Source organism: Chiloscyllium punctatum, chromosome 5, assembly GCF_047496795.1.
Source record: "Chiloscyllium punctatum isolate Juve2018m chromosome 5, sChiPun1.3, whole genome shotgun sequence".
NCBI lineage: Eukaryota > Metazoa > Chordata > Chondrichthyes > Orectolobiformes > Hemiscylliidae > Chiloscyllium > Chiloscyllium punctatum.
This window is the reverse complement of record NC_092743.1, coordinates 96,443,903-96,588,081: the sequence shown is the minus strand read 5'-3', so window position 1 is coordinate 96,588,081 and position 144,179 is coordinate 96,443,903. Positions and strand designations below refer to the sequence as shown.

At 40.6% G+C, this 144,179-nt stretch overlaps 1 long non-coding RNA gene across 1 annotated transcript; it reads right to left on the bottom strand.

The window, feature by feature from the left end:
- Positions 1-32,283: 32,283 nt before the first annotated feature.
- Positions 32,284-132,488, bottom strand: LOC140476761 (uncharacterized). The gene is made up of 5 exons (XR_011960597.1): positions 132,405-132,488; positions 99,607-99,646; positions 42,983-43,052; positions 35,302-35,521; positions 32,284-32,376 (listed from the first exon to the last, which is right to left on the bottom strand). It is a non-coding gene; the product is annotated as an uncharacterized lncRNA (long non-coding RNA).
- Positions 132,489-144,179: the final 11,691 nt, after the last annotated feature.

Here is a 144,179-nt window from a genome sequence, read left to right as displayed (position 1 = left end):
TATTATGTTTGTTGAGGTGGCCTACTGGCTTCCTCAGTGTCAAACAACGTATTTGAGTAATAACTGTCATTGCCATCTGATAGAGTCACTGCTGCTGTCCAGAACAAATTACAATTCAAGGTAGTAGAGTTGGTGTGTCATCTGGCCAGTTTTAAGTGCTTGCTGCTCAATTCCTACCAGGGAGGTTGAGTTAAAATTGAGCCTAAAAATGGGGCTATATGTACTGAAAACTGTTCTGTAAGGCACTTTGTACCTGAAAGGGTTAACTGATATCACATGATAAGCCATACCCATCAGGACTGTTCCTGGGAGGAGCTCAGGAGTATTGTTTGTTATTGTGTGAGAATGGTTCAGTAGTCATAATATGAACTTAATTTAATATTGAATCTGATGTCTCATGAGAGATCTATAGAATCACAGAGTTATAAAACATGACAATGGAATCTTTGCTCCAACTCATCCACACTCACCAGATATCCAAAATTGATCTAATCCCATCTGCCAACATTTGGCCCTTATCCCTCTAACCCTTTCCTATTCACATACCCATCCAGATGCCTCTTAAATGTTGCAATTGCACCCACCTCCACCACTTCCTCTGGCAGCGTATTTCATACACACACCACTCCCTGCACGAAAATGTTGCACTCCAAAATTCTTTTAAATCTTTCCCCTTTCACCCTAAACCTGTGCCCTCTGGTTTTGGACTACTCCGTCCTGGGAAAAAGACATTGTCTACTTATCCTATCCATGCCCCTCATGATTTTATAAACCTCTATAAGATTACCCCTCAGCGCCAATGGTCCAGGATAAACAGCCCCAGCTTATTCAGCTCTCCCTGCAGCTCAAACCCTCAAATCCTGGCAACATCCTGACATTCCTGAAGAAGGGCTTATGCCTGAAACGTCGATTCTCCTGTTCCTTTGATGCTGCTTGACCTGCTGCGCTTTTCCACCCACACATTTTTAAGCTCAACATCCTTGTAAACCTTTTCTGAGCCTTTTCAAGTTTAACAACATTTCTTCCAGTAACAAGGAGACCAGAATTGAACTCAGTATTCTAAAAGTGATCCCATCAATTTCCTGTACATCCACAACATATTTCTCAGCTGTGTTATAACTAGCTATTAAGATATCAATTTATCTGCTATTGATCAAGATTGAGCTGATCTTCTACTGAGGATATCATATGGATATCCTGTCTCACCTTTGAAATACAAACCTTATGCTCAACTACAGGTTGAATTGTCTGTCTTTCTAATGGAAGCATATTATCAGTATGGACTGATCAAGAAAGTGAAATGATAAACTTTCAAAACCATCTAATACATGTGCTCTGTATTAGGCTGTCAATAAGCAGGTAGTTACTGAGGTAACCATGAGCTTAAAGTAGAAATAGCAATAAAATGAGCAGTAATAATAGCAATAGCATTTGAACTAATTCAGAATTCAAACAACTTTGCAATAGCAACTCGAATACTTCCCTAAAAACTTTGAAATCCCTGCAGGCACAATTGCTCACCTATTTCTCCCTCACTACAGAGTTGTTAGTTTTGACACCACACAGCAGAATGCACTTTCCTAGACTACAATCTCTGAGAGAAGAAACTGCCTCCAGCTGCCATTACAAATGTATTCACTGCCTGTCCCCTATAACCATCCCTTTTAACTGTTTGCCTGCACTCAATGCAATTTGTTCTACAATTATATTTGCATCAAATTGCCTTTAACATTTCTCATTAAAAAATGTTATACCTTGTGTAAACAAAGCTGCAGATTCCTAATGGGCTTTAATGACTAATTCTGGGCTAAGCTTCTGATTTTCACATAAATCATCAAGCTGGAGCATACAGCATTTACAAGTGTACATAGATAATCTCTTCAGACATAGAATAGTGTGCAGAGTGGGTGAGGTGAGCTTTTAACTGAGAACTTCAAGCTCTTTAAAATTTTAACATTTTGTTTCTGTGTGCCTTTAACTATCTTGCACTGGGATCGTCTGGTTGTTAAGTGCCCTGTGCACAACTGAAGTAGACAAACTGGGGAGTCTTAGACTGTTGAAGTTATTCAAATTCAGCACAACAGTGAGGCATGTTGCGGCTGTACAGGACATTGGTTAGGCCACTGTTGGAATATTGCATGCGATTCTGGTCTCCTTCCTATCGGAAAGATGTTGTGAAACTTGAAAGGGTTCAGAAAAGATTTACAAGAATGTTGCCAGGGTTGGAGAATCTGAGCTACAGGGAGAGGCTGAACAGGCTGGGGCTGTTTTCCCTGGAGCGTCGGAGGCTGAGGAGTGACCTTATAGAGGTTTACAAAATAATGAGGGGCATGGATAGGATAAATAGGCAAAGTCTTTTCCCTGGGGTCAGGGAGTCCAGAACCAGAGGGCATAGGTTTAGGGTGAGAGGGGAAAGATATAAAAGAGACCTAAGGAGCAACTTTTTCACACAGAGTGTGGTACGTGTATGGAATGAGCTGCCAGAGGTTGTGGTGGAGGATGGTACAATTGCAACATTTAAGAGGCATTTGGATGGGTGTATGAATAGGAAGGGTTTGGAGGGAATATGGGCTGGGTGCTGGCAGGTGGGACTTGATTGGGTTGGGATACCTGGTCAACATGGATGGGTTGGACCGAAGGGTCTGTTTCCATGCTGTACATCTCTATGATTCTATGACTCTATGTCAAAGGCAAATACATTGAGTAAAAGTGACTTTTCTGACTCTTGCACATTTGCAGGATGGAAGACATTTGCAAACCTATGAATTTTCTGTTTGGCAAGGTAGCTAGAATCAATTAACCAGTGGAAAACACAAAGATCTACTTCGAGAATATTTCTAAGTGTGCCATGAAAATCCTAAACTTCAATTTCACAACAGGGAGCTGGCTAATGTCAGAAAAGTGGTGAACTGATGGACACCAACATAGCTAGCAGTGACTACAGTGGCTTGATACTGACAGCAAAAAGAACAACCCATAATGGTACACGATCATCATTTCATACATAGTACTTGTGGCACAAACTGCCTCTTATGGACTGATCTCTTCATCCATTATATAAAGCTACTCATCCCCATTGGATTTGCTGCATTGCCATCATTTTACATAGAAGGATACTTATGAATGAGGGTCTGTTCATCAATTCAATGGCCCAGGTGAGGGTGGAATGGAAGGAACAGTCCCCCTGATATTTCTGCAGTGACACAATACTGTTAGGTACAAACACACAGGAAAGAGTTTATGGCCAACCTTGACCATCTACACTGTCAAGAACTGTAGTCCAAGTGGCATGCTAGGCCTATTGAACTGGACTCCACAGCAAGATTAATCCATCAGTCACAGTGAAGAAGCCACAGTTAGAGAGAACACCAGACTGAAACATTAATTTTAACTGAATTTCTCAGTCCTCGATTGCTAGAGACTGTGCAATAAGTGTTTATTTGGCAACAAAGGCCCAGCAGTTAGCCAAAGTTTTAGTGTTCAGAGCAATTGTTGTCACTGTACTGCTGTATTGCACTGAGACCTGGATCATATATTATGACATGCTTGAGCACTGGAGAAATTCTGTCAGCCACACCTTCACAACAGACTCAGGATTCTGTGGAAAGACTGTCAAATAAATTTTAGTGTTCATCTTGATGCCAGATCGACAAACAATCAGGAAAATACTCTGTAAGATCAATTGTGTGTCTGGATGGCAAAAAAGCATCTTCCCCACCAGATCCTGCTTCTCTCAACTCCAAGCAGCTGGACCAAAAGCAAAGATCACTGGAAAAGCTCCGCAGGTCTGGCACCAGCTGTGGAGAGAAATCAGTTAATGTTTCGGGTTGAGTGACCTTTCCTCAGAACTCACTGCTTCCTCTAACTCACCTGATCTGTTCACCTTTGGATTGTGAGAGGAAACCAGAGCAAACCCACACAGATATGGGGAGACAGTCAGCCCAAGGTGGGAATTGAACCTGGATCCCTGGTGTTGTGAGGTAGCAGTGCTAACCACCGTGCTACCCCTAATGGTGAGCATTACAGATCTGTCAAAGACAAATTTCTCACTCAACCTGAAAGGTTAACTCTGATTTCTCTCCATAGATGTTGCCAGACCTTTTGAGCTTTTCCAGCATTTTTTTGTTTCTGATTTACAGCATCCATAGATCTTTCAGTTCCCAAGTAGTTGGAGGTGTGGAGGAGGGGAGTACGTGCTTCAGAGATACTTAAGGTCTTCTTGAAGTGCAGCAACATTGAACTTAATGCCTGGGTGAAGCTTGCTATCAACTGTTTAAAAAGCAACAAGTTGCCTATCAAACAGCATGTTGTTTTGAGACAATGTCACATTAATGAGGCACAGCAGTATCAGATAAAGGAAGGTAAGGACTCCGTATCCCATTACCTTGTGAGACACCTATTCTGTTGTCCAAATTCCATGGTTTGAGAATTGGTCTCTTCAATCACATGAAGGCCTATGGTAGAAACTCTTGAGTTAAGTCGACTTCATCCTCAAATCAAAGGACAACAAATGATGAGCTCATAAAAGCAAATTACTGCGGATGCTGAGATCTGAAACCAAAAGAGAAAATGCTGGAAAATCTCAGCAGGTCTGGCAGCATCTGTAAGGAGAGAAAAGAGCTGACGTTTTGAGTCCAGCTGACCCTTTGTCAAAGCTTTGACAAAGAGTCAGTTAGACTTGAAACGTCAGCTGTTTCTCTCCTTACAGATGCTGCCAGACCCACTGAGATTTTCCAGCATTTTCTCTTTTGGAAATGATGAGCTCAGTTTGCCTGAAGGTGCCCTCAAACAAGAATGCTCTTGATTTTGCCAGGAAACCTTTAGCTGTGTGAATGTCTGAAACTCAATCCTATTTCTAGCTCTCCATGTAGGGGAATGGCTATGAAATATCTGTGAATCACAGCTACTTCAAACTGTATGATGGAACAGCTCAAGGAGCCAAATGGTTATATGCTAGGAAAAAAAGTTTAATTTCCATCTTTAGCATATGTGGTATTTTTCTGAGTCTCTAGCAGGCTGAAATAGTTAGATTAGATTCCCTACAGTATGGAGACAGGCCCTTCAGTCCAATATTCCACGCCAACTCTCCAAAGAGTAACCCACCCAGACCCATTCCTCTAACACTATGGACAATTTAGCATAACCAATTCACCTGGCCTGTTCATCTTTGGATTGTAGGAGGAAACCAGAGTAAACCCACACAGATATTGGGAGACAGTCAGCCCAAGGTGGGAATTGAACCTGGGTCCCTGGTACTGTGAGGCAGCAGTGCTAACCACTGTGCCACGCCTAATGGTGAGCATTATAGATCTGTCAAAGGCAAATCTCTTAGACATGATGGCAGCAATCACACCAAAACAGTTTTGGTGGATAAAGCACAGGAATCTGAGGACATTGTGTAAAGCGAAGCTAGCCAGAGGCAGAAGACCCAAGCCTCCAGTTCACATCCACTTGCAATCCTGGTATGAAAGCCCCAAAAATTAATTATTGCACCTGGGCTGCTGGCTGTCAAAAAGAAGGAAAATACCAACATATCTTCTTCTGTGAATTGACATTGGCTACATCAACGATAAGTGGTTACGACAGCTTGGCAATAGGCACCAACACCAAAAACAACAAGCACCTATTGTTACTTGGCAACTTAATGCATCGAACTTGTAGCAGAACCTATCTCTCGAGATTGGGCTTCACAGCTATCAGCAAGTGGGCACCAAGTAATGAGCCCCAATCTCAATGGATAGTTTGCTGAGTGTCCATCTTCTCTCCTAGATAGAAAGATTCCAACAAAGAATTGGGGAGAGTGAGCATGACATCAAGCATGAGTTGCAGATTGACTAACTAATGTTACCGATATCCCCTTTAGCAGCTGAGAAGGTGCCGTTGTATAGAACATTGCAGGCTGCAATGACTGCAACAGAGCTGTGCCAACTGTGTCATTGTGGTGTTAGTTTTGCTGCAAGAGTCAGTACAGTATAGTCTTCCTGAAGAAATGTGGCTTCCTCAGATATTGTGGGCTTTTGTTCTGTGCCGATATACTGTGTTGGCAAGGAGAGGATTCCTGGAGGCACATGCATTGAATTTTCTCTGCAGCTACTGCTCTGTTTCCTTGTTCTTCCTCTTGCCAGACTGGAATTGCCCACAGGATTTCCTATAGAGGGAAGAAGGTGCCTTGCCAGAAGCCCCACTGACAAACTTCAAAACCTTGAAATGAGCGCCAAAACTATTGTATAAGACAAGTATCCTGAACCTTGAAGGTGTTTTTTAACTGGTTTGTAACAGTTAAAATACATTGTTCCTGACATATACCTCTCCAGTTGTGGAAGCAGCACTAGTAATGCAGTTTGAGAAGGTGTCAGGGTTTCCAACACTGTCTTGCCATGTCCCTCCCCCAGCAATTGCCCTGCACACTAATTAAAAGTATTTATTTGGCCCCTGTCTCTTCTGGCAGGAACAGACATTGCCAAAATTGTAATACATTCAGAAAAATCCAAACAGACAAAATGCCAACAACAAGACAATGTTTTGGTTGCAATTTTAATGCTGTTATCACTGCATTTACTGAACAGGGTGAACAATATTCTGTTAAAAATCTGTCAGAAGAGGGTAATCACAGTCCTGAAAATATGTTGCTGTAAAAGCACAGCAGGTCAGGCAGCATCCAAGGAACAGGAGAATCGACGTTTCGGGCATGAGCCCTTCTTCAGGAAGAAGGGTTGCGCTTTTCCAGCAACACATTTTCAGCTCTGATCTCCAGCATCTGCAGTTCTCACTTTCTCCTAGGTAATCACAGTCCCTCAAGTTAAACTTTTATCATTCAAGTGTTGTTTTGTCCATTCTAAAGGCTTCTCTTGTCCTTGAGTGGGTTACATTTCTGAAAATGTTACACAGCGTCTCTTCACATTGAGTACAAATTGAGAAATATATAAACCTCAATGATTAGATAACTGCAGCAATTTCTGAATAAAACTCAAACTACAATGCAATATTTACTACTAGATGAACTGAGATTTTCAATTCATGTTGTCGTAGACTGTAGATATCTATATAAGCAGAATCCAAATCTCTTTAATCTCTACTTTTGCACTTTATACTTCTTTAGGCAGGTACAGCTTGGTATGTAAAACTCATTTCTGTCGGTTTTTATATTAAATGTCTTTCTTTCTCTTGAATAATCCACTCATTTATAAATATTTTAACAATGTGATCAAAAATTGTTTCATTTTAAATGTCTGTATTTAATTAATGGTACTCTATATCTTAATGCCTCTTGGGGCTATCTGTTAGAACATGCTTAATTGCTGTATCTGTGAAGTTTCTCAAATATTGAATGAAAATGCGTATGGATTTGTAAGCGCTGGACATCAGCCAAACAATGGGATGGTACATTTCTAACTTTATAAATGTGGACATGCTGATTCTCATTAATGAAAGTGTTTGGAGTTTGCAACTGGTATCTTTCCCAATGTTACATATCGTCATTGGCAAAACATTCTTGTTTAATTATGTTCACTGAATTTCCTTCTGCTTCTCTTACCCTCTCATATCTCTCTTAATTATTATGTGATTATCCCTTATTTTAACAAAGACATTTAATTGTTTGTAGTTGTTTTTGCAGCAGTGCCTATGGTAATCAAATTGTGGAGAACTAAAGAAACCACTTCCCTTCTCGCCACCCCACCCCCCAACGTAATCCAGCCTCTAGTTTTTTTTAAATTCTTGCAAAAATGGTAAGCAATGCTTTGTGTTTCCATGTTCCCATTCTGCCATCTACTGGGTGAAACTACACAAAGGCAAATTGCAATAAGCTGTATCCAATTTGGTTCATTCAGTTCTAACTTGCATAACTGAGCTCAGAAAATTGCAGAGAACGGGAAGCAACAGCTCCTTCCAGAGTCAGATTCATATAGCACGGAAACAGATCCTTCCTCCAACCAGTCCATGCCAAACATGTTCCCAAACCAAAATAGTCTCACCTGCCTGCACTTTGGCCCATATCCTTTCAAATCTTTCCTATTCATGTACTTTTCCAAATGTCTTTTAAAAGTGGTATTTGTACCCACATCTATCACTTCCTCTGGAAGTTCGTTCCACACACAAACCACTCTCTACGTATTAAACAAAAATTGCCTTTTATATCTTTTTTAAATGTTTCTCCTCTCACCTTAAATTATGCCCCCTACCCTTGAAATCCCCCACCCTAGGGAAAATATACCTGCCTTTCACTCCATCTATTCACCTCATGATTTTATAAGCCTCTATAAGGTCACCTTTCAACCTCCAATGAAGAAAGTCCCAGCCTATACCAGTTGTTTGTTGCTTGTTCCACCTTTGCCAGGCTTCACATTTCAAGTATGTTTAAAATAAATAATTGAAAATCATTTTATTCCAGCTTTGGTTGATGTTCATGCAAATTCAATGAGCATCTTTTTTGTTGGAAGTTTTGCTCACTGACTTGAATTTATTGAATTCATATGAATCCTTTTTCCTGAAACTTACTAACCCCATTAGATTTCTAATGTTACAGACGTAGAATAAAATTTAAAACGGATATAAAAACAAAACATAAATATATTCATTCTGATTTAAAAACAGAGACTGCAAACAAGTGTATAGTGATGTATTGATTGGACTTGATGCTCTGATTAAATTCGATTCTCTGGAACCTTAACTTCCAATGATCTGGTGGCTGGCTTTCCACTTACCAACTTCCATGCACACTGGAACATTCAACATTTCTGCCTACGTCATCAGCTCTTGCTCATTCATTACCTCAATGCTTGCTGATCTAATTAGTTCCTGTTCCAGCAACACTTTATTAAAAAAATCACAACCTTCTACTCAAATTCCTTGAATTGACTCCTCTCCTCCACTTCTCTACCCCAGTGTTATAACACTCTGCCACCTCTGCATTACTCCAAATCTGGTCTTGTGCCTCAAACTCCTTCACTCCACCTCTGTGGGACGTGCATTCAGCTGCTCAGACTCTAAACTTTGGAATCCCAACTCACCCATCTTCGCTGCTTTTATAACACTCTGTAAACCTACCTCTTGGATTTTGGTCACCTGTCCTTGTACCTTTGTATCTGGCTAGGTGTCAGACTTTGGCTGATGATAACCCCAGGTGACATACATTTTGATGTTTCACTACTTCACTACAAAAATGCCAGTTATAGAGTCATTGAGTCAGAGACCATGGAAACAGACCCTTTGATCCAATCAGTCAATGCTGACCATGTTCTCAAACTCAACTATTCCCACCTGTCTGCACTTGGCCCATATCTCTCCAAAGCTTTCCAATTCATCAACTTATCCAAATGTCTTTTAAATGTTGTAATTGCACCTGCATCCATCAACTTCTCTGGCAGCTCTCTGCATAAAAACATTGTCCCTTGTGTCCTTTTTAAGTCTTTCTCCTCTCCCCTTAAAAACATGCCCACTAGTTTTGATCTACCTCACCCTAGGGAAAAGACCCCTTGTCACTCACCTTATTTATGCCCTTCATGATTTCATAAACCTCAATAAGGTCACCCTTCAACCTCCTATGCTCCAGTCAAAAAAGTCCCAGCCTTTCTAGTCTATTATTATACCTCAACCCCTCCGTTCCTGGCCACGTCCTGGTAAATCCTTTAAGTCTTTCCAGTTTGATGATATCCTTCCTATAGCAACGTGACCAAAACTGCACACAGTACTCCAGAAGATACCTCACCAGTGTCCTGTACAACCTCAGCATGATGTTTCATCTCCTATACTCAAAGATTTTGTAGTTGCAATCCTCCTCCGCTGACCAGGCAGGCAGACGGTTCAATAGCAGTAAAGCAGGAATGCCATCACAAGTTATTCTGGACCATGGAAACTATATGCAATAAAAAAGAAAGTAGGACTTGAATTTAGACCGTGCTTTTCCTCACAATCAAACATCAAAAAGGATTTTGCAACCATTTTTGAAGTGTGGCTACAATGTTGGAAGCATGACTCCCAATTTGCACTCAACAAACTCTCTCAAACAGCAGTGTGATAATGATCAGATAATTCTGTTGGTTAAGGAGTATGAATTGATCAAGGCACAAGGGAGAACTGATTTTCTCTCCTTCGATGTAATGTTATTGTGTCTAGTGCATCTGAGCATAAAAATGGGCCCATGGTTTAAGATCTTGTTCGAAAAGGGCAGATCTTAGAATGGCGTAAAAGGTATAAAGCAATGAATGTACCCCATGAAGACCACTAGAAATCTTCCTGACAATGCCATCAAGTTATCCTGAGCTCAAAGTCTCACCTGCCAGCTTGCTCTTATTGCCTTTTTAAGGTATGAATATATTCTCTACAGAGTATCAAATAGAAGAACCTTTTTAAGCTAAATAAATACAAAGAGCATAAGTTTTGGATATCTAAAATAAAAATAGAAAATGCAATAATGCACCACAAATTTATTGAGAAAAGATAGGATAGAGAAACGTTGGCTAACATTGGGTGATCTTGGCATGTTTCTTTTCTATGCACTATAGTGAATGTGAGTTGCTTCCCTTGAAAAGAAGAACTTGATTTTCTGTAGCACCATAACATGTCCTTATCAAATCACAAAACCTTTCACAGTCAATTAGTTACTTCTCAGGCAGTGTTTGCTGACACTGAAACTGCAGGCCAACTGTCCTTGCATGCACACTCAGAAACATGTATGCATAAAGTTCCAGACCTTTATCGTCATTGTGTCATGTGCAAACTGTGCACCACACATGTGCACAGAATAGGTGTGACATTGAAACAGGGTTCAACAGCAGAAAAGACTTCCAGGATCAGTCAATAGAGTGGGAATCAAAGGGATCTCTCCCATCCACCCCTCTCCCTGTCTCAATCTCCCCCCTTCCAGGTCCCAATCTTCACCTGCCCCCATTCCAGATATCCAGCGAACCCATGCATGAGTGGAAAAGAGGCACATGTTTAAAACACTTCAACAAATCTTATTCACTAGCGCATCTCCCAGGAGCATATTGCACATGCTCCTCAGTCTCAGCAAATGTAGCTTACTTTTTAAGCGTAGACACTTCTGCTATGTAGGCTAAAATAGCGGCCAATCTGTGCACTGTATGGTTCCATTAGCAGAAAATTGAGGAATAGTGTGATGATGGCTTTTTTTTTGTTTGGTTGGCTAGAGCATGAAACAATTGACAGAATCATAAGAATCATCACATGATTCCATAGTTTTATAACATAGAACGAAGCCATTCAGTCCATTGTGCCTGTCTGGTTCTTAGAAAGAGCTGTACGATGACTTTTCAGTGAGTGGATGTTTCTCAGATTAACTTTGCATGATTGTTTTTGAGTGGCTTAAAGAAACAGAGAAAGACTCCTCTAGTATTGATATTATCAATTCATTTTCTTTCTCTCCCTGCTCTAAAGTGTTACCTAAAATGCAATTCAATTCTGCATTCCCGTGCCTGTTTTCATTGTTTTTACAATCTGGCTAATGTGCATGCTACATTCATCTCAATGTATGAAACTTCTAGAAAGGTGCGAATCAGTCAAATTTGAGTTTCTTATAACTACGTTCATTTTGGCTCAGTGTGTTTCTTGTTTTCAATGATTTTATGCACCAGATTAACCTAGTTGAGTGACTACAACTGCCATCTTATTTTTCTTTAAACCATACTTGTCCAAGGATATTAAAATTAAATGATGGAACTCAAAAGTTGATAGTCCATTTTTTTTCAACTATCCCAACACATTCAAGATCGTAACAACTCACTGTGAGAAGTAAATTATTCACATTTCCTCTTTGTTTCATATTCTAATTTGTCTTTGACCTGTACCCTTTGTTTACCAACACCCCCTGAAGTTGTTGTCCATGAAATTAATGCTATAGTTCAGTATTATTAATTGAATTAAATTTTACAAGTTGTGATGCATCTCTGTTTCACTAGACCAGTGATATCCACCACTGCACCACTGTTTCCCAGCAGATTCTTTCTCACAGATGAATCCTCAGTTGAAAAAAATCAGTCCTCCTCAGGGTTACACAAACATGAATAGGCTATTCAACTCTTCAAGTCTTCTCCAGAATCAATACAATCATGGCTGATCTTGAACAGGCCCTTTGGCCCAACTAGTCCACACCAACCCTCCAAAGAGTAACCTACCAACCTTTCAAAGTCTAACCCACCCAGACCACTGCGTTTACCATGACTAATGCACCTAACCTACACATCCCTCAACACTATGGACAACTTACATTGGCCAATTCATCCAACCTGCACATCTTTGGACTGTGGGTGGAAACCAGAGAACCTGAAAGAAATGCACACAGACACAGGGAGAATATGCAAACTCCACCCAGACAGTCCCCTGAGGCTGGATTCAAACCTCATTCTCTAGCGCTATGAGGCAGCAGTGCTAACCATTGAGCCACCGTGCCACCCCTCTGATCTGATTTTGGACTCAACTTCATTTTCTTGTCTATCCTTTAATTCCCTTGTTCATCAATAATCTGACTACCTCCATCTTAAAAATATTCAATGATCCTGCCTCCACTGGTCTCTGGGAAACACACGTCCAAAGAATCACAATGCTCTGAGACAGGACGCTTTCTCATCTCCACCATGAATGGGAGACCCCTTATTTTTAAATTGTTCTGTTCCCTAGTTATAGTCTTTTTCAAAAGATGAAACATTGAAGTTCCCTTTAGAATCTTCTATCTTTTAGGATGATCACAGTTCATTCTTCTAAGCTTCAATGGGATACAGGCCCAACTATCTAATGTTTCCTATAAGACAACACTTTCATCATCGAACTTAGTTGAGTGAATATTTGCTGAACTGCTTCTAATGCAAAAATGTCCTTTTCTTAAGGAATCAAAAGCTGTGCATAGAACTCTGGATGTGTTTTTACTAATATGCTGCACAGCTGTAGCAAAACATTCCCACTTCTATGTGTACTTCCTATTGCATTAAGCAACCACATACTATTTGCCTTCCTTGTCACTGACTGTATTAAAATTGTAATTAATGCAGCAGGACAGCCAAATTCTTCCAAACCTCAGAGTTCTACAAGCTTTCTTTATTTAAATAAATCCTACTTTACTATTCTTCCTGCCAAAGTTCATATTTTCCTATCTATATTCCTTTGCAGATTCCACATGTCCTCTTCATAACTTACTTTCTTGCCTATATTTGCATCAGCTGCAAATTTAGTAATCAATGTAAAGTTTAAATACTTGTGACTCCAGCATTGATCCCATTGAAACTACCCATTAATTTTTGCCAACTTGATAATGGCACATTTAAACCTTCTTTCTGTTTCTTGTTAGCTCAACAATCCTTTATCCTTACAATTATGTTATCCGCTACCCCAAGTGTTCTTATTTTGTGTAGTAACTTTTTGATGTGGCATCTAGTCAAATGCCTTCTGGAAATCTAAGTACACCACATCCACATGTTCCCCCAAAGCCATTTGCCTATTACTTTCTCTAGAGTTCCAATAAACAGGCCACATATGATTTCCTTGGGATGAAAGCATGTTGACTCTGTAAGTGCCTTTGAGATTTTTAAAGTGCCCTGTTATAATAATCCTTAATAATAGATTCAAGAGGATTTAAGATCACTTTGACTGATTTTAAGCTAACAAGCTTGAAGTTTTCTATCTTCTGTCTCCTTCCTTTGTTGAATAGAATGGTTTCATTCAATGTTGTCCAAACTGTTGGGACCCTTTGAGAACCTAGGGCATTTTTAGAAAATTAAATCCATGCACCTGTATCTCTGGAATGGTGTCCATCAGCACCTGGGAGCTAGTCAGTTTTTTTTTTAGTTTCAATCCTCTACTTTGTATCCTTTTCTGGGTGATTATTTTAACTTGCTCCTTTCTATTCACCTCTTGATGCATGCTTATTTCTGAGATAGTATTTGTAGTCTCTACAATAAAGGCAGATGAAAAATGTCTGTTCTATGCACCCACCACTTTATTTTGCTATATTAATTTCCCAGACTTTCTGTTCAAAGAAGTAGTGTTTACTTTATTGCTTTTCCTTTCCATTTTGAATGCTTACGCAAACTCTTGTTGTCTGTTCTTCGGTATCTAGTTCGCCTTCTCTCTCACTTTCATTGCTTATTATACTTTTCATCTTTGTATACTGTCTAATCTTAGACCTGCCCCTGATGCTTGCAGTGATAAACATTTTTTTTTTCAGTCTGATGTTAATAGGATGAGGCAGTGACGCAGTGGTAATGCTACTGAACGAGTAATCCAGAGTTGGTGTTCTGGGGATATGGATTTGAATCCCACCATAGCAGATAGTGAAATTTGAATTCAATAAAAATAATCTGGAATTTGAAAAGATAACCTTATTTTTGTAAACCGATTTTTCTTTTAAAATGAAAACATTTAGTTCATGAATATCCTTCAGGGAAGGAAATAGGTCATGGTTAACTGTTCTGGCCTACACACGACTTCCTTAGATTATGGGGAGAAGTCAGGACAGTGGGGCTGAGAAATATATCTGCCCATGATCAAAAGACAGAGCAGACTTGATGGATTGAATGATCGATTTCTGTTCCTTTATGTTATGGTCTTATGCACCCACACCACTTACTGCCCTCTGAAATGGGCCTACTGAGTGGGCATTAGAAATGGGCAATAAATGTTGGCCCAGCCAGTGACATCCACATGCTATCAATGAAATTTTAAAATTCTTTAACATCCTTAATTAGTCACAGATCATTTTTCCTTCCTGTTAATTCTCTTTTTCTCACTGGAAAGTAATTTTTTGCTGAGTGCTGTGAAATCGCTCCTTAAATATCTGCCATTGTATCTCTACTGAGCTATCCTTGAGTGGCACAGTGGCACAGTTGTAAGTACTGCTGCCTCACAGCTCTGGGGACCTAGTTTTAATTCCAGTCTTGGGTGACTGTCTGTCTATCTGGAGTTTACGAGTTCTTCCCATGTCTGTGTGTTTTCTCCTGGGTGCTCTGGTTTCCTCCCACAGTTTCCAAAGATATGCAGGTTAGGTGGAATGGCCATGCTAAAATTGTCCCAGAGTGTCCAGGGATGTACAAGCTAAGTGGGTGAGCCATGGTAACTTCAGAGTTACTAGTCAGTGTGGGATCTGGATGTATGCTCTTTGAAAGGCAGGAGCAGACCCAATGGGCTGAATGGCCTCTTCCTGCACTGTAGGGATTTTATGATTATATGATCTTAATATCCAAGCTCATTTTAGGAGGTCCTGTCTTTTTCTGTTCACAATTGCCCTTTAATGATGGTGAAATCGTCGCTCTTGAACCCACTCCAAAGTTGCATGAAATGAAATGCCCTAGACTTGCATGACTCTGTCCAATTTGCCATAAATGCAGATTTGTAATTTTTGAAGGATCTGAACAACTTGCACTTTTGATGAGTTGTCCTCCCAGATAAGATTTATTACCATCTAATATGATCTCCTGAGATGCTCCTGAACATTTGAGTCAGATTGCTTAGTGGCAGTGTGAACCAGGTGAAAAGGAAAAGCTCACAATAGAGGGGTGACATGGTGGCTTAGTGGTTAATTCTGCTGCCTCACAGTGCCAGGGATGCAGGTTCGATTCCAGCCTTGGGTGCCTGTTTTTGTGGAGTTTGCATTTTCTCCCTGGATGTTCCCATTTCCTACCACTGTCTAATGCTAAAATAGGTTAGGTGGATTAGCCATGAGAACTGCATGGTTACAGGGATAGGATACAGGGCTGAATCTGAATGGGGTGCTCTTCAGAGTCAGTGTGGACTTGGTGGACCAAATGACCTGGTTCCACACTGTAGGAAGTCTATGTAAGCAAGTGAAGAATATCAGTTTCACATGTATTTCATGCATGTGTTTGCACATGCAAATCATATGCAAGGATGAGTAGGAAACATTGTACATGGAGAAGAAAGTTTACTGATTCAAATCATTCAAAATTTGAATAAAAGGCATGAGAAATGCATGGCACTGATATTTGAATAAGCCTATATCAAAATGCCAATGTCTGTCAAATGTAACACTCCCCAGCTTATATACAAGCAGACAGATTCAAGACTGACCTGATGTTTCAGTAAATTGACATCATTTCCTGCCATCTGTAATTCCCCTTCAGGCTTGTACCATATATCAGAGTCAGAGCTTTCTATTTATCTGGATCTGCTAGGTTTGAGTAAAATCAGAATTGATCATATATTCTTAATTTTCAGACTTTTATACACTGGGTGGTGCAATATATCAGGTGGATATATTTTATATGTAATGCTTTCAAAAAATAATTTACCCTATTTTGAATACTCGATGAAGGACAAAGCAGTTTCCAATAGTTAATCAGAAAAAAAATTACAGTTTTCTGATATCAAATACTCTTCATTCTTGAAGAACTGGACTTTAATTTTATTTCCACGGGATGATTGGCATGACTTCCTCTGAGGAAGGGGAGAAAATTGGGGAGGATTGAAGTCAAGTGTATTTTCTGGTTCTTAAATGTACTACCTTGTTTGTAGGAAGGTTTTGTGGTGAAGTTAGATCCGGAAAGCCTGAAGCGACTTTATTACAAAGCCTCTGTGGTTCTGGCCAGTGGAAATGTTTGTGCCACTACAGATACAATCTGTTAATTTGGAACACTCTTGTAAGGCATGCATTCTCCCAGTAATTATCTTAGAATGAAAGAAGGATTTTTTTTCAAACTGAAAAAGCAGACATTTATTCTTGGTTGAGTTGTCTTCTTTGGGGAAGAAATAAAAACAAAACCCTTAATCCTAGGCCTATTTAGGGCAAATTATAATCTTACAACCTGTTTTGATTGTGACATCCTGTTTAAAAATGTAGAAGGTTAACTTTGACTTGAAGCACTATTGGGCATATTTGAGGAACCATTGGAGCGAAAGTAGCTCAGTTTGCTCCTTAATCTGACCCAAATGTAATGACAATTGGATGCCATAATTGGCCTCAGATTTTGGTCGTTAAATTCATATAGAAGCATCCCCTAAGTGCCATTTCCACAGGACATAAATATAAAATTTACAACTTATTATAATGGTCACTATCTTTTGGATATGACAGGTAATTTTGCAACTGTCCACTCCTGACGTGGAGCCTTACTTGACAGGATATGTTGCAAAGGCAGTACAGGAATGTTATGGGGTAAATTAGTAAAGTGTATTACAAAGTGAAGCTTCTAATCCATAAATATATTCATACAAATGTTATTTTCTCGAACCAACAGCATGCAAACAATGCTAATTTTAGTAAAGGGCAACTTTTTCACTCACAGGATAGTGAATGCATGGAATCAACTGCCAGAGGAAGTGGTGGAGGTTGGTACAATTACATCCTTTGAAAGGTATCTGAATGGGTACATGAACAGAAAGGGTTTAGAGGGATATGGGCCAAATGCTGGCAAATGGGACTAGATTAGGTTCGGATATCTGGTCGGCACGGACAAGTTGTACCGAAGGGTCTGTTTCCGTGCTGTACATCTCTATGACTCTACCTATGACTCTAAATACAATTAAATTTATATCTAAAACCATCTGTCTACAGAATGTGTCCGTACATAAGTGAATAATTGCATATACATTTAAAAATTTATGACATATAGTTACTTTATTGTAACATTTCATTTTTATACACAAATATATGTCCTATACATTTATTTACGAAAATAATTGAACTGACAAAAATAAGGACTTACTGTGAATTTGTATATTTTCAATTTAGTGTCAACTAGACTGCAAGCGCACAAATCCCCCGTCATCTGTTAGCATTCTGAGTTCTACAATGGTTGTGCTATTGCAGCCTATCCAAAGACATTAACCTATTAGCTCTGAATATTGGCAGTCATGAATCCTTCTGGGCTTTGTAATATAATAGTATGCCCTTTAAATGCATCTAATAGTTTATTAAAAACAGCTTGAGCAAATGATTTAACTTTAGCACGGTCAGCCCAAAACTTTAAGATCTCAAGCTGCCTTTGAGGGATTGTTTTATTCATATTGGCATTATGTAAATCAGATCTACATAATTGTTTATACAGAGGGCACCAGCTAATTTTAAAAGGCATGGTTCACAGTTTCTGCTTTTTTACTCCCAGCACCCTTTTGCTATTCAAGCACATTTTGATTCAAAGGATGTTGGGAGTTATTTTACACTTGTTAAGTTGAGACATTAAAACCAACTGAAGAGATTTGTTGCCAAGTTTGTAGAAGTTACAGAATCCCTATAATATGGAAACAGGTCCGTTGGCCCAACAAGTCCACACCAACCCTCCAAAGAGTAACCCATCCAGACCCATTCCCCTACATTTGCCCCAGACTAATACACCTAACCTATACATCCTTGAACACTACGGGCAATTTTGCATGGCCAATTCACCTAAGCTGCACATCTTTGGATTGTGGGAGGAAACCCACGCAGACACAAGGAGAATGTGCAAACTCTACACAGACAGTCACCCGAGGCAGGAATCAAACCGGTATCCCTGGCGCTGTGAGGCAGCAGTGTTAACCTCTGAGCCACCATTTGTCCTGCTGTCCACAAAATATTATTGAGCAGAAGTAACATATAAATGGTTAACACATGCATCTGACATGTCTTCCTTGACAATTTTAAGAGAGATGAGTGCAGTTACGATAAACAGATACGTATGTTCAATAAAATAATAGTGTATAAGGAGGCAGGGTTAATTAATTATTTCAGAGCATAAGATCCCCCTAAGGAACTATGACCATAAGGTAGTAGAATTTAGCATTTGGTTTATGAGTGAGAAACCTAGATCAAAAACAACCATACTAAAGTTAAATTATGGTAATTTTATATCAGAATGGGGCCAGAGCTGGCTGGAATGGACTGGATAAAAACATACAATGTAGCAAAGATTAGTGGAAAACCATGGATTGGGCAAGAGTTGATAGACAACAAAAGATGATCAAAAAATAACAAAGAAGGGGAAAATAAACAGAGGCTGAATTAGCGAGGCATATAAAAACAGACAGGAAGTGTTTTTAATTATATGACAAAAAGACTAAAGTGAACATAGGAACCTTTGAAAACAAGGCTGGGGACATAATTGGGAATCAAAATTGCCAGGGGCTTGAATAAATACCTTTGCATTTATCTTCATACCAGAGGCCGCTAATACGATATGAAAAATACTAAATCAAGGGGCTGAAGATGGGGGATCGGGGATGGGAGGGCAATAGAGGGAATAAATGCAGCATCTATCATTAGAGAGAAAATACTGGGGAAATTAATGGAGCCAAAGTCCAGGATGTTCCCTGGACCTGATGGGTTACATCCTAAAGGATGTATCAATTGCAGGATGTAACTACAATGGTAGTGAATGCATGGTTAGTAATATTCCAAGAATCGTTAGATTCTGGAAAAGTCCTAGGCAATTGTAACACTGACAAAGCAACATCCTTCCTTCAAAAATAGAAGGAAACAAAAAAAAACAGGTTACTGTAGACCAATTAGCACAATATCTGTCATTGAGAAAATATTGCAGTCAAAAATAAAGGGGGCAAAAGCAAAGCATTTAGAAATCCATAATATGATGAAACAGAGTTAATGTGGCTTTGCGAAGGGAAGATCATGCCTGACAGTATCCAGTTATTTGACAAAATAACAACAAGCAGAATAGAAGATGTAATATATTTGGGTTTCCAAAAGGTGTTGCTAACTCGCATTAGGTTACTTAATAAGGTAAGAGCTCATTGAAATGGGGATGGTATATTGGCATGGATAGAAGATTGGCTGGCACATAAAAGACTGAAACAAAAACAGAAATTCCTGGAGCTATGTAACAAGTCTGGCAGCACCTCTGGAGAGAAAGCAGAGTTAACACTTTGGGTCCAGTAACCCTTCTTCAGGATTATTAGTACAAAGGAACCTGGATTATCTAAAGGACATGGGTGGGCAGTATTTGAAGAAGATTGGTAGCTCAGTTTGGGGTTCTGGATGTACGTTTGCTCACTGAGCTGGAAGGACAGTACTTCATTCGGTTAATCGAATTCCAGATAATCAAATGCCGGATATCATACTTTAGCCGAGCATTGGGACTTTGTGTTCTTGCCAGATTATACGATATTTGGCTAATCGAATGCTGGATAATCAAGGTTCCATTGTACCTGCAAAATGTGGTACATATGTTGAAGATAGGAGGTGTTGGAAGTTGGGATGAAGAAGTGAGTGAGTCGGTGGAGATGGAGCCCAGACAGACAAAGACAGCGAGGCAGGCAAGGGGGTAGATAATGATAAGCCAGAGAGAGAGAAAAGTTGATCAGGGGATCCATAAGTATTTGAAAATGGGTCAGCTGTTCTGAACTCAGCCTTTCTCAAGGAAGGGCTGATGGACTGGATAAAGGATGTGGTTGAAGATTTTCAGGTTTGAAATCTGTTGAACTTGATATTGGGTCCTGTAGATATCTGGATCCCCAAAGTTAGATCCTGTTGTTCCAGCTTGTGCTGAAACTCACTGTAACAAGCCTGAGACAGAGATCTGGGCCGGGGAACACAGGGGAATGTTGAGGTGAGAGGCAATTGGAAGCTCAGGGTTGCTTTTGTGGTCAGAATGCAAGTGTTCTGCAAAGGAGTCGTTGAGTCATTGAGTCTGTGTTTTGTTCCCCAAAGTAGAGGAGATCACATTGTGAGTAACAAATATAGTACAGTAGAAATGAGGGCTGCCGTGTAAGTCAGTTTTTCTCACTTAAAAAGGGACTTACCTCAGGAGTAGGGCCTCCATTTTGAATAGAGCGGTGAGGAGAGAGGGCAGAGAAACTGCCTGGAAGTTTTTAAGTGGGTGAGATTGGTGGAGTAGTAGAAAGCATAGGTGACTGTCAAAGAATACAGAAGAATATAGATGGAGTGGAGAGTTGGGCAGGGAAGTGGCAGATGGAGTTTAATCCAGGCAAATGTGAGGTGATGCATTTTGGGAAGTCCAAGTCTAGAACAAATTATGTAGTAAACGGAAGAACCTTGGGAAAAGTTGATGGACAGAGAGATCTGGGAGTGCAGGTCCATTGTACCCTGAAGGTTGCTAGATAGGTGGATAGAGTGGTCAAGAAGGCATATAGTATTCTTGCCTTCATTGGATGGGGTATTGAGTATAAGAGCTGGCAGGTCATGTTAAAATTATACATTGGTTCAGCCGCACTTAGAATACTATGTACAGTTCTGGTCGCCACATTACCGAAAGGATGTGGATGCTTTGGAGAGGGTGCGGAGAAGGTTTACAAGGATGTTGCCTGGTATGAAAGGTACTAGCCATGAAGAAAGGTTGAGTAGGTTAGGTTTGTTTTCATTAGAAAGAAGGAGATTGAGGGGGGACCTGATTGAGGTTTACAAAATCATGAAGGGTATAGACAGGGTGGATAGAGCTAAGCTTTATCCCAGGGTGAAGGATTAAAAAACAAGAGGTCACACTTTCAAGGTGAGAAGTAAATAGTTTAAGAGGGATACATGCAGCAAGTACTTTACACAGAGGGTGGTAGGTGCCTGGAATGCATTGCCAGCAGGGGTAGTAGAGGCAGGCACGGTGGATTCATTTAAGATGCGTCTGGATAGATGCATGAGTAGGTGAAGAGTAGAGGGATACAGATGCTGAGGAATTGGGTGACAAGTTTAGACAGTGGAGCAGCTCAGGCTTGGAGAGCCGAAGGGCCTGTTTCTGGGCTGTAAATTTTCTGTGTTCTTTGTTCTAACTGCAGCTCCTCAAAAACCGAGTTAGAGAGCTGGAGCTGGATAAACTGCAGATCATCCAGGAGGCTGAGGAAGAAATTGAGAGGATGTGCAGGGAGGTGGTCACCCCTCAGATACAGGATAAGGACAGCTGGGTTACAGTTGGGGGAGGAAAAGGAACCAACAGATAGAGCTGGGATCCCCTCTGGCCATTCCCCTCAGCAATAAGTATACCATTTTGGATACTACTGGTGGGGATGGCCTACCAGGGGGATGCCATAGTTTTCAGGTCTCTGGAACTGAGCCCGGCAATGTGGCTCAGAAGGGAAGTGGGGAGAATAGAAAAGCCCTAGTGATAGGGGACCCAATAGTTAGAAATTGACAGGAGACTTTATGGTCAGGAATGGGACTCCCAGAAGGTATGTTGCTTCCCCTGTGCCAGGGTCCAGGATATTGCCAGTTGGGTTTACAGGATTCTGAAGGGGGAGGGTGAGCAACCAGAAATCGTGGTACATATTGGCACCAATAATATAGCTAGGAAGGAGACTGAGGATCTGAAAAGTGACTACAGAGAGTTAGGTTGGAAGCTGAAGAGCAGAACAAGTAGAGTAGTGATCTCAGATTTTCTACCGGTACCATGAGACAGTGAGGTGAGGTACAATCAGCGAATGCAGCTTAACATGTGACTGCGAGGCTGGTGCAGGAGGGAGGGCTTCAGATACTTACACCACTGGGATGCCTTCTGGGGAAGGTGGGACCTGTACAAGGAAAACGAGTTGCACCTGAAATGGAGGGGCACAAATGCCCTGCTTGGGAAATTTGTTCGTGTGGTTCGGGAGGGTTTAAACTAGTTTGGCGGGGGGGGGGTGGGAACCAGAGCTACATATCTGAGAGGGGGGTAGTTGTAGATGGGGCAGTGACAGGATGTAGTGAATCTATCGGGAAGGGATCAGTTAAAGTATGTCTGCTTTAACTCAATCAAGGAGTGTCAGAAATAAGAGTGATGAACTTAGAGTATGGATCAGTACTTGGGACTATGATGTTGTGGCCATAACGGAGACATGAGTTTCACAGGGACAGAAATGGTTAGTAGATGTTCCAGGGTTTAGAATGTTTAAAAAGAACGGGAAGGGGGGAGAAAGAGGAGGGGGCGGAGCATTGCTAATCTGAGAGTGCATCACAGCTTGAGACACAAAGGTTGTTGAGAAGGTTTGTCTACTGAGTCAGTATGGGTGGAAGTTAGGAACAGCAAGGGAGCAGCCACCTCATTGGGGGTTTTCTACAGACTCCTAATTGCAGTCGGGAGATCGAAGGACTCATAGGCCAGCAGATTTTGGAAAAATGCAGATGTAGCAAGGTTATTGTTATGGGTGACTTCAACTTTCCCAATATTGACTGGAAACTCCTTAGTGCAGATGGTTTAGATGGAGCCATTTTTCTCAGGTGCGTTCAGGAGGGTTTCCTTACTCAGTATGTAAACAGGCTGTCGAGAGGAGAGGCCATTTTGGATTTGTTGCTCGGCAATGAGCCAGGACAGGTGTCAGATCTCATGGTGGAAGAGTACTTTGGTGACAGTGCCAGGAGGTCAGTGGTGAGTGGTGTCCTGCAGAGCTCTGTTCTTGGGCCTATGCTCTTTGTAGTTTATATAAACGATGTGGATGAGGAAGTTGAGGAGTGGGTTAGTAAATTTACCGATGACACAAAGATTGGAGGTGCTGTTGGTAGTATTGAGAGCTATTTCAGGCTGCAGCGCAACATAGACATGATGCAGAGCTGAGTTGAGAAATGGCAGATGGAGTTCAACCTGGATAAATGTGAAGTGATGCATTTTGGAAGGTCGAACTTGAATGCTGAATATAGGATTAAAGACAGGATTCTTGGCAGTGTGGAGGAACAGAGGGATCTTGGTTTTCAAGTGCATAGATCCCTCAAAGTTGCCACCCAAGTGGATAGGGTTGTTAAGAAAGCATATGGTGTTTTGGCTTTCATTAACAGGGGGATCGAGTTTAAGAGGCATGAGGTTTTGCTGCAGCTCTACAAGACCCTGGTGAGACCACACTTGGAATATTGTGTCCAGTTCTGGTTGCCCTATTATATACGGAGGCTTTGGAGAGGGTGCAAAGAAGGTTTACCAGGATGCTGCCTGGACTAGAGGGCTTGTCTTATGAAGAGAGGTTGACTAAGCTCAGACTTTTCTCTCTGGAGAGAAGGAGGTAGAGATGTGACCTGATCGAGGTATACAAGTTAATGAGGAGAATGGATAGAGTCAATAGCCAGAGACATTTCCCCAGGGCAGGATTGACTGGCATGATGGGTCATAGTTTTAAAATATTAGGAGGAAGGCTTAGAGGAGACGTCTGAGATGGTTTCTTTATGCAGAGAGTTGTGAATGATGGAATGCGTTGCCAGTGGTGGTGGGGAAAGTAGAGTCATTAGGGACATTTAAGCGACTGCTGGACATGCACATGGATAGCAGTGAATTGAGGGGTGTGTACGTTAGGTTATTTTAATTTAGATGAGGAATAATCCTCAGCCACGACAGGCCAAGGACCCTGTTCTGTCGTATGCTTTTCTATGTTCTATGTTCTGTTTTCTAGACTAGATTGAGGGAAGTGCAGGTAAATCATCGCTGCCCTGAAAGATGAGTCTAGAGCCTTGGATAGTGATGAGGGAGGAAGTAAACAGGCAGGTGTTACATCTTCTGCAGCTGCATGGGAAGTGCCGTGGGTTTTTGGAGAGGTGTTGGGAATGGAGGAAGAGTGGACCAGGGTATCCCGGACAGAATGGTCCCTGAGGAAGGCTGACAGGAAAGGACAATATATGTCTAGTGGTGGCATCTTGCTGGAGTTGGCAGAAATGGAGGCTTAGGATCCTTTTAATGTAGATGCTAACGGGGTGACAAGTGAGGACCAGTGGGATCCTATCAGTGTTGTGGGAGGGAACAGCAAGGGTGAGGGCAGAAATACAGGAAATAGACCAGACATGGCTGAGGGCCCTATCAAACACTATATGGGGACATTTCTGAGCCCCTAGCACCACCTGCAGAAATAGCCATCATCGGAATAGAATGTGACAGAGATGGAGGAACTGGGAGAATGGAATACAGTCTTTACAGGAAGCAGGAAGTGAGAAGCTATAGACTAGGTAAGAATGAGAGGAGACCTTATTGAAATATAGAAGATTCTCATGGGGTTAGACAGGGTAGATCTGGAGAGCTTGTTTCCCATTGAAGGAGAATCTAAAAGCAGAGAGCATTGTTTCAGAATAGGGTTTCTCCAGTTAGGATTGAAACAAAGGATGTTTTTAAACATAATGATCTGTGAAATTCTGCAGAGGATTGCTGAGGCCGATTCTTTAAGTATATTCAAGGCTGAAATAGGCAGTTTTTTAAGGGAATCAAGGGTTATGGGGAAATGAAGAGGTGAAGAGCTGCTGGAGCTCTGATCAATCAACTGTATTGGAGGCCAGTTGTTCCCTTTTGAACACATGACAATCCCAACAACAAGCTGTTAACCCTCTGAGGGGTATACTGTCCCATCAAGGCCCCTGAAAATGACCACCAAACAGTGTTGCCAATGGAGAACTGTGCCACCATTAAATTCAGCCCAATGTGCCATGTTTGGCTGCAGGACAGGGAGAGTAATGGCAGTTCATGTGGCAGAAGTCACTTGCTGAGCGTTTTCAATTAGCTGCTTATCTTTACACCTCCCTTTTTAATAGTGGCTTGTCCATAACAAAAATCACCCTGTATATCATTCACAATCTGACAAACAGGTCATCAGATGGTAGATTCCTTAGGTGCTCCCAACAATAAAGTTCCAAAGGCAGAAAAGGTATTGCTGCTTCTGAAATCAGCTGAATTCTGAGTTTTGTTACTGCTGGCACTGACAGGTCTTCTGCAAAGTACAATATAAGATTCGCTGGTTCTGAAATTGTGGAATCCACCCGCAGTGTAAATAAGGATGTTCAGCAACAACAGGAACCAGTGCACTTCTGTTACATCTGCAATATCAACAATAATCTGCAATATTATTCTCTGTCCCCACCCACCCATATACAGAAATGTTAGTTAGATATCCTTTCAATTAAATTGGATTACTTCCAGTTTTTCTCCCAGGGGCATGATTCTACGTCACTTGCTCATGGCTAGTTATCAGTAATCCACACATGTGAATTTGAACATCAAGCAACCAAAAGATCTAGCTTGGTTACTCCCCTCCCTCCCTAGCCCAATTCTCTGGTTCTAGATGAACCTCACCCTTGGGTTCATTTAGATTCCAGTTATTTAAATTGAGCTAAACCCGTACAAATCCTTGTTTTTACGGGGTTTGACTTTCGTTTAGATTGTTTAAGATCAGCATTCTTAAATAATTAGAAGTGGATCTAATGCCTTTTCTGTCAACTTAAGTAACAGTTCCACCTTTCTCACATACTGTACAAATGTGAGCAATAGTAAGTGTTCTTTTCAATGCTTGGAAGTTTTATAAATCATCTCAAGATTTTTGCATATGACCCACAAAAAAAAGCAACTTTTTTAAAAATAACTTGCAGTATTTTGAGGTCTACTCTACCACCAGGTTCAACAGGCATGTTCAACACATCTGCAAATTTTAGTTTTAAAACATTTTGGGATATAAACTCAATACATTCATGGAGCACCTGACTGCCTAAGGCAAGAGCACAATTAAAATAGAGACACCAGGAATGCAGGAGTAAGTACTCTATGGCTATTCTAACTGTGATGCTCCCACCTATGAGGTAGGGTTAAGTTGAGACTCATAGTTAGTGTAAAACTTAGAGTTGAGCACACTTTTCTACCTGTAGATGTTGTCTTGTTTTGCATTTCTCTAACATGTTATTTCTCCCCTCCATTTATCTACCGAACAAACATCATCCGTTTGATCATACAATTGTGCTACCCCAAACTCCTAGAAATTATTCAGAATACAAATGATTTATTTTCAAACACTATTTTTGATCTCCCTCTACTCTGTTCAGACCCCTAATGATTTTAGATATAAAATCCCCACAGTGTGGAAACAGGCCCTTCGGCCCAACATGTCCACACCAACCCCCCCAAAGAGTAACCCACCCAGACCCATTCCCCAACATTTCCCCTGACTAAGGCACCTAACTTTCATATCCTTAAACTCTATGGGCAATTTAGCATGGCCAAGTCACCTAACTTGCATATCTTTGGATTGTGGGAGGAAACCGGTGCACCAGGAGGAAACCCAGGCAGACACAGGGAGAATGTGTAAACTCCACACAGACGATCGCCCAAGGCAGAATCGAACCTGGGTCCCTAGCACTGTGAGGCAACGTGCTAACCACTGAGCCACCATGCAGCCCCGATATTTTGACTGCCTCTATCAATTCTCCTCTCAACCTTGCCATCTTCAAGGAAAACAGCCCCAAATTCTCTAATCTATCTATGTAACGGAAACTCCCCATGTCCAGGAATCCTTTTTTGTACTCTTGTTATCTGCGCTTGACTGTGGTGCACAGAACTAGATGCAATATTCCAGCTGACGTCAAATCCCATTCTTACAAGATAGGTTGGATATAGGAAGGATTTTATCCCTGGGTGGGGCATCTAAAATCAAGGGGAGCACACCCCGAATAAGAGGTACGCAATTTAGGACCTAGATGAGACGGAATTTCTTCACTCAGAGGTGGATTTTTGAATTTCTCTACCTCAGAGGACTGCGGAAGCATAGTCATTGAATATGTTCAAGAATAAAATGATAAGTTTCAAGTTATTAAAGACAGCAGATATCCCAGAGAAATGGGGCTGAATGCTATGCTCCTGCCTCTGTTCTTATACAAGCTTAACATAATACTTTTACTTTTGTATTTCATTAGCTTATTTCATTAGCTTATTAGCATGCTGTATGCTTTATTAACTGTTTTCTTTAACATGTAATGCCATTTTTATGACTTATGGACATATGAGCCAAAGCGTCTCTGCTTTTGCTCCTGTTTCTACTCACCTGTGACTCTGAGATGAAATTTGAGCTTTCTGAGAATTTGTATTGCACCAAATTTCCCAGAATCCAAGTGAGTGGTTTCTAAAGCTGGAGTGAGGCCATATTTTGCTTCAGGTCCCAGCATGTTGTGTGTTGCAGCTTTCTTTGAAAGTTACTTGCTCCGACAAAGATCACGCATTTGAGTATCAAAATCTTAATTGAGGTGGAAATTTCTTCTAATTGGTTCTTTTTCCAAAGAAAATATCATTTTAGTGTAGCAATACAAGAATTACTCAACTTTGTAACATTTTTGGCTTTTGAGAGACAAATGGAAAGGGGGAGGATGATAAGGGGGGAGCTATAGAGAGAAAGGAACATAGAACATAGAACAATACAGCACAGAACAGGCCCTTCAGCCCTCGATGTTGCACCAACCTGTGAACTATAATCAGCTCGCCCCCCCCCCCCTCCCCCACTCCCCCCGACACTATCCCAAAATCATCCATATGCTTATCTAAGGATTGTTTAAATCTCCTTAATGTGACTGAGTTGACTACATTAGCAGGTAGGGCATTCCACGCCCTTACCACTCTCTGCATAAAGAACCTGCCTCTGACATCTGTCTTAAATCTATCACCCCTCAATAGGAAGGAAGAGGGGAGAAGGGGGAGGACAAATAAAAGATGTTTACATGCTCATACTCATTTTTCAACAAAGTGTTGAATTTTGTAGTCAGCCAAAAATTTTACCTGTGTTTCTTTAACCTGTTGATAAAGTCAGTTATAATATTGGGTTCGGGATTGTAATATCGCAGTGTCTAATATAGAGAGATCAAAAAGTGAAGAATCAGGACAGAAATGTTTCGTTACTGCCCTGGCAGGCAGCGTTGGAGTAGAATGTGGGGAATTTATAATATTCCCCAGGATGGCCTTCCCATCTCCCTCCCACCTACCCCAGACTCTCTATAATTTTATAGTGGGATGAGTGAGGCTTGATTTAGTTAAGGCCCTTTAAGCAATTAATTAATAAACACTAAAGGGCTGTTTCCCAGCCAGCCTCTCTTGTTCAGGCTGATGGGAGGATATCAGTGAAATAACTCCACAGAGGCAGTATCCCATCATCAAGTCACCCTTTATTGAAATACGGAGATTCCTCAACATTGATCCAGCTCCCTCAGAGCCAGCTGATATCTGACACCCCTGTTCTTTTTTTTTATTTTTTTTTCTCTCCTGGTTTTATTTTCTTTTTTTCTGTGCAGGTGTGAGACACAGTGAAAGACACAAGGTGCACAAATCTTTATTCAAATTTCCACCACCAGGAAGAAAAGAAACAGCCAAGTGGCCAGTGACAAACAGTGCCCTTCTCATCAAAGGGCAATGCTGTGTGATCAAACAGTGAAGGGGAGGGCAGGGATTAAATCAAAATAGAGTTGGAGGGGGGACACCCCTGATCTTATCTAGGAGCCAGGGGTTAACAACTTGAATCAGGGAACTCATATTTATGAGGACCACCTGACTGACTTTGTTACAATCATTACCTTCAGTCGAAGAGGGAGGCCTGGAAAGCGACCTCATCCAGGCCATGTGTGGGAAGGGCAGAGTGCTTAGCTCCATTAGCTGCCCACTGTAACAGTGAATAACACCATCTCCCCTCCTCACTCTCCCACCCTTCTCCAACCATACAATACGGTCTGACCCCAGCAAGTGCTCCCTCTTCACCAACCTCTCCATCAAAAACTCCACACGTCTCTCTTGAGACTTCTATTCTCGGGGCTGCTTGCAGTCCCAGTCTTCACCACTGCAGCTTCTGGCGCTGCTGGGAATAGAGAGCTGCCAGTCAACCAGAATGGCCGGCAGCTCTTTGAGAGAGGACTTCCTTCTGAGTGGAAGGCAGGAGTCCCCTCTCCAGTCAATGAAGATTAGGTCAACCAGTACGTTCAGATGGCAGCAAGGGAAAACCTAACATCCTTAAATCTTTGGCCTCTGCTTATTTCCATACTCTCATTTGTTTTTCAAACAGATAGAATTTTGAAAGTGAATTAAACCTCATTGAATCAACCAGAGAAAGTGATGATAAATAGAGAGTGAGTAAGATATTGAGGAGAGGGGAGTTAATAGTTGAGACAAAGAGATGCTTTAAAATAATAGGCAGGTTAAGAGAAAAACATGAGGTCAAGCATGAAGGAAGTGAATGGGATGCCTTCACAGGCTAACTGGCCATCCTTGGGTGTTTTAAATCTGCAATGAATTCTACAGTCTACAGACAGAAAGTGCATGGAAAGGTCAAAAGGGAGAAAAAGAGAATGGATCATTTGGCTAGTTTTTAAATTTCTTTTTATTCTAAGTATTATTTGAACTTTTTGATTTTGTTGTCATGTGTACTCAAGTATAGGAGTACAGTGAAAAGTGTATAATATCACCACACAAGGCACCATCTTAGGTATGGGTACCTCGGTACAGGATTTTAAGAACAAGGCAGACAGAAGGAAAGGACAAAGTTGAGTTAAATACTGCAGTGATTATAATATAGTGTAAAATATAAGAAATGGAGACATCTAATGATTTCATTTGCACTTACATCCAGAAGGAGAGAACCATAAAAAGAAAAATATTGAGAAATCTTCTTCACCACCAGAGAGAAGGAGATAAAGAGAAGAAGGTTGAGAAAGAGTAGTGTTGAGAGAGATTCAACAATTGGATAGAACAGGGAATGGTGAGATTGAGAGAAAGGAGCTGTGGGTAACAGAGTACAATGTTCCAGAGAAAGACAAAGAAGGATATTGAAAGAAATTTAAAGAAGGAATAGAGAGTGCAGAGATTTAGAGAGGGGTTTGAGAAGTTGAGATTTTTAAGTCACGTTCAGGAGCTTAAAATTAGGTTATGCTGGATTGGGTACACTTACTAAAAATTATATTTTATTGAGACAAAAATTTTTGTCAACAGTGTATTAATACAGTTGCACCAGGTTATAATTCCATAATGCAAAGGAAACTTTTTAATGCAAAAGTATTCAAAATGCAAAGGACATAGACATAGCAATTAATTCTAGTAAGCATGATTGTACTGGTTCATGGGAGATTTATATTTATGAGTTATGCAAATGAATTTTAGTGTAACATGGACTACAATCTAACCAGTACAATTTATGCTCAATTTCTTTTTTGCATCTAAAACAGAAACACTTCCCCTTCAGCTATTCAGGTTTGAGGTTAGGCAGCATTTTTTTTGCATATCAAGTCTCTTTCATGGTCTAAAAACTCTTGATGGTCTATGTCAATTGAAAATGTCAAAAAGTAACAGACTTTTGTTAAGAAAGTGCATTCTGGGATTTGAAATCAAGGCATGAAGGTGGAGGTAAACGTAGATCAACAATGATCGAACTGAATGCTGTAATGAGTTTCATTGGGCTGAGAGATCTACAGCTTTCCTATGTTGTCCTTCGCTCTTACTACTCTTTAAATGTTCTTTGACCCAACTAAGGTTTTAATGGCTGAATGAGTATCTCAATGGTGAGTAGTGAAGAACACATTTGTTTGCAATAGCATCTCATTGTAACCTAATCTCCCCTTATTTATTCCCTCAAAATCTATTTTACTAGACAGTAGAGACAAGCTATACAACTATATACAGTAATCATTCCTGACATGAAAGTCTGAGCAGGTACCTGACAACAGCTGGGTTGCCATTGTTTTAATCTCCAGGTCTCTGCTTTGTCCAGCATTCCCTATGCTCCATGGGCAGTGACCACCTACATCCATTGTCTAAAGGCTGACATTGGATAAGCACCAGCCTGACCAAGTCATTATGGCACATTTCATTTGTAACTAGAATATTGCAATTTGAAGCTAATCACCACTTCACATTGCAAGGCTAATTTGCACACAGGGACTGTCATCCATCTAATGCATTAGAACAAAAAGCATGTCAAGATGTTTTGTTTGCTTTCTTAGTGCTCCCTCACTGCACTTATTGGTTGTTCACAGTTGGATATTGAGAAAATAATTGCTAGATTAGACAGAGTCTTCAAAGATCTATGAAGATGAAATTATGTTTGACAAACCTGGTCGAGTTTTTTAATGTAATGACCAGATTCAGTTAAGGGGAAGTGAGCAGATGTGCTGCATTTGGATTTTCAAAAACCTTTTGATAAACTCCCAAATACTCTGCTGCCCTCATCTTGCCAATATCAGCTCGCATTTTCAGCAAATGTATAGGCTTTTATTTTTAAGTTGCAACTAGCAGGAACAAATGGTAATCTATAAGGTACACCGTGGGACACCTCACCTCATAGCTTGGAGCCAAATAGCCACCATAGAAGCAAATGTTTCCCATGGTGCTTAAAGTTCTGGGCTTAATTGTACACCATTTATAAAAAATGTGATTAAAGGAAATCATTGGTATGGATCAATGCATGGGCATAAAATAAAAAGTGAGCCATTTGATGGTATACAAATACATCATAAAGATTTTTAAAAAGTATGCAAGGTTCCCTAATTTACCTGATATTCATATCCAGATTGATAGAAAGCACAGACCATGTTTCAGTACTTGGCAAGAATTACTATTGATTTTCAAACTCTAGATACAGGTAATCAACTATAAATTGTCATTGTCTAATACTAATTAAAACTCTAAACACACTGAGATTTAGGGAGACAGTTCAGTCGTCTTCGTTCCCAGGTTCTTTTGTTGAGATGATCCTTATGATTTTTCTGCTGGCCAGCACCTTGCCTCAGTTGTTTTTCTCTGGATGCTTCCTCTATAACAGACACAGAGTGGTTGGTACACTCATAAATAGTATCTGACCCTCTGGGTGCTCCCTCCTAGACAACGAATTGTGGGAATCCAAACCAGATGAGAAGACTAAACATTATGCAATGTTACCCTCTTTGAAAAAAGGACTGGATATACCCTGTAATCAAAGAAAGTCCACAAGCTTTGAACCAATAATTCAGTATGGGAAAGCCAAGTAAATAACTAGGATGAAGTACAATGCAGGGAAATGTATTGTGGTTTCTGCTACATAAAATAGGTTGAATCTTACTATGATTCTTGTGGATAATGAGTTGAACCTTAGTATTTGGAGGGTTTCTTGTCATAAGGTCTAGTGATTTTCCTCACTGCATCTGACCAAACACATCTTATTAACTACATACCCTGCCCCATAGCACTCGTCTTATTTGATTTTGGCTCCACCTTACCATGCACTATTCCTGAAAGAAATCGCTACTCACTGGATATTCTGTGCCATGTTTAAAAGGCCATTATGTACCAGGATGTGCACTGATATTCCAAAATGGCCTTGCTTGGTGGTGAGTTGTCATGCAGGAGAAGGAGAAAATGGGTCCATGAGTCTCCAACAGTGACATGGAAGTCCGGAGGAATAACAGAGGAGGCCATGACTCCAGACCCTGGCAGCCTGGTCCACAAAACATTGAAACATAGAAGATAGGAACAGGAGTAGGCCATTTGACCCCTTGAGTCTGCTCTGTATTTAATACAACCAAAGCTAATCATTGAAAACTATACCCTAATCCTGCTTAAATCTAGCCGTGCTCTTTCCTAATCTGACCTGAGTTGAACAACGTGTAGTTTTGAACTTAAAGCTAATGCATCTCAAATGCTGACTGGGTGAATGAGACCTGGAGTTCTTTGAGCAATAATAATGCTTTATCTTGATAAAAGGGAGTCTGTAGACACACCTGAATTTCCAGAAGGCCTCTGATAAGGTGCCACATCAAAGATTACTGCATAAAATAAACGTAAACGATTTAGGGGATAACATCTTAGTAGGGATAGAAGATGGCTGGTTGGCTGAAAGAAGCAACTGTGATAGTTGATTGGCAGGATGTAATGAGTGGAGCATCTTATGGGTCTGTGCAGGAGCCTCATCTTTTAAACATTCCATCAATGACTGATGGGAGGAGCGAAGACAAGGCAGCTAAATTAACAGATGAAGCCAAGATAAGTAGGAAAATATATTGTGAAGAAGGTGTAGGGAGACGTAGACAGATTTAGATAGACTTTTGCCTCCTTAGTCAACGCAACAGATGGAGTATAATGTGGCAAAATGTGAAGTTGTCCCCTTTTGGCAGGAAGAATAAAAAAGTCAGTGTTACATAAATGGAAAATGTCAAATGCTCACATGCAGATGCTTCTAAGCAGTCCAGTGCATGAGTCAAAGATATAGCAGTAATCAGTAAGACTAATGGGATACCATCCTTCATTACAAGAAGAATTAAACACAAAAGTAAGGAAGTTATGTTTCAGATATACAGGGCACTTTTGAGACCATGTTCCAAATATTGTACGCATTTTTGGTCTCCTTATTTAGAGATGGATTTCAATTCATCAGAAATTCTTCAGAGGAGATTTACTAGAATGATGCCCGGAACAAGTAGGTTGGATAGTTTGGACTTTTTTCCACTGGAGTTTAGAAGACTGAGGCATGATTTAACTGAAGTGTATACGATCCTGATAAAGTCTTTAAGGTAAATGTGGAAAGCAGTTTTATCTTGTGGGTCAGGCCTGAAATATTAGGACTGAGATGAAACTTTTTTTTTTGAGAGCTGTTTGTTGTAGTGATTGTAATGAGGTCAGCCAAGTGTACATCATGGAATATATGGGCTGCAATTCTGGTCCAGTCAGGGATTCATGGTAGACAGGGATAAGAACAGGAGTGTCAGAGGTTCTGCTCACTCTGAGAGCTGGCTCTGACGGAGCTGGATCAGTGCCAAAGACTTTCCACATGTAAATAAAGGATGGCTTGGTATGGGATACTGGCCGCCCTGGAGTTATTTTATATGTCTTTGGAACATTCTACCTCAAGATAATGGAAAAGTGATCATTTAGTACTTTCAAGGAAGAGACAGGTGGATCCTTGTTTAATAACAAAATCAAAAGCTCTTGGGGAAGATGGAAATGCAGGATTTGAAAAACAGCCATGATCTTATTAAATAGTGGAGCAGAATTGAGTGCCCAATGGTCTACTTCTATTTTTAATGTTTGCATGTATAATTTCCTAATTTGCTGTCTATGATAATGCTTCAGTGTGATTGGCTATTTACCATGTGCACTTTTTTTTGGCTCTATCACTCAGATTTTGCCTGATGTATTAAAATACTAGCCCCTCTTGTAGTTCCTGTAAAACTATCTGATTGTGCTCACAGTCATGTTCCAACCTCCTCGAGATAAAACCAATATTTGATCAGCCTTTTTTGATTGTTTTTTATCCATGTACACTTCCCTTTATTGGTTTCCAAATCTCTTTGTTCTTTCCCAGTACATAATCTCTCACCCCACAAGGAGATATTCCCATTGTGGGGAACCATTGGTATAGTGGTAATACAAATTGGCAAGTCATCCAGCAACTTAGGCGAATCTTTTGGGGACATGCAATCATATCGCATAAAGGGTAGATTGTGGAATTTAAATTCAATTAATGAATGCAAGATACAATGAGAAAGCTAAACTCAGTAATGGTTATCGTGAGACTATCATCAATAATTTTTTTGAAAAGAGCATTTTTTCATCATCCTTCAGGAAAGGAAATCTGTTGTTCTTTTCCAGTCTGGCCTCAATGTGATTCCAGATCTGCAGTAATGTGGTTTGCTCTTGGTTCCCCTCAAAATGGCCAAGCAAGCAACTTAGTTCAAGTCCATTAGGCATAAGCCAAAATACTGACCTTGACAGAGATGATCATGCTGAACTCTGCATTTGCAATTTTGTTGCTTTGTCTTGTCATTTGACTGTTGGCCATTCATTCTTCGTATTGTTGCTACAGCCAACTTTGACTTTGCTGAAGCATTTCATTCAGGAAAATGTAGATAAAGTTTGAACTCTGCTTAGAATGTTCTTCCAGCCATATCGTGAGGAACAGATACACACGATAGTGATTTTGCTTCCTTTTTACATGGGGAGGTAAGCAATCAACAAGAGAAAAACATCATTACATGGCTTCATTATTCCATCAAAACTTAGCAAATTCAGGATTCTGCATTTATGTGGAATAACTCAGAAATTTGGAAGAAGTTTTAGTTATTCTGTACTACTCCAGGAGATAGCCTATTGAAACCATTCAGTTTACAATTCTAAGCAATCAGTGAATTGAAGAGAACTTCAATTTTTAACCTTGCCTGTGAATGAATTGTAACTAGATTTATAGTGGCATGTTCACTTCACCTTCAATATTAAGCAATGTCTCCAGCCCTTAAAAGCCAAGCTTCTGTTTGCAGATTTTCAAACTTCTCTACTCTAATGAAAATCTGCATATATTTAAAATATTTTTGAAAACTTATTTTGGCTTTTATCTAAAGCCAGTCAAAATAATTTATTTTGTGATCTGAAATTTCAAAGTAAAAGTGATTGATAAAATTCTTGTATCAGCTTGCTTGGTGAATCTGTAGATGCTTTGTTGCGATTGGTTGCTTATCCTACTGGATACTTGGGGAGCCACTTGACTTGACAAGAGATTTAAGCTGCCTGAAGGAAAGGGGAAAACTGTCAGACAAAGACCCCTAGATCTTAGTGGATAGCTTTTCTCAAGAGCAGCAGCAAGCACTTTGCTTTATCACTGAGCAGAAAAAATATCCAATCCAATCCTCAAAGCTGGTATGAAGTTGTGTTGAGATTCTTGCAGTGTCATTAACTTATTTCTAATTATCTAGAAGATGATATCAGCATTTTTAAAAAAAACTCTGTCACAGTTTCCTTTAGCAATGCAACAAAAGCTCCTCTGCTATCATTAATGAGGATTATAATCATAGGTTTATTTAATGGTAGCAGGGTGTTGCTTGCTAGCGTAGGATACCAGAATTTATACTAATGGGTTTGGCATATTAACTGACAGATGTTTAGTGTGCCTTAATTGAAAATGGCTGTTAAAACAGCACTCATCTGTTTCTGATTGTGTCTGGTAAGCTATTGGAGTATGAAGGGTGAAGAAGGTCTTCATTTAGATATCATTTGAAGAAGGGATTTACTCCTTCATTAAATATAACATCCTGCTGATGTCTTGATGTGATTTAAATTGCTGGATGTTTATTCATGATATGCTATCTTATATTGGAATTACATAAGTGTTCTCAAAACTACTGATCATGGGTAGTTTTTGTACCTTAATCAAAAATTTTACGATGCAAAAGCATTACAATACTGTTTTCCCACTTTCTAATGAGAAAAGTAATACTTTATATTGGTATTGTACAATTATAACCATTTTCCATCTTCTTGAATAAATTCCATGACAGTCTTTTCAGGAACCATGCGTCAGGCACTCAGCTGTGAGATTGAGTTCAAGGATTGAAATCAGTAAGAAAGAACGTCCTCCATTTGTTTTTCCACTCACTAATAATGATACATCAGAAAGGGTACAAACACTATCTGCATATCTGAAGAGATTATTAACAAAGAGAAATTGTCACGATACCAGATTTGCAAATAGTTGGAGTTGCAGTTTCGGTTAATGACAATAACTGAAATGCATCTCAAGTCTGACTTAATTTGACAAACTCTAGTGTTAGTTGATATATGTTAACGTCCAGTTTAATATAATATTAAGGGGGGATAGTCTTCTGGATGGTACTGAACATTGTGCTTGAAAATTGCAGCATAACTTAAGTTGTCAGGGTCAAAGAATGCAACTGAGACAGCTATTCATCTAGACATGCTCATTTTCTCATGCCATAAAATAATTATTTAGTGACAGATTAATCTTGACATAGAAGCACCTTTCATTTCCTCTTATTTCTTAACCATGATGAATCTTTCTTATTCTTTTGGTTAGACATTACAATCACTTAGTGTGGTATCTGGAATGCCATTACATTTTGATGCCACAAATTGAGACTAAGTCACTGTACATTCATCAATGAACATGCTTGCTTTTGTTTGGGAAAAAAAAGCTCTATTGATCTAATTTATTAATGTCCAGATGATCAATGCATTGTAAAAACTACATTTTGTTTAGAATATAAACTGGGAAAATGTGGATGTTGGGGAATTGTTTCAGATAATGTGCTAACCTTTTTTGCAACTTAAAACTTATGCAACTTGTGGAGAAGCTGGATTTGAGGCAAGCTGGCACCTGGTGCCTTCGGCTTGAAAAGCTGCTTAGCAACAGCTTTTGGGTTTGTCACAGACCTGAGAAGGTAATTGCACACAGACGTTTGGAGATCATACAAGCAAAGATAGGTCTTTCTCTTTCTCACCCTCAGTGTGAAAACCTTAAAAAAGCACTCTCACCAAGACTCAGAATATCATGCCTGCAGTTGACAAGAATAGCTTGCTCATTCTTCCCAAGAGCTCTGGTTTCCTCTCACAGTCTAAAGATGTGAAGGTTAGGTGGATTTGCCCTGCAGAATTGCCTTCAGTGTCCAGCGATATGCAGGCCAGGTGGATTGGCCATCCAAATTGCCCATCGTGTCCAGCGATGTGCAGGCTAGGTGGATGAGCCCATGGGAAATTCAGGGTTATAGGGATAGAATAGGGGAGTGGGTCTGGGTGGGATGCTCTTCAGAGGGTCAGTATGTACTCGATGGACCAAATGGCCTGCTTCCACATTGTAGGAGTTCTATTCTATGATTCTATAAGGATGACTCCAGGAGTTGAAGACCACAGAAGAGGTGCAGCTATAATGTGGCCAAACAAGTTGATGATTCACCTGTAAATTGTCCCAATTTGCTGACAGTAAGCTGGAACATTTCCTGGTTAGCCATGCTTGATGTACAGCTATGGGATCTAGTGACTGACAAGTGACCTGTTCCAGGAAAAACTAGCTACAATAATAGACATAATCATAGTCATTGTCTGCTTCATGACTCAGTAGTTATGAGAAGCTTTGCATCAAAATCAAATATAGGCTCAAATAAAAAACAGATGGAGGCCATCCAGCCTAGTTCTGCAATTTAATCAGATCATGGTTGATAAGACTATAATAAAGACCATAAAAATATAGCAACAGGATTAGACCATTCAGTGTCTCATATGGATCATGGCTGATCTAACACACCCTTCATGTCCACTTTCCTGCCCTTTCCCTATAACCCTTTATTCCCCTGCGGATGAGGACTCTAGCCCCTTTTATTCTGAGAGCAGCTCTCTGGTCCTAGACTCTCACGTGGAGAAACATCCTCTTAGCATTTACCCTGACAAGTTCCTTCAGAATCCTACATGTTTCAATGAGATCACCTCTCAATCTTCTAAATTCCAATTAATAGAGTTCCAATCTGTTGAACCTTTACTCATAAGTCAATCCCTCTATATCGTGATCATCCAAGTGAACCCTCTCAGAACTGCCTCCAATGAAATGGCATCTTTCTTTAACTAAGGGGACTAAAACTGCTATTGTGATCTGTGCCTTAATTCCATTCATGGGCATTTCATTGAAGGCAGTGTAATGGCAATGTTACTGAGCTATAATTCAGAAACCCGGATTAATGTTTGGAATGTTCCGAGCAAAACTCATATCAGACTCAATGCTAATATGCCTGTCCTCAAGATTTAACCTCTTCTGGCCTGGTCTCATTTTGGAGAATCTGCATTCCCCCCCTGCCAATGCCAATATATCCTATCATAGGTATGGGCTGAATTTATGGAGTGGTAAAATGGCAGTCGGAGAGAAGGCTGACATATTCTTTCTGCTGTGTGATGTTATCTAAAGTGGAACAGAAGTGGCTGGTCAGTCTATTGAGTGGAGCCCAGTAGCCAACTGTGATAGTCAATTGAACCATTGGTGATCATTTCACGACCTCTCGCCACCATTGAGAAATGAAGCCTTGGAGTGGCCTTTTCCTTTAGTGTTAATTGCATCAAATTTGCCTCACATGGGAGGGGGCCTTTTCTAGATGATTCACGATCACAGATGGGCACGGCCATGACCTTGCCACTGCCACTGACAAGTTCACTAACTCCTAAGATAGCTCAGTGCGCTAACTCTTGAAAATATCTGCAAAGGTGTATTAATATAGTGGCATCCTCCCCTTCATCCTGATACTTCAACAGTGGTAATCTCTGATTGGATTGGTCACTTGGAGAGATAAGCCCGATGCTAGTACTTAGCCGCCACTGGTAAAATGGCTACCACAGTCCCACCACTCATCTACACAGCCAGGAGACATGCATTTGGTCCTGACAACAGGAACCTATGGTGTGCTGGTGAAATGCCACTCGCAGTTTCCAACAGAGAGAGCATGATTCCAAGGAAGGTCTCCAACAGCAACTAACACTTAGCTCCCTCCTGGCTTAAATAAAGAAATTATGTCTGCAATTTTCCAATCCAAAGGTACAATTGTTGAACCTAGTGAATTTGATGCATAATACAGCTGCTTTCCAACCCCTAACTCTTTGTTTCTTCTAGAACCCTGCTGTTGAAGTCATAAAGTCCTGGAAATTTGTCTATCATAAAGTTCATCATTTGTTCATTCTTTGTTTTACTTATTTTCAGTTTCCTTTGCACCCTTTCAGCTACAGCAACACAAGTAGGAATTATTTTAAGTTTGCTGAAGTTCTCTGGATCCTGAGGTTCAATTATTTTGATCTACTCAAGCTTGCTTTTTTTTAAATATAAGCTTAGCAATAGCCTGTAGCCCAGCACATTAGGAGTCAAGACGAATTGGAGTAAAATACTGTGGCAGTAACAGAATTAGAGCACCAGATGACTATGTTGCTCTGAAGAGGTATGCTAGAATGTATTATAGATGATATATGGGAAAGTAGCAATAACTTAGAAGTTGAGAAAAGGGAGATATATGTAGATAATATCATACATGGAAAGATATTTGGCTAGTGTTGATAGAGAAAGGGAAAGAAATGAGTATAGGAAGGGAGAAGGAATAACTGGGATGAAGGAGATGAGGGGGGACTATAAGAAAAGAGAATGATTGATTTAGTATGGTGATATGGGCAAAAGAGGGCATGGGTTTTGATTATTACATTTTATTGGGATTCATACAATGCTCTCTGGATCCGAAGTTCTTGATAAAATCTTCACTTAAATGGAGAGGCTTAGTGTGAAAAGAAGCAGAATAATAGGTTGTTAAAACCAGCTATGGACATTGTGTGTGGAAATACCAATCCACCATCAGTTGACAGCGAGTTTGAGAAGGGAAGTCTGGGCAAAACTGGGATGGTACGAAACAGCTTATACAGTATATCAATGCAGCACATTATGGCAACAGTCTCAATGCAGGCTACAATTCAATGGAGACACAAGGAGATAAAGGTCACCAGTGCTGAGGGCTGTGAGAAAAGATAGCCAACCTAGGTCTGAGAAGCCCCAAGAAATGTGTAAAGAAACAGATACTTAAAGGTAAATTTCTATTTAAATTTAAATGTCAAGATTTCTCCTTACCATCCCATTTAACTTTATTGTTATGGCTGATGACTGTTGAGCTGATTGGAAACTTAGGCTATTCCACATTGGCATCCAATAACCAGAACATGCAGCAACATGAAAACTGAAATCCTTGGTTCAAATTGAGTTCTCACAGCCACTGCAAGTGATTTAAAATGGTAAAAACCCATCTATCATTTTTAATGTACAATAGATAATTTTTATAACTGTCTCAGTAAACTGGAAACAATACCAAGGATAATTGAAGAATTACAACTGGAAAGGATCACAAAATTATATTTGTGAGTCTCCCAGTGTTATCTGGTAATTCCTAGAGGCAAAAAATAAATTTAAACTTATCTGTGCGTGTCCAACAATCCCAGACATTTTGTGCTGTTTTCTGAGATTGTTGTGTTCATGAAATAAATGTGTGAAGTATCTCACAGCCACAGTCATTCTGATATATTGGACAATTAAAACTAAAATAACAGCACTCCCTCAACTTCAAGTCTGAGCGTAATAAATAAAATGTTATTATATACGCAGTGGTTAATCTCCCATGGCAACACTGTGATTATTTTCCTGTAATTGTCTCACTGCTTCTCTCCTACCATCTTTTCACTGTCTCCTCTCTCTGCCTTTGTTTGTTTGTCCCTCCCTGTTCTCTATTACCTTCTCTGGGAGAAAGTAGGCAACAAAAAGCTGTTTCAGCATTAGCTGATCATACAAGAACTAGGAAATATAGTTTTAAGGTTTGGGCTCGGGGAAGAAGTATTTATTTTTATGCACTGACTGTTAATGACTGGGAACTCACTGCCTGGATAATATGGTGCCTGCTCTCATTTCAGACTCGAAACATTGACCCAGTTTTCTCTGCTTAGGTGCTACCAGAGACTTGCTAAGTTTTTACAGCACTTTCTGTTTTTTTTTCTCTCTCTCTTGTACTGCATAGGGGAGCCCACCCAAGCCCCTGGTCTGAGACTTCGAACCACAATCTTTCTGATTCAGAGACAAGTGTAGTCCTGAGGAATCCTCAGATTAAAGAAACAGTCTGAGACTGAGGATGTGCTTTATTTGAATTGTTTAACACATTAAATCATTTACATTTCTACAGGGCTGTACAGGCTGTCCAGCAAGTGCTGTAAATTGATTGAATTATTTTAGAAGGATAATTTGTGTAGCTCCCATAAACAGCAATGTGATAATGACTAGATCATTTAGTATGTGACATTGGATGAAAGATAATATTTACATACCCTGCCTTCCAATTGCTACTGTCAATCTCCAAATATATGATCCTGCTTTTGAAGTGAGTTGGCACATGCCTTTACTCTTAACTTGAAAAGCTGACAGCTAGTAGTTGCAGGGCTGTGGGGGAATGCAGGAAACAGTATCTAATTGAATAGATCTTTCAAAAGATCAAGACAGGTGTATTGGGTTGAATGGCCTCCTGGTTTTGGAAGATTCTATGTATGGGAATACCTCAGAGCCAGCAGACCTGGGTTCATGTCCCACCTGCGAAAATATCTCTGAACAAGTCGATTAGGAAAATATCTGGAAGGTAATGTTTTTACACTTAGCAGCCACCCAATCCCAATACTGCAAAATAAGATCATTAATAAGATAAAAGCAAATAAGAGCAGGAGTAGCCTATTTGTCCCATCAACTTGCTGCACTATTCAATAAGATCATGGCTGATCTTATTCCGGCCTTAACAACACATTCCTGCATTTCCCCATAACCTTTAATGTCTTTGCTGATCAAAAACTTGAATGTATTCAATAATTCGCTTCCACAGAGAATTCCTCAGACTGATGGCCCTATGAAAGATGGATTTGCTCCTCATTTCCATTTTAAATGTGAGATCCCTTAATTTGAATCTGTGCTCCCAAGTTTTACATTCTTCTCAACCCACCCTGTCAAGCCCCCTTAAAACCTAACATATTCCCATAAGATCACCTCTCATTCCTCTAAGCTCCAATGAGTATGGCTCCATTTCAGGTTCTGACATTATGCACAAAAAAATGCCACCTACTTCTTCAATCTCAGAATTACCAGCGGAGAATGGAAGAACAAAGGTATGTAGTCCGTCACTCTCAGGAGCTCTGTCAGGAAAGAAAAACGCAAATGACTTTGCTAGGAATCTTTCTTTAAAAACATTAGTGATACAGTTCTGAGGAAGGGTCGCTGGACCTGAAATGTTAACTCTGATCTCTCTCCACAGATGCTGCCAGACTTGCTGAGCTTTTCTAGCAACTTCTATTTTTTGTTAGTGAAACAGATCTGTTTGAAATGTATTCAATGTTATGAAAATACAAATCAAAGCACTGTCCGTAACTCGTCTATTTCCAATGTGAGAATGAAAGTAATGTGATTGTGCATTGGAATTGCTGTACTACACACACTTGTTGTACTGTGCACAGATTTTCCTTCTAAATTTTTCATAGAAACACAGAAAAGGGAACAGGTGTAGGCATTTGGCCCTTCAAGCCTGCTACACCATGCATTATGATATGGCTGATCATCTAATTCAATAGCTTGTTTCTGGTTTTCCCCAGATCCTTTGATCTCTTTAGGCCTAAGAGCAATATCCAAAATCCATCTTGAAATCAATTCAGCCTTCATCAGCAAGCTCAGATTTCCTGCATTGCTGTCACTATTTAAGGGTTGCAGCAAAGATTTAAACAAAAGAATAATTTAACAAGTAGTTGTCAATGGAGGCAAGACAAATACTACTTAGCCTTTGGGACATCTTTGGGGAAGTGATGGACTGATTGAATTCCACTTCTTACAGATGTCAAATTGGAAGTTCTGCTGAATCAGATCGGTGAATGTAAAATTAGCCAACTTAGAATTCCAGAATTTGCCTGTCACTGTGTAAGAATTGGGAAGGAGATCTGTATTCCTTTTATAATCATGATGAAGGGGTCATTTAGATGGTGGGAAGCACAAGAGGATCGGAAAAGCTGTACCACTATCCTCCTCATTTCCCAGAAGGGTCCAGGTACACAGCAGCTGCACAACAATCCACATTAGTCAGCCACGGTTCATAACTGATCTTCATACCTGGCCTTGCCAAAAATAGTACTGGAAGAAGCCACCACTGGAATCTGCAGCTAAGAAGGCTGATATAGGATCATTGTCAACTCAATCCATGAAACTCAAAGGTTGACATTAGTTTCAAGAAATGGAATTCACATAACAATTGATAACTCAGCTCTGGATCAGTATATGATTTATTTTGCTTTATATGTACTTCAATCTCAGTTGACTAATAAAATGTATTATTTTTCATTTGTATAAGGTAAGCACAGTAAAGCCTTGTATACTTTATTAAATCTGTATTTTTAATTCAGCTATAGGTTACAGCCTATTTGTATCAAACTGTAGCATTGAACAATTATGTTATTCATTATAGATTGTTGTATCCAATGTATTGGTAAATATTTGGCTAAATTTGGGCTGAAATTAATGTGCCTGGTCTCTCCATTTCATTAAATCGTAAAATGTACACAAGAAGACCATTTGGCCCATTGTGTCTGTACTGACTCCATTGCAAGGGCATCCAGCAGTCTCGCTGCCTACCTTTGTCCCCTTAATATTTTTATCTTCAGATAATTATCTGATTCTCTGTTGAATATCTTTAATGAATACGCCGCCAGCAGGTGCTCAGGCAGAGTTTTCCAGATCCTATTTTGAGAAAAAAACTACCTTGATGTCTTTATTGTTCATTTCCAATCACTTTTTAAGATGACATTTTCTTATTCTCTAACTTCTGCTGGCAGGAATAACATCTTTAATTTGCCATTTATCTTCACTCTCTTAAAATATTTAGTGTAGATTTTTGGTGAAGCTCTATTCAAAATTATTTCTTTGAAATACTTGCACATTAATGGTCTGAGAATGGTCACAACAATTGCCGTGCTGTTGGAGACAAATGGGAAGGGTAGTTGATTAGATTCAATAATGGCAAAGGTGAGATCACAAAATTGTTACTGTGCAGAATGAGGCCCTTCTGCCTGTTGCGTCTGTGCTGGCTCTCGAAATGAGTAATGTAACAAATGCTATTCATCCACCTTTTCTCTGTAGACTTGCACATTCTCCCTTTTTGGATAATAATCCAATTATGTCTTGCTGCGTGAAAACGTTTTTCTTCATGTCTTTTGTAGTTTGTTATGACCAGGGCTAGAGACTATCAATGCAGAGCTTTCCTGAGGGGGGGCAGTAGAGGCCACAATGGAATAAATTGGGCGTGCACCTTTATATCTCCTACCTTTCTTATCTGTCCAAGCAGCTGAGATTACACTGAGTGCAACATAACAGGAAGCAGAAAACCTGCTGTGTCGATCTTTTAGAATATCACATTTACAATTCAGTATTGATGTTGTAGGAAAGCAAATGTAAAGTAAGAGCCTCATTGAAACTTCATCTGATGCAGCCAGGTATGTGATGTATTGGAGGAGAAAGTGAGGACTGCAGATGCTGGAGATTAGAGCTGATAATGTGTTGCTGGAAAAGCGCAGCAGGTCAGGCAGCATCCAAGGAACAGGAGAATCGACATTTCGAGCATGAGCCCTTCTTCAGGAAATGTGATGTATTGGCTTTGGGTGTCACTGACATTAGAGTGACCCATCCAAATAAACCCAGCATTAAGCAATGTATTACTGCATTGTTTTAGTTTGCAATTAAGTAAAAATGGTTTCAAATATTATAAACATTTTTTAAACAAATCACCTCTATCCCATGACAGATTCCTTTCTTTTGGCTGGTACCTACCAGCTAATAGTGTATTTAACACTTCAAAACCTGACTCCAAATGCAAACTCTGCTATCTGCCAATGTGCCAAATCTAAATATGTTCAAAGAAGAAGAAGACAAAAAGGGGGCAATTATGGACTGAATATAGTGTATCTTTAAAAGGACTGAGAGGATGGAGTAATGTTACTGCTGCATTGTCAAAACACCATGACATGCTTCAGATAAGAATGCAGAGAGAACATGGTTTAGGAGAGAAAGAATATGTACCTTTATTTATGACCCGCTCTGCTTTGGTTATAATGAACAAGAGATATGAAAATGATTGTGAACTGAGCTATTGAAAATCTACAGATAAAAGGCCTTTGTCATTGTCATTGTTCCATTAAATTAATTCTCAGCTGTCTTTTAAAACACATTGCTCCCAAAGCAGTACTTAAACCCTCAGTAGCTCGAGGACTATTGTATTAGGGATTTGATCTTGAATATTACGGAAAAACACGTATCTTATTTGCAGTAGACTATGTACAGTGGTTGAAGAGGTTTCAGGGCTGAAATTTGATAAGTTCCTGAGAAAGTATGCAACAATCATGATGAAAAATTAACCCCCACCACTTGATTATAATGCAGGCAGCATGCCAATTTCATATGATCTGCTCAATTGAACGATAGCTACAAACAGCCCTTGCTAACAATGCTGGTCATTGGCTGTATATGTCAGCAGGGAGCCCAAAATTTTATTCATCTAGCACCAGTATAGGCCTCACTTATAATGTTTAAAATGAGTGATCATCTCTTTAAGATGGCATGAATTGTGGCTGGGCATTGTTCTGACAATCATGCAAAAAGCACATGTGACTTGGGATACTACATAGAATGGCACAGTTTGGGAGAGAATGGATTCCATGGCTTTCAATGCAGCTCTGTATGAAATGGAAAGGTGAAGAGAGGTCCTGTGAATAAGTGGGTGAGAAGGCTTTCCAAATACATTCACAACAAGTAGGGGGAGCAATGACAATAGAGGTTAATGAAAGGAGTCATGACGCGAGGTCCTGGCTGCAGAGTTACAAGGTATTCCACGTTCTCACATGAGTAGTCAATATTAGTGAGTTCATTTTCAACTGCCTCTAAAGTCTCTCCTAATTCTGAAGACTTTCACTTTCACCATCACCAATGTGCCATGGCTGCAGAGTGTACCATCTACAAGATGCACTTCAGTAACTCAAGGATATGTTGAGAGCACCTTCCAATCTCCTGATTCTTCTACCCCTTAAATCAGAGAGCAGCAGGTATGTGGTAACACTACTCCTGAAATTCAAACATCATCCTGACTTGGAACGATAGCATTGTCCCTTCACTGTTACTAGTCAAAACATTGGAATTCTGTGTCTTGCAGCACTGTGGGTGTGCTTACAGCACATGGACTGCTGCAGTTGAAGAAAACAGCTCACTGGCAACTTTTTCAAATGCAATTTTGATAGAAAATAAATACTGTGCTTACTAAATCTCATGTATGAGTAGAGTTGCCACACCCAACCCCCTAGCAGTAGTACAGAATGCTAGTTCTTTAACTATGACAGCGACGCCAGCCAAATATATTGCAGAACACTCGCTGACACATTTCCATCTCTTACAGAATGAGGTGAATGCACAAGTGGAGGTAGTAAGGGCTAAAACCATTGGGGAATTAAATGTTTACATATCTTATAACCAAGGACAAGACTGTGCTGGCGTTTATTACAACATCTATTGTACATATCTGAGGATCTTGTCAGTGGCAGGGCTGAAATGAAATAAGGGAAAAAGCTTTTGTGCACTTTTCCTAGGAGTCACTCTTTAAAAGCATTGCTGCTGATGATCATGAAGTGGATGCTATCCTGATACCTAACAGTCTTTCTTGCATCTTGCTTTACCCGGATCCTGCATGTTAAAAGTGAAATTTAAAGTAAATTTGTACACCACAAGCTCCCACAGAGTGCAATTTGATAATGATCACATAATTTATTTTAGTGATGTGAATAGAGAGAGAAATATTTGTCAAACACAAGAGGAAAATTCCCCTGATCATCTTCAAAATACTGCCATGTAATTGATGTGATAGAGAAAGTCCACCCAAAAAAGCAAATGGACCCTCTATTTGACATGGCTCCCTTAAATCTATACTCATGTAGTGCTCATAAAGCAACAAAAGTAGCATTCAGAAATGAGATAAAAATGTTATTGTTACAATAACAAGCCGTTATTGTAAAATTTTCATAATCTATTTTGCATTTATATTTGAATCAAAATAATAAAATTGCTGCTAGCATTTGGAAGCTCTCTAAAAATATACAAGGTGAGAAGGGAACATAACTTCAAGCATTTCTTGGTGTCAAACCTAAGACTCAGCATTTTTGTTGTAAGTACATCTTTTTGAAGTGTCTTGGGATGATTCTCCTTGTTATACGATGCTAAGTATTTGCAAATTGCTGTTACTGGCATCCCTAATGCAAATCTTAGTGGTAAAAAGTCCAATTGTTTCACATCCCACACACTATTTGCCATGTAAGCACATGATCCATATATCGGAGAGATAAAAGAATCAGCAAGTTGGCGTGGTTCCTATTTAAATATATTAGAAGTGCACATTAGGCTTTAACAGGTGTCCATCTCAGGAAGTGAATATAATTCATCTGTTCAAAATGCAAAGCAAGAAATATGTAAGAGATAGTGGTGCTTCGTGGCACAGTGTCTGGCTTTGTTCGAGCTGATTGGCTTACTGCAGAAACCACCAGCTCAACAATGAGATGACAGTGGTTACAACAGATCAAGCCATTGGCTATGCCTAGAACATGATGCAGAGGTTTTTTTTCTCCAACACTACCTTTCCAATGAAGATCCCATATCTGGGCCAGTTGTCCATGTCCCACTATAGGCAATGTTTTGATGTGGCAATACATAGAGTCTACATTTAGCAGCTCTGGAATTAGGGTTCTTTCTTGGATGTGATTTGGATTGTCCTACTGTTGTCTTTTGGAACAAATTTTCTCGGCTGTGTAAGAAATTGAGTTTTCAACCTGTGTCCCATCAGCAATTCGGACAAGGGCAGCCCGAAGGAAAGTGGGGTTGAGTGATAAATGGGCAGAACAGTGTAAAAGTCTCAATTCTTCGCCATCTGAGCCATTAATTCTGCCTCTCTATTGGACTGAGGATATATAGGCAAGCTTGTGGCATGCAGAAAGCCCAGTTCCTTCAAACATCTCCAGCAAACTGTGGGCCATTATTGGAAATAACATCTGGAACATGATGGCCAACACCTCCAATAGGGTTCTCTCAACTATTTCAGTGGTTGTTGATGTCAGTTATTTTAACATCAAACCATCTTAAGGTAGTATCAAATGAAGATAAGGTGAGAATCACCATATACAAACAGATTCATGCTTAAATTGGCCTAGGGTTTATTAGGAATTTCAGTAAGAATGAGAGATTCCCATCATTCATTACTTTGAATCGCACCTGTATTACAAATGAGCAAGCAATCCCATAAATGTTTTGAGACCCTTGCCTACCAGAAGGATCTCTTGCTGTGCATTTGGTTATGGCAGATTGTCCTTGGTAATTCTTCTATCGTCATTCTACAATGAATGGGGAATTAGCAGTTGGTTATTGAAATTTACTAAATCTTTGAAAATAAGAAAGCTCTGCCTGTTTTTGAAATAAGTTCATAAACTGAGCTCCAGGCCATCCTAGAGGATAATAAATATGCACAATATTGCAGTCAGTAACAGCATTCCATCTAATTTTCTGTCTAGCTATATGAACATCTGAATTCCATACATGGCAGTGGTCTCTGGAATTGGCAGCAAATGTGACGGATTGACATGCTGCTGCCGACTGAAAATGCATACGGCCGGCCACACAGCTGAGAGGGAGTGCTGCTTGGAGTCCTTCGTTTGTTGCTTCTTAATGAGGTTATGTTTGTTTGTTAAAGTTGGCAAAGGTAATGTGATTGCTTGAGCATAAGACCATAAGATATAGAAGCAGAATTAGGCTGCTTCCTCCTTGGAATGAAGTTTTGACATGCCTCCTGAATAACCCCAGAAACCCCCTGCTATTGTTGGTCCATCATCTTGCCTGTTCAGCTCCCCTTCCAATCAACTCCGGCTAGCTCCTCCTCCATGTCTTCGTCATTACCTTTACTCAACTGATTCCAGTTTCTCCCTATCAAACTGCAGGGAGAATTCTATCATATTATGATCACTGCCCCTTACAGTTCCTTCACTATAAACTCACTAATCTTCCTCATTACACATGACCAAATCCAGAATTGTCCGATTCCTAGTGGGCTGTACCACCAGCTGCTCCAAAACCAATCTTGCAGACATTCCACAAATTCATTTTCTTGAGATCTGTTACCTACATTATTTTCCCAGTCTACCTACATATTGAAATCCCTCATGATTATAATAATAGTGCCTTTCTTACATGCTTTTCTACAACCTGATTTATTTTCTACCCCACATCCTGGCTACCGATAGGGGATCTGTATATAACTCCCGGCAGGGTCTTTTTTCCCTTTGCAATTTCCCAACTCTACCCACGCAAATTCTATGCCTTCCAACTCTGTGAACTCCTGCTTTCAATTTAATTTCAGTTATTACTAACAACATCCCCTCGAGGAGAAAGTGAGGACTGCAGATGCTGGAGATCAGAGCTGAAAATGTATTGCTGGAAAAGCGCAGCAGGTCAGGCAGCATCCAACGAGCAGGAGAATTGATGTTTCGGGCATGAGCCCTTCTTCAGGAGTAAGGAAAATGTGCCAAGCAGGCTAAGATAAAAGATAGGGAGGGGGGACTTGGGGAGGGGCATTGGAAATGCGATAGGATAACTTTAAAAATAACCTACCCCTCCACCACCCACCTCCACCAAAATGAAGGCAACTGCTGGTGGACAATAAGTGCAGTCAACAATGGTCATATGTCAGGAGCAAGAAAAACTTGTTTAGCAATATGTAACAGTGCCTTAACCATCCCAAGAGCAACCATTATCTCCAAGTGTGCCCAATACTCTTGCTTTATCATTACTTGCTCCCTTAGTACCAAACAAGACCCCTGATTGGAACATTAATTTTTAAGTGTCTTATTATCAGCAAATTTGTTAGAGTGCATTCCAATAGAAGATAACAAGTGGAAGTCATGTTGGGACCAGCCACTATCTTATCAAATAGAGCGCGAGGCTCCCAGGAAGGCCATGGAGATCTAGCAGGGCAGACAGTATCCTGGCATAATGAAGCACTTATGTTAGCACCAATTTGTGCCTCCTTTGTCTTAACAGAAGTAATTAAAACTTTTAACGATGCTTGCATTGCATCAGTGAATCCTGGCTAATACCTATCCCTAAAACCTGAGATTTTGCCTGAAACATAATATTATAAATTATGTGGCAGTGCTTACGTTATCTCCTGTAATAGAAACTGGTTGTGGATGTTGTGGCATTATGGAATTCAACAAACTTTTATTACAATTTACTATCAGATACAAAAATTGCATTCCTCACCTCTTGTCTGGACTAGTATTAAGTTAGCAGTTTGCAACAGTGGAGTATGGATCATGGATTTAAGTGATCCAAGGTGAGATGGAGTATGTGCTTTTTATGCACAGAGGTCCCATGCTATGTTACAGTGATATCATGAGCTTGTCTTTTATACCGACATACTGAGTCATAACAAAACACAAGTGTTACCCCTAAAATCGCAAATCAACTTTCTAGCTCAAGGCATTGTTGGTGGGAGCTCACTGTAGACAAATTGGTTTCACAAATACTTAACTGGCTGTAAGTTGTTTTGGAGCATTTTGAAAGATGAAGTATAAACACAAGTCTTTCTTTTCTCTTTCAGGAACAGTAGAAAAACATTACAGGTCACATTTCTTTCCAGAGCTGGGAACCAATGGCTAGGTTAATTACGTGTCTCAACAACCTTGCCCGAGCTGCGTCAATTCTTGTGACACAACCTTTAATTGTGAATGGTCCCACTGGCCAGGAAGCAAACTCATCACTCAATTAGAGGGGCTGAGCTCTCCTACAGTCAGTATCTGGGTCTGCTTGGGCCATCTGCTCTTGCTTCAGTGGCACAAAAATGGTGGCTGCCATTTTGAAGTTTCCCATCACCATGCTGAATAGAGCCCAAAGCTCCCAGGAAGCCCATGGAAGTGGAACCATGCAGACAGTAGCCGTACATAATGAAGTAAGGGCCAGTACTTATTTTAGTGCTAGTTTATGCCTCCTTCATTTCAAACACAACTATCAAGAGATCTAATAAAGCTCTACAACAGACTTGATGGATTGTGAACAGAACTGTGCACATTACCAGAAAAAAAGAGAAAATTGCTGGAACTGACAGGAACTTTCGCTCATTCTCTTTCTTACACTCTCTCTCACACAAGCTTCCCCTTCTCATGCAAATATTTGCCAGAGAGAGTTGGAGTCACCAGACCTGAGTTTTCACAAGGGAGCCATTGCTGCAAGAAAACTCCTTTTCATCCCCTCATAGTCAGTTCTAAGAGCTCACTTGGAAATAGACAATGCAGCAGACCCTACAGGGGCAAAATTCCTCCATGTGCAATTTTCATGAAGTCACTAAGCGTTTTGATTTAATTTTATTATTGTCACATGTTCCTATGTGGAATGGAAAGTTTTGTTTCCTATGCAGTATAGGCAGATCATACCATACAAAAGTCTTGATTTCCTTTAAAAAGCCCCTACAGGAATTTGATTCAAAATATATTGACTATTTTGGACATAATTCAGTGCACAGAGGAACATTTGGGTGGGATGGTGGCTCTATCAGCTCTATGATTCTATCAGCCCTTGTATCTGTCACAAAAAAGTCTTTTTACTGTGTTGCTTTTTGGAGGTTTTCTATTTTTATTCTCAAGTTATGTCAAAGCTAATGTGAGAATGTGTCTGTTGTAATAAGTGACTATATGTGAATATAAGATTACGTAGAATCCCATTGGACATCAGCCATCCAGGCCAGTAGTCCATGCCAGAGTTTATGCTCCACTTGAGCCTCTTCCCATACTTCCGCATCTCAATAAATTTATTATCTCAACTCTCATCTGTCCCTGTGCTTGCATTTCCCATTAGCAGGGAGTGGGGGAACAAGTGGAACGTCATTTTCTCATGGCTGTTTCGAGAACAGTGCAGACAGACTTGTAAGATCGGGTAGCGCACAGGAGAACGTTTCCATTTTAGGACCAACAACCAGCAAGAAGAGAAAATGTTTAGATAATGAGCAAAAATAACCAGAACAGTGATAAAACAAGTCATTATGATCTGGAATGTTCAAGCTGAAAGGGTAGTGGAAGCAGAGTTAATAATCACCTTCAATGGAATTTGATCTGAATTGGAGAAGGAAATATTAGCAAGACTATTGAGCAAAAGCAGCACAATTCAATTAGTTTCTTTTTTATTCATTTATTCATTATTCATTCACAAGAGGCAGATATCACTGGCTGGGCCAGTATTTATTGCCTCATCCCTAATTGCCCAGAGGGTAGTTGAGATATCGTTGTGGGTCTGGAGTCTCATGTAGACCAGCCCAGGTCAGATAGCTCTTTTAAAAAGCCTGCAGCATGACAGGCCAAATCATAGAATCTCTATAGTGTGGAAGGAGGTTATTCAGCCCCTCCAAAGAGCATCCTTCCCAGACCCAACCTCTTACTCTATCCCTGTAACTCTGCATTTCCCATGGCTATTCCACCTAATCTGCACAATCCTGGACACTGTAGGCAATTTAGCATGACCAATTCACCCAACCTCCAAATCTTTGCTGTATCATTCTATGCTGTATCATTTTTTGGAATCACCGCTGCTTTCTCACTTACTTTGGTTTAGTGACAAGAGAAAATGAACAAAAAGCAATAATATTCAGTCAAAGTAAAAACTGGATACAGTAGCATGCAAAAGATGTTATCATGGTGAAATTACCTTTTCTGAAGGTCTGTTTTTAATGTCCTTCATTTATTAGTTATTTTTTTCCACTTGGTTAGTATTATGAGGTTGCACAACAAGCGTTTGGGTGAACACAATGCATGAACAAGGCTTCTCAGGAAACTTCTGCTATTCTCAAACTTTATCGCAATGAATCTCCCAAACCACTATATTCACAACAAGCTATTTCTGTTTTAAGATACGAATCCTTCTGGACATTTCACAAGGAAGGAAAGGTCCACTTTGAAGCAAATCATACAACAGAATTTTGTTTGTTACTTTCATACTTTCATAACATCTCAGCTATAAATCGCCAGTTATTATATCACCACCAGGCTGACTGACTTTTGTGAGCCTGTTGTGTTTAGATGTAACATTCTTTCTCATCAGAAATGACAGTTTTCTGATAAACGTTTGCATTGTGAGACTTTTTGAAATGATTCACAGACATTGATATATATGTTTATATAAATCTCCAACTGACAAAAATCTAGCACTAAAATAGTGACAAACAATAAGAGGAAAGTTCCATGACCAGGAAACATTGTTATATATCACTGGCTAAAAGACAGGTTTAGCAAGAAGTTTAGTTTTATGGGTACGTCATATGAATAACAATGCTATGATGGACTATCTATTGATATGTGAAGTATGTACAATGTAGACTATTTCAATGAGAAATTGGCTTGGTTGATCAATAGTTGCATGTTTCCTGTAACAACAATTGGCTCAGCATGCTTTCTGCATGATATATTAAATCAGCAAGTGAAATTCTGTAATTTCTCTTTTGTTATGATTGTGCTGAGCGATATCTCAGATTGACTTTAATCGTCAGCTTTATTAAGAACAGAAATCACGCTTTCTATTTGAAATGGTAAACAAGGCCCACAGCCAATCCAGTCAGTTGGGTAGTCGATCATAATGGCTCATATCTGACTGTACATGTTTGTGGTTAAGAGTTTGCTATGCAGAAGCTGTCAAGTGACAATTAAAAGACTGATGGAGAAAGACACAAGCTTGCAAATATTTAAGAATATAATTTATTTAAGGAGCTTCTCATGCCATTCATATGGTATGAGCGCCAGTTTAAGCCTTGAGGTAATTCATATTTAATTTAACTTTCCAAGTAGCCATGATCCATTAATTCACTAATGCAAAGTAAATGCGTGTTCTGTCTCTTCAGTATTTTTATAGCACGTACTCAGTTTCTCACTGGTGGTGTCACAATTCTATGAGTTGTCTCCAATTCTAATAAAAAGAAAATCAAAATTCTCCTTGAATGCAATTTATTGCATAAGGTAAATTGTGATAATGATTAACAGGTAATGTTAATGATCTGTAGAAGGTTAGATATTTCCACAGTATCCTGACTATTATAGAACAGGATGGCAATGGAAATGGTGAGAAAATTAGATGGTGTAACCTTAATGCTGCCTTTCTGCCCCAATCTCTCTCTTTCATGTCAATATTGGCTGGGAGGAAGAGTTTGGCCCTTGTCTCATTAAATACCCATCTTCCCAACACTCCCAAAGTTTGCCTGGTGGTAGGTGACTGCTGCCCTGAGATGTAAAAATGATGGTTGTTGCAATCAGGCTCTTCTGCACATAGTTATAGTGTTTAACAACAACCAGACAACAACTTGCATGTATAAAGTGTCTTCAACATAAGAAAACATCCTGATAAGAATCTTACACAAAAGTTTTAAACCCAACCTGTTAGAAGACAAGACAGATGAGCAAAAGACTGGCCAAAAAGCCAGCTTTGAAGAAGCATCTCAAAAGAGGAGAGATGAAGAGAGGTGAGAGGTTTTGGGAGGAATTCCAGAGCTTAAGGCCTCAATGTGGCTGCCCATTGAGGAAACATTGAGAATGCACAGGAAAGCAGCATCCAAGGAACTTGCAGATCACACAGCACTGTAATTATGAGGAAGGTACAAGAATATTGTTTCCACAGGCAGGACAATCAAGAACCAAAGGTCACTGGTCATTGGCAAGAAATCTTGGGGTGAGGGGGGAGGGTTCTAACATTTTTTGATTCAGTCAGGATTCATGATCTGGAACTTAAGGAAAGCAGTTGCAAACATAAGGGCAGATACTTTAAAAGCATTCTGTTCAGTCATGTAACCTAGAGTGAATCATATCTCCAAAACATACAAGCAAGGGAGTAGTTAACAGGAGACCTCTTTCAAGGAGCTTGCAGAGGCATGTGGGCCAAATGGTCTATTTCTAGGTCATAGGGGTTATAACTCTGAATCTTTTTTAAACACTTGATATATTATTTGCAATGCAAATTCATCCCCCTTGATCAGATTTCTTTTTAAGTTTGACTTTTTCCTTTGATGAAGCTAATCCCATTGGAGGTTGTAGTTTTTCACAACTAGATTTACATGTCAAATAATCACAACTGTCCATCTCTGTCAAATGCAAATGCAGTACAAGGAACCACCATAACACACAAAAAAGTCAATGCCTAAATAGTAAATAATTTTGGAATAATTTGTCCATTGTTTAGCAAGCATAGCAATCCAGTTAAAGCAACAAAGGGATTTCATCAGCAGCAAATGTTCCAGAGAGCAGAGGTACGTGTTAGATGTGACTCAGTCAATGATGCTGCTAGTTCAGAGGCGGGTAACATTGGGATGAGGTCCTAATCCAGTAAATGAGCAGGAAAATCAAGGCAGATGTTGAGGAACTGAGAGAATGCTGCATTAATTGCATTGTGTTTTCAGATGATTTGTTAAACTTATGCTCCCACTGCATCGAAAATGATCCTGTGGCTACATTGAAGAAGGATAGTGGAAATACCTATGCTACACTAGAGGATATACATCACTCAGTGAAATCACAAAATTAGTTGATCTGCAACTGGTGGGGGAGGAGTTGCTTTGCTGGTCAGGGTTGATGCTAAAGGAGGACACTATGGAGGGTTTAAGTAGTGAAGCATTATGGGTGGAGCTGAGAAATAAGAAGGTTACATTATTGGGGCTGTATTACACACCTCCCAATGGTAAGCATGAGGTAGAAGCGCAAATAGGTAAACAGATTATGGAAATATGTAGAGGTGATGGGAGATTTTAATTTTCCCAACATTGACTGGGATACACTTCGTGTCAGAAGTCTGGATGGAACAGAATTTGTAAAAAGCGTCCAGGAGAGTTTTCTAGAGCAGTACGTCAATAGTCTGTCAAGGGAAGGGGCCATATTGGACCTGTTGTTGGAGAATGAACAGGGCCAGGTGGTAGAAGTTGCAGTGGGGGATTTCTTTGGGAATAGTGACCACAATTCTGTAAGTTTTAGAATACTCATAGACAAAGACGACAGTGGTCCCAAGGGAAGAGTACTAAACTGGGCCAAGGCCAATTATATCAAAATTAGGCAGGAGCTGGGAAACGTGGATTGGACACAGCTATTTGAAGAGAAGTCCACATTTGATATGTAAGAGTCTTTCAAAGATAGGTTAAAGATAGTGCAGGATAGGCACGTCCTGTTGAAAGCAAAGGATAGGAAAGATTCGTGAACCATGGAGGACAGGATAAATCATACTAGCCAAGAGGAGAAAGGAAGCGTACATAAGGTCCAGGCAGCTAAGAACAGAACGGGCCCTGAAGGAATATCGGGAGAGTAAGACCAGTCTTAAATGAGGAATCAAGCGGGCTAAAGGGGTCATGAAATAGCTTTAGCGAGCAGAAATAAGGAGAACCCCAATGCCCTTTATCCTTATATAAGAAGCAAGCGGGTAACTAGAGATAGGATTGGTCCACTAAAGGATAAGGAAGGAAGGATGTGTGTCGAACCTGAGAAAATGGGTGAGATTCTGAATGATTACTTTGCATCAGTGTTCACTGAGGACAGGGACATGATGAAAGTTGAGATTAGAGATAGACGTTTGATTGCTCTGGATCATGTTGGCATAAGTAGGGAAGATGTGTTGGGTAGGTTAGAGGTTATTAAAGTAAACAAATCCCCAGGACCGGATGAGATCTATCCCAGGTTGCTGAGGGAGGCGAGAGAGAAAATAACTGGGGCCCTGACAGATATCTTTGTGGCATCCTTAAACACAGGTGAGTTGCCAGAGGACTGAGTGAATCCTTAGAAGAGTATAAAGGAAGTATGAGTATACTTAAGAGGGAAATCAGGAGGGCAAAAAGGGGACATGAGATAGCTTTGGCAAATAGAATTAAGGAGAATCCAAAGAGTTTTTACAAATACATTAAGGACAAAAGGGTAACTAGGGAGAGAATAAGGGCCCCTCAAATATCAGCAAGGTGGCCTTTGTGTGGAGCTGCAGAAAATGGCGGAGATGCCAAATTAGTATTTTGGATCAGTATTTACCGTGGAAAAGGATATGGAAGATATAGACTGTAGGGAAATAGATGGTGACATCTTGCAAGATGTCCAGATTACAGAGGAGGAAGTGCTGGATGTCTTGAAATGCCTAAAAGTGGATAACTCCCCAGGACCTGATCAGGTGTACCCTAGAACTCTGTGGGAAGCTAGAGCAGGGATTGCTGGGCCTCTTGCTGAGATATTTGTATCATCGATAGTCACAGGTGAGGTGCCGGAAGACTGGAGGTTGGCTAACGTGGTACCACTGTTTAAGAAGGGTGGTAAGGACAAGCCAGGGAACTATAGACCAGTGAGCCTGACCTCGGTGGTGGGCAAGTTGTTGGAGGGAATCCTGAGGGACAGGATGTACATGTATTTGAAAAGGCAAGAACTGATTAGGGATAGTCAACAAGGCTTTGTGCATGGGAAATCATGTCTCACAACTTTGATTGAGTTTTTTTGAGGAAGTAACAAAGAGGATTGATGAGGGCAGAGTGGTAGATGTGATCTATTTGGACTTAGAGTCATAGAGTCATAGAGATGTACAGCATGGAAGCAGACCCTTCGGTCCAACCTATCCATGCCGACCAGATATCTCAACCCAATCTAGTCCCATCTGCCAGCACCCGGCCCATATCCCTCCAAACCCTTCCTATTCATATACCCATCCAAATGCCTCTTAAATATTGCAATTGTACAAGCCTCCACCACTTCCTCTGGCAGCTCATTCCATACACGTATCACCCTCTGTGTGAAAACGTTTCCCCGTAGGTCTCTTTTATATCTTTCCCCTCTCACCCTAAACCTATACCCTCTAGTTCTGGACTCCCCAACCCCAGGGAAAAGACTTTGTCTATTTACCCTCTTTAACATTTCTTTTAGTTTCTTTCCTACTTTTTCTCTTTTCTTCTTTTTTTCATTTTTTCTCTTTTTTTAATTTACCTTTTCTTGAAGAGCTCAGTCTGCAGTGATATCAGCAGCAAATGAGCTTAGTGCAGACTTGAGCCAGCCCAGCACTGACACGAATAGGCCTAGAAGAAGTTCCTGGCAGTGTCTGCATCAATGAGCCGTCTTAGTGCCAACCCATGGCTACTTTGGCAGAGCCGAGTTTGGGTTCCTGGCAGTGTCTGCGTCCAGTGCAGATTAATGGAGACATCGGGGGTTTCGGCCCAGTATGGGACCCGGTGCTATCAGCAGCGGCTGCATCGGCATGGTTGATCCGAAGCAGACTCATGGCAGTGGCAAAGTCAAACTTGGACTGCTGCCGGTTTCAGCGAAGTCTGCAATGATGAGGTTCAGCAAGGACTCAGTGGCGAGGACATCGGTTGAGACAATGCTGGTACCTTTCATTCAGCCATGACGGCACAATGAAGGGGAGTCTTACCTGACCATCAGGCCTATGGCAGAGCCTTTAACAAAAATAAAACATTTCCTTTATTTCTCCATTCCTCTGTCTTTATAATCTGTGTTAAAAATCACACAACACCAAGTTATATTCCAACAGGTTAATTTGGAAGCTTTCAGAGCGCTGCTCCTTCATCAGGTGGTTGTGCTCCAAAAGCTAGTGTTTCCAAATAAACCTGTTGGTCAATAACGTCATGTTGTGTGATTTTTAACTTTGTACCCCAGTCCAACACTGGCACCTCCAAATCATTTATATTCGATATTTTGGTTCAGTTTTCTGGCTGTTTATATAGTGCTGGAGAGTGGTGACACTATACAACACTTTTCACTGTATTTTGGAACAAAATGCATGTTACAATAAATAAATCGAATAAATCAAATCAAATCAGATACAAATACAACCATATGTAAATAAGTTGTGGGTGGGTCTGCTGTAACTAAAAGGAGACAGGCATGAGAATGCATAATGTTTGTTGACTCCTTAACTTTTAATCTGACATTTACTCTTTATAGTAATCTGTCAAACTGACCTCTTAAAATATTATTTAGCACGTGTGACTCCATGTCAATTCCTTTCTGACAATGTACCTGTGAAGTGCCCAGGGAAGTTGTAACATGTGAGAGATGTTATATAAGTATAAGATTCACACTTATGCAGCAACTTTGCTCCCCCTGCCAGGGGGCCTCAAAGCATCTTACAGCCTACTAAATCCTGTTGAAGTGTACACACTGCTCTAATGTAGAAATATAGCAGCCAATTTGCACATAGTAAAATTCCACAAGCAAAGGTAAAGAAGAACAAAGAAAATTTACAGCCCTGCAAGCCTGAGCCGATCCAAGTCCACTGTCTAAACCTGTTGCCCAATTCCTAAGCATCTGTATCTCTGTTCTATACCTATTCATGCATCTGTCCAGACGAATCTTGAATCCACCGTGCCTGCCTCTATTACCTCTGCTGGCAACGTGTGGCATGCACCCACCACCCTCTGCGTAAAGTACTTGCTGCGTGTATCCCCCTTAAACTTTTCACCTCTCACCTTAAAAGCATGACCTCTCATTATTGAATTCTTTACCCTTGGAAAAAGTTTATCTCTATGTACCCTGTCTATACCCTATGATTTTGTAGACATCAATCAGGTCGCCCCTCAATCTCCTTTTTACTAATGAAAACAATCCGAACTTTCTCAACCTCTCTTCATAGATAGCACCTACCACACCAGGCAACATCCTAGTATACCTTCTCTGCACCCTCTCCATAGTGTCCACATCCTTTTGGTAATGCGGTGACCAGAACTGTACACAGTATTCTAAATGCAGTTGAACAAATGTCTTGTACAATTTTAACATGACTTGTCAGCTCTTACATTCAATACTCCATCTGATGAAGGCAAGCATACCATATGCCTTCTTGACCACTCTATTCACCTGTGCAGCAACCTTCAGGGTACAATGGACTTGAACTCCCAGATATCTCTGCTCGTCAACTTTTCCCAAGGCTCTTCCATTTACTGTATAATTCGCTCTAGAATTAGACTTCCCAAAATGCATCAGCTCACATTTGCCTGGATTAAACTCCATCTGCCACTTCTCCGCCCAACTCTTCAGTCTATCTATATTCTCCCATATTCTTTGACAGTCCCCAATGCTTACTGCTATTCCACCAATCTTCGTGTCATCTGCAAACTTGCTGATCATACCAACAGTGCCCTCTTCCAGATCATTTATATATATCACAAACATCAGTGGCCCCAGCACTGATCCCTGTGGAACACCACTGGTCACGTCTCTCCATTTCGAGAAACTCCCTTCAGTTACTACTCTCTGTCTCCTGCTGCTCAACCAGTTCTTTATCCACCTAGCTAGAACATCCTGCACACAATGTGACTTCACTTTCTCCATTAGTTTACCATGGGGAGCCTTATCAAATACCTTACTAAAATCCATGTATATGACATCTACAACCCTTCCTTCATCTATCAACTTGGTCACTTCCTCAAAGTTGGTAAGGCACTATTTCTCCTGCAAAAAAACATGTTGCCTATCACTGATAATCCCATTCTTTTCCAAATATAAATAGATTTTATCCCTCAGTCCCTTCTCCAGCAACTTTCCCACCACTGACATTAGGCTCACTGGTCTATAGTTACTCGGAATATCCCTACAACCATTCTTGTACAGAGGGACAACATAGAATCATAGAGAAGTACAGCATGGAAACAGCCCGTTTGGTCCAACTTGTTCATGCCGACCAGATATCCCAATCCATACCAGATATGGGCCGGGTGCTGGCAGGTGGGACTAGATTGGATTGGGATATCTGGTCGGCATGGACGGGTTGGACTGAAGGGTCTGTTTCCATGCTGTACATCTCTATGACTCTATCACACAACACCAGATTACAGTCTAACAGGTTTATTTGGAAGCGCTAGCTTTCGGAGCGCTGCTACTTCTTCAGATGGTTGTGGAGAATAAGGTCATGATTACAGAATTTATAGCCAAAGGGGTTCAGTGTCATGGAGATGTGCAAAGTTAAAAATCACACAACACCAGGTTATAGTCCAATAGGTTTAATTGGAAGCACTAGCTTTCGGAGCGACGCTCCTTCATCAGGTGATTGTGGAGTACATAATTGTAAGACACAGAATTTATAGCAAAAGTTTACAGTGTTATGTAACTGAAATTGTACATTGAAAAATACAGTGGTGCCTCGGAATCCAAATTTAATTCATCCCAGGAGGCTGTTCGAATTGCAAAAAGTTCGGATTCCGAAACTATTTTCCCCATAAGAAATATGGAAAGTGAATTAATCATTTTCTGGACCCAAAAAAAAATTTTGAAGACACTTTTAACGCAAATACACATGGTTAAGGTAAAATAAGATGAGTAAATGACCTAAATATCAAGTGATAATAATAAAAGCAAGAAATAAATGTACTAACATGAAAATAACTTCATTTACCTTACTGAGGAGTGCTAATGGTGAATGCACTTATTTGCTTCACTGCTCTTCACTGCTCTTCTTGGGTGCCATGGTGAATGCACAAGGGTGATAATTTAAAAAAAAGCACAAGCCAAGGTGAAAACCCGAGGTAGACTAGTGATGGACACACGAGAGATGCTTTCACCACTACTTCTCGGGATGAACTGAACAAACAATGTGCGAACTGAAAGGTACGTGATGTTCGGATTCTGAAAATGTGTTTGGATTTTAGGGCAAAATTTTCTCAAAATAATTGTTCGGATTCCAAGTTGTTCGAACAATAGGGTGTTCGGATTCCGGGGTCACCACTTGTACCTTGATTGTTTGTTAAGTCTCTCATCTGTTAGAATGACCATGATAGTTTCACTTCTTTCACATGTAAATCATAAAACATTTTTTTAAAAGTTACATTCTCAAGTTAACTGTAACAATTGGTGTCAGCCCAGATATGATGTTAAGATGTTGGAGGTGTTAGCCCCCGTGCCATAATGTTTAGACTGATTTTAATCTAAAAAGTGAGTTAACAGTCTTACATGGATTCATGCAGTTTTTGAGCAAAGTACAATGTAACTCTGCAAGTATAAATTCACCCCACAAACACATATGTGTATGCGTGCATGTGTGTGTGTGTGTGTGTGCGCGCGCGTCTGGAGTGTCCGGAAGTCTGCCTTAGAGGATGGTCACCCGAAGGTCTGAGACTGAATATCCTGGACTGCTAAAGTGTTCCCCGACTGGGAGGGAACACTCCTGTCTGTTGATTTGTGCGGTGTCCATTCATCCAGTGCCATAGCCTCTGCTCGGTCTCGCCAATGTACCATGTCTTAGGGCATCCTTGCCTGCAGCATATAAGATAGACCACTTTGGCCGAATCACATGTGTACTCGCCGCGTACATGGTGGGAGGTGTCCCCACGTGTAATGGTGTTATCCCTGTCAACACTCTGCCACATCTTGCAATGGCTGTTGTAACAGGGTTGTACAGTGTGGTCGTCCTGAAGGCTGGGCAGTTTGCTGCGGACAATGATCAGTTTAAGGTTTGGTGGTTGTTTTAATGCAAGAAGGGGAGTCTTGGGGAAGGTCTTGGCGAGGTGCAAATCCTCATCGATAATTTGTTGCAGGCTGCAAAGAACATGACATAATCATTTGGCTCCTGGGAAGTACTGGACAATGAAGGGTACTCTGTCTGTTGTAGCTCATGTCTGTCTCCTGAAGAGATATTACAGTTTCTCGCTGTGGCATGTCAGAACTGGCGGTTGATGAGTTGAGCATTGTACCCTGTTCTAATGAGGGCATCCTTGAGCACATTCCTTCGCATCTGAACAGATCCTGTGTATACGTAGGGCTTGTCCGTAGGGGATGGTTGTTTTAAATTAGCAAGAATATTATGAACTTGCCTGTTTCCTTATACAAGGTGCAGTAAACTATTTAATTGTCATCTTTGTATATTTGTTGTTTAAGATTGTAGTCACCTTCACTCATTCACTTAAGACTTGGAAAAAAAGATCTGAGAGAATTGCTGGGACTCTATATTTTGTCTGGTGGTTGATATTCAAGAAATAAAGTTTAAAGAAATGTAATGAAACAAGGAGTAATCATCACATGAAGGGAAAGGACCACTCTTCAATATGTAAGCCTAACAATTAACTTGCAAAATTTCAATCAAAGTGAAGTGAGCCATTCCGAGTCACATAGCTCAGTGCTAAAGTCATGAGGGATCTTAGAATCCACTGTATTCTAATGTTACTGGACATATTAGTAAAATTTGTAAGAATTGCTGGAATCCAGTATCATAATAAATTGTTTCTGTCCGAAATTAATTTTGAGCACTTCTCAATCTTTAACACAGAAATATAGCATTGCATGTACACTTAATATTAATCATATGTATCAGGTTTGTTACGTCAGCACTGTAGAAACAACAGTGGGTACAACTTGCCTATTACAGTTTAGCATTTGAGATGAAAGGCCTGAGAATAGATTATTGGCCTGAAGTTTGAATGGTGTTTGGAGCTCACAATGCTCCTCAAATTCTTGCACAACCTCAATTTTCAACTTTCTCCCACTGATGCCTGCAGCTGCTAGGCTCCTAAACTCCTGAATTCCAGAAGTCCCCCTCTAAACTTCACTGAGTCTCCAACTTGTCTCCTTTTAGACATTCCTTAAAACTTACCCTGACTCTTCTGTAGTCCCAGGATCAAATTCTGTTGATTAAAACTGTCATGAAGTGCCTTGGGATGGATTACTAAAGCATCATTTAAATGCAGGCTCTTGTTGTCTGACATGAGGAGAGTTGGTGTTGTGCATTGTCTGACCTTGAGACTGTCAACAGTGTCCATTGCCTAAACTCAGGAGAGTTAATGGAGAATCCATTGGCTGCACAATCTGCCTCTAACCACACTGTCACTGACTTGATCAACTTGGACAGAACACTATCTGGTGCCCAATTGTATTTCTGATTGTAGTATTTCCTAGTCCTGATAACGTCTAGTATTTGTCACCTCTACCAATGTGTGGCACTGGATTAAGGTTGTTTAAAGCAGTTTGCTTCCATGGATCCTCTTTTTATCTTTGCTTTGTTTCAGGCATCAAGTGATTAATGGTAGAGAATACATCATAACAGAGTATCTACAGAAGACTCACTGTTTTTAGATAACAAGGGGATTTGTTGCATAATAACCATAAGGACAATTGCATTTGGTCAGACATAATCACTAGGATCTTAGACAGCTGGTATAGATATTTCTGCTCCCTCCAAAAGTTGGAGTAGAGCTCCTTGTCTCCATCCACAGAATGAGGTGACATTGATAGAACTGGTAGAGCCAGTATAACATGATCATTAGCCACTTCAGAGCCATTGCCCTATGCAACATTCCCCTAAATTGTCCAAGCAGATATACACTAGTGGCTCAACACAACTGAAAAACAAAACAGCAAAGAAGACTGAAAAAAACTTTTAAAATCTTGATAGGAAAGAAAATCAGAACCTGGAATCTTGGACTGCACAATGGCATGATAAAGAGGTTCCTGGGTAATGTATGTCACCACCATGTTTCCCAGAATGATTATACTCACCATCTGGAGTGCCAACATCATCACACCCTAAACCCCTATACCTTTCCTAGTGTAAGCTGGGCACCAGCTCCCTCTTTATCCTTTTAAAACCCCACAACCCAGCCAACCCTTCTCCCATCTCCCTGGTTAAGGAGAAGTTTGACATTTTGAACTAGGAATACAGGATTTAGGTGCAGGAAAAGATCATTTTTATCCTTCCATTCAATAAGTTCGTGGATGCTCTGGTTGTGGACAGAAATCCACTTACTCTCTGCACCGCAAAGCCCTTGACTCCCTTACCTATTAAAAATATTCGACAATCCTGCCTCCACTGCTTTCTGGGAAAGAGAACTTTACTAAGGACACTAAACACTAAAGACCGTAGCTCCAAGAGGAAAACATTTTCATCACCTCTGTATTTAAAGTGAAGACCTCTTTTTCTTAAACAGTCTGCCCTCGTTTAGTTTCTCCCACAAAGGGAAGCATCTTTCCATTGTGCAGCCTTAGGATTTTCTATGTTTCAATAAGATCATCTCTCATTCTTCTAAACTCCAATGGATATAAGTTCAACTTTTCTGCATTGACCATACTCATACACATTCAACTAACACATTTTCCAGCTCTGATCTCCAGCATCTGCAGTCCTCACTTTCTCCTAGTTGATTTTAACCGACTGCGAATCCTCTTGCAAGGATGCCTTCTTTGAAGAAGCTCTCCTCCTCCCTCTACAAGGATCTCAGTGAGTCCCTCTCTCCCTGCACCCCCCAGGTCATCTCCACCTATCGTATTCCCAATGCCCCGCCCCCAAGTCCCTCCTCCCTACCTTTTATCTTAGCCTGCTTGGCACACCCTCCTTATTCCTGAAGAAGGGTTTATGCCCGAAACGTCGATTCTCCTGCTCCATTGTTGCTGCCTGACCTGCTGCGCTTTTCTAGCAACACATTTTTAAGCTCTGATCTCCAGCATCTGCAGTCCTCACTTTCTCCTGAGAGAAACAGACAACTTTCCACCCACACCCAATCACTTTTATTTTCTACTAGTTTCAAGAGGAAGATAAGCCCCATTCTTAACTTCTATCCTCTTAACCTGCAGGTCCAATTCAGTAATGGTTGCCAGAAATATATCCAGTCTTCCAGGGTTCAGAGCTGCAGGACTTGGTTGTCTCACAGGACAACGTCCATGGAATAGCCTCATCCACCATCTTCCATCCCCATCCCCCACCCCCATTCATGCCCACATCAATGGAGATCACATCAAGCTACTAAGGGAGAAAAGACTCAGGCACCTCAAGCCCAAGTACCCCTTGTAGAACTGACCTGGCCTTCAGGTGGCATCTGGAAGAATCCCAGGAATAGGTCTAAAAAATGCATTGCTGGAAAAGTGCAGCAGGTCAGGCAGCATCAATGAACAGGAGAATCGACATTTCGGGCCTAAAGGAACAGGAGAATCGACGTTTCGGGCCTGATGCTGCCTGACCTGCTGCGCTTTTCCAGCAACACATTTTTAAGCTCTGATCTCCAGTATCTGCAGTCCTCACTTTCTCCCAGGAATAGGTGCCTAAGAGTAATGTCACATCTGTGAAGCCCTAACAATAGTAGGGAAGTTGGACAGTGTGGAGCAAGAATCTGCGAGAGTTCCAATTGAAGGTGCAGTCAGAGGCTAGTGGCTGTAAGCAAAATGACAAAAAAGTCTTAAAAAGTAATTTTCTACCTTTCAAAATCTGAACTGAACGTTCTTCAGCCCCCGAATCTGAATCCTGATCCTTTTTTCTGGCAGCTCCTCATTGTGCCAGCTGTAGCCATGATCCAAAGCCAGGAATCGGAGGCAGTTAGCCATTGGTTCCCACCTTGATATTTCGACATGAGGCAAATCAGAAGAAAGTTCGTGAAATGTCCTTATTGTCTCGAGGAAACTCTCTTAAATCGAGAATGCCTTCCACTTGACATTCCTCCCAAGAATATTGCTTCAGCCCTTCCTGCTCAGAAAGTGAGCAAAGGGCAAGCAAAATCGAACTCCACCTCTATATTCCTGATAGATTATTTACATTGTCCATCTCATTGAACAGTGCATAGGGTCATGGTGACTATGCCATACAGATGAGCATTTTGCAAGTGAGTGCTTTGAAAGTAAAAGAGGCAAATTTGGATCCAGATTTTGAATTGCTACACAGAGAAATAATCCTGTGTTACATGGATCAATGCCAAGTTTGCTCACAAAAGGTAAATGTATGTAGAAATGTCCTCTGGAAATGATCCAGTGGTACAGCATAGTGAAAGATTGGATAACCCAGTCAGTCAATGCTCTGACAAATTTGAGGCTAGATAGTGTGAACCAGAAAGCTTACTTGTCAGGATGATGATTCATTGCTGGCAGTATCATTTATCAGAGAGCTTTTTAATGTAACTTTCAGTGAATGTCCGATTAAATTGTTTTCCATGTTTGTTTAACTGTGTTTTAATCTTCAAGATAGTTAAGTAGACATTACCATAGCAGCAATATTAGCTTTGAAGCTAACAGTATAACTGCATGGCTTTCTGAACAGTGATAGAATAGGTGGAGTCAGTAGGATGCATTGACTAAAAATAGCATAGTGATAAAACTGTGGTTCACAAAGCAGGTAAAGTCATCAACAACATATTTTGTCCATGTACAGGTTCCACTTTCCAAATCCCAGTTTAGAATATGAAAGATATCATTTTTGCTTTTAAGTTCATAATGATTGCACCTTAAAAATAAACAGATGAAGGGCACTTCCATTCAACTAACAATTGTCAAAAGCTTTCCATTTTATAGAAGCAATAATAGGGAAATTCCTTTTTTCAGGATTAAACACAATTTATGCTACATTGATGAATCCAGGATTCACCAGGAATGATTAGAGATTCGTGAGATCATAGCAGCTGACAAAGCTGCACATCCTTTAATAAATGACAGGTTTTAAATAACAGATTTTGTAGATTTCAGTTATGTTAAGAACAAAGAACCCTGGCAACTTTTAAGAAGCAAATTGGTTTGTCAAGTTCAGAGTCCAACTGAGGAGTTAGTTCACATCACAACAAAGACACTCACTCAATTTAGCAACTGTACTTTGACGCATGGTGCAGTATGAAAACAGTTTCTTTTTTAAAATTTTAAATCGAATGGAAGAAAGACCAGGAAATGAACTTTCAGCACAATGTATATGTACTTGCTAATTATTTTATTTTTGTATTTGTATTTTTATTAACTCACAGGATATGGACATTGCTGGGCCAACATTATCTGCCCATCCCTAATTGCAATTGCAGGTGGTAGCATCTGATTTCTTGACCTGCTGCAGCCCATTTGCTGTTGGTAGACTCAAAATGCTATGAGGGAGGGGAGTTCCGGGATTTTGATTCAGACAGTGAAGGCTCAGTGATACGTTTTCAAGTCAGAATAGTTAGTGGCTTGAAGTGAAATTGCAAGTAGTGGTGTTCCCTTTCTATCAGCTTATGTCCTTCATAATGTGGGTTTGGAAAATGCTGCCGAAGGAGTCTTGATGAATTTCTGCATTGAAACTTGTAGATGATACATCCTGTTGCCCCTGAGCATCAGTGGTGGAGAAAGTGAATGTTTATGGATGTGGTGCCAATCAAGCCTCTTTGTCCAGAATGGCATCAAACTTCTTGAGCGTACTTGGTGCTGCACCGATTCACTAAGAGAGTGAGGACTGCAGATGCTGGAGATCAGAATCTAAAGTGTAGTGCAGGAAAAGCACAGCAGTTCAGGCAGCATCCAAGGAGGAGGAGAGTCACTGGCAAAACCAAGCCACCCAACAACTGGAGGAAGAACGCCTCATCTTCCAACTTGGGACTCTCCGAGCACACAGGATCAATGACAACTTCACCAGTTTCCTCATCTCCCCTTCCCTCACCTTATTCCAGATCCAACCCTCCAATTCAGCACCACCCTCTTGAACTGCCCTACCTGTCCATTTTCCTTCCCACCTATCTGGTTCGCCCTCCCCTCCGACCTATCATCATCACACCCCCCCTTCACCTACCTACCACATTCCTAGCTACCTTTCCCCCAGCCCCACCACCCTCCAATTTATCTCTCAGCCCTTTTGGGCCTCCCCTCACATTCCTGATGAAGAGCTTATACTCGAAACATTAACTCTCCCGCTCCTCAGATGCTGCCTGACCAGCTGTGCATTTCCAGTGCCAAACATTTAGATGCTGCACAGATCCAGACAAGTGGGGAGTATCACACCCCTGGGTTGTGCCTTGTAGATGGTAAACAGGCTTTGGGGTGACAGGATGTGAGTTACTTGCTGCCAGATTCCTCACCTCTGACATACATATGTCACACTCTGTTTATATAGTGACCAGTTTAGTTTCTAGTCAATGACAAACCCAAGGATGTTGATAGTGAAGGATTCAGTGATAGCAATGCCATTGAATGTCAGGGAGTGAAGGTTAAATTTTCACTCCTTGAAGATGGTCCTTGCCTGACACTTGTGTGGCACATATGTTGCTTGCCAGATGTCAGCTCACATCTTGATTTTACTGAAGTCTTGCTGAATTTGACCAGAGCACACCTGGTGTGCTTGTCCACGTGTCACTTAAGTTAGCGGGACAGATAGCTAAGATGATTAAGAAGGCATATGGGTTACTTGCCCTTATTAGCCAAGACATAGAGTTTAAGAGCAAGTGGATTCTGCTGGAACTGTATAAAATGTTGGTCAGGCCACAGCTAAAGTATTATGTGCATTTCTTGAATGCATATTATAGGAAGAATGTGATTGCACTGGCTAGAGTGCAGAGGAGATTTACCTGGATGTTGACTGGGCTGGAGATTAGTGGTAATGAAGACAGATTGGAAAGACTGGTGTAGTTTGAGGTGTAAAACACTGAAAGGTATAGACAGGGAAAAAACATTTCCCCCTAATGAAGGGATCAATGACTATGGGGCATAGATGTAAGATAATGGGCAGGAGTTTTAGAGGGATTGTGAAATTTGTTTTCACCTAGAATTTGGAACTCACTGCCTGTGAGGATGATGGAGGCAGAAACCCTCATAAGAAGTATTTAGATATGCAGTTGCGATACTAAGGCATGCAAGGCTATGAACCAAGTGTTAGAATGTGGGATTAGAATGGTTAGGTCTTTGATTTTGACTGGCATGGACTCGATGGACCATATCTGCTGTCCTGTAGACTTCCATGGCTCGCTAACTGACTGACAGTCTCCTGTATCCAAGTACAGCCAGCTGATTATGCAAATAGCGATTTGTCCAAGAAAGGTGAGTTTTAGTGGAACAAACATTGAAGGACATCTACCTCAACAGAAAATACAGCACCAGGAATTCTCTGCTTTTGCACTCAGTGCTCATAAACATTTCTTTGAACTGGTAGAAAATTGTGAACTGCCAAATACAGAAGGAGAAAATCCAGGTCATAAAAGGGAAGGAGAGAATATGTATTTGTATAACACCTTTCACCACCTCAGGGTGTCTCAAAATGCTTTGCAGCCAAAGGAGTGCTTTCTTTTGGAAGTCTGATCATTGTTGTTATGTGGCAGAAGCAGAAATCAATTTGTGAACAGCAAGCTCCCTCAAATAACTTTGTGACGTTGACCTGATAATCTGTCTTAAGTGTTGGTTAAGGGATACATAATGAATATGACATCAGGAAGAACTCTGCTATTCTTTTTGAAAGTATGGGATCTTTTACATCTACCTGAGAGGTTTACTGCCTCACCTGAAAGATGGTGCCTCTGGAAGTGTAGCCTACAGTGCTGTATTATTTTGAAATAGCACTTTGTGTTAATGTGCATTCATAGCTGCCATAGAGAAAAACACCAGTAGATAGGGCTGTAAGAAGAAGCAACAATATGGAGTTATATAGATTAGATTCCCTCCAGTGTGGAAACAGGCCATTCAGCCCAACAAGTCCACACTGACCCTTCAAAGAGTAACCCACCCAGACACATTTCCCTCTGACTAATGCACCTAACACTATGGGCAATTTAGCATGGTCAATTCACTGGACCTGCACATCTTAGGACATAGAGATATGCAGTGTGACAATTTCTGTAACAAATATAAATTTGATTTGCTTTTTTTTGGAAGGGATATAAGTATATTACTAAAGAAGTCCCAACTGGGTTCAGTGCATTGATTCCTGGGACGAAAGGGTTATCTTGTGATGAAAGTTTGGACAGGGTGGGATGAATCCATTGGAATTTAGAAGATTGAGAAGTGATCTCATTGAAACACAAGATGCTGAGGCAATATGCAAGTATTTCTTCTCCCCTATGGGTAAGACTAGAACTCATGGACACAGGTTTAAAAAATGAAGATGAAGAGAACATTTTTCTTTCAAAGGGTTTTTAATCTATAAAATTCTCTTTCCTAGATATTGGTGAGTGCAGGGGCATTGAATATTTTTGTAATAGTGTTACATGGATTTTTGATTGACTGAGTCAAAGGGTGTAGGAGATAGGTAATAAAGTTAAGGTTACAGTCAGATCAGTCATGATCTTATCAAATAGCAGTGTAGACACAAGCAGCTGATGGCTTCCTCCTACTCTAAATTCATGTGTTCATTGTGATGAGACAACATGACCAACTCCCCTTAATGTTCAATGGCGGGGGATCCAAGATGGCGGCGACCCAGCAAGTCTGAGTCTATAGTGCTCCTTCCAAGACTATGGCAAAGTAGGCCACCCTCCTCCTCCACACTCACCAAATCACTTAAAATAGTTTTTACTTGATGTAATTAGTTGCTCAGTACTGAATTTAAACAATCTAATCTCCTGTAAAAATGACTAAAGGGAAGGGAGCCCGCAGTTCTCAGCAGGCAGGAACCCCTCCCCCACCCTCCCCAGCTGCAGCAGAGGCGTCCACAGCCACCCTGGGGGACTTACCTACGGTGGCAAGCCTCGTGGAAATCATCTCCAAACTTGACGCGAAGATCGACGCCTTCATCGAAGAGACCCAGAGCCAATGGAATTCACTCTCGGCTGCGCTACAAAAGCACGACCGAGACATCGAGGAAATCAAGCGCCGAGTTGGATGAGTGGAGCTAAAGGCCGCGACCTCCGAGACTATAGCAGAATCAGCAGTGGATTGGGTCCGGACTCTCAAACAGCGAGGCCGGACCTTAGAAAATCACATCGATTCTAGAGGTCATCGAAAAAATATTAATTTGCTGGGCCTTCCCGAACGGGAAGAGGAAGGCCAGCTTACAGCATTTCTCGGACAGTGGCTTCCACAGCTTTTAAATCTGGAGGCTGGATCAAGTCAGGTAAGGGTGGAATGGGCCTACCGGGTTGCAATACGTGGGCCCGGCTTGAACCAGCGCCCCCGCCCGGTCCTGTTCCGGCTGCAGAGCTATAAGGAGAGGCAGATACTCTTAGAAGCTTCCAGAAATCTTGGGAAAGATCCCCAAGCCATGATTTATAAAGGATCCAAGATCATACTATTCCAGGACTTTTCCCCAGCTCTGGTCCGAAAGAGGAAGGTGTTTGACGAAGCGAAGAAGTATTTAAGGGATTTAAATATTCAGTACTCCTTGCGCTACCCAGCAACGCTACGCTTTAATCATGAAGGGTCTGTCTACAACTTTGGATTGCCGGAGAAGGCCAAGGAATTTTTGGACTCTCTTAGATAAATTGTAAGAGTTAATTGATGTTGTTTTGCTCTCCCCCCACTCCGGTTTACACCTCCTTTTTTTAATATTAATCCCTTTCATTACCTTACTGTTTAATATTATCTTCAGGGGATGGGGAGAGAGCTTTATTATTTGTTCTCTACTTAGCGGTTTTCTTCCCCCCCCCCTCTCTTTTAATATATATATAGGTCGGGGGGTCTAGTTTAATGTAGGTGGGGGGAGGTGGTTACCTTATCCTATTTTATCTCTGTCTTTAGGAGCGGGGTTGTTTTCCCCTGTTATTTTGTATTACTATATTTAATTATTACTTGTTGAGACTGTGTAATTTTATAGTTATATATGTTTATACATGGTATTAACATTACCAAATATATCCAGGTGTTGGTGTTGGTGTGGGTGGGGGGTGGAGGGGGTAGGGTGCTCACTGTTAATTCTAGCTCTGTAGTATATTTGAATTTTCTTCATCCTATCATGGGGTGCCTGGGTCAAGGGCGGGGCACTGGTTGGGAGAGGATATGATGGGCTTTTGGAAAGGAAATGATGCCCCCTGGAAACAAGGGGGAAAATCTCCATTTAAATACGTTTTATATTTTTTTTATTCAGAAATAGTTTTTTTATTATATTGATGTGAGTGTATTAAAGAACCTTTATTTTTGTGAATTTTATATGCTCTATGCTCGGGATGTTCTGGATGGGGTTTCCCCTCCCGAGGGGTCTTGAACTTGCCTGGATGATTATGGTTAATCAGTCAGTTAAATGGTGCACCTGGAATGTCAAGGGGAGTAATTCACCAGTCAAAAGGAAGAAAATATTATCAAACCTCAAGAAAGAAAGGATTGATATAGCTCTTCTACAGGAGACACACTTATTGGATAAAGAACACTTGAAATTACGACAGGGTAGATTTGATCAGGTCTTCTTTTCTTCCTTCAGCTCAAAAAGTAGGGGAGTTGTTACCCTTATTCGGAAGAATTTCCCTTTCAAAATCCTAAATCAGATAAAAGACGAATCTGGACGATATATTCTGATTAAAGCCCTTATAAATGGAGAGGAATATGGGATCTTAAATCTGTATTGTCCCCTGGCACATCCTTTTAAATTTATAATGGAAGACTTCTCAAAATTGATGGCTCTCGGTGCTCGTTATACAATTATAGGGGGAGATTTTAATTGTATTATGGATTCGGAAATAGATAGGATTCCCAAGAGTACTGCAGGAGTATCTCCCAGATCCAGACAATTGGTGGATTTGAACAAAGAATTAGAGTAGTAGATCTGTCTTCACCCACAAGGCAGAGATTTTTCTTTTTACTCCAATCTACATAAATGGCATACCAGAATTGACATGTTTTTTGCCCTTCCTATTTGTATACCCATCCTTTTAAATGGTTGTAATTGCACCAGCTTCCATCGCTTCCTCTGGCAGCTCGAGTACAAAGTTTAAGGTGAGAGGGGAAGGATTTAAAAAGTGACCTAAGGGGCAACTTTTTCACACAAAGGGTAGTACATGTATGGATCGAGCTGCCAGAGGAAGCGATGGAAGCTGGTGCAATTACAACCATGTTGGAGGAACCCATCTGAATTACCAATGGTGTTATGATGCATTCATTAATAGCTGGTGCTTTATTTCTGCACCAGTAGATCCTGATCAGATGTGGATAAGATTAGATGGATAGTGTATAAAAATGAACACCTCATGAGCAGCAGTGTTGACAGAGGCTCTGACATGTTGGGATGTTAGGGCCAGTAAGATGGTCACGTGGATGAAGGTTAATAAAATGAAGTAAGTCAAGTCAGGGAGCCCCTCCATTTCCTGACTTGGAAATTCCTTCCTAATAGTGCAGTGTGTGTGTCTACACTACATGAACAACAGTGGTTCATGAAGATGGGTCACCAAAACCTTCTAAAGGGTAAATCAGGGTGAGGCAACCAATCTTATCAATGATGCTCACACCCAATGAAAGGATTGTTAAAAAATGCAACCTGTGCAACCTCTTGCAAAATCACAATTTTCTGGAAAAATTATGATTAATTTGCAAATCAAACACTTTAATTACCTCCATGCCTCTATTCAAAGTAAAGAAAACCACCTGTTGACCTGAATCTGGGTGATTTGATCAGTAGTAAGATGAGATCAGGGAATAGGTCCAGTGCAGCCCTATGTCATTTTATTGGTCCTGCCTACTCCATCCCACCACCAAAAGCCAGTGAAAGGCTGCTTATTATTGCTCAGAAATGTGTTTTTATTTTCTTTCCATGCAAATTGTGTTCAGCCAGCAGCAAATGAAGCAAAAGAAGAAAAAATGCAGAGTAGCGCAATTTGGTTCATCGCCTTTCTGGTAAATTTCTGTCAGAGACAAGAAGTTAATAATATTGCGGAATTATTGTACAATTCTTAGAAACCTGGGAATTACAAAGAAACAAGTTTGAAATGATTAGATCCTGTAAGCACCATTACATTCTTGGGAGTTTTTATATTAGATATATTGTCCAGGTTCGGTGTCAATGACCATTTTGCTGGCAATCTTAAGCTTCATGGTGAAGCACTATGTGCTTCCTTGCTTAACATCTGGGCAAATGTGACTCAGCGATCATTGGCATTTTACAACACAGAAGGAGAATATCTTGTTCAACCTCCCTCTGTTGCTCTCCGAGACAGCCATGCACTTAACCTCACACCCCTGAGCTTTTCCTCTGTCCTTTTAAATATTTCATTTTCAAATACTTATCAGACAGGGAACTCTTGCTAGTCTCATCCTCTTATTGGAAAATACCTCATGGGACATGTGTTGTTGTATTCAGTCATCAGATGAATACACAGTTTGTCAGACAAAGGCTCAGACTATAACTCAACAGACAATTCAGCTATGATTTAAAAAGTTAATTGAACAGTATTTATTTACAGTTGTTTCCAAACTTCCCATTTTGCAAAAAGCAAACTCAGCTTCCCAGCATCATGATATTGACCCTTAAAAGTTATCTTTTGCTTCCAACATGAAAGTAATCACAGATCTCATTCAGTCTCTTTACTGTTTTAAAGCACTGAAAATGCGTTGCTGGAAAAGCGCAGCAGGTCAGGCAGCATCAAAGGAGCAGGAGAATCAACGTTTCGGGCATCAGCCCTTCTTCAGGAATGTTTTAAAGCACTCTCAATCAGAATGAAGTTGGATAGAATTTTTTTTTAAATGCCTGGATTTTGCCTTCAGTAACAATTCGATGGTACTTGCCAGTGATATCAAGGAAAACTGTCCACAAATATCCAGAAATCTCTGTGGCACGGTTTTTCCTTTTCCCAATAATACTTTGTTTCTGGTGCCAAATCAAGAGAATCTCCTGGCATCCAGAACCAGCAATGTTATCGAGCAGAGGAAGCAGACAAACCCATTGAAATACAGTTAGTTCCACTGTAACACGATAATTCCATTCTCGTGCAATCCCGTGTTATAATAAAATTGTGTAATAGCAGCAGCATTTAAACTAATGGGGCTGGAATCACGTTATAACCAATACACATTTTAAAAGTTTGCGCTATAGAAACAGTGTCCCCAATTTGTCATTTGTGTTATAGCAAATTCACATTAACAAAACGCGTATTATAGTTGAACGACCTGTATTCTCACAGGCAACAAACCAGTATGTAAAAACCATTGACATAAAACTAAAATACTGCAGTTTCTGAAAATCTAAAGGCAAATCATATCAGACAGAAACGTTAACTCTGTTACTCTCTTCACAGATGCTGCCAGACCTAGTCAGAGGGAAATGGGTCTGGGTGGGTTACTTTTCGGAGGGTTTGTGCACTTGTTGGGCCAAATGGCCAGTTTCCACACTGTAGGGAATCTAATCTGATCTAAACCTGTGAAGTTCTCAAACATTCTATGAGTTTGTTGTTCAAACCATTGATTTCCTTCACTTTTAATCTCTAACAGATACAGGTCACGAAAAAAAATGAAATAGGTGAAATACAATATCATGACATAAATACATAAGAAACAAGAGGAAACTATTTAGCCACCCAAGCCTATGTTGTCATGCAGTGAGACCATGTTGATCTGTGACCCAAATCCCTATACATATGAAATACTTAAAACTTTGGTTTACAAATCCTAGTTACTGAGGCAAAAAAGACATGTGGGGCTTGTTCATTGTCTCTTATGACATTATTGGCACATATTGTGAAATAAAAGAGTATGGTTTACGCCACTATGAGCCATGGGAAGTTAAGCTGCCTCTGCTTATTTTGGCAAATTGCCTGTTTAAGATTAGGTTCCTGGAGTTAAAGTATCTGACAATAGAATCAGTTCTGCAAACAGTTATTGTTTGAAAGAATTTAATGAAGAACCTTGTCAAATGGATCATAAATCATCCTGGGCTCTGTAACTATGCGAAAGAGGAGGAGCAAAACAAATATACACAGTTACCTTACATCACTCACAAACACCAAGTGAACAACTGGGCAGATTCCACTGCTTGAGATGGTGACCATGCAAGGGATTTTTTTCTGGGATTTCCTGTGGCTACTACTAGTCACCATAAGGTCTTCCTATGCCTGCATTTCCCCTCCCCTACCCTGCCACCTCGGTCTACTGCCACTTACTTTTACATCTGACTCCATCATCGATCACAATTGGGAAAGGTGCAGTTCCCACAGTAGCCACTACTCCAGGTGATACCGCTGGGACCAGAGAGCAGCCCACTGTGTGATTAGCTGGCAAGCTTGATGATGTGCCTTCCCCAACAGATAGAGCTTTGAAACAAAGGAAATAGAGCAAGAAAAGGCCTGCTGGCCCACCAAAATGACTCTACTATCTCTAGATCATGGCAGATTTTACCTGAACACCATTATCCCACATGTTACCCAACACTTGGACATGTATAAGATTGTGAAATTATCTTTAATATCTAGATACCTGTAATATGAAATGAAATAACAATCTCCTTTTCTGTCAATGATATGGGATCCCAACCAGCAGTGTAAAATCCCACCCAAGGATTGACAATCTCCCTGCTACCTCTAACCTGCAATCCTGCTCCAGTTCCCACTTGAGAGTGAATATCAAGACACTATGTACTTTATGCATAAACTTTTAAAGGAACATTGTCCCATCACATTTCATCAACAGATTGTGAGCACATCATGAAATCTTTGAAGCATGTATAAATAAGCAGCAAGAGTAATTGCTGGATTTTGAAGGTGCTCCAAATTCTAGTCTTATAATTGCTTCAAAATCCATCTGCTGCACTTAATATGGCATCAATTCCACTGAGTTTTCTTTTGGAGCCCATGCAATCCAATTGCATCTTACTGGATTTGTACCTTCTTATACTGTCAAAATAATTGAGGCAGAAAGTCATTTCATTTTTTTTAATGAAGATGCCTTGGTTTCAGCTTCGGATATAATTAATCAGTTCTGAAGGAAAAGGTATACACAATGGGCTTAGAATACATGTGATGATTAATTTGCGAAGGAGCCCAAGGTAATTTATAGTTTGCTGCACTGTTGCTCCATTGTCAGCAGCTGTACTTTCAGCTGCCTGAGCCTTAATCTCTGGAAATACCTTGTATTAACTACTCCACCTCTATCCCTCTCTTTTCTCTTTTAAATGCTTCTTAAAACCTACCTCTTTAACCATGCCTTTGGTCATTGTCCTAATATTTGCTTCCCTAGGTAAGAGTCAAATTTTCACTGATAACACTCCAACATTACAGGACAAATGCATTTTACCCACTTGCCTTTGGACATTTGATTGGCAGGGACGGGGCCCACAAGAGGAAACCCAAACCGGGCAGTGTCACAGTGAGTTCCGGACTAGGATTGAGCCCTCATTTTCTGGAACTCCACTGCCCAGCAGCAATGGTGTCATCTGCCTTCAGTGACCTCCCACCTTCCATTGGTCACCGGTCTACCAGATTCTCATCACGAAGTGTAGAGCTGCATAAAACATTACAGTTTCTAATCTTAATTAAGCAAAAAGCTGGAATTGCACACTGCATAAATTACCAAACCAATCCTCTCTTCGAGGGCAAATGCCCTTGCTCTCATCCTCCAGGTGTAATGCCCCATAGGTAGGTGTGGGTCATCGGAGTGGGACCATTCGACGCAGCCATTTTGGCACGGCCTGTTTGGCGCAGCCTATTTTGCCGCAGGCCCACTTAAGTGCAGAGCTATTTTGGCGCAGATATATGGTAGTCATCAATGAAAATCAACATAATAGTAGAATTGTTAAATGGGTAGTTTCCAGTGGTTTGTAGTTATTTGTGCATCAGCTGCATTGAGTCTGTGATTAGTCCACTCCTAACTATGGTTCCTCAAAATTTCTAAAAAAAAAGAAAATATAACCCATTAAATTCCCTGAATTTCTTTAATTTCAATGGAATATCATGCCCTGTTACGAGATATACAAGTTCCAAGTCACAGTTGATAATGTCAGGGCAGCATTCAGGCTGTATTTCCAGAACCATTTCAAATAATTTATTATATGTTGTTTGTAACTTATTTGGGAGTAAAGCATACAACAGTGGGAACACATCATTATATATTTCCCCTAAAATAACATAAAGTTGTGAAAATAGAGGTGGGGAAATCATAAATGTTCCATCAACATATAACCTTTTTGATTGTTTCAGAAACTCGGCATTCCTTTTTCTTCCAAATATAAGAATTCTGCAGGTGGTGCTACCGCTGTCAGTTAGTAAAAATTGTTCTTCATTATATTCATTAACAGAATATGTTTTAAAGCTATCCAGAATTACAAGTTCTTCTAAATTTCTTGGATTTACTGGGTAAGCACCAATTTCTTTCCTTGTCCTACGAACCATTTTCTTCAGCGCTCTGTTGTTAGGCATCGTTCCTTGGCAAGCTACCGACAAATTTTCTAGGCACTCATTAATCACTTGTAAAGTTCCCTCTACAGTTGTTTTTCTTTGATGACTAGTTATTTTAATAATAACTACAAATCTCTGGAAACTACCCATTTAATAATTCTACTATTATATTGATTTTCATTGATGACTACCGTATATCTGCGCCAAAACAGTTCTGCGCCTAAATGGGCCTGCAGCAAAATACGCTGTGCCAAACAGGCCGTGCAAAATCACTCGCGCCAAAATGGCTGCACCGAATGGTCATAAATCCGTGGGTCATCATTTATAATTGGCCACTGAAGTGGGGCCACCTCCTGTTTTCAGCCTAAATGGTAGGACTTCAGCCTCAAGCATAATATTCAGCTTAACTTTACCCTATAAACGTCTTTCACAACTTTTCTAACCTCTATCAGGTCACCTCAGCATTCTCTTTCCTGTATGAAAGGGCAAAAGCCTGCTCAGTCTTTGTTGATAATTTGCAGCCTTGTAAGTCTGGTGTCATCCTTCTAAATTGTATATGGCGCAGTCTTCAGCGCTGAGACATGTTCACAGCCCTTGAAGTACGGCCTAACCAAAGCTCTAAAGAAGTTCAACACAACTTTTACCATTTTCAAATTCTATTCTTCTAGAAATTATTCACAGAAAAGTTTGCATTTCTATGGCTCTGTTCCTGCATTACTGCAGTTAATGTACAAAAACAGGCTTCGGCCCAACTAATCCCACTGATGTTTATGCTCCACACCACCCTCTGCCCCACCTTCATTTATCAAGGCCTACCTTTCCATTCCTTTCCCCCTTATGTAATTAAATTTCCATTAAATACATTTATGCTATTTAGCACAACAGCTTTGTGTGTTAGCAAGTATTCTTAGCTCTCTCTGGCTTGGTATATTTGCTAATTTATGCAGCGTACAATTCCAGTTTTTTGTTTCAATAAAATTAAAAGCTGGAATGTTTCCTGCATCCTTACTCCTCACGATGGGAATTGATAAATTTCCCAACCCACATAGGTTGGTGTTCTGATATTCTATGAGTTGCTTTTTTCAAGTTTGAAAATGTATGATTTAAGAAATGTCCAAAACCAGTGAAAGGTCTGGTGAGAACTGACATCTAATAAGTGCTCCAATATTTTTAAATGAAGCAGTTTGGTGTTGTGAGCTTATCAGTGATGGAAGAATAACCATTTTTTGGCAATTACAATCTTAGTATAATTTCAACACTGGTGAATGTACAATGCTAGACTGCTTTATTTAGAAATTCCAAACCAGTTAGACTTACATGGGGAAGCTGTTTCTGAGACACTTATCAAACCACTAAGTGAGTGCAATAACATTTATCAACTGCATGGAATGCCAAAATTTACAGAAATAAATCTAACTAAATCACACCACTTCACTAGAAGCACACGAAAGGTTCAAAGTATCCCTTTCATCTGAAATTTCTCACTACGCAATGCATAGAATCTCAGTTAAGCTAAATTCTGTTCACAGTCCATTTTGCAACCCTCACTGGTTTAGCAACCTGACATGGCTCAATCTAGTTCAAGTAAATCATTGAATCCCAACAATATGAAAACAGGCCATTTGGCCCAACAAGTCCACACCAACCCTCCTAAGAGTAACCCACCCAGATCCATTCCCTACCCTACATTTACTCCTAACTAATGCACCTAACCTACACATTCCTGAACACTATGGGCAATTTAGCATGCCCAGTTCACCTAACCTGCACATCTTTGGATTGTGGGAGGAAACTGGAGCACACTCACACAGACACGTGGTGAATGTGCAAACTCCACACAGCCTGGGGCTAGAATCAAACCCGGATACCTGGCACTGTGAGGCAGCAGTGCTAACCACTGAGCCATTATTTTAATGTCAGGTTGGGAATGTAGATCAACATTGCATTTGTTTCACTTAGTTAGTCTCGCACTACTGAATGTTTCCTCCTGTGTTAGATATTATAGTTTCATAGAATGGAACACTGTAGGACAGTTACAGTAATAGACAGTAGTCTGCAACTGAAGAACATTGTGGTTTGAGAAGTGAGGAGACAAAAGGGATTAGACAAGGTGACTTTATTATTATTAATTTAAAGTTCAGTTTCTGGTCAATGGTAACCCCCAGGATATTTATAGTGAGGTCTTCAGTGGTGTGAATACTTGGAATATCAAAGGGTGGTGATTAGATTTTCTTTCTTTGGAGATGGTCATAGCTCAGCACTTGTGCAACACAAATGGTATTTTCCACATGTCAACCCAACTGTGGATATTGTCCAGGTCATACTGCATTCAGATATGGACTGTTTCAGTATCTGAAGAGTTGCAAATTTTGCTGAACATTGTACAATCATCAGTGAACATCCCCATTTCTAACCTGGTGTGGGAATGTCATTGACAAATCAGCTGAAGATAGTTGGGTCTAGGAACACTGCAGGAGTTCCTCAGGAGTGGTGAAGTCCTGGAACTGTGATGACTGACCTCCAACAACACCACAACCATTTTCCCTTGTGGAGAGACAATCATCAGGGCATATCTAATGGACCAGATAATTCCTTTTTTAAAAAAAAACTTAACCTATATTCCTAATCAACCAGTTCAGAGATGTTATGACACACCTCTAGACCAGGTGGAATTTGAACTGGGGTCTCTCAGTTCAGGTGTAGGGTCACTACCACTGCACCACAATAGGGCCCCAGATGTCTTCCTTATTTTGTAGTATTCTAGGAGTTGAACATGTTTATAATTTTTATACCCTTAAATGTTGTTTTGTAATAATTGACTGTACAAAATTAACGCATCAAAAGATCTATGGATATTATGTGAAATAAACGAGATTTGATTCTAAGGAAAGGCTGTATCCAGCAGATGAATGACATTTTCTGCATCATGGTTGTCTTTCTGAGGAGTGCTATATGGCTGAGTAACAAAAGGCAGGGTTAAACCTTCCAGATATCAGTGATGAACTTGGAGTGTACACACTTTAATTCTTGACAAACCATGCCGAATAAAACTGTCAATAGTTATGAAATGATTCATTTTGAAAAGTCACCCTTTACTATTGCTTAATATAAAGAAATTAGGAAGAATTGGAGTCCCAAGCATCTCTTTATCTTTGATTACTTGTCATTTGTTTTGCGTTAATGTGGCTTTAATGAATGAAGGCCAATAGCACCATGGCTGGACTGACTTGAGCTGACCAGAATAAAATTAATGGGTACACACACACACACACACACACACACATGGAGAGGTCTAAATAATAATGACTAACCTGTTAATACTGACTCAATTTCTCTACTGTTAGTGATTTTTTAAAATCAGTAACACAATATTGTCATCCAGATTTACCCAGTCCCCGCTCTGCATAGTGCTATTTAATAATTGAAAGTGAATCAGATGCTTCAAGGAAAGATCCAAATTCAGAATCAACGCCTCAGTATTGAGACACCAACTGGATTCTACAAAAGGAAACACTATACAGGATAAAATAAAACTGCGGTGAATACAACTCATTAATCTGTGTCTTCTTTCACATTACTGCTTTCTAGTTTCTTGGACCCTTTTCCCAGGAGCTTCAAACTTTGGCACTACATATTGGTCATGGAAGCATGAGAATTTTAAAAATAAATTCTACTCATTTGAGTTTATAATTAGAAAAAAAAAGTGACATTTTCCCCTGCCAAATGTTAAAACTGCTTCTTGGGCCAGGGGAAAAGCATTAAATTAATGATGCCAAATATAGGCTAAGGCTAGAAGTTAAAAATGGAGTACTTACAGCTGACAATGAGCATTGCCATTGCAGGCAGCAGACACCAGAAGGCACAGCTAAGTAGCTGCAGAATTGAGTAAGAAGCCTGAACAAATTAGGAGGTTATCACACCAAAGAAAAGAAAGCAAATTCAAAATGGGAAAGCAATGATGTAACTGTCAGAAGCTGAATCACTTTTCACGCAAGTGTTTAACTGGTAAGAAACAAAGCGAGCTAATAAAGATGGCTGCTCGAGGAATGTCAGATGATGATTCTGATGAATCACTCAACATCATACAGCAGGTTGGCACTGTCAGGTTTAAAGGTGATAAATGGTTTGTGATTGTAAGAATGGTGACTGCAGAAGGAGAGCATCAAGTGAATGTGAAGGATCAGGCAGACACTGGTGCTTCATGCATGTTGAGCTTTGCAGACCTGTGCAAAGTGGCTCAAGACAGTCACCCCAAAAATGAATCTGTTGCAGGTGAGGCTGTGGATATTTAAGGAAATTATCCTCATCCCAAAAGGACAAATAAAGCTTAGAGCCTCAAAGCAATTGGAAGAATGAAGATCTGTAGTTCCAAAGCAAAGTCATCAAACAGAATTGACTCAGCTCAGCTGAAGCAAATGTAAAACCTGGACTGATAACATAACAAGCACCAGAAGAGATTTGCAGCATTTTGCAGGACACTAGGCTATTCCCTACTGAGCAGATTCTGGAAGATTACAAAAATGTTCTTGAATGTCTTCTTGATCTATATCATCTGAAAATGCATGAGAGCATGACACCAACTCAGCATCTGCCAAGGAAGGGTCCAGCAGCCCTCAAATCCAGCCCGATAGACAAAATAGAAAAACTGGTGGTTCAAGAGAGAAAGCTGGTCCTGAGCAATTCAAGGAAAGATAAGGCAAATAAATCATTATTCTTTGAGGTACTCACAGCTGATGGTAACCAGGTGAAAGCTGAAAAAGCAGCCATTATGCAGTCAAAAAAATATTGTCATTGCAAAAAAGGGAGAAGAATGATGCCATGGAAGATCCCTGAAATAAGCACATGTCATGTACTGACTGTATTTGCCCAAGTCTTGATAAGATGACACAGACGTGAAAGTGGTGCAACGATTGCTTGGCTTATGCTCTTCCTGGCTAAGTGTTTGCATTTGTCGAAGACAGTGGTGCTGGAAAAGTACTGCCGGTCAGGCAGCATTTGAGGAGTGGGAGAGTCAATGTTTCGACCATAAGCTCTTCATCAGGAATGTCATAAAGAATAGCTTATGCTCAAAACATTTGAGTTTATAATTAGAAAGGACTGGCTGTCCTTTTCCAGCATCACACTCTTCAACTCCGATCTCCAGCATCTGCAGTTCTCACTTTCTCCTAAGTTTTTGCATTAGCTTGTCATCAATATATGAATTGCTACCATAGCTCACAAAGAATGTGTGATGGCATTGGGCCACTAAAGAGAAAAAAAACAGATTTCACTCAAATCAAACAACTGGCAACAAATGTTAACAAGCTCTCAAAGTCAACACACCATTGAATCTGAAAGACATGTATCTCATTCTGATCAAGCACTCACCTGAAGAACAACACTTCCCAGAAAAAGAAGGCACAGCACACGAGGAAAGAACAGATATGAGATAAACTGTTTGCACCAAGTCACACACATGCCTTCAGGAGAGCTGAACACTTTAGACAGTTATGGATGGAATGCACATGCATTAGCGAAAGTAGAATTTACAAGAATGAACACACCAGCTGGAGTCTTAGAATGGTCTACTGACATGGGTTATGGTGAAATTTATGGTAGAATCAGAAAAGTCTGGTGAGGCAGATCCCAATGTTGGGAGCACCTCACCGCACCTTTATACTTTTGACGTGTGATGTGGCAAGTAGGCAGTGGCAGGTTGCCATTTAAGGGGATTGTTGCTTGTTAAGTGGTGTATTAAGGGCAAATTTCACCTCATTTCCTCATCTTACTAATCATGCCAAACAAACTAAATGTTACAAAATTTCACCATAGAAATTGGAGTGAGTACCTGAAATGTATTACAAAGGATCTCCATGTTAGACACCATGCACCAATATGCTCCACAGACAGCAGCTGCACACATCCCACATTGGCAACCAACATGTACTATCCTGTGGGAACCCTCATGGCACATCACCATTCCATTTACATTTCACTTCAATGTTGCACCTCAAGCTGCACCATTGACTATCATTGTGATGCTGCAGCAAGGACACTGTGTACTCAGGGACATTCACCCAGCTCATGGATTAGACCATACTGCAACTCTAGTCTCTTTACTCACTGTCATAGCACTCCCACTCTGAGCCTATCTGAATTTTCACAACAACTCTGTCTTGCTTTTCCTTGCCTTGTTGAACATTCCCCTCTTCAGCCAGAGCTATCAGGGTTATGTTATTTCTGTTTTGCTTTGCCGTTCAGGGTGGACATAAAGCCAGGAAAATTGTCATGGTTATCAGCAGGCCTCAGGTCCAGGGACCTTCATTCAGAGCTTCCTGGCACAGTAAATCAAAGGACAGTTTCCAATACCAGTCCAGGAGCTTGGAAAAGCTTCTCAGGGCAGTCAGGGTTAGGATGGTCTCCAAATTACTGAGCTGACTGTCAGGTAGCCCACCACCCGTCTTGAGACTTGATGCTTTTTGGAGACTGTTTTTATCCTGGAATGAGAGAGAACAGATTTTAAGGGAGATTAAAGTGGATGGCACAGGTTGATGCAAGTGAGTGGAGGGCATGCAGAGTTAGAGATGTCAGATGCAGGAGTAAGATGAGAACAAGTGAGGGAAATTGTGACAGGCAATAATGAGAGTGGTAGAGATTGAGCCTTACTGGGCTTAAAATAACAGAGGTAGAGTAGGTGTGACATATCAGAGAGAAGGTGGTAGTAGAATGGAGACGGTCATTAACTTTCTTCCTATGTTGCTGGGCATTCCTCCAGATGGCTGAGACTGTACTAACTCAGGTGGTGAACACTGAAAAAGAAGCAGCTTTCACTCAAGTCAAGCAATTCGTGACAAAAGCTCCATATGCTCACAAGGTCATCAACCTAGCAGACACAGGTGTAGGCTGGCATGGTCAGGCTGGCACCTCCTGTGCAGTTCCTGAGTGAAGAGAAAGTCCAGCCTTGGCAACATGCCATCCAGATCCTTGCCCACTAAGTGGGATGGCAATGAACCCCTGCCTACAATGTCTCCGGCAAATGACAGGAAGTGTGCAGGGCAGCTCTGGATTGATACTGCTTATCTGCATGCACAATGGATTTTAAATATGTTGCAGGTCAAGGAATATCAGTCTTTCAGTGGATAACTGGTGAATGGTTAAATGCTCCAGGAAAAGCATGCGGCAAGATGTGTGTAGAATTGGATGTGAGACACACCATAGGAGCGGAATAAATAGTTAAAGATGCCTGGTTAGTAAACAACGACAAGAAATCACACTGGGCATGACAGCAAGCAATCCCACCAAAGTTTCAGTGCAACTTGCACTTATTAAAGGAAATAAGATTCAGCCCATTGTTTTTGTTCATGAATATTAATACATATTAAAAATCACACAACAGGTTATAGTCCAACAGGTTTAATTGGAAGCACTAGCTTTTGGAGCGTTGCTCCTTCATCAGGTGGTTGTTGGACTATAGCATGGTGTTGTGTAATTTTTTAACTTTGTACACCCCTGTCTAACAATGGTATCTCCAAATCATAATGGTTCATGTAATCCATGTTTTTATGATAGAGATAGGTTGATTTGTAAGGGGATCAAAGTTTATGAGAAGAGGCAGGAGAATGGGGTAGAGAAACATATCAGCCATGATCGAATAGTGGTGTAGACTCGATCAGTCCAATCGTTTAATTCTGCTCCCATATCTTTTCAGAATTTTCTTAATTGACCATGTGTATTATATAACTTGTCACTGTAAATAATTTGTTTGTTTTCTACATTGCTGCATCTCTCGGTATTACACAGAAGTGACAGGCTTGATTTTTGTGCTCAGTCCCTGGGTAAACAAGATTTGTAGTTTATTAATTAATAAGACGCATTCCTCACACTACAGCCTTTAATGAATCCTTCCCATTCTTTTCTTCTCACCATGTCTTCAAAACTGGAATTACCTCCCCAAAGTCCTCCATATCATGAATTCTCCAACTTACACACCCTCTTTATAACCTAGACCTTTCACCAATTATTGTTCTCAGTATCTCACTTTTGACAAAGGTGCTCAATTCTATCCAATTACATTTCTGACATATTTTCGACATTAGAGGGCGGTATATGGTTTCAGTTGTAGTTATAATCTGACAGGAAGGGAAAAGTATCACTAGATCTAAAATCAGCCCAGGCTGTCAATGATAAATGTTAGTTTTTTTTGTAAGACAGTAGGGATTCCTCCAACCTATACAAGAGTAGCCAAGGGAGATAGAAAGAAAAAGTCTCTGTCATTACTTTTAATAATGAAATGAGCCACAACATTTTCAGCATTTTCCTTTTATAAATCCTGCTTTGGTTTTGGCCAAGTTTCAATGTAAATGGTCTCAGTTGGAATGCATTAGTTAAACTACTTAATTGCAACATTTGCAAAAGTATTTAGTGGTCCCATAGTCTGGATAATGTGTGGCACATGGGACCGTTTTACTAAGCAACCTGTCAATAATAGTCACCAGGAATAGAAGAACATGAGAAAATTGCTGTTATTTGTGTAGCAGAAAAAAAATGCTCTTATAAATGGGTTCTTGACAACTCAGCCACACGCACTGCTCAAATCTACATGTGAAAGATTTCAATTTATGAATGAACTCTGGAAATTTGTGATTTCTCAATGGGGAAATATTTCTCAATTGATGTTTAAATTACATTAGTTATTTTGTCATCAGCAAAGTGGCATTTCAAATATATTACCTGTATCAATTACAATAAATAATTTGTGTTCTGCCTGATAAGTAACTATTGACAAATGTTCAAAAAAACCTATGATGTTCAAATCAGTTTAATGATTACAATGGAATGATGACAAATCACTTACAGAACTTATTACTTCCTACATGCCAATGACTGCTACAAAATAAAAACAAATCAACTCTGTAAAACATACCCACAATGACCTGCACACACAGGCACACGTGCTCTCAAGCTAGTCTGCTTATCAAGCACGATTTTTCTTTTAATGTTTATGTCCCATTATCTGAAACAATTGATGAAATTCTTTCTATTAATGTTGAAAATCCATCACTGTTAAGTTTAAATTTCATGCAAAGGTCTTGTGATCTTCTCCTGAAAGAAAGATATGTACTCATATAGTGATCACTGAATGGCCCATATGTTTTATTCCTGATGAAGGGCTTATGCCCAAAACATCAACTCTCCTGCTCCTCGGATGCAGCCTGACCTGCTTATCCAGCACCAAGCTTTTTGACTCTGATCGCCAGCATCTGCAGTCCTCACTTTGTCTCAAGTATTTTACAGCCAATAATGTACTTGTGAAAGTCTAACGATTGTTGCAATGTTGGAAATGCGGCAGTCAATTTGCTCACAAACACCTCCCGCAAATATCAATATGATTGCACCCAAATAATTTGTTTTTGTGATGTTGATAGGTGAATATTGGTCAGGATGCCAGTGATAATGCTATTCTTTGGAATAAGGACCTTTTACTCTGCTGGGCAACATTTTGGATGGAGCAGAATGCAACTTGTTTCTTCCAAACTACCTGCTCCATCATATTAATATACAGCATGATAGCAGAACTGTGGGGTTACTTCCATGTTTGCCACTATTACTCATCTGCAAAGAGGTTGAGTCAAATTAATAGCAGTTATGTTAAAAAAGTGGTCCAAATGCACTTAAGTGCTCCTTTGAATAGAGTGGGTCTTCTTTATTCTTATTTTTTTAATTAAGATAATTGCACCAGCAAGATTATAATACTATCAGAACCACAACATGCACTAAAGATATTTATATCGTTCAAAGACATGCTTGGCTTTTTAATGCTAGAATTTAGCATGCATCTGTCTACAATTTTTATTTGGCCACTATTGAATTCCTGCATAAAAAGAAGAGAGGGTGACATACAATACCAAAGTAGTGCTGCACTACCAGGTGAGAGTTAAACTGGGAATCTGTGACCTTGATGACAATAGAGCCAACAGTCTCTTTAACTTAAAGCATAAAAGACAGAAATAGAAATGACAGAAAAGAAAATTGGCTGAAACGAAAACAAAAGGAGATACTGGAAGATAAATAAATAGAGTGAAAGAGTAATTAGGTTTGTTTTATTCATTCACAAGATGAGAGCGTCACTGGCTAGGGCAGCATTTATTGCCCATCCCTAATTGTCCAGAGGGCAATCAAACGTCAACCACATTGCTGTGGGTCTGGAGATTGAGAGAGATAAATCTGGAAACATATAGGATCAATTTACAAGCTGTAAGAAAAAGACAGTTACGATCATTCGCTTTCTCTGTTGAATGGTTGAGCTGTACTACAGAAACATAAATCTCATAATTGCAAGCATGCTTACCATTGAATATCAACCCTACATTTTTGTGCAACCTTAACCAATTTTATCACCACAAATGCAGCCATTTGTAGAGATTCTCAGGAAGGCTGAGATGAGCTTGGGTTGTTGCAAGACTAATACTGGAGTAGCACTAAGCATTCAGCAATTTGTGACAAAGCTCAACTGACAAGCAATCTCTTCCTTGACACATGCTGTGGGTTTATTTATACATTGAGAACACCGAGTATTGTGAAATGTTTCAGTATTGTCCTTGCAAATTCTTGGCCAATCATAAACTATGAAGATGATCCCTGATTAATCATTTTACTCTTCATGCATATGCATTAAAGGAATTGATATTTGTGTGTACGCACGGTACCGTGGTGTATTTTCATTGGTAGTTTCAGAAATTGCGAAATTATTAACTTCTTTTAGTCAGGATTATATATTGACAGATGGTTAGATAAAGTTTCAAGTAAAATGTGAACAATACACTGGCTTGTATTTGGAATTGGAGTGTTGTCTTCAGTGAGCCCAAATCAATTGGAAACTTGATTAATTGACTGTCAGGCAGCTGGGCTAAGTAACTCACGTGTAACTTTGTTCCACTTTTTGATCAAAGGTCTACCTGAATCAGACAAACCAAAGGGGAATGATGTTGCAAAGAGACAAATGGCACCAATTGAATGTGAAAAATCTTTAAACGCTCTGAAACAACTCCACAGAGGGCAATATCCCGTCAACAAGTCAACTTTTATTTACACGGGGAGAATCCTTGACACTTATCCAACTCATGCAGTGTGAACAGGATGTCTGACCCTCCTGTTTTTATCTGTCAGCCAGGGCTCCCTGATTGGACCAGGTTAACAGCCCCAAACAAGGCACTCATATTCTATCACATACACCTGGCTGATCTCAATACAATCCTTACATCCTTCTCACTCTGAGTCTGAGGACATAGGCTGTTTTTTTTGTAGCTCCTCCTGGAGTATTTAACACTGGGTCAGGTGCCTCCAACTCTACCTCTGAATTGGGTGGCATATAATGCACAGTAGCTCACCTTTTGCACCCAGAATGTTGGCCCCAATTTTCAACACTAGAAATACTGAAAAAGGTATGGAATTGCAGGAGACAATGACTGATAAGGAACATAACTTCCAGAGTCAGTATATAAGTATGTGGTTTAGTTCAAACCTGATTCCCTGCTGAGGGAAAGTCAGGGAGCATGTGTTCATAAAATATCCAAAAATGCTGCTTGACAGTGACACAAAACAGATTACTTGGGTAAACTGTATATCATACTGTGCGAAGTAAAAAAAACTTACCAAAATTCATGTTGTGTAATATAAATGTATGTCACTTTGATACATCATTCAGCATTCATTTGAACCAATGTGTTTGAAATTAAGCGTACAAAGTCATCATTCTTCTCTGCTATCTCTGGCTTAGCATGCCCTAAAGCACAGTTCATTTCTGCTGAGATCTGAACTACACGCAGCATCTTTATAGTTTACCAGCCCCTGGGTTCAATTTTGGTTTCTGGATGCTCTTACAAATGAACACAATCACAGGTGAATCTATTCTTGGAGAATATAGGAAGAGAGGAGGACAGGAAGGATTCCAAGTGAGGAAACTCCAACTCCAGTCAATGGCTTTGAAGCACAAAACCAAGAAGAACTGGGTCGAATAGGACGGAGATCAAATAAAAGGTGTAAGTTAAACTTTTAAACCATATTCATCATATTAGATTAATGAAAGGAAATTAGAATGCTTATTAAGAACTTTATTTGCTACAAGAAGATGCCCTTTTTAAAATAATTTGTTCTTACAATATGATTTGTCCTTCTGCACAACAATGCTGCACTGGCAGAGGGACAGTCTTTTGATGGAGATCAGCTAAGATGTCATCTGTCTGTTTATGAACCAGAATGATAACTGTCAGAACTGTAAGGAGTTTTCTTGATTTTCTCACAAAATCTCACAACCAGTTTCATTAAGAGAAAACAAAAAGTATGCTGAAGATCTGAAACAAAAACAGATATTGCTGGAGAAACTCTGAAGGTCTGGCAGTATCTCTGGAGAGAAAGCAGAGTTAATATTTTGAGTCCAGTGACTCACTGGACTTCTTCATAACTGAATATCATGAGGGTGCTGTTTTTATGTAGAAATTCACTATCACTTGTAGCTACCAAATAGCATTGAATATATATCAAACTAATTGGTTAGTTTTAAGCACTTTGTTCTAAGGTATGAACTGAAATATATAAAAGCAAGTTACATTCATTGATTTTTTTTCCTTCGTATTTTTTCATGGGATGTGGGTGCCATTAGAAAGGCCAGCATTTGTTGTTGGTTGTACCTCAGGAAGCCTGACTGGAAAAGTTAAAAATCACACAACACCAGGTTTATTTGGAAGCACCAGCTTTCAGCGCACTGCTCCTTTATCAGGTGGTTGTGGAGTATAAGATCGTAAGACACAGAATTTATAGTAAAAGTTTACAGTGTGATGCAGCTCAAATGATATATTGGAAAAGACCTGTTTGTTTGTTAAGTCTCTCATCTTTTAGAATGACCATGTTGGTTTCAGTTCTTTCATATGTAAATCCCAGAACTATAACTGGAAAAGAACATCCCTAATTGTTGAACACCAAAATAGAACCACTACTCATGGGATACAAAAGCTAATTCTAGCCCAGGACAGATAGTTTTGCTGACTTATCCCTAGGTCTGCTTTATAAAGGATCCAGGGAATGAGTTCCAAATGCCTGTTACCAAGGGAACTCTTACTCAACAAGTTCCATAGGGAGATTAATTAGTGATTCCCATGGGTGTTAAAGGGGATATCATGTTACCCATCCATAACTCAAACTGAGTAGCTTTCCATGTCATTGCTGAGCAGTGAAGTGTTAAATACAAATTCTCTTGTTCTTAAGGCACATATTTGCCAGATCAAATGGAAGCAGCACATTTGCTTCTTTAAAGAGCACAAGTGCAAAAAAACGGCCATTCAGCTCATTGAGTCTGCACTGATCCTCTGAACAGCATCCCACCCAGTCACATGAGAAGTCATTGTCAGATAGGATCAAGGAAAACCCTAAAGCTTTCTATAGGTATATCAGGAATAAAAGAATGACTAGAGTAAAATTAGGGCCAATCAAGAACAGTAATGGGAAGTTGTTTGTGGAGTTCGAGGAGATAGGGGAAGCACAAAATGAATATTTTTTTTGTTATTCACACTAAAAAAAGATAATGTTGTTGAGGACAGTAGTGAGATACTATCTACTAGACTAGATGGGATTGAGGTTTACAAGAAGGAGGTGTTAGCAATTCTGGAAAGTGTGAAAATAGATAAGTCCCCTGAGCCGGATGGGATTTATCCTAGGATTCTCTGGGAAGCCAGGGAGGAGATTGCAGAGCCTTTGGTTTTGATCTTTATGATGTCATTATCTACAGGAATAGTGCCAGAAGACTGGAGGATAACAAATGTTGTCTCTTTGTTGAAGAAGGGGAGTAGAGACAACCCTGGTAATTATAGACCAGTGAGCTTTACTTTGGTTATGGGTAAAGTGTTGGAAAAGGTGATATGAGAAAGGATTTATAATCATCTAGGAAGGAATAAGTTGATTAGGGATAGTCAACATGGTTTTCTGAAGGATAGGACGTGCCTCATAAACCTTATTGAGTTCTTTGAGAAGGTGACCAAACAGGTGGATGAGGGTAAAATGTTTGATATGGTGTATATGGATTTCGGTCAGGCATTTGATAAGGTTCCCCATGGTAGGCTATTTCACAAAATACGGAGGCATGGAATTGAGGGTGATTTAGTGGTTTGGATCATAAATTGGCTAGCTGAAAGAAGACAGAGGGTGTTGGTTGATGGGAAATGTTCCTGGAGTTCAGTTACAAGTGGTGTACCGCAAGGATCTATTTTGGGTCCACTGCTTTTTGTCATTTTCATAAATGACCCAGAGGAGGGCATAGAAGAATGGGTTAGGAAATTTGCAGATGACAATAAGATCAGTGGAGTTGTGGACAGTGCAGAAGGATATTGCAGGTTACAGAGGGACATAGATAAGCTGCAGAGAGGTGGCAAATGGAATTTAATGTGGAAAAGTGTGAGGTAATTCACTTTGGAAGGAGTGACAGGAATAAAGAGTACTGGACTAACGGTAAGATTCTTGACAGTATAGATAAGCAGAGAGTTCTCGGTGTCCATGTACATAAATCCGTCAAAGTTTCCACCCACGTTGATAGGGTTATTAAGAAGGCTTACGGTATGTTAGCTTTTATTGGTAGAGGGATTGAGTTTCAGAGCCACGAGGTCATGTTGCAGCTGTACAAAACTCTGGTGCAGTTGCACTTGAAGTATTGTGTACAGTTCTGGTCACCCCATTATAGAAGGATGTGGAAGCTTTGGAAAAGTTTCAAAGGTGATTTACTAGGATGTTGCCTGGCATGGAGGGAAGGTCTTATGAGGAGAGGCTGATGGACTTGTGGCTGTTTCCATTCAGAAGAGAGAGGTTGAGAGGTGACTTAATTGAGACATATAAGATAATCAGAGGGTTAGATAAAGTGGACAGTGAGAGCATTTTTCCTCGGATGGTGATGGCTAGCACGAGGGGACATAGCTTTAAATTGAGGGTGATAGATATAGGACGGATGTCAGAGATAGTTTCTTCACTCAGAGAGTAGTAGGAGAGTGGAACACTCTGCCTGCAACTGTAGTAGACTCACCAACTTTAAGGGCATTTCAATGGTCATTGGATAAACGTATGGAGGAAAAGGGAAGAGTGTAGGATAGATGGGCTTCAGATTAGTTTCACAGGTTGGCGCAATATTGAAGGCCAAAGGGCCTGTACTGCACTGTAATGTTCTATGTTCTACCCACACCCCCCACCCATCCCCATCACCACTGCATTTACCATGACTAATCCACCTAACCTATATATTCCTAAGCTAAGGGGCAATTTAGCATGGCCAATTTGCCTAGCCGACACATCTTTGGACTGCTGGAGAAAACTGGAGCATCTTGCAGAAACCCACACAGACATGGGGAGAACATGCAAACTCCACATCAACAGTCACCTGAGCAATCAAACCTGGGTCCCTGGCACTGTGAGACCGCAGTGCTAACCACTATGCCATTGTTCTGCTAAGGTGGGTTTCTTTTACTGTACTTTCTATGACACCATTACTGAGTCTAGCTCCTAACTCAGATTTATTTGACTCCTTGAAGTTAAGCTCTCCTGTATTCTGTGTGGTTTGAATTCATATCTGCAGATCATTTGTCCAACCCTCTGAAAACCAATCCAGTAGCACAACTATTAATTATATTACTGTACCCAGGGGAGCTGGAGTTGATGCGACTGAAAATGATTTAATTGAATGATTTCATTGGATTTAGCCTGGTGAAGCTACTAAACAGGACTACTTGCAAGCCAAACAGCATTAACAGCAAATGATGACAGAGCTAAGTGGTCCCACAACAAATGGATCAGAGCTAAGCTCTGCAGTCCTGCCACATCCAGTTGTGAACAGTGGTGAATGTTTAAACAACTCACTGGGGGTGGAGGCTCCACTAAAATCTCCACCATAAAGGGGTTAAAAGGGATATAGTCCAAATGCTGGCAAATGGGACTGGATTAATTTCAGGTATCTGGTCGGCATGGATGAATTGGACTAAATGATCTGTTTCCATGCTGTACAAGTCTATGATAGAGCAGCCCAGCACATCAGTGCAAAAGAAAATGCTAAAGCACTCACAGCAATCTTCAGCCAGAAGAGCCAAGTGGATGCTCCATCCTTCTCCAGTGGCCCAAACCATCACAGATACCAGTCTTCGGCCAATTCAAATCAATCCATGTGATACCACTAGGCAGTTGGAGGCACTAGATACTGTAAAGGTTATGGGGCCAGACAACATTCAGCAATAGTACTGAAGACCTATGCTCCAGAACTTATCGCTTCCTTAGTCCAGCTCTTCTAGTATAATTACAACATTGGCATCTACACTTCACTGGTTAGACATGCTTTGCACATAGGAAGCTGGCTGTGGTTATTAGAGTCAATTATCTCAGCTCCAGGACATCTCTGCAGGAATTTTTCAGGGTAGTGTCCTAGGCTCAACCATCTTCAGCTGCTTCATCAATGATCTTCCCTCCATTATAAGGTCAGAAGTGGGGATGCTCACTGACGATTGCATAATGTTAGGCACTATTCGTGACTCCTCAGATACTGAAGCTGTCTGTGTCTGAGTGCACTCAGACTTGGGCAAAATCAAATTTTGAGCTGACAAGTGGCAAATAACATATTTGTGCCATGCAATTGCAGTCCAAAGATGTGCAGGTCAGGTGAATTGGCCATGCTAAATTGCCCATTGTGTTAGGTGCACTAGTCAGAAGGAAAGGGGTCTGGGTGGATTACTCTTTAGAGGGTCTGTGCGGACTTGTTGGGCCAAAAGGCCTATTTTCACACTGTGGAGAATCTAATCTAATTACCAGGCAATGACCATCTCTAATGAGAGACAATCTTACCATTGTCCTTTGAAATTCAATGGTGTTACCATCACTGAGTCCCTAACCATCAGCATCCTGAGGGTTACGATTCACCAGAAACTCAACTGGAGTCACAAAATAAGTACAGTGACTACAAGACCAAGTCAGAGAGTAGGAATATTGTAGCGAGTAACTCACCCTATGACTCTTCAAAACCTGTCCATCATTGATAAGGCACAAATCAGGCGTGTGACGGATGACGTTCCAGGTTTAGGTTCCAACAAGAACCTTGACACCATCCAGGACAAATCAGCCCACTCCATTGACACCACATCCACAAGCATCCACTCCATCTACCACAAATACCCAGGAGCAGCAACCTACAAGATTTACTACAGAAATTCACCAAAAATCTTTAGACAGCATTTTCCAAACCCACAACTGCTTCCATCTAAAATGACAAAACGAGCTGATATATGGCAAAACTACCACCTGCAAGTTCTCTTCCAAGACACCCACCATCCTGACTTCGAAGTATGTCACTGATATTTTAATGTTGTTGCGTCAAAATCCTGGAATTCCTTCCTAAGGGCATTGCAAATGTACCTGCAGCAGTTCAAGACGACAGCTTCTGAAGGGCAACAGGAATGGGCAATAAATGCTGGCCTAGCCAGTGACACGCACATTCCATGAATGAATAAAAAAAGTGGGAAACAGAGTTGAAGAGCTGAATGTTCTATTTCTATTTAATGTCCCTATGAGGCAGATCAGCCCATGTTTTAGTTACTCACTGTGCTTCTTAATGTTAATCTGGTGCTGTATGTTCCTGAGAACAATGTCTGAAATCAGTCCCCATGCTTAACCACAAAAATGGAACTGTGGTGGTGTTGAAACAAAACAAATATTTTAGGCGTGAGTCAAATTGAATTTTTTTTTGTGATCTGAGTGTAGTGGCTGTCATGGGATAGGTCTTCCCACTGAAAGGATTTGGGAATGCACATGAACTGCAGTGATTCACTCATTATCTGACAAAAGGACAGTGCTCTGAAAGATAGTACTTTCAAGTAAACCTGTTGGACTATAACCCGGTGTTGTGTGATTTTTAACTTTGCAAAAGTGAGGACTGCAGATGCTGGAGATTAGAGTTGAGAGTGTGGTGCTGGAAAAGCACAGCAGGTCAGGCAGCATCCGAGAAGCAGGAGAAACGGCATTTCGGGCAAAAGCCCTTCATCAGGAAGGGCCGTTCCTGATGAAGGGCTTTTGCCCAAAACGTCATTCTCCTGCACCTTGGATACTGCTTGACCTGCTGTGCTTTTCCAGCACCACACTCCTGATTTTTAACTTTGTCCACCCCAGTCCAACACCAGCACCTCCACATCATGATTCAAGAAGGCAGCTCGCTACCACTTTATCAACAGCAAGAACGGATCGGCAATAAATACTGGCCAGCCAGCGATCTCCACATCCCATGAGAGAATAAAATAAATTAGGTTGCTGAGACCTTTACTGTTCAGCGAGAATGAGGCAAATAGGTTCATGATTGGTTCCAGAAGAATAAAATTGAAAGTAAAGCTTTATGCTTTCAGGGCAGAGTTCACCCAACAGGAACAAGCATCAAAAACTTGCATATAAACTGAATTGGTCCTAAATTCCTGCTATGTGTCCCATCACCTTAACCTTTATGTTAAATTATAGAATTTTACTTTCACTATAAAATATGGTACATAATACTTTTTTAGATTAGATTCCCTACAGTGTGGAAACAGGCCCTTTGGCCCAACTAGTCCACACCAACCCTCTGAAGAGTAACCTACCCAGACCCACCTCCCTCTGACTAATGCTATGGGCAATTCAGAATTGCCAATTCACCTGATCTGCTCAGGGAGAATGTGCAAACTCCACATAGACAGTCACCCAAGGCTGGTATCAAACCTGGGACCCTGGTGCTGTGAGGCTGCAGTGCTAACCACTGAGCCACCCGTGCCACCCTGTATACAAAGCCTTTTGTCACATGCTTACTCACTTGATTTTTCTTTGCCGCATATTTGGTTTCAAATTCTTGTCGCCATATCATATTCTTACATCCAGATTTAATGCACATTTTATCTTTGTAGCGTAGCCACACTGTGCACTCACTGGTCATTCTCCTGTGGCTTTGCAATGACTGTACAAAAGCAGCTGTCACCTCAATATTTTCTTTTGTTGAGCTTCCAAGATGTACATCAGAAAGATTCTCAAAAAAATCGATTAAACAATTTTTTTTGGTCTCTCGTTTACTTCTCATGAATGTTATTATCAGCTGGTTGTTATTTTTGCTGCCACACATCAATTGATCAATTCTATATCTGTTTAGATACAAGCCATTTCATCCAATTTATTGTAAATGTGGTATCTGTTTCCAAGTGTGGCGGAAGTTCTCTGTGTAATTTGTCTATGTGTAGAGTTTCCTTTTGTCTGTTTCTATACAAAGTTCAAATTAAAACTCTCAGTCATGGACGTGCTGACAGAATAGGAGACACCTATTCCACCTCGTGGGGACCTGAGGAAAAACTAAATGTATTTTCCAGCCAATTCCCTTGTAATGATATAAGTTGCATGTGCTGCAGAGAAGTCTAGCTGTGAAAGTAATTGTAAAACTCCTAAACATCCTTCCTTTTCCATTAGAAAGTGTAAAGATAAATTCAGATCAGATGCTGGACTATCACTTAACACAAGCATCCTGCAGGATTATCAAGCCCATAAATTTTAACTAACAGAGAAATGGCTCCAGTCCTAATTAGATTGAAAGTGCATGCAATATAACGATTGCCTTGTTTGATATAGAGAAATAATAATGGCTAAAAATGAAAGGAACAAGAACCAGACTGAATTATAAAACTTTAAGGACAGTGTACAATGTGTAATGAACTTACATTGATCTGGTAATCGTTGCTCCCCACGAAATTCCAGAGGCTGGAAGACAAGTGTGGAAATGAGGGAATGAATGAGTACACAGTGAAAATCTTACACAAACTGCTCTTTAGAACAGTCTAATATAATCTGAGCCAGTTGGAGAGATTGAAATGAAGCCATTTATATATTTTTATTTGTGGGAGATCTTTTTGATTTCCTCAGTCTCCCATTCCATACCAGTGTTAAAGGAGCTCCAAAATGATGTGTTCTCACAATTAACAGCCACCATCTGTTTTTGCTTAACCTTAAATAAAAGCAGTAACAAACTAATGTGATAAACCTCCCAGTAACAAGCAGTTTCTGCTTCTTAAATGTTACTTGTTAAAGATTTTGGCTATAAAGTTACAGTGCTAAATGTTAATACCTGATGAGGATCTCTTTGTAATCTGGTGATTGAGGGCATCACAAGTGGATTCTTGAGATCCCAGGTAACAAAAGAACCCATTGGCCTTAAGTTCCGTTTTGCATTTTTTTAACTAAAGAAAGAGGAGTTTGCAAAAATGAGGTATTTCAGACAAAGATGTTCAACACATGAAAGTGAAACATTTGAAGTTTGTCAGGAAACACAGCAGTGTTGGGACCAAACTGGCTTTAATTTTAAGATCCAGGGCAGGGATAACGGCTGAATGATTTCCACATGTGTTGTATATGTTTCCATGATTGTAAATATACAGTAGCCTATAGCATGGTTTCAAGTTCTAATTTATTAATTTTACATTGTGAGCAATTCCCAATGAATTGTGAGTGGACTTTTGTAATCATCTAGGTTTATGATGTTACATAGAATCGAGATGGATTCTTTCTGCAGATCACATGTGGAAACTCAATTTTAAAAGTCTGTTTACTCATAAAATCAGAAGTCTCTAATGGCTATTTTCTTCATTAATACTTAGTATCATTCAATATTGACTTAATGGCAATTATCTCTGGCAGTGCTAGAATTATGATATCAACTGGACTGTTCCTTTCTGTACTCTCCCAAGTCATATTGATCTCACCTCAATCAACACTTAGTTTGGGCAACATTTGTCTTAACATGTTAATTTAATAGAAACAACCAAGAACCGTGGATGTTGGAAAACATAAACAAATACAGAAATTGCTGAATAATCTCAACATGTTTAGCAGTATCTAGAATCATAGAGATGTATAGCACGGAAACAGACCCTTCAGTCCAAATCATCCATGCCAACCAGATATTCCAACCCAATCTAGTCCCACCTGCCAGCACCTGGCCCATATCCCTCCAAACCCTTCCTATTCAGATACCCATCCAGATGCCTTTTAAATGTTGCCTCCACCACTTCCTCTGGCAGCTCATTCTATACACATACCACTGTCTGCGTGAAAAAAGTTGCCCCTTAGGTCTCTTTTATATCTTTCCCCTCTCACCCTAAATCTATGCCCTCTAGTTCTGAAATCCCCTACCCCAGGAAAAAAGACGCTGTCTATTTATCCTATTCATGCTCCTCATGAGTTTATAAACCTCTATAAGGTCATCACTCAGCCTCTGATGCTCCAGTGAAAACAGTCCCAGCCTATTCAGCCTCTCCCAATAGCTCAAATCCTCCACCCTGGCAACATCCTTGTAGATCTTTTCTGAACCCTTTCATGTTTCACAACATCCTTCCGATAGGAAGGAGACCAGAATTGCATGCAATATTCCAAAACTGGCCTAACCAATGTCCTGTACAGCCGCAACATGACCGCCCAACTCCTGTACTCAATATTCTGACCAAAGAAGGAAAGCATACCAAACCCCTTCTTCACTATCCTATCTATCTGCAACTCCACTTTCAAGGAGCTATGAACTGGCACTCCAAGGTCTCTTTGTTCAGCACACTCCCTAGGACCTCACCATTAAGCGTATAAGTCCTGCGAAGATTTGCTTTCCCAAAATGCAGCACATCACATTTATCTAAATTAAACTCCATCTGCCACTTCTCAGCCCAATGGCCCATCTGGTCAAGATCCTGTTGTAATTTGAGGTAACCTTCTTCGCTGTCCACCACACCTCCAATTTTGGTGTAATCTGTAAATGAAACAACCATACCTCTTCTGCTCACATCCAAATCATTTATACAAGTGACAAAAAGAAGTGGACCCAGCACCGATCCTTATGGCACTCCACTGGTCACAGGCCTCCAGTCTGGAAAAGAACCCTCCACCACCACCCTCTGTCTTTAACCTTTGAGCCATTTCTGTATCCAAATAGCTAGCTCTCCCTATATTCCATGAGATCTAACCTTGCTAACCAGTCTCCCATGGGGAACCTTGTTAAATGCCTGACTGAAGTATATATAGATCATGACTACTGCTCTGTCCTCATCAATCCTCTTTGTTGCTTCTTCAAAAAACGCAATCAAATTTGTGAGACATGATTTCCCAAGCACAAAGCCATGTTGACTATCCCACATCTGTCCTTGCCTTTCTAAATACATGTACAACCTGTCCCTCAGGAGTCCTTCCAACAACTTGCTCACCACCGACATCAGGCTGACTGGTCTATAAATCCCTGACTTGTCTTTACCACCTTTCTTACCAGTGGCACCACGTTAGCCAACCTCCAGTCCTCCAACACCTCATCTGTGACTATCGATGATACAAATATCTCAGCAAGGGGCCCAGCAATCACTTCCCTAGCTTCCCACAGTGTTCTAGGGTACACCTGATCAAGTCCTGGGGATCTATCCACTTTTATGCATTTCAAGACATCCAGCACTTCCTCTTCTGTAATATGGACATTTTTCACGATGTAACCATCTATTTCCCTACATTCAATACCTTCCCTGTCCTTTACCACAGTAAACACTGATGCAAAATATTTATTTAGTATCTCCCCCATTTTCTGTGGCTCTACACAAAGGCCAGCTTGCTGATCTTTGAGGGGCCTTATTATATTCCTAGTTACCCTTTTGTCCTTAATGTATATTTGTACTGCCTTTATACTCTTCTAAGGATTTGCTCAATCTATTCTGTCTATGCCTGATATATTCTTCCTTCTTTTTCTTAACCAAGCACTCAATATCTTTAGTCATCCAGCATTTGTTACACCTACCAACTTTTCCTTTCACCCTAACAGGAATATACTTTCTCTGGATTCTCGTTATCTAATTTCTGAAGGCTTCCCATCTTCCAGCCGTCCCTTTACCTGCGAACATCTGCCCCCAGTCAGCTTTTGAAAGTTCTTGCCTAATACCTAGCCTTCCTCCAATTTAGAGCTTTAACTTTTAGATCTGGTCTATCCTTTTCCATCGCTATTTTAAAAGTAATAGAATTATGGTCGCTGGACCCAAAAAAGTGCTCCCCCACTGACACCTGCCCTGCCTTATTTCCCAAGAGTAGGTCAAGTTTTGCACCTTCTCAAATAGGCAAATCCACATATTGAATCAGAAAATATTCTTGTACACACTTAACAAATTCCTCTTCATCTGAACCCTTAACACTGTGGCATGTATGTTTGGAAAGTTAAAAATCCCCTATCATAACCACCCTATTATTCTTACAGATAACTGGGATCTCCTTATAAATTTGTTTCTCTATTTCCCTCTGACTATTAGGGGGTCTATAATACAATACCAATAAGGTGATCATTCCTTTCTTATTTCTCAGTTCCACCCAAATAACTTCCCTGGATGTATTTCTGGGAATATCCTCCCTCAGTACAGCTGTAATGCTATCTCTTTTCAAAAATGCCACCTCCCCTCTTCTCTCGCCTCCCTTTCTGTCCTTTCTGTAGCATTTGTATCCTGGAACATTAAGCTGCCAGTCCTGTCCATGTCTGAGCCATGTTTCTGTAATTGCTATCATATCCCAGTCCCACGTTAGGCCTCTTGCACTAAAATAAATGCAGTTTAATTTATCAGTCCTACCTTGTTCTCTGCTTTGTCCCTGTCTGCCCTGGCAGTTTGACTCTTCTTTTCTCAACTGTACCAGTCTCAAATTGATTTCTTTCCTCATTATCTCCCTGGGTCCCACCCCATCTCCTTACTAGTTTAAATCCTCCCAAGCAGCTCTTGTAAAACTGCCTGTCAGTATATTAGCCCCCTTCCAATTCAGGTGCAATCTGTCCTTCTTGTACAAGTCACTTCTATCCCAGAAGAGATTCCAATGATCCAAAAAACGTGAATCCTTCTCCCATACTCCAGCTCCTCAGTCATGCATTCATCTGCTCTATCCTCCTATTCTTACCCTCACTAGCTCACAGCTCAGGAGTAATCCAGATATTACTACTCTCAAGGACCTCCTTTTTAAATTCCTGCCTAACTCTCTATACTCTCCCCTCAGAATCTCATCCTTTTCCCTTCCTATATGATTAGTTCCAACGTGTACAATGACCTCCTGCTGGTCCCTCTCCCCTTTGAGAACATTGTGTACCCTCTCTGAGACAGCTTTGATCTTGGCACCAGGGAAGCAACACACCATTTGATTTTTCTGGCCACAGAAACGTCTGTCTGTGCCACAGACTGGAGACTCCCCTAACACAATTGATCTCTTGGAATCCAACATAACCCTCTTTGCATTAGAATCAATCTCAATGCCAGAAACTTGGTCGTGCTGCATTCCCCTGAGAGTTCATCATCCCCTACATTTTCCAGAACAGCATACTTGTTTGAAATGGGGATAGCCACAGAAGACTCCTGCACTACCTGCCTACCTCTCTTACCTTTCCTGGGCTACGTGACTGTATCTGCAACTTTTCCCCCTTCCTATAACTGCCATCCATCACATCCCCTTGCACTTGGAAATTCCTCATTGCCTCTAACTGTTTCTCCAACCGATCCATTCGATCTGATAGGATTCACAACCAACAGCGTTCATTGCAGATATAATCGTAACCTCTCCCTAAACTCACACATCCAACAAGAAGAGCATATCACTCTACTAAGGGCCATTTTTGCTTCTTCCAATCTGCAGACCCAGAATACAGCAACGTCTTATTTCTCTATAAAACACTGCTCCAGGCTAACTTCATATTTATCGCTTATATTTTTAAGTTTAATCAAGAGACATATTTCAGTAAAACATATAATCAAGAGAGAAACCACTCTATTCACTACTGTAGATTTACAGCAAGGCTGCAAGGCTTAAAACTATTCACTGATCTGTTTCTGTGCTGTGACCTCTCCCAAACAGGTTCCTCCAAGATCAGTGGTGAATTTCACTGTTTGTTCATTTTCCCAGGTACACTCCGATGTCCAGTGATACATGAATTCAAACAGCAAAGGCAGTAACTATGCAGGTTCACTGCTGTGTCAGTGAACAGTGTGGGTTTCTTTCTCTCTCTCTCCTGCACTGACTGACCATGTGCTACCTTTGTCTGTTCCCCTCCCTTTTAAAAGTGCCATTGTTTTGACTCTTTTTTTCCCAAAGTTCCAAAACAATGCAACAGCATATAAAACAATTATTGCTGTCCTGGAATTGAGCAGAGTTAACATTTTGGATCCAGTGACCCTTGTTCAGAACTGATTGCAGTTGGGAAAAGTTTAGTATATATGTTGAAAATGGGGAAAGGAGTAGATGATAGGAGGAGTTGGAGACCACAGAGGGAGAAAAAATCAGTTAGGCAGACAAAGGAATAGGTAAAGATCAGCCTGGGAAAATCAATAGCTGCTATGTTTTGTCTTTAGCTACTATCAGTCACTGGACCCAAAACATTAACTATTTTAATTTTTCACATTTGTAAAGCCTGCCCTCCAATTAATTGTATTTCTGCTTTTCTTTAATACCATCTTTATACTGCTCAGTTGACTTATTTTATCCACGATGCGTACATGATAAATTGGACATCTTTCTTCACTTCTCACTTCCCTTCCCTGCTCGAAATGATTTTCAATACCACATACTCTTTCTCATCATATCATGTTACATCCCCTGTGTGCTGTTGTAAACCCAACATGTCCTAACATCGAATATTCCATGTGAATTTTATTGCTCCAACCAATCTCTAATGCCCTCAATAAACAGTACAATTTAGAAGTAAAATGACATCAAAATATAATAAGGTTGAGTACCACCATTTGCCACTTTAAAATTCTACATTCAATTTTGCTCCATTTCACTTTTATAATTCCACCCAGATTTCAACAGCATAATGAAATTGTTAAAATATTTATATTTACCATCCACATTAGCTCAGCTGCTTTAGAGTTCTGTATTGGTTTTAAACCCCATTGCAAAACCAGTGCAGAAATATCACAAAATAAAATTGACAGCTGCTGTGTCAGAGCATCCCATTATCTCTCTCTCAGAATGTCATCCTGGGATAACAGAATCAAAATAGGTTTTGAGGAATTAAATTAAATGAGGCTTAAATTCCATCTGTTTGTATTCAACTTACTAAGGAGCAATCAAAAGATGTTCCTAATAACTTCTACTGGCTTTGAATGGCTCCACAGCACAGTAAACAACCTACATAAATCCCTTGGCAGGAATGATCATTCATATAAAGGAACCTGATGATTACTGAGAGAATAATGAATACCTGGAAGCCAATATGAGTCAACAAGCTGATAAAAGAATTCAAATTGCTTCATAAACCCTGAATATAGAGTTTCCACAGTTTATAACCATCACCTGAATACTGAAATGTGATCAGAATCATCTCCTGTAATATTATTATTTATAAGATGCTCATTTTATGTATTTTGTTATTGGCTTTTATTAAAAATTGTATGACTGTCACTATTGACCAAGACTGCCAACTCATATTTTGATTCATCCTAACATTTATTTCAGTTCATGCTTTCTCCTGTTATTACAAATTCTTATTCCAGCCTCAACAGAAGTTGCTGGAAAAGCTCTGCAGGTCTGGCAGCATCTGTGAAGAGGTTCTCAGAAGGAAGAGTCACCGGACCCGAAACGTTAACTTTGATTTCTCTTTACAGGTGCTGCCAGACTTGCTGAGGTTTTCCAGCAACTTCTGTGTTCATTTCTGATTGACAACATCCGCACTTGTTTTGGTTGTTATTTCAGCTTCACTGCTAGCCTCAGATTCAGTTATGGTCACGACAATAATGGCAAATACGATCTCCTCTGTGGGGAAGATGGCAAATAGTCATGCTTGTTCTCATCTGGTTAGGTTTGCCAATTATGGTTATCATGCAAGAGAGGAACAAAGCATGTCGGAGGATGTGAAGCAACAGGTTTGACTGCTGGGGCTGAATTGGTTGAATAGTTTGCACTACTTCAAGCCTTAGATCCATGTTTGCCAGCACATGCACAATGCTCAATGTATAAAGAGATGTGGGTATGAATGTAAGTTGTGATTGTACAACATAAGGAAATGGGGTTAACGCATAAAAGTGGATAAATCCCCAGAACCTGATCAGGAGTACCCTAGAACTCTGTGGGAAGCTATAAGGGATTGCTGGGCCTTTTGCTGAGATATTTGTATCATTGATAGTCACAGGTGAGGTGCCGGAAGATTGGAGGTTGGCTAACGTGGTGCCACTGTTTAAGAAGGGCGGTAAGGACAAGTCAGGGAACTATAGACCAGTGAGCCTGACGTCAGTGGTAGGCAAGTTGATGGAGGGAATCCTGAGGGACAGGACGTACATGTATTTGGAAAGGCAAGGACTGATTAGGAATAGTTAAAATGGTTTTGTGCGTGGGTACGTGTATAGAATGAGCTGCCAGAGGAAGTGGTGGAGGCTAGTACAATTGTAACATTTAAGAGGCTGGGTATATGAATAGGAGGGGTTTGGAGGGATATGGGCCAGGTACTGGCAGGTGGGACTAGATTGGGTTGGGATATCTGGTCGGCATGGACGGGTTGGACCGAAGGGTCTGTTTCCATGCTGCACATCTCTATGACTCCATGACTCTAGTGCTTTATTTGTAAGGATAGATTTTAAAGTTCCATTCACTGGCCTTGACCCACTTGTGTGAAAAGCTAGATTGTTGCCATGGCAATGATGGCTATCTGCTTACACTGCCTTCCTAATATTTTTGGAGGGACTATTGGTCCCTTCAGGGACGGGATTCTCTCTCACACTATCCAGTTCCTGAACTAAAGCCTCCAGTGCTCCATTACAGGCTACCCTCTGGCTAGCTGTGGCATTCTGCCCTTCTTCCTGTTCAGAACTCTTCAGTAACTAGTTTCAACACCTGTGTGGCCAAGTGGCTAAGAAACTAGGCTCAACATAAAATTGGCTAAACACTTTCTGCAAGCAAGGAGTGACGTAAAGAGGTCAAGGTCAAAAGCATAGGTCAAAAGCAAACAAGGATCAGCACAGATAGGTATTGTATATTGAATTAAAGGTGATTGAACTTAACAATAGGGAGACACATTGCGCTTCTGTATTCCCCATTTTTGACCAGACCCTTTGGCACCATTGTGCAATCATATCTTGGAAAGGGAATAGGCACACCTAGGATGACCTGGTCTAACCCCTGCCCTGTGACCCTATTGACTGAAGTTATTGAACATTTCAGAGGGGCTAATAAAGGGGGTTTAAGAAGGGGAACTAGTGGCCATCCTTCAATAAACACTTTGTCCAAATTCCACCTTTGTACTAGGAAGATCCTGAATACCCTGTCATCAAGTCATAGAGATATTCAGCATGAAAACAGACCCTTCAGTCCAACTTGTCCATGCCGACCAGATATCCTAAATTAATCTAGTCCCATTTGCCAGCATTTGGCCCAAATCCCTCTAAACCCTTCCTATTCATATAGCCATCCAGATGCCTTTTAAATGTTGTTATTGTACCAGCCTCCACCACTTCCCCTAACAGCTCATTTCATACACACACCACCCTCTGCATTAAAAACTTGCTCCTTAGGTCTCTTTTAAATCTTTTCCATCTCACCTCAAACCTCTGCCCTCTAATTTTGGCCTCCTCCACCTCAGGGAAAAGACCTTGCTTATTCACCCTATCAATGCCCCTCATGATTTTATAAACCTCTATAAGGTCACTCCAAAAAGCTTCCAACACTACAGGAAAAATAGCCCTATCCTATTCAGCCTCTCCCTAAAGCTTAAATCTTCAAACCCTGCCAACATCTTTGTAAATCTCCTCTGAACCCCTTTAGGTTTAACAACATCTGTCCTAAAGCAAGAAGGCACGAAATGAATGCAGTATTCCAAAAGTGGCCTGATCAATGTCCTGTACAGCCATCAACGGAGTTCAGTGAACTAAATCCAGCAGCTCTGTCAAATTCACCAGAGTGGGTGGTACATGTCAGGCAGTCAGCCTGTGTAAGAGTTGTTTTCTTGAACTTGTCAGTGTTTTTAACAGAACTTAAGCTTGGATCGCAGTTCTTTGCTAATCTAATACAATAAGAGCATAAATACATTTTATGAGTAATAACCAGGTGAAAGTATAAAATATTTCATAGGAAACACCTGGTCAAGACAGAGTATCTAGATATATCAGGGGGGCAGCATGTTCTAGCTGGTGCTAAATTCTCATTAACTTTGATCCACTGACACAATATACAGTCACTCAGCAATGTATTTTATATTATCTGCACGCCAACATTATTTAAATTAGCAAACAGCAAAATGTTTGTTTGTTGTCTGATGCAAAGGGACGGCCATGGGTTAAATCATAAATTAAGATCCCTGTTCGCATTTTCTGGTCTTATCCAGTTTTACTCCCTTTACCTCCAGATCCAAGTCCAAGCTCTAGTGCAATGCTGAGCAAGTGCAGTACTGTTGGGGCTAATATCTTTCACACCAAATTGCTGTATACTCGTTCAGGCAGACACAAGAGATTCCATGACATTATTTGAAGAAAAACTGGTGCACTTACTGATATTAGTCCATCAACCTTTCTGCCTTTCATATGTTACTTCAAAGTAACAAAAAGAGTGGCGAATCAATTGATGTCCATTCCAATAAATTTGCAACTGAGTTTTCATTGAAAGGTAACGTGGGTAACTGGCCTCGATTGAGGGCCAGTTGATGACCTCCATTGGATACAAAAGGTTGATATGGGGAAATAAAATAATAAAACAAATAATGATTGGAAATACGGTGAGTCAATCTGCATCCAAATAAAATGGAACAGATGGGACAAAGTTATGAACCAAGCACACAACAATCCTGAAAGATAAACATGCAACTGAACTGTATCATAAAAATGAGTCAGAGAGGGTGAAGTCAAATATATCAAATACACTAAAAAATACCTCAATCAGACATGAAAGCAGAATTTAAAGTCACAAAAGCAACAAAAATTCATGAAAAGATTTGGTACTGAGAGTTTTAATCAAGGAAAAAGGAAAGGAGAAATTGGAGGAAAATGTTGATGTAATGTCCTACTCGATCCAAAATCAAACAAAAAATTGTTGGCTAAATCCCATTGTGTCAGCTGTTTGGTGTTTCAGGTGGGATCTATGACCACCCATTCAATGGTTTTCCATGGAAGATGGATATAGACAAATGGGGCAGAAGGCTGACCCATTCAATGGCACGATGCAACCTTTACTGATCCTTCATCCTGCATTGGAATTCACCAGAACAGAGTGGAGTCAAAGGCAAAGGCATCAAGAGTAGAATTTAATGTTCCCCTCCAAAGCAGGTTTAGTGGCAGACAGGGCATTTAATTGGGTGGGAGAGTAATGAGCAGGCATCCCGCACCTTTTTGCCTCCACCAAGATGGAAATGCAAATGGACATCCTTCCTAATCTACTGCTACTGCTTTTCCTCTTTTCTGTCATGGGATATGGACATCATTGACAAGGTCATCATTTGTTGCCAGTCCCTGATTACCCTCGAACTGAGGCAATTCAGAGTCACTCATACGGATATGAGGTCTGGAGTCACTTGTAGGCCAGACTAGATATGGATAGGAAAATATTCTTCCCTAAAGGACATCAATGAATCAGATAATTTCTTACAACAATCAATGTTATTTAACATGGTCACCAGCATCACTATTCTTATTTTCCATATTTATTAACTGAATTGAAATTTCATCATCTGCTATGCTGGGATATTGAACCCATTTCACCATTACATTAGCTTGAGCTTCTTGATCACTCATCCAGTGATATTGCCATGAGGCTGCTATACCTCCATTACATTGAGACTCTCAAGTGGGCAAGAAAACACACTTTTGGATTCTGAGGTGGTGGGTCAGTGGGTGTGGGAGGGTCAGGGTTTCAGTGCCTGTTCAAGGTGCTATGCATCAAGGTGAGTGGCCCCACAGAGAAGTAATGCCTGCCTTTCTATTTCCTCCCTGCTACCGACTCCTGTCATCATTCACATATTGCCTGCTTATTCAGTGCAGTCCCTGTGTCTTTCCAATACCAACAGCAGCCAGTAATTCTCCTTGTTACTGATGTGTTTAACAAACTGCCCACCTCCAACTTGTTGGCATCTTTGGGTGCAACGTCAAGGATCTTTGATCCTAGGGAAGGCCTGGCATGAATCTGAAAGATGCTGAATTTGGCACCCTTCCCCTCAGAGTTGAGATGTAGGGACTGTATGTGTGAGAATCATTATCAACATTAAGTGTTCTATGTTTCAGTAATCTTTAAAACATTTACTATTATTTCTTCCCCAATCTGCCAACTCTTCAGATTTATGTTCCAGAGATAACACCTCTGAACTAATTTCATTGATCTTTCTGTGACCTTTCACTGCTTGTGCATTTTCAAACTTAATGGAAACCTGTCCTCACAAGCAAGAGAAAGAAAAGAAATTCTTGCATTCCTTTAGCATCCCAGAACATCCTAAAGCACTGGCCAGTCAATAAAATGATTCTGAAATGACATCACTGTATGAGAAACACAGCAGCCAAATTGTACATTCAAGTTCATCCCAATACCAATATGATAATGACCTGATAATCTGTTAATTTTAGTGATATTGCTTGAGAGAAAAGTATGCGTGAGGACACCCCAGGAGGAATTGGGAATATTCTGATGATGGTACCATTTCCCAGCTATTTTTAAATCTGATGAAAGGTTACTGGACTCAAAACTGTTTCCCTCTCTACATATGCTGCCAGACCTGCTAAGTTTCTGCAACACTTTCTGTTGATCTCAATCCACAAATCTATTGACTCCTTTACCCGCCTTTATGGATCAAGTTACTGCATTGCTTTCAATCCCAATAATCCGGTCTTTGTTATGTATTCTGTTCGAACACCAAAACTTCTGAAAGATTCTGCTTTCATCTCATGAGGACTGGTCGCTCTGATGGAAATCCAACACTTGTGCTTTGTTCTCTCCCATTCCACGCAACTGTGGGTGACCTTCCATCTGACTAACCTCTACATTTACCAGATTACCTAATGAAACCTGCAATTGCACAGTGCCTTTAAAACAGAAATAAAAATAAACAAAGTGCTTTAGAAAAGTTCAAGGTAAAAACAAGATCCCAAGCCAAAGAAGGAACAGTTAAGGGATGTAACATTTTTTAGATGAAATGGCTAATATTTATGAGAACCTGAAAGAAGGATGGAGATGGGAGGCAGAGGGAGCTTGGAATGGAGCTAAGATAACCAGAATTGCTGTCTTCCCTAGTCAGACAGAGATGATCCAGAGAAACACAAGAGACCAGAACTAGGACAAATCTATAGCATACAAATAAGGCCTTTGTTATATTCACCTTCTTTGTTTTATCATCTCCTTTAATGTTTCTGCTATTCTATCAATCCTCTGCTTTTTAAGAATTTTACTCACCTTTCAAGCTTTATTTCCTCTTTATGTTGAGATCTGTTTCTTCCCTCCATCCCGCCATCGCAATGTTTTCTCTATTTTATTGTAATGCTTTGTCTACGATTTTTCAGATTGGAAGAAGGTTGAGACCTGAAACACTGAGACTCCTGATACCTTCCACAGATGCTGCCTGATCTTGTGTTTCTTTTTATCTTCATTTATTGATAATATTGGAGAACTAGAAGTACAAGAAAAACTTATACCCTTTACCCAATTCACCAGAACCTTCAAATGCAGTTCCATCAGACAAAATCAAAGTGGGTGGCACAGTGGCACAGTGGTTAGCACTGCTGCCTCACAGCGCCAGAGACCTGGGTTCAATTCCTGCTTCAGGCGACTGACTGTGTGGAGTTTGCACATTTTCCCCGTGTCTGTGTGGGTTTCCTCCGGGTGCTCCGGTTTCCTCCCACAGTCCAAAGATGTGTAGGTAAGGTAAATTGGCCATGCTAAATTGCCTGTAGTGTTAGGTGAGGGGTATGGGTGGGTTGCGCTTCGGCGGGTCGGTGTGGACTTGTTGGTCCGAAGGGCCTGTTTCCACACTGTAATGTAATCTAAAAATATATATTTTTCAAAATAAACTCACATTGCTACTCAGAAAGCTATTGGGTTTTTGAATTGTTGACTTGTGTCATCTGTCTGAAACAATGCTCACTTCAATTTTCATTGGTCCAAATCCGTTTGATGATGTGGCAGTCAATATAACTACATTTTATCTCCATTGCTGCAAACCTTTGTGTATATTACATTACCACTTCAAGGACATGAGGTACTTTTAAACATAAATAGCCTGCAAAGGATAGTAAGCAGGGAATTATGGCAAGTTAGGTAATTGATAAGCATGAGGAATGAATTGACTATTGAAGGTCACGTGAAACACAAGGAATCAAGATCCAATTTGTAGCACTAACTGCAGATGTGAGATGGTATTTTTTTTAACTCATGTACATTTAAGTGTTGCAAAGAAAAAAAAGAGAGAAATTGAGCTTGTTAGCGCCAGAAAGCTGCAAAGTGGACAGATTATGAGATCAATCAGCTTGCAGTATAGTGCTTGCTAATTGCCTTCCACATAACGTATCAACTGTCTTCTAGATACAAAGAGACCCCCATTATCACTGTATGATGAATACAGCAGACAAACTGTGCATAGAAAGCCCTCACAATCATCAACATAATGATGACTTTATGATTCTATGATGACCTGATTATCTGTTCATTTTAGCAATATTGTTTGAAAGAGAAAATGTTGGTGAGTACATCCCAGGGGGAACTGGGATGTTTTGATAGTGGCAACATTTCCCAGCTATTTTCAGTTTTGGTGAAGGGTCATTAGACTCAAAATATTAGCTCTGCTTTTCTGTCTACAGATGGTGCCAGATCTACTGAGTTTCTCCAGTATTTTCTGTTGATGTTCAGTACAATGCTTGCTAATTGCCTTCTACACAAAGCATTGTCTATCTTCCAAAGACAAAGACCCCATTACCATTTCCAAACACCATTCTTAGAAAATCAGGGAGTACACCTCTTAAATAATCACATATACACACTTGCAGAGCAATGGCACCAGACACAAAGTAGATCAAGCTTCTGGAAGAGGGATGGTGAGGAGGAGGGGACAAAGGCTCTCAGCAGGAAATAATTTCTGCTTATTTATTCGGACAGCAATTCATCAACCACAACTTTGATAGGGCGGCACGGTGGCTCAGTGGTTAGCACCAATACCTCAACAGCGCCAGGGACCAAGTTTGATTCTAGCCTCGGGTGACTGTCTGTGTGGAGTTTGCACATTCTCCCCATGTCTGCGTGGGTTTGCTCCAGTTTCCCCCACTATCCAAAAGATGTGCAGGTTAGGTGAATTGGACAGGCTAAATTTCCCATTGTGTTTAGGGATGTCTAAATTAGGTGCATTAGTCTGGGGTAAATATAGGATAATAGAGTAGGGGAATGGGTCTAGTGGGTTGCTCTTGGAGGGGCGGTGTGGACTTGCTGGGCCAAAGGGCCTATTTCCACATTGTAGGGATTCCATGGTCTATGATGTGATGCTTGAATCTGACCACAAGGGATCTATCATTGAGGTAGATCACTGCCACCAATTCCCATTCCTTTACTAGTCCAATTGCCTGCTCAGTAGTCTGTGGTGGAGGATGGGCCACAAGTAAGTCGCAACAGAAGAGGCATGTGTCTTTACTGAATCACAGTAACCATATGCAAGTTACATTAATCTTTGGGTATTATTAGCTATTACTGACAATGGATAGAGAGGACAAGAGTGTCTCAATCAGGAAGTTGTACCAGACTGTAGTTTCTACACCCTGAGGCTGTGTATCATCAGACCAGGCAGGGTTCAGCATGCTTAAACATTAACTTCATCAGGCCATTTTCTTAGACATCTCATCCCAAGCTTCTTTTTACTTAGTGAATTCATTATATTACCACATATATAACTATTTTGCATTTATCACCACCTCTTCTCCCACAGCATCCCATAGCATCCCAAGTCCCCCACTTCTGCCAGCGTAAGTAATTGTAACAAAAGTTTTCTTCTTTTAATGAGAAGGATTTCAGACACCAACATAACTGATTTCTGCAAGTTCAGTCTTCTTTTAGGTTCCATTTTTTTATCTTGGGAGGTTTATAAAATGCTTTCCTGGTTGTCATTTGTCGATTGGTCAACAGCTTGCTTCTGAACCATTTTAGTAAAGTTAACTGCCATAGAACGAAAGGGGCAGTTGCAGCATGGTTATGAAATTGGCTGAATGATCGGAAACCAAGAGTAATGGTGAACAGTATTTTTTTGATTCAAGAGGATATACAGTGGTGTTGCTAGGGTCTAATATCAGGATGACTATTTTTCTTAATACATATTAATGTCTTAGACTTGCAGATAACTTGATTTCAAAGTTGGCAATGACACAGAAATTTGAAGAATTGTGAAGTGTTTAAGTGTATTGTTGTAGACTTAAAGTGAACATAGGCAGGCTGGATGAATGGGTGAACACATGGCAGTCTTTAATTTATTGCAAAGTAATGTGAATTGATACATTTTGAAAGAAAAAAGGGAACACTATAAAGTAAAGGATACCAATCTAAAGAGGGTGCTGGAGCGGAGATGCCTGAGGGTAAGTGTATATAACTTGTTGAAACTGGAAGGGCAGATTGTGAAAAATTATTACAATGACATTCTGAGATCCTAAGTTTCAAAAATAAAGACACAAAGTAAAGAAAGCAAGAAAGTTATAAACCTTTCCAAAACTCAAATTTATCTTCAACTGAAGCATTGTGCTCAGCATAATATCAGATAACAACTTATCCAATATGTGGAGGTCCCAGTTTTGGACTGCAGTGGACAGAGCCAGACATCGGACAACACCAGGTTAGAGTCCAACAGGTTTATTTGAAATCACAAGCTTTCAGAGCATAACCCCTTTGTCAGGTGAAGTGAGAGAGAAGCACAGTACCCGAGAACTCTGTGGGAAGCTAGAGAAGTGATTACTGGGCCTCTTGCTGAGATATTTGCATTATCAATAGTCACAGGTGAGGTGCCGGAAGACTGGAGGTTGGCAAACGTGGTACCACTGTTTAAGAAGGGCGGTAAGGACAAGCCAGGGAACTGTAGAGCGGTGAGCCTGACCTCAGTGGTGGGCAAGTTGTTGGAGGGAATCCTGAGGGACAGGATGTACATGTATTTGGAAAGGCAGGAACTTATTAGGTATAGTCAACATGGCTTTGTGCGTGGGAAATCATGTCTCACAAACTTGATTGAGTTTTTGAAGGAGTAACAAAGAGGATTGATGAGGGCAGATGTGATCTGTATGGACTTCAGTAAGGAGTTCGACAAGGTTCCCCATGGGACTAGCAAAGTTAGATCTCATGGAATACAGGGAGAACTAGCCATATGGATGGTGCCACAAGGATCGGTGCTGGGTCCTCCACTTTTTGTCATTTACATCAATGATTTGGATGCAAGCATAAGAGGTACAGTTAGTAAGTTTGCAGATGACACTAAAATTGGAGGTGTAGTGGACAATGAAGAGGGTTACCTCAGATTACAACACGATCTTGACCAGATAGGCCAATGGGCTGAGAAGTGGCAGATGGAGTTTAATTCAGATAAATACCAGGTGCTGCATTTTGGGAAAGCAAATCTTAGCAGGACTTATACACTTAATGGTATGGTCCGAGAGAGTGTTGCTGAACAAAGAGACCTTGGAGTGCAGGTTCATAGCTCCTTGAAAGTGGAGTCACAAGTAGATAGGATAGTCAAGAAGGCATTTGGTATACTTTTCTTTATTGGTCAGAGTATTGAGTACAGGATTTGGGAGGTCATGTTGTGGCTGTACAGGACATTGGTTAGGCCACTGTTGGAAAATTGCATGCAATTCTGGTCTCCTTCCTTTCGGAAAGATGTTGTGAAACTTGAAAGGGTTCAGAAAAGATTTACAAGGGTGTTGCCAGGGTTGGAGGATTTGAGCTATGGGGAGAGGCTGAACAGGCTGGGGCTGTTTTCCCTGGAGCGTCGGAGGCTGAGGGGTGACCTTATAGAGGTTTACAAAATTATGAGGGGCATGGATAGAATAAATAAACAAAGTCTATTCCCTGGGGTCAGGGAATTCAGAACTAGAGCCCCTCTCAACCTAAACCTATGCCCTCTAGTTCTGGACTCCCTCACCCCAGGGAAGAGACTTTATCTATTTATCCTATTCATGCTCCTCATGATTTTATAAGGTCACCCCTCATGTCTTCAATGCTATAAGGAAAACAGCCGCAGCCTATTTAGCCTCACTCTGTAGCTCATATCCTCCAAACCTGGCAACATCCTTGTAAATCTTTTCTGAACCCTTTAAGTTTCACAGCATTCTTCTGATAAAGAGGAGACCAGAATTGCACACAATATTTCAAAAGTGGCCTAACCAATGTCCTGTTCAGCTGCAACATGATCTCCCAACTCTTATACTCAATGCTCTGACCAATAAAGGGAAACATGCTAAATGGCTTCTTCACTATCCTACCTACTTTTAAGGCACTATGCACCTGCACTCCAAGGTCTCTTTGTTCAGCAATGCAGTAACTTGATCCATAAAAATAGAAAGAAAATGAAAGAGTGAAAGTGCAAAGAAGATTTACAAGAATGATTTCACTGATTTCAAATGCATAGTTAGACTGGAGAAACTGGGATTGTTCCATATTCAATTTGACAGAGGAGTGAGTCCAATATTATATTTCTTTAAATTAGGTAAAGTCAATGTTAAGGGCAAAAAAGCAGAACTGGTTATAGTGAATTGCCAAATTGCATTAAAGAATGGGTGGTATAGTCGTTAACACGGCTACCTCACAGGGTCAGGGACCCAGGTTTAATTCCTGTCTCGGGTGACAGGAGTGTGGAGTTGGTACATTCTCCCTGTGTCTGCATGGGTTTCCTCCAGGTGCTCTGGTTTCCTCCCACAGTCCAAAGATGTGCAGGTTAAGTAAATTGGTCATGCTAAATTATCCATGGTGTGGGTTATTAGTCGGGGTAAATACAGGTTAGGAGAATTGGTCAGTGTGGACTTGTTGGGCCGAAGGGCCTGTTTCCACACTGTAGGGATTATAATTCTAATAGGACAATGGAGATGCACTGAGATTTAAGGGGGTATTTAAGAATGGATTATGTATTATTCCAACATGGAGACAGGCAGTCAAATCAAATCGGCCTTTCTACCCACAAGTCACTTCATTGGTTCCTAACCAGAGCTCCACCCCAGCTTTAACCTGGTGCAGAGCTAAGCACGTAGTTGCATGAGGTGGGGCCCTATAATCAAATAAGAACCAGGACAGTTTGGTATCTAGCCAAGCTGTAGGCTATTTCTTTAAGCCTGCCTTCAGAGTTCGAATGTTGTTTCTGCCACACCATTGCATGATGGATGGTATGGAGCTGTCCTTACATGGCAAATACCATTTAACTTTAGGAAATACTCAGATTCCCTGGTGGTAAATGAAGGCCCGTTATTTGCAACCAGCACTTCTAAGAGTCCATGTATTGCAAAAGATACCCACAGTTTTTTAATCATCATTCTTGTGTTTGATTAATTAACTCTATGCATGTCTAGCCACTTTAACTGGAAGTCCACGATGACTAAAAACATTGAGCCCAGGAAAGGTCCAGCATAGTTGACATATAACCGAGTCCAGGGTTTACCCAGTCATTCCCACGACTGTGGGGCAACTGCTGGCAGTAATTTTTGTCCATGTTGGCACTCTGGGCTCTGCCCCACCAATGCAGCTATGTCTACATCAATCCTGGTCGCCAGACATAACCTCTCACCAACATCTTCATTTTGGAAACTCCTGGATGACCCTGGTAGAGTTCAACCAATATCGGCCCGTGACCTTTGCTCAGGACAGTCATTCTTACTCCCCATAATAATATGCCATTTTCTACTATGATCCAATCTTTCTGGTCCAGAAAGGTTCATTTCTGGTTGTGATGGTCCTTTAGTTTTTTTCCTCATCACCACCAGCTGTTTCAGTTTTACCAGGACTGGACCTTTTCACATCAAAGTCTATTATTGTCAGCTGTCAGCAGAAGTGTGTCCAGAACATTTAAAACCATTGTGGACTCTTCCAGTCGTGGTGTCACCAATGGTGTATCTGCCAGCAGGAGGCAGTTCAATGCATCCACATTTGGCCTGACAATTTGTAATTATGTGCACTGATGCGCATCACTGAATTTAGCCTGCAGCTATGTGGGGCACTGCCTTGTCCTCTTTAAGGAGATCTAGCAGGGGTATGTAGTCTATTGTTATATCAAATTTATGTCCTTAAAGGTATTGGTGGAACTTCCTGACTCCATACATGACTGTCAAGCTTTCTTTCTCTATCTGTATTCCTGATGAAAGGCTTTTGCCCGAAACGTCGATTTTGCTGCTCCTCAGATGCTGCCTGAACTGCTGTGCTTTTCCAGCACCATTCTAATCTAAACTCTGGTTTCCAGCATCTACAGTCATTGTTTTTACCTTCTTTCTCTATCTGCCTATATTTACGCTTGGCATTCACAAAAGTCCCAGATGCATATGCTATTCGGCATTCCTCTCCACTGGGACACCTATGAGCTAATACTACCCTGATGCCATATGGGGAGGCACCCCATGTCATTTCCAGATCTCGGTTGGGATCATTGTGTGCCAACGCATTAGAAGATGACAGTTTCTTCACTTCCCTGAAAACTATGGCTATGCGACCACTTCCAAGGCTGGCCCTTTTTTAAAAGCCGAGCAAAGGTACCAAGATGGATGCCTGGTCGAGTATGAACTTTCTCTAATAGTTCACCAGCACAAAAAAAGACATAAGCTTCAATACACACTTGGGGCACATTTGATCACCCTAACTTTACCTTCCAAGGGGTGTAACCTAGTCTTGTTAATGTTGTAGCCCAAGTAGGTCACTTGGGGTGCATGAAACATAAATTTTCTCTTCTAAGGTGTACCCACACATGAGAGAAATATCTAAAGACAAAGGACAAGTTCTCTAAGTGCTGCTATTGGTCTGCCCTGTTATTAGCACTTTATCTTAGTAAGTACATTTGCAGATGACACCAACATTGGAGATGTAGTGGACACCAAAGAAAGTAACTTCAGAGGAAAAAGGGATCTTGATCAGATGGGCCAATGGGCTAAGGAGTGGCCGATTGAGTTTAATTTAGAAAAATTCAAGGTGCTGCATTTACGGAAGGTCCTGGGGAGTGTTGCTGAACAAAGAGGCCTTGGAGTGCAGGTGCATAGTGCCTTAAAAGTAGGTAGGATAGTGAAGAAGCCATTTAGCATGTTTCCCTTTATTGGTCAGAGCATTGAGTATAAGAGTTGGGAGATCATGTTGCAGCTGAACAGGACATTGGTTAGGCTACTTTTGAAATATTGTTTGCAATTCTGGTCTCCTCTTTATCAGAAGAATGCTGTGAAATTTAAAGGGTTCAGAAAAGATTTACAAGGATGTTGCCAGGTTTGGAGGATATGAGCTACAGAGTGAGGCTAAATAGGCTGCGGCTGTTTTCCTTAGAGCATTGAAGACATGAGGGGTGACCTTATAAAATCATGAGGAGCATGAATAGGATAAATAGATAAAGTCTCTTCCCTGGGGTGAGGGAGTCCAGAACTAGAAGGCATAGGTTTAGGTTGAGAGGGGCTCTAGTTCTGGACTCCCTGACCCCAGGGAATAGACTGTTTATTTATTCTATCCATGCCACTCATAATTTTGTAAACCTCTATAAGGTCACCCCTCAGCCTCCGACGCTCCAGGGAAAACAGTCCCAGCCTGTTCAGCCTCTCCCCATAGCTCAAATCCTCCAACCCTGGCAACACCCTTGTAAATCTTTTCTGAACCCTTTCAAGTTTCACAACATCTTTCCGAAAGGAAGGAGACCAGAATTGCATGCAATTTTCCAACAGTGGCCTAACCAATGTCCTGTACAGCCGCAACATGACCTCCTAACTCCTGTACTCAATACTCTGACCAATAAAGAATAGTGTACCAAATGCCTTCTTGACTATCCTATCTACTTGCGACTCCACTTTCAAGGAGCTATGAACCTGCACTCCAAGGTCTCTTTGTTCAGCAACACTCTCTCGGACCATACCATTAAGTGTATAAGTCCTGCTAAGATTTGTTTTCCCAAAATGCAGCACCTCGTATTTATCTGAATTAAACTCCATCTGCCACTTCTCAGCCCATTGGCCTATCTGGTCAAGATCGTGTTGTAATCTGAGGTAACCCTCTTCACTGTCCACTACACCTCCAATTTTAGTGTCATCTGCAAACTTACTAACTGTACCTCTTATGCTCACATCCAAGTCATTGATGTAAATGACAAAAAGTGGAGGACCCAGCACCGATCCTTGTGGCACCATCCATATGGCTAGTTCTCCCTGTATTCCATGAGATCTAACTTTGCTAGTCCCATGGGGAACCTTGTCGAACTCCTTACTGAAGTCCATATAGATCACATCTACTGCTCTGCCATCATCAATCCTCTTTGTTACTTCTTCAAAAACTCAATCAGGTTCGTGAGACATGATTTCCCACGCACAAAGCCATGTTGACTATACCTAATCAGTCCTTGCCTTTCCAAATACATGTATATCCTATCCCTCAGGATTCCCTCCAACAACTTGCCCACCACTGAGGTCAGGCTCACCGCTCTACAGTTCCCTGGCTTGTCCTTACCGCCCTTCTTAAACAGTGGTACCACGTTTGCCAACCTCCAGTCTTCCGGCACCTCACCTGTGACTATCGATAATACAAATATCTCAGCAAGAGGCCCAGCAATCACTTCTCTAGCTTCCCACAGAGTTCTCGGGTACTGTGCTTCTCTCTCACTTCACCTGACAAAGGGGTTATGCTCTGAAAGCTTGTGATTTCACATAAACCTGTTGGACTATAATCTGGAGTTGTCTGACGTCTGGCTTTGTCCTCTGCAGTCCAAAACTGGGACTTCCACATACTGGTTAGTTGTTATCTGATATTATGCTAATATCATTAACACCTTGTTGCTGTGTTTGCAGTGTGCCTGGTGTGTGGGTTTTGCAATTTCAGAGTTTTTCTTGGCCAATGTACCCAGCATCCCTATCTGTTTGGCCAAGTTAGCAATATGTCTGTGTTTTAGCAGCCATGAGGCTGTTACAAGGCATTTACAGAAAAGCAACCGAAAAGACCACATCCATGTTTGTGAAACATGCATCATGAAGAACACTTCAGTAATCTGGTCAGTTCTGTTATTTTCCTTTACTTATCGTTTAACTGTATTTGTTTAACATGTCGGTTAGAGTAGAGTAGATTTTATTTCTCATTTCTACCATATACAATTGGCACAGTAAATAAATGAGACAGCATTCTCTCTGTTATCATTTTCTCTCTGATAAAGATATTGTGTATTTAATAAATAGTTAAGTCTTTCATTAAAGATACAAATCCAATGTCTGGAAATTAATTATTCACAAAGTCTTAGTATAATTTCCTCAGTTCCTTTGTTGAGATTGCTGGTGTATAACATGAATAGTTGAGGTCCCAATACTAACCCCTGCAGACCTCATAGAGTCATAGAGAAGTCCAGCACAGAATCAGACTCATCAGTCCAACTAATCCACAGTGACTAGATATCCTGAACTGATCTACTCCCATCTGCCAGCACTTGGCGCTGAGCCTCCTAAACCCTTTGTCTACCCATCTAGATGCCTTTTGAATGTTGTAATTGCACCCCGCCTCCACCACTAGCTCTGGTAACTCATTTGATACACGCATCACCCTCTGCATGAAAAGGTTGGCCCTTAAATCCCTTTTATATATTTCCCCTCTCATCTTTAATCTATGCCTGCCTGGGAAAAAGACCTTGGCTACTCACCCTACCTATGTCCCTCTTGATTTTGTAAACCTCTAACAGATCACCCCTCAACCTCTGACTCTCCCCTGAAAAAAGCCCCAGCCTATTCAATCGCTTGCTATGCTCAAACCCTTCCAATCCCGACAACAGCCTTCTCAATCTTTTCTGAACCTTTTCAAGTGTAACAACATGTTTCCTAAAGCAGAGAAACCGGAATTGTACGCAGTATTCTAAAAGTAGCCTAACTAATATCGTGTACAGCCGCAACATATTTTCTGAACACCCATGCTCAATGTACTGACCAATGATGACAAGAGTGCCAAATGCCTTCTTTACTACCCTGTCCACCTGCAACTCCATGTTCAAGGAATTATGAACCTTGTACCCCATGTCCCTTTGTTCAGCAACACTTCCCATGGTCCTACCGTTAACTGTGTAAGTCCTGCCCCGATTTGCCTTATCAACATGCAACACCTCATATTTATCTAAATTAGACTCCATCTGCCACTCTTTGGCCGATTGGCCCATCTGATCAATGCCCCACTGTACTCTGAGACCTTCTTCACTGTCCACTACACTATCAATTTTGGTGTCATCACAAACATATTGACCATACCTCCTATTTTCACATCCAAATTATTTAGATATATGATGAAAAGCAGTGGACCATCACCAATCCTTGTGGCACACCACTGGTCACAGGTCTCCAGTCTGAAAAACAACCCTCCACCACCACCCTCTGTCTGCCAGCTTCAGGCCAATTTTGTATCAATTTTCTATCAAATTGGCCAGCTCCCCCTGGATTCCGTGTGTTCTAACCTTACTAACCAGTCTAACATGTGGAACCTTGTCAAAAGCCTTGCTGAAGTCCATACAGACAACGTCTACTGCTATGGAAGAAAATGAGGACCACAAATGCTGGAGATCAGAGTCAAGAGTGTAGTGCTGGAAAAGCACAGCAGGTTAGGCAGCATCTGAGGAGCAGGTGAATTGACATTTCGAGCATGAGCCCTTTATCAGGAATGTCTCCTACTATGCTTTCATCAATCGTCTTTGTCATTTCTTCAAAAGAACTCAATCAAGTTAGTAAGACACAATTTTCCAGGCACAAAGCCATGTTGACTCTATGTAATCAGCCCTTGCCTTTCCAAATGCATATAAATCCTGTCCCTCAGAATCCTCTCCAAGAACTGAACCACCCACTTTCATCAGGCTCATCGAACTATAGTTCTCTGGATTTTCCTTCTCACTTTTCTTAAATAATGCCACCACATTATTCAACCTACAACCTTCCTGCACCTCACCTCTGGCTATCAATGATACAAATCTCTCAGCAAGTGGCCAAGAAATCATTTCCCTAGCTTCCCACAAAGTTCTGGGATATACCTGATAATGTCCTGGGGATTTATTCACCTTAATGCATTTTAAGATATGCAGCACCTCCTCTTCTGTAACATGGGCACTTTTCAAGTTTTCACTATTTATTTCTCAAGTTCCCTAGCTTCCATATCCATCTCTACAGTAAATACTGATGCAACATACTCATCTAATATCTCACCCATCTCCTGTGGTTCTGCATGTAGATGGCCTTGTTGGTCTTTAAGGGGCACTATTCTCTCTGCAGTTACTCTTTTTCCCTTAATATAATTGTAGAATCTCCTTCGATTCCCCTTAACCCAATTTGTCGAAGATATCTCATGTTTCCTTTTTGCCCTTCTGATTTCTCTCTTATGTATACTCCTACTCCATTTATGCTGCTCTCGGGATTCACTTGACCTCGTTTTTTTTATACCTGACATATGCCTCCTTCTTTTTCTTTACCAGAGCCTCAATTTCTCTAGCCATCCAGCATTCCCTATACCTAGCAGCTTTGCCTTTCACAGTAACAGAAACTTACTGTCTCTGAATTCTTGTTATCTCATTTTTAAAGGCCTCCCACTTTCCACCCATCCATTTTCTTGTGGATAGCTTCTCTCAATTGACCTTTGAAAATCCTTGCCTAATACTATCAAAATTCGCCTTACCCCAAATTAGAACTTTAATTTTTTGAGCAGGTCTACCCTTTTCCATAACTATTTTAATACTAATAGAAGTAGGATCATTGGCCCCAATGTACTCCCCCATTGTCACCTGCCTCTTTCCCTTGAGAAGGTCAAGTTTTGTTCCCTCTCTTGTAAGCACATCCACATACTGAATAAGAACATTTTCTTGTACACTCATTACAAATTCATCTCCATCCAAGCCCTTAACACAATGGCAGTCCCAGTCTATGTTTGGAAAGTTAAAATTCCCTCCCATTACAACCCTATTGTTCTTACAAATATCTGCGATTTCCTTACATCTTTGAATCTTAATTTCCCAATTCTCAATAATTGCTTCTCAACTCCACTAGTCACCAGCTGCCATCCTAAAAAAGATTCATTTATTCATACTCCCTGCCTTCTGCCAGTCAGTCAATTCTCTCTCCATATCGATACCTTACCCCTAACACCATGTGCTCTTACTTAGCAACCTGCTGTGTCGCATCTTGTTAAAGGTCTTTTGGAAATCCAAGTAGATCACCCACTGGGTTTCCTTTGTCTAACTTGCTCATTACCTCTTCAAAGAAGTCTAACAGATTTGTCAGGCATGCTCTTCCCTTGCTGAAGCCATACTGACTCAACCCTAATGTATCAACCACCCTGCACTTCCAACCACCCTGCAATCTTCATATTGACTCTAAACTCTTACCATTGTCCATCTAACTGGCCTGTAATATCCTGCCTTCTGCCTCCCTCCATTCTTAATCAGTCGTCTAACATTAACTATTTTCCAGTCCTCTTGGACCCTCTCTGACTCCAGTGATTTCTGAAAGATCACCACCAATGTTCTCAGCTATCTCCTTCAGGACTCTAGGTTGTAGTCCATCTAGCCTGGGTGATTTATCAACCTTTAGAACTTTCAGCTTCCCCAGCACCTTCTCTTTAGTGATGGCCGCTACACTCACCTCTGCCTCCTTACTTTCTTGAAGTTCTGACATTCTACTGGTGTGTTCCACCATGAAAAATGATGCAAAGTACTTATCAGATCCTCCGCCATTTCTTTGTTCCCCATTAGGACTTCTCCAGCCTCATTTTCCAGTGTTCCAATATTCACTCTTGCCTGCCAGTTACTTTACCTCTTTCAAAACATCTTGCAATTTTCTTTTATAATACTAGCTAGCTTACCCTCATACTTCTCCAGCTTTGTTGCTTTTTCAGTTGTCCTCTACTGTTTTTTAAAGGTTTTCCAATCCTCTCGATTCTCACTAATCTTCACCACATCGTATGCTTTCTCTTTTGCTTTTGTGCTATCCCTGACATCTCGTCAGCCATGGTTTCTTCATCCTCCTCTTAGTATGTTTCTTCTTAATTGGTTGAAATTCTGCTGTGCCTCCTGAATTACCCCTCGATATTCCTGCCATGACTGCTCAATCATCTTCCCTGCTAGGCTCCCATTCCAATCAACTCTCATCACCTCAATAGACAATAGACAATAGACAATAGATGCAGGAGTAGGCCATTCTGCCCTTCGAGCCTGCACCGCCATTCAATATGATCATGGCTGATCATTCCTAATTAGTATCCTGTTCCAGCCTTATCTCCATACCCCTTGACTCCACTATCTTTAAGAGCTCTATCCAATTCTTTCTTAAAAGAATCCAGAGACTGGGCCTCCACTGCCCTCTGGGGCAGAGCATTCCACACAGCCACCACTCTCTGGGTGAAGTAGTTTCTCCTCATCTCTGTCCTAAATGGTCTACCCCGTATTTTTAAGTTGTGTCCTCTGGTTCGGCACTCCCCCATCAACGGAAATATGTTCCCTCCTGCCAGAGTGTCCAGTCCTTTCATAAGCCTATACGTTTCAATCAGATCCCCTCTCAGTCTTCTAAACTCAAGGGTATACAAGCCCAGTCGCTTCAGTCTTTCCGTGTAAGGCAATCCTGCCATTCCAGGAATTGACCTCGTGAACCTACGCTGCACTCCCTCAATAGCCAGAATGTCTTTCCTCAAATTTGGAGACCAGAACTGTACACAGTACTCCAGGTGTGGTCTCACCAGGGCCCTGTACAGCTGCAGAAGCACCTCTTTACTTCTATACTCAATCCCTCTTGTTATGAAGGCCAGCATGCTATTAGCCTTCTTCACGACCTGCTGTACCTGCATGCTTGCCTTCATTGACTGGTGGACAAGAACACCCAGATCTCTCTGAACAGCCCCTTTACCTAATTTGATACCATTGAGGTAGTAATCTGCCTTCCTGTTCTTGCCACCAAAGTGGATAACCAGACATTTATCCACATTAAACTGCATCTGCCATGCATCTGCCCACTCACCTAACTTGTCCAGGTCACCCTGTAATCCCCTAACATCCTCATCACATTTCACCCTACCACCTAGCTTTGTGTCATCAGCAAATTTGCTAATGTTATTGCTGATACCATCTTCTATATCATTTACATATATTGTAAAAAGCTGCGGTCCCAGCACGGATCCCTGCGGTACCCCACTGGTCACTGCCTGCCATTTCGAAACGGAGCCGTTAATCACTACCCTTTGTTTCCTATTAGCCAACCAATTCTCTATCCAATCTAGTACTTTGCCCCCAATCCCGTGCGCCCTAATTTTACTCACTAACCTCTTGTGTGGGACTTTATCAAAAGCTTTCTGAAAGTCCAGGTACACTACATCCACTGGATCTCCCTCGTCCATCTTCCGAGTTACATCCTCAAAAAATTCAAGAAGATTAGTCAAGCATGATTTCCCCTTCATAAATCCATGCTGACTCTGTCCTATCCTGTTACTATTATCCAGATGTGCCGTAATTTCATCCTTTATAATAGACTCCAGCATCTTTCCCACCACTGAGGTCAGACTAACTGGTCTATAATTTCCTGCTTTCTCCCGCCCACCCTTCTTAAAAAGTGGCACAACATTAGCCGCCCTCCAATCCTCAGGAACCAACCCCGATTCTATTGAACTCTGGAAAATAATCACCAGCGCATCCACGATTTCCCGAGCCACCTCCTTCAGTACCCTGGGATGCAGGCCATCAGGTCCCGGAGACTTATCAACCTTCAGACCTAACAGTCTCTCCAACACCAAATCCTGGCAAATAGAAATTCCCTTAAGTTCAGGTCCTTCAGCCACTGTTACCTCAGGGAGATTGCTTGTGTCTTCCCCAGTGAACACAGATCTGAAGTACCCATTTAATTCCTCTGCCATTTCTTCGCTCCCTCATGTTTCTGTAATTACCTTTACTCAGTTCTAATACCATTATAACTGATTCTAGCTTCTCCCTCTCAAACTGCAGGGTAAATTCTTTCATATTATGTTCACTGCCCTCTATGAGTTCCTTCACCGTAAGCTCACTAATTAAGTCAGCCTCATTACACGTCAGATTCCTGAAGAATGTCGATTCTCCTGCTTCTTGCATGCTGCCTGGCCTGCTGTGTTTTTCCAGCATCACATTTTTCAACTCATTACATGTCACCAAATCTGGATTTGCCTGATCTCTAATGGGGTCTAACACAAGCTGCTCAAAAAAACCATCTCGTGGATATTCCGCAAATTTATTTTCTTTGGATCTGCTTCCAACTGGGTTTTCCTATTCCACCTGCATATTGAAGTCCCCAATGATGATTGTAACAGTGCCTATCTTACTCGCCTTTCCTATCTTGTAATTTATTTCTTCCCCACAGCCTGACTATTGCTAGGAGGCTTGTACATAATTCCCATCAGAATCTTTTTCCTTCGTGTTTCCTCAACTCTAACTACACAGACTTTACATCTTCCTACTCTATATCATTTCCGCTTTTTGATTTGATTTATTTTCTTACTAGCAGGGCAAGCTCCCCCCCACCCGCCCACCCCCTTCCCCTCCTTTCAAAAGGACACATGTCCTTGGATAATTAGCTCCCAGCGCTAATCCCCTTGCAGCCATATCTCTGTGATAACTATCGCACTTGCTAATTTCAAATTGTGCTGCAAGCTCATTTATCTTGTTTTGTATTAAGCACGCACATAAATACAACATACTCAGTCCTATGTTAACTGTCCTCCTTCTCATTGTTGTCCCCATATCTGCTGTGCCTGAAGTTAGATTCTTCAGCTCTTCCATACATTCTGTCTTACTACTTGTTCTGACCTTGTTAATAGCTAACTTGTGTAATCTGTTGAAACACAATGTTCTTGCTAAAGCTATAGACAATAGACAATAGGTGCAGGAGTAGGCTATTCTGCCCTTTGAGCCTGCACCACCATTCAATATGATCATGGCTGATCATCCTTAATCAGTATCCTGTTTCTGCCTTATCTCCATAACCCTTGATTCCACTATCCTTGAGAGCTCTATCCAACTCTTTCTTAAATGAATCCAGAGACTGGGCCTCCACTGCCTTCTGGGGCAGAGCATTCCACACACTCACCACTCTCTGGGTGAAGAAGTTTCTCCTCATCTCCGTCCTAAATGGCCTACCCCTTATTTTTAAGCTGTGTCCTCTGGTTTGGGACTCACCCATCAGCGGAAGCATGTTTCCTGCTTCCAGAGTGTCCAATCCTTTAATAATCTTATACGTCTCAATCAGATCCCCTCTCAGTCTTCTAAACTCAAGGGTAGACAAGCCTAGTCGCTCCAATCTTTCAACATAAGATAGTCCCACCATTCCAGGAATTGACCTCGTGAACCTACGCTGCACTCCCTCAATAGCCAGAATGTCTTTCCTCAAATTTGGAGACCAGAACTGCACACAATGTTCCAGGTGCAGTCTCACCAGGGCCTTGTACAGCTGCAGAAGAACCTGTTTGCTTCTATACTCAATCCCTCTTGTTATGAAGGCCAGCATGTTATTAGCTTTCTTCACTACCTGCTGTACCTGCATGCTTGCCTTCATTGACTGGTGTACAAGAACACCCAGATCTCTTGTACTGCCCCTTTACCTAACTTTACTCCATTTAGGTAGTAATCTGCCTTCCTGTTCTTGCCTCCAAAGTGGATAACCATACATTTATCCACAGTAAACTGCATCTGCCATGCATCTGTCCACTCACCTAACCTGTCCAGGTCACCCTGTAATTTCCTAACATCCTCCTCACATTTCACCCTGCCACCCAGCTTAGTATCATCAGAAAATTTGTTAATGTTACTATTAATACCATCTTCTATATCATTAATATATATTGTAAAAAGCTGCGGTCCCAGCACTAATCCCTGCGGTACCCCACTGGTCACCACCTGCCATTCCAAAAGGGAGCCGTTTATCACTACTCTTCATTTCCTGTCAGCCAACCAGTTTTCAATCCAAGTCAGTACTTTGCCCCCAGTACCATGCGCCCTAATTTTGCTTACTAACCCCCTATGTGGGACTTTATTAAAGGCTTTCTGAAAGTCCAGGTACACTACATCCACTGGATCTCCCTTGTCCATCTTCAGAGTTACATCCTCAAAAACTTCCAGAAGATTAGTCAAGCATGATTTCCCCTTCATAAATCCATGTTTACTCTGACCTATCCTGTTACTGCTATCCAGATGTGTTGTAATTTCATTTTTATAATTGACTCCAGCATCTTTCCCACCACTGAGGTCAGACTAACTGGTCTATAATTTCCTGCTTTCTCTCTTGCTCCTTTGTTAAAAAGTGGTACAACATTAGCCACCCTCCAATCCGCAGGAACTGATCCTGAATCTATCGAACTCTGGAAAATAATTACCAACGCATCCACGATTTCTGGAGCCACCTCCTTCAGTACCCTGGGATGTAGACCATCAGGCCCCGGGGACTTATCAGCCTTCAGACCTAACAGTCTCTCCAACACCAATTCCTGGCAAATATAAATTCCCTTCAGTTCAGGTCCTTCAGCCACTGTTACCTCCGGGAGATTGCTTGTGTCTTCCCCAGTGAACATAGATCTGAAGTACCAATTCAACTCTTCTGCCATTTCTTTGTTCCCCGTAATATATTCCCCTGTTTCTATCTTCAAGGGCCCAATTTTAGTCTTAACCATTTTTTACCCCTTCACATACCTAAAAAAGCTTTTACTATCCTCCTTTATATTTTTGGTCAGTTTACCTTCGTACCTCATTTTTTCCCTACGTATATCCTTCTTAGAAATCCTCTGTTGCTCTTTAAAAGCTTCCCGGTCCTCCGTTTTCCCACTCATCTTTGCTATGTTATACTTTTTCTCTTTTGACTTTATATGTTTCTTAACTTCCCTCGTCAGCCACGGCCACCCCTGCTTCCTCATAGAATCTTTCTTCCTTTTTGGAATGAACTGATCCTGTATCTTCTGCATTATACCCAGAAATATCTGCCATTGTTCCTCCACTGTCATCCCTGCTAAGGTATTGCACCATTGAACTTTGGCCAGCTCCTCCCTCATAGCTCCATAGTTCCCTTTATTCAACTGAAATATTGTCACTACCGATTGTACCCTCTCCCTTTCAAATTGCAGATTGAAGCTTATTGTATTATGGTCACTACCTCCTAATGGTTCCTTCACTTTGAGGTCCCTGATCAATTCTGGTTCGTTGCACAAGACCAGATCCAGAATTTCCTTCTCCCTGGTAGGCTCCAGCACCAGCTGTTCTAAGAATCCATCTCGGAGGCACTCCACAAAGTCTCTTTCTTGAGATCCAATACCATCCTGATTCTCCCAGTCTACCTGCATGTTGAAATCCCCTATAACAACTGCAGTAACATGTTTGTGACAGACCAATTTCAGCTCCTTATTCAACTTACACCTTACATCCATATTACTGTTTGGGGGCCTGTAGATAACTCCCAAGAGGGTCTTTCTACCCATAGAATTTCTCAGCTCCATCCATACTGACTCTACATCCCCTGATTCTAAGTCCCCCCACGCAAGGGAGTGAATATCATCCTTTACCAACAGGGCCACCCCACCACCTCTGCCCATCAGTCTGTCCTTACGATAGCACGTATAGCCTTGAATATTCATTTCCCAGGCCCTGTCCACTTGAAGCCACGTCTCAGTTATCCCCACAATATCGTAGCTGCCAATTTCCAAAGAGCCTCAAGCTCATCCATCTTATTTCTAATACTTCATGCATTCATATACAGTATTTTTAATTTGTTACTGCCCTCACCCTTCCTATCAACGCCTATTTCACTCAACCTGTCGGCATGATCCTTTTTTGAGTTATTTGCTTCATTGATACCGTTGTCTTTCTTGACTCATCAGACAATCACCTCCAGGCCTGGCCTCATAAACAAACAAAATGTTTTTTGGTCTGTTCTTTCCCTTTTACCACAAGCTGGTTTAAAGTCCGCCAGTCATTCTGAGCTAATAACTACCAGCTCACAGCTCCAAACCAAAATAAATAAAAGAATATAAAGAATGAAAAATCAGACAGGGTTCTAACAATGCATTCCAAAAGAGTAAAAAACTTCCAAGGGATAGACTCATCATCTGTGGGTAACTAAAAAAGGTTAAAAATAGAATTACTGTACACCTAAAGGAAAAGCAGATAATTGAACAAAAGCAGGCGGCAGATCAGGATATTGGTTATAATATTCAAATAAAGCAAAGAATGACCAAAAAAAAGTACTAATAACAAGGGGAAAATTTGCGGACAAGGGAAAGCTGGCTAGATTTATAGAAAACGGATAATAAGAGTTTCTGCAAATAATTAGACATAACAAGATTAGTGGTGATCCTCTAGAAAGTCTGACTAGAGAATTAGTAGTGAAAAATAAGATACCTTGTGTTTGTTCTCATCAGTACTGGGTAAAGTGGGTTCTGCACAGGTGAAACAATCTCCATCTGAACCATGCTGGTGTTCTTGTCAACTGTATAACAAAGGAAGAAGACAACGTTTAAACTGAATAGGGAGGATAAAGAATAAAATTTGACAAAGGGCAGATATGGAAAATCAAAGAGACAAGAACAAAGGGAAAGGTACTAACATAGGAGATAATAAATCGATCATAACAGGAAAGGATAGGCAACATGAATCTTAGAGTCAACAAATACATAGGACCAGAACTTACAAAGAGAATAAAATGAGTAAAGTCTCTGTATCTAAATGCGCATAGAATTCAAAACAGAACAGGTGAAATGAGTCCAAAGGGAAATGAATAAGTACAATCAGGTAGCCTTCATAGAGACATGGTTTCAAGGTGATAGAGATTGGCACCTGAATCTTGAAAGAGAGAAGACATTTAGGAATGAGAGGAATGTAGAAAAAGGTAGAGGAGTGGCTCTGCTAATTAGCTTTTGTACTGGCATAATTGAAAAGAATTACATATGTTTAGGAAGCCATGATGATGAACCAGTTTGAAAAGAAATAAGAAATAGAGAATGCTAAACTAAATTCAGGAAACCAGGATATGGAAACAGTTTGGATAGAAATGAGAAATGATGAAGGCATGAAGTCATTCGTGAGAGTGTAAACAGACCCCTTACTATAGCCATGTGGAAGAAGTAACAAGAGTTTGTCAGAAATGCATGGCAACAATCATAGGAGATTTTACACACAGGCTGCAAAAATCATATCGTCAAAGTTTGCCTAAATGAGAAGTTGATAGAATGTTTTTGGAAAAGTTTCTTAGAGACTGGGTTATATTAGACATGGTAAACTTGCATTGAGATTGGATTCATTAATAATCTCATACTCAAAATACCCATACGTTGCAGCGACCATACAATGATTGAATTTTACATTCAATTTGAGGGCAAAAGGATGAGAATGAGACTTTTTAAAGCTAAATAAGGGGAAAATTACATTAATTAGGTATGAAAGCATAACTGCAAAAATGAAATGGCAAATTAGGTTAAAGGATATGTTAATAGAGATCCAGCAGCAGACACTTAAGAGGAGAATTAATGATGGAAAATAAGGAAATGGCAGATGAATTGAACAGGTATTTTGCATCCATCTTCACTACAGAGGAACTTCGATTATCTGAAGGACACGGGCGGGCAGTATTTCGTTTGGTTAATCAAATTCCGGATAATCAAATGCCGGATAATATAGTTTAGTTGAGCATCGGGACCTTACGATCTTGCCAAATAATCCAATATTCGGATAATCGAATGCCAGATAATCAAGGTTCCTCTGTATATAGGTTATAAATAATGCACCAGAAGCAGCAATAAATCAGAAAATGATATGGAGGGAAGAATTTAGGAAAATCACAATAACCAAATAAGTGATAATGAGTAAATTGGTGGAGCTGTGTGCAGACAGGTTTTGGGTCCTGTTAGACTCATCCTAAAAAACAAAGCAGCTGGTAAGATTGTTGATTCATTGGCTCTAATTTTCAAAACCCCTTGATTCAAAACCCCTAGATCAGAAGCCAGCAGTTGTAAAAAGGGAGGGAGACAGAAGGAAATCATGAGAAATCATGAGAAATCATCAATCATAAGAAAAAATGTTAGAAGCTATTACTAAAGTTATAATGTTACAAAAGGGCACTTAAATAAATTCAAGGTAGTCAAGCAGAGTCCTTGTTTTCCATCCCTTTTCAATTCCCTAGTCTCTGTCCCTTGAGGCCCAGAACTAGCATGAATTATTCTTCTCCTGTTTAAATACTAATAGAAGCTATTACTATTAGATTACCTACAGTGTGTAAACAGGCCCTTCGGCCTAACAAGTCCACACTGACCGTCCGAAGAGCAACCCACCCAGACCCATTCCCCTAAATTTACCCCTTCACCTAACACTACGGGCAATTTAGCATGGCCAATTCACCTAACCTGCACATTTTTGGACTGTGGGAGGAAACCAGAGCACCCAGAGGAAACCCACGCAGATACGAGGAGAATGTGTAAACTCCACACAGACAGTTGCCTGAGGCGGGAATTGATATTTCTAGTTAGCTTTCTCATATTCACTAAAGTTTCCGCTTTTTTGAACTTGACTCACTTAGGCCTGTATCTGATTGATTAACCTCACCCTGCACCATTTATGGCCCACACATCTATTTTTTGACCTTGTAGGTTTTCACTGATATCCAAGTCAACATAGGATGAGGGAAAGCTTAATTTAAATTTATAAATGTTAATCTATAATAAGCTTAAATTTCAGTTGTCATATACAATAGCTATAAATAGTTTCAGTTTGTCCTATTGGTACAACTTAATTTAACTTTAATATGCAAATAATTTAAAAATCCAGCTTTTAAAGGAGAAAGAACAAAACAGCATAGATTTGAAGTGATCTGCAAAAGAAGGGTGAAGTGAGGAAAAACTTGTTCAGTTAGCGAGTAGTTAGGGTATGGAATGCACTGCTTATGCAGTAGAAGCATTCAAGAGGGTTATCTTGATAAAAATGATTATCTCGATAAAAAATAATGTGCAAGAGTAGGGGGAGAAAGCAAGAGATTGGCAATAGGCAATGTTGCTCATTTAACAAGACAGTACAGGCATTAGATTCCCTACAGTATGGAAACAAGCCATTTGTCCCAAAAGTCCACAATGACCCTCTGAAGAGTAACCCATCCAGACCTATTCCCCTACCCTATATTTACTCCTGACTAATGCACCTAACACAATGGGCAATTTAGCATGGCCAATTCACCTAACATGCACATCTTTGGACTGTGGGACGAAACCGGAGCACATGGAGGAAACCCACGCAGACACAGGGAGGATGTGCAAACTCCACACAGACAGTTGCCTGAGTCAGGAATCAAACCCGGGTCCCTGGCACTGTGATGCAGCAGTGCTAACCACTGAACCACTGTGCTGCCCCATAATGGACCAAATTGCCTCCGTCTGTGCCATAACACTTCTGTAATTTTGCTAGTTTGGTGAGACATTTTTCTGACTGAAACGGGGAAGTCTGCATATATCCAGAGTTTTTTAGGCTTGTCTTTCCTGGAGTCTTTCTGCCTCAAGGTGTGAAAGCAGATTATATCTTAAGTATCTGACATTCTGCTTTATTTCCTGACTATTCACAGTCATAAACAGATTAGATTGAAGCCTTCCCATTACTCTGCATAATAGATTTAATAAGGGCAACAGGAATGTCCACCAATGGCTATAGGATTGGCGTAAGACCTAATATGCCACTTTCAATGGGAAGCCCTAACCTTGGGGGCAAAGGACTTAGGAGCAGGAGTTGGTCAGTTGGCCCCTGGGGTCTGCTTCGACATTCAGTAAGACCATAGCTAGTTGTCTAGGCTCCACCTTCCCTAACTACCCTGCAGAACATTTGGCTCCCTCATCAATCAAAAAGTCTAATCCAGCCTTGAATAAATTCAGTCCCAGTTTCCACTACCTTCTGGAGAAGCAAATTCCATACTCTTGATGACCCTCTGAGAAAAGAGTCTCTTCAACTCTGTCTTAAAAGAGAGCCTTCCCCAGGATCTAGGACCCTACCTATTGAGAGCCTTTGGCCATTCAGACATCAGTCCGTATCCATTAACAACAGTGCCACTGAGAGCAGAGACTGCAGCTGATAAACTAAGGATCTCACCAGCGACAATCTTTGGATTGCTGGACATTGATGAATGAGGGTGGGATGAAGGTCAGGGATGGGGTCATGGAAAAGGACAGGCAAGGGGGTGGCTTTCAGTAGATTTTCCTTCCCAATGCCCTGTCCCTTGATGGGACAGAAAGTGCCCAACAATGAGAGATGCTCCCTCCATAGGCAAGCTGAATGGAATCACTGAGTCAGCCTTCAGGAGGCACAGTACAGTTGTGTAACTCCCTTTTAGACCCTGCGCCAGCACACAATTGACTGTTGCCAAGTGGCTCAATAATGAGGGCAATTGATATCCCCAATATGAGCAAGTGAGTTTTTGCTTTGGCCCCTTCCCATCTTTGAATCTACCTGCCACTAGTAAACTGGTATGTAGGCCTCTTCCATGATTAAGTGGACCTGGGCACAATGTTTCCCATCACAAGAGGCTGCATTAAATTCCATCCTATATGTGAGGCATTACAGTAATTTAGAAAATAGAAACCAAAAGAATGCAATGTTGTAAATCAAAAACAAATACAGACATTGCTGGAAAAGTTCAGCAGGTCTGGCAGCAACTGTCTGGAGAAATCAGTGTTAACGTTTCAGGTCAAGTGACCCTTCCTCAGATGCAAAACATTAACACTATAATTTAGAGACAAGTTACTGAATTGTTTTTTTAAACAACTTTAGGCTACCTTATTCGCATTTTAACTATCTACCATCTCAGAATTATCTTTATTCGTATTTCCCCACTTGAACTGACACCATAAAATTCTACAGGAAGCTAAATCAGTCCATTAGAAAACAATAGAAACCTAGATTACATTGGGTAAACAAGAGGATAGATGAGGTTAGGGCAGCTTATGATGTCCATATGGACTTTAGAAAGAATTTTGACAAGATTCCACCTGGCAGGATCATCATGATTTGGTTGCATGGGATCCAGGGTGAGCTAGCTGATTGGATTCAAAGTTGGCTCGATGGTAGGAAGCAGAGGGTGATGGTTGAAGGTTGTTTCTCAGACTGGAGGCCCGTGACTAGTGAATGTCACAGGGCTTGGCACTGGGACCTTCGTTATTTGTGATTTACATAAATGATCTGGATGTGAATATAAAAGACTTGATTAGTAAGTTTCTAGATTTTACAAAAATTCGGAGGTATCATTGACAGCGAGGAAGGTTATCAAAAATTGCAGAGGGTTCTTGAAGCAGGCTGAGGATTGGCAAATGCAATTCAACATAGATAAGTGTTGCACTTTGGAAAGTCAAACCAAGGTAGGACTTATAAAGTAAGTGGTAAGGTCCTAAGGACTGTTGTGGAACAGAGGGACCTAGGAGTACAAGTACATAGTGCATTGAAAGCGAAATCAGAAGTAGACAGGGTGGTGAAGAAGACATTTAGCATGTTGGCCTTCAACAGTCAAGGCATTGAGTATAAGAGTTGGGACATTATGTCACAGTTGTGTAAGTCATTGGTGAGGCCACATTTGGAGTATTGTGTATAGTTTTGCTCGCCCTGCTATAGGAAAGACATTGTTACACAGGAAAGCGTGCAAAGAAGATTTACGAGGATATTGCCAGGACTGGCAGGCCTGAGTTATAGGGACAGGTGGGCCGGGATAAGATTTTATTCTTTGGAATGAATGAGATTGAGGGGTGACCTTGTTAAGGTGCATGAAATCATGAGGGGGATAGATAGGATGAATGTATATCCGTATTTTTCCCAGGAATGGGGAACTGAAAACTAGAGGGCATAGGTTTAAGGTGAGAAGGGAAAAATTGAAGAAGGACCTGAGGGGGCAAATTCTTCACGCAGAGAGTGGTGCATATATGGAATGGGCTGGCCGAGAAAGTGATTGAGGAAGCATAATAGCAACATTTAAAAACATTTGGATAGATACATGGACGGGAAGGGTTTAGAGGGATTTGGAACAAATGCAGGCAATTGGAACTAGCTGAGTGGGCACCATGGTCAGCATGGACCATTTTGGGCCAAAGGGCCTGTTTCCATGCTGTGTTATGTATGACGCTGTGACTCTAAGACCTCCTCATCCGTTGGTGCACGTATTCTACCAATCATGTGTGGAAATACAGTGAGAAGAACCTCTAGAACATAAGGACTCATGCTTTCCAAAAATAACATTTAAAGTTAGTTTGTATTTAAAAGCATGGTTTCTGTGGAAAAATGGTTAGAAGTTTACAGACCCACGAGAGATACATTGCTTGAGGTGGTCCAGGTAAAATGGTAATTGGAAACCAGGCAAGTCGTGTGCTGACTGTACTCGCATTTGGTCCTTAGTTTGGTGTCAGTGGGGAAATGTACTGAAGGAACTGCAGAGGTGGAGACCCTGAGTAACTTGGTATGACAAGTCTGTCAGAAAACAGAACCAAGGGAGCTGTTGAGCTGATCAAAGAGGCAGCACTGGTAAAGATCACAGAGGACCAGACAAGGGAGAGGTCAGAGTTTGAGAGCATATTAAATTTATCTCAGCTGAATTTTTTCTCTCTTTTATTCAACGGGGTCTCTTTTAGCATCTGAACTTGTTACATGCCAAAGTGGTCCCTTGTGAGCAAAACCTACCATTAGCAGAAATCTTCTCATTTTTCACTGTCTAAATTTTCTGAGATATTTTCTAGGTTGTTATTAGTCCACTGCATTAACTGCTGGCCCTTAGTTAAAATGCATAATAATTCTATAGGATGATGAAATTCTATTGCTTTAAATAATATTTCTATATAATGCATGCATATAAGCAATTAAGGAAATAATGGTCTGCAACTCTACATCTGATTTATTCTTTCTGTCAGTAATTAGATGCAGGAGGCATCCAAAAATGGTGCATGGCAGTGACGAGGATGAAGGAAATTCTGCCATAATCGCTCATTCCAAAGGAAAGCCATTGCTTAATATTCAATAGCTCCAATTCCCACAACATTCCTGTGTGTAGAGATGCAGCAGAGAGTCAATATGCTCTTGCAGAAAGATGCATCTTCACAAGTGACAATACATGGAAACCAAAACAGCTATTTGCACAAAGACCAATCATCAAATGAAATCTTAATCTACAAAATCCATCAAATCATCCAATCTTTGATAACAGCAAGCCAATTAAGAAAAAAATGGGGCCACTTTTCAAATAACTCCAGCCCTGATATTAAAGGTATGAAAGAATGTTGGTGGGTAATAACTTGCCAGTACCAAGTACCATCTAAAATAGCCTTATTTTCAGTGTTTTGCAATATTTTTAAGGGATATTAGAGACTGTAATCACGTAAAAGCACATCATAGTTTCATTGCAACTTCACAGATTCTTTCTTTCAGGTTTAAAATGCAATTGGTTTCAAACAATTGACATGAACAATGCAAACAATTCAATTTGAATAATTTATATGCATCATCCTCACTAAAATTTGTTACCTAGTGCATGTAAGATCTTCCTCATATAGTCTTTTCTTAAAAACAATGTGAGTGTTTGTTCAGAGGCAGAGTTTGATGAACATACAGAACAGATCACAATGCTTTGAACTGCTTACACATTTAGTGTCATCTATGAATTCATGTTAATATTATTGGTTCTGAAGCAGAAGGTGCTGTGTTCAAATCCCACACGAGGATTGAGCACAATTATCAGCTGGATAAGGTTTAGAATGCAACCTTAAAGCAAGTTTGTCTTGTCAGGTGAACATAAAAGAATCCTTTGTTCTCCCCATATCCTAGTTGATAGGTTCCTAACAATCTTGTTCAGGAGTGTTATTACATACTTCTGTATCAAGTAGGACTTCAAACTTGGCCTCCTGGTTCAGGGAGCAAGGACACTACCAGTGTGCCACAAGAGCCCTCCCTCACACTCCACTAATGTCCATCCCTCAACAGCATCATCTGAGAGCAGACAATAAGCTCATTACCACATGTTTAAAACAGAGATGAGGATTTTTTTTGTCTGTCAGAGGGTTATGAAACCTTTGGGAACTCTCTTCCTCTAATCGAAGTCTTTAAATACTTTTAAGGCAGAGATAGACAGATATTTGTAAGCAAGTATGGGGGGGTGAAAGTTTAATAGATGGGAATGTGCATATGAGCACACAATAAGATCAGCCATGATCTTATTAAATAGCAGAGCAGGTTCAAGGGACAGAATAACCTACTTCAATTTCTTGTCATATGTTTGTAAATTATTTATGAAAACTTGCTGTACATAAATTAACAACCATGTTTCCATGCATTGCAACAGTGACTACACTTTGAAGTCGGTTAATTGGCTATGAAGTATGCTGTATAAATGTATGTATTTTTCTTTATTCTCAGTGAATTTCTCATCCAATTATCCCCAGTGATTTAAGCCTTGTATCTTGCTTATACCCAGATTAGGTATGCAGTTGGAAAGGCAATCCAGGGTCAGAGAGTAATTTGTACTGAGATAGCAATGTATGATGTGAGCAAATGATTTAGGAGCAGAAATAAATCATTCAGGCCTTGAAGCCTGTTCTCCCAATCAATAAGACCATGGCTGATTTGTCCGTGTTTTGAACTCCACATTCCCATCTAACCTGATAACCTTTGATTTGTCTAATAAGAGTCTATCTACTTCTGTTTTAAAAATATCCAATGACCCCACTTCTAAGGCAGCGAGTTCTAAATTCACACAAGACTCTGACAGAAAATAAAATTCTTCTCATTTCTCTTCTAAAAGTACATCCATTAAGTTTAAAACAGTGTTCAATTCCTCTCAAAATAAAGAATAGCAGTCCATTATTTTTCTTGACTATGTGCTGTACCTGGACACTAACCATTTTGTGATCAAGCACAAGAACAAGTAGAGCCGTCTGAATCCTGGGATTTTGCAGTCATTCCCCGTTTAAACAATACTTCATATTTTTTCACTTTATATTCCATCTTTCACATTTTCACCCATACACTCAACCTATCCAAATCCACTTGCAAACTCCATGTCTGCTAATTTTCTACCTATCTTTGTGTTTTCTTTCAACTTCATAAACCAATGGGAGATTCGAGTACAGGTTACAATTATTTATCCATTTGTACATAAGAGTCAATCTCAAACATTCTAAAATGGAACTCTGGCAAAAACGCATTGATCATCTCTTAAACACCTTGGGTCATATGCTCAATTTCTAATCTGATCAATTTACAACCATATATTAATCAGATGTCATTTATTTCCCACAATACATACATCAGGCATTGTGCATGTCTGCCCAAGACACCCCCTTATTCTGCTGATTGTGCAGTTAAGGCTCTGTCTTGCTTCGATTGCTCACTTCCTGATCTAGTGCTTTGCCATCTTGTCCTAACTCGTCTATAGTTTCCTGTTTTCTGCCTCCCACCATTCTTAAGTAGAAGAGTTGGAATTGCTTTTCCAGTCTAATGGAACCCTGCCTGAAAATGTTCACTAAAGCATCTACTAGTACTTTTGCCACCTCTTTTAAGACCTTAGAATGATGTCCATCTAGATCCAGAGATTTGTCAGTCCAGTAATTTGTTCCATACTACTTCTCTTTTGATTGTAATTTCCCTGAGTTCCTCTCTCCCTTTCACCTCTTCATATTACTGGAATGTTTTTTGTGTTCTCAATATTGAAAATAGAAGGAAGATATTTGTTCATTTCATCTGCTGCCATCTGATTTTTCCAGTTTACATGTAGATTAAAGTCAACCATGATTATTGCCATCTCTTTATCACAAGGACCCATCTTGTATACTTAGTCCTCTATAGTAATGACTGTTAGAGGAATTATAGGTTCACCTTGAAGGTAAAAAAAAATTCATAAATAGAGATGCAAAAACATCTATAAAATCTTGGTTAAATTTACCACAAAAAATTATAAAGAAACACTCGATACAATGCAACCAAGATTTACAAGGTTGACACCAGAAATTAGAGGGTACGTCAGGTTGAGGATGTTTTTTGTAGAATAAAAGGCTGAGAAGTGATCTGACAGAGATTTATACAATAATGAACAGCTTTCTCTACTTGTGGATCATTTGGAAATTAGTTTGCTGCATATGAACATACAAATTAGGTGTAGGAGTTGGCTATTCAATCCCTCAAGCCTACTCCACCATTCAATAAGAACACAGCTAATCTCCATAGTGCTGCAATCCACTATAATCTTTCACTTACTTGCTTATTAAGATTCTATCTACCTCTGTCATAAAAATAATCAAAGACTCTTCTTCCACTGCCTTTTCAGAAAGAGCATCCTAAAGTCTCTCAATCTGCTGGAAAATTCGTACACATTGTCTTAAATCAACCCCTTATTTTTAAAACTGTGACCCCTGGTTCCTTCTTACAAGACAAAATAGCCTTTCTATATTCATCCTTTGAAGACTTCTCAGGATCTTCTGTATTTCAATCAAGTCACCTCTTACTCTTCGACACTCCAGCCAGTACAAGCCTATCCTATCTAATATTTCCTCAGAAGACCACCTTTCCTTTCCAAGTAATAGTTAAGTAAATCTTCTCTGAGGTCCCTCCAGTACATTTTCATCTTTTCTCAAATAAAAAGACAAATCATGTACACAGTACTCCAGATACAGTCTCACCAATGCCCCGTACATCTGAAGTGAAACCTTGTTTTCCCCTCGCAATAAACAATAACATTTTTCAAGCTCTCCTCATTGCTTGCTGTACTTGCATACCAGCTTTTCAATCAATGCACAAGGTTTGCCTGATCCTCTGCATCTCATGGTTCTGCAATCATCTAAAATGGACAATTTCACATTTTCCCACATTACACTCCAATCAGTTATCTATGTTTATTTGTAGTTTCTTTGTGTCCTCTTTTCAACTTACTCTCATACCCATCCTTGTGTTATCAGCAAATTAAGCTACCATACCGTCAGTCCTTTCATCCAAATCATTAACATAAAATATAGCAGTTGAGATCCCAGCATTGATTCTTATGGCACACCACTAATTAAATATGCTAATTACAAAATTATCTATTTATGCCCTGCGTTGTTCCTAAGGACAAAAGGTCCACTGCTTGCTTAGCATACATTACTTCTTAAAAGAACTCCAATAAATTAGTTAAAGTGATTTCACTTTCACTAAACCATGTTGCCTTACCTTATTATAGTGAATTCCTTTACGTACTCTAAAGATAGCCTTTGACACCTGCATATGACAGATGTTAAGTTTTCTGTTTCCTTCCCTTCTTAAATAAAGAGTAACAATTGGTATTTTCCTACCTTACTGACCTGCCCTGAATCAAGGAAATGGCTCAGTGGTTAGCACTGCTGCCTCACGTTGCCAGGGGCCCGGTTTCGATTCCAGCCTCGGGTGACTGTCTGCGTGGAGTTTGCACATTCTTCCTGTGTCTGGTGGGCTTCTTTCAGGTGCTCTGGTATCGTCCCACACTTTAAATATTTGCAGGTTAGGTGAATTGGCCATGCTTAAATTGCCCATATTGTTCAGGGATGTATAGGTTAGGTGCATTAGTCAGGGGCAAATATAGGGTAAAGGTCTGGGTGGGTTACTGTTTGGAGGGTTGTTGTGGACTTGTTGGGCCAAAGGGCCTGTTTCCACACTGCAGGGATTCTAGAACTGTGGGTAAATTAAAACCGATGAACCTAAGCTGGTGAACTGAGAAGTAGTGTGGATCCTGAAGCTACTCCTAAGATTCAGCCTTATTTCTAGTTTCACTTCTAGATTTCTTACAGTTACAGTTGGACAAGTACATGAATAAGAAATGTTTGGAGATGTATGGGCCACGCGTAGGCAGGTGGGACTAGTTTAGTTTGAGATAATGGTTCACACAGACTGTTTGCACTGAAAAGTCTGTTTCTGTGCTGTATAACCCTATGACTCCATAACTGTTATGGACCAGACCAAACCCCTTCAAAATATATTAAGAAGATAGCCCAGACCTAACTGTTTCATATTTTATAAGTAAGTGTAAGGTGTTGCATTAACATGCAATTTTATTGGTCAAACTACTTGACTTTAAGCAACACACACCTTATTTTTACACTACAGTTCAATTAACTGTTCTAACAAAGCAGCATCCCATATACACATCCTTGACAAGGCAAATTCAGTAAAATA